This window comes from Camellia sinensis, chromosome 10 (genome assembly GCF_055761805.1).
Source record: "Camellia sinensis isolate YWXY chromosome 10, ASM5576180v1, whole genome shotgun sequence".
NCBI classification, from domain to species: Eukaryota; Viridiplantae; Streptophyta; class Magnoliopsida; order Ericales; family Theaceae; genus Camellia; species Camellia sinensis.
This window is the reverse complement of record NC_138970.1, coordinates 177,581,614-177,725,792: the sequence shown is the minus strand read 5'-3', so window position 1 is coordinate 177,725,792 and position 144,179 is coordinate 177,581,614. Positions and strand designations below refer to the sequence as shown.

General features: G+C 34.1%; 6 protein-coding genes and 3 long non-coding RNA genes across 25 annotated transcripts; 3 read left to right on the top strand and 6 right to left on the bottom strand.

Annotated features, from left to right (window-relative positions):
• Nucleotides 1-16,615: 16,615 nt before the first annotated feature.
• On the bottom strand, nucleotides 16,616-30,712 carry LOC114298158 (uncharacterized). 15 transcript variants are annotated; one of them, XR_014342976.1, is made up of 9 exons: nucleotides 30,526-30,712; nucleotides 23,058-23,089; nucleotides 22,859-22,949; nucleotides 22,398-22,427; nucleotides 22,082-22,167; nucleotides 20,115-20,255; nucleotides 18,045-18,135; nucleotides 17,874-17,952; nucleotides 17,281-17,616 (listed from the first exon to the last, which is right to left on the bottom strand). It is a non-coding gene; the product is annotated as an uncharacterized LOC114298158 (long non-coding RNA). The 15 variants fall into 15 exon arrangements; XR_014342973.1 differs by lacking the exons at nucleotides 17,281-17,616; nucleotides 22,398-22,427; nucleotides 23,058-23,089 and adding exons at nucleotides 16,616-16,909; nucleotides 17,161-17,240; XR_014342969.1 differs by lacking the exon at nucleotides 22,398-22,427.
• Nucleotides 30,713-44,034: 13,322 nt separating this feature from the next.
• Nucleotides 44,035-45,099, bottom strand: LOC145789168 (uncharacterized). The gene is made up of 5 exons (XR_014342964.1): nucleotides 44,945-45,099; nucleotides 44,739-44,839; nucleotides 44,367-44,445; nucleotides 44,186-44,273; nucleotides 44,035-44,104 (listed from the first exon to the last, which is right to left on the bottom strand). It is a non-coding gene; the product is annotated as an uncharacterized LOC145789168 (long non-coding RNA).
• Nucleotides 45,100-45,216: 117 nt separating this feature from the next.
• Nucleotides 45,217-50,233, bottom strand: LOC114298157 (uncharacterized). Its single transcript, XR_014342980.1, has 3 exons — nucleotides 50,093-50,233; nucleotides 45,999-46,072; nucleotides 45,217-45,326 (listed from the first exon to the last, which is right to left on the bottom strand). It is a non-coding gene; the product is annotated as an uncharacterized LOC114298157 (long non-coding RNA).
• Nucleotides 50,234-61,055: 10,822 nt separating this feature from the next.
• On the top strand, nucleotides 61,056-69,504 carry LOC114298156 (3-oxoacyl-[acyl-carrier-protein] reductase 4). 2 transcript variants are annotated; one of them, XM_082892912.1, is made up of 11 exons: nucleotides 61,056-61,453; nucleotides 65,521-65,663; nucleotides 66,355-66,408; nucleotides 67,210-67,290; nucleotides 67,380-67,425; nucleotides 67,504-67,598; nucleotides 67,682-67,714; nucleotides 68,072-68,206; nucleotides 68,339-68,432; nucleotides 68,963-69,045; nucleotides 69,223-69,504. In XM_082892912.1, exons 1-11 carry the CDS (start codon nucleotides 61,273-61,275, stop codon nucleotides 69,253-69,255), a joined length of 978 nt encoding a protein of 325 aa, XP_082749038.1. In that variant the 5' UTR covers nucleotides 61,056-61,272; the 3' UTR covers nucleotides 69,256-69,504. The 2 variants fall into 2 exon arrangements, with proteins under 2 accessions (XP_082749038.1, XP_082749037.1); XM_082892911.1 differs by having other exon boundaries at nucleotides 67,682-67,804.
• A 9,530-nt stretch (nucleotides 69,505-79,034) lies between these two features.
• LOC114298163 (TLC domain-containing protein At5g14285) lies at nucleotides 79,035-80,080 on the top strand. The gene has a single exon (XM_082892909.1). It carries the CDS (start codon nucleotides 79,149-79,151, stop codon nucleotides 79,938-79,940), a length of 792 nt encoding a protein of 263 aa, XP_082749035.1. The 5' UTR covers nucleotides 79,035-79,148; the 3' UTR covers nucleotides 79,941-80,080.
• Nucleotides 80,081-102,673: 22,593 nt separating this feature from the next.
• LOC114265337 (uncharacterized) lies at nucleotides 102,674-108,941 on the bottom strand. The gene is made up of 16 exons (XM_028206118.2): nucleotides 108,692-108,941; nucleotides 108,523-108,598; nucleotides 108,061-108,186; nucleotides 106,750-107,110; nucleotides 106,578-106,673; nucleotides 106,235-106,314; nucleotides 105,737-105,812; nucleotides 105,477-105,653; nucleotides 104,857-104,961; nucleotides 104,669-104,764; nucleotides 104,478-104,570; nucleotides 104,319-104,357; nucleotides 104,156-104,197; nucleotides 103,660-103,787; nucleotides 103,442-103,568; nucleotides 102,674-103,170 (listed from the first exon to the last, which is right to left on the bottom strand). The coding sequence occupies exons 1-16, from the start codon at nucleotides 108,765-108,767 to the stop codon at nucleotides 103,012-103,014; spliced, it is 1,857 nt and encodes a 618-aa protein (XP_028061919.2). The 5' UTR covers nucleotides 108,768-108,941; the 3' UTR covers nucleotides 102,674-103,011.
• Nucleotides 108,942-116,648: 7,707 nt separating this feature from the next.
• Nucleotides 116,649-120,746, top strand: LOC114268321 (zinc finger BED domain-containing protein RICESLEEPER 2). Its single transcript, XM_082892908.1, has 4 exons — nucleotides 116,649-116,832; nucleotides 117,995-120,155; nucleotides 120,257-120,343; nucleotides 120,468-120,746. Exons 2-3 carry the CDS (start codon nucleotides 117,998-118,000, stop codon nucleotides 120,304-120,306), a joined length of 2,208 nt encoding a protein of 735 aa, XP_082749034.1. The 5' UTR covers nucleotides 116,649-116,832; nucleotides 117,995-117,997; the 3' UTR covers nucleotides 120,307-120,343; nucleotides 120,468-120,746.
• Nucleotides 120,747-131,547: 10,801 nt separating this feature from the next.
• Nucleotides 131,548-137,751, bottom strand: LOC114265110 (lysine histidine transporter 2). The gene is made up of 7 exons (XM_082893480.1): nucleotides 137,684-137,751; nucleotides 135,842-136,225; nucleotides 134,736-135,129; nucleotides 134,006-134,111; nucleotides 132,589-132,680; nucleotides 132,050-132,118; nucleotides 131,548-131,942 (listed from the first exon to the last, which is right to left on the bottom strand). The coding sequence occupies exons 1-7, from the start codon at nucleotides 137,734-137,736 to the stop codon at nucleotides 131,844-131,846; spliced, it is 1,197 nt and encodes a 398-aa protein (XP_082749606.1). The 5' UTR covers nucleotides 137,737-137,751; the 3' UTR covers nucleotides 131,548-131,843.
• Nucleotides 137,752-139,209: 1,458 nt separating this feature from the next.
• Nucleotides 139,210-143,850, bottom strand: LOC114265322 (uncharacterized). Of its 2 annotated transcripts, none has more exons than XM_028206095.2 (3): nucleotides 143,588-143,850; nucleotides 141,884-142,623; nucleotides 139,210-140,595 (listed from the first exon to the last, which is right to left on the bottom strand). In XM_028206095.2, the coding sequence occupies exons 2-3, from the start codon at nucleotides 142,601-142,603 to the stop codon at nucleotides 139,297-139,299; spliced, it is 2,019 nt and encodes a 672-aa protein (XP_028061896.2). In that variant the 5' UTR covers nucleotides 142,604-142,623; nucleotides 143,588-143,850; the 3' UTR covers nucleotides 139,210-139,296. The 2 variants fall into 2 exon arrangements, with proteins under 2 accessions (XP_028061896.2, XP_028061901.2); XM_028206100.2 differs by lacking the exon at nucleotides 143,588-143,850 and adding an exon at nucleotides 142,757-143,502.
• Nucleotides 143,851-144,179: the final 329 nt, after the last annotated feature.

The window sequence follows — 144,179 nt, the reverse complement described above, 5'->3', positions numbered from 1 at the left end:
CCAATTACGCTATTTAACCAATGAATTCCCAAATTCCATGAATTTAACCATCTTTTCCCAATTCCATGAATTACTTATACAAATTAATTCAATAATACAACTAGGGTTTTTTCCAAAATTTACCAAAGTATCCCCAACATATCAAATTACCAAAGCTTAGAACAAAACCTATAAAATGGAGTAGGAAATCCCTACCTCGAAGAAAACAACACAAATGGTGAAGACAAAGATGAGTGCCCAAATACTAAAGTGCTCCAAATCGCCAAATGTTCAGATTAAATGAAAGCCCTCGACTCCCTCTATCTTTTTAATGAAGGATCTAGGGTAGAAACACACCCTAAGTGGATCAAATCTAAGAAAGAAGGTGAGTAGGGAGAGAGAGAAGTCGGACCTAGGGTTTGGAATCAAAAGAAAATGAAAAAGACTGATCAAAACCCGCTGCTGTGTATATAAACTGGACAGGCTCGCTCGAGCGAAGACATGGTCGCTCGAGCGACCAGACACAGAAAAGCAACGCTCGAGCCAAGGAAGCCTTGCTCGAGCCAACAACCCAAAAGCTCGCTCGAGCGAAAGAAAACTCGATCGAGCGAAGAATTCAAACCCACAGGTCTGAAACTAGACACACGCTCGAGCGAAGGAACTATTGCTCGAGCGAAAAACAAACTAACTCGCTCGAGCGAAGAAAAGCTCACTCGAGCCAAGAATGCACAGCTACAGGTCCAAATCAAACGCAACCTCTCGCTCGAGCGAACAACTCCTCGCTCGAGCGAAGAACCAAAAACCTGGACAGCAACACTTGGTTTCTAAACCCAACCAACCTGAAACAAACCTGCCCAACACATCCTATAATTCCAAATGAGAAAATAAGGGACAACAACAACAATTATACAATGATAGAATCTACGGAACCTAAGTCCGGATACAATAATCAAATGGGAAAAGACCGGGGTCGCTATACTTTGTCGAAAAAGGGTGTCCGATGGGCAAAAATGCGAAACAGCGTGCGAACCACTCTGTGGATGTCACAAGAAGCTTGATTGTGATAAATACGACCTGTGGGGATAGACAACATGTAATTAGGACACATAGGTTGGGGGTTAGAGTTGAAAATGCTTTAAACTTAGTTGAAAAAGGGCGTTGAATGGGGGACAAAAATATGAAACAGTGCCTAAACCACTCTAGGGATGTCACCGGCAGCTTGCTCGTGACAAGTACGACCTATTGGGACATATAGGATGTAATTAGGACACGTATGTTGAGAGTTAGAGTAAAAAACACCTTAAACTTAGTCGAAAACGTGCATTGGTGGAGCCGAAAATGCAAAACAATGTCGAACCACTCTGGGGATTGCGAGGGCAGCTTCCTCATGCCTAATAGAACATATGGGGACATACGGCCTATGAGCAGGACACATAAGTTGGGAGTTAGAGCTGAAAATGCATAAAACTTAACTGAAAAATTGCATTTCGGGAGGGGAAAACTTGGGTGAAACTTGTCCGGGCATGCAACATATGATTACGACTATAATTATACAATTTTGAAAAGATTATATACATTCGAGTTTTTTATAATTTGAAATGATGACATTATTCAATCAATACTAATGGTTAATTTTATTTTTACAGATGGTTTTTGGCATGAAACTGTGGATATTCCTTATTTTTGTGAGAAGGACATTGTTTTTTTTATAATCCGTTATTATGTTGTCCTTTGTTTGTTTTTTTTTTTGGATTACTATTGTTCGTACAGATAACTATTGGCGTGGTACAAATTGCTTTTGGCATAGAACATATTACTTTTGGCGTGGTATAGATTACCATTTGATATGGTATTGTGGATATTTCTTTTTTTGTGTATGGAAAACATGATTGTTGTATAATCCTCTGTTTTGTATAGAATTATTATTTTAAGTTGGATTATGCTTGATTTGTATGGAATTTCTATTATATTTCAAATTTGACGTTAAAAGTTAAATTTTCTTGGATTGTTATTAGGGAGCTATTGTAGTGTGCAAGGCTTGAAACTTGCATACCATATGCAAATTAATTCTCCGCAATTAGATTTGATTAAATTAATCTAAACCCTTCAATATTTTATACAATTTATACCATTTACCTGCTAAACCGGTTAAAACTTTCCCAGCCATTCTCTCTACTTTCATCAATCACCTATCTCTCTCTCTCTCTGGTTTGGCTAAACATGACTCCCATCTCTGTTCTCTGGTCATCTTCCATGAATAAAGATTGAAGTCGCAGGTTATGCAAGGATTGAAGAGGTAAAATTTTCTCCTCCTTGCTCCGAATCTATGGTTTCTCCCTCTCTCTCTGATTTCTCTGTCCGTTCTCTTGCTCGTTATCATCTCTCACTCTCGCCTCGTGCTTTCAGAGGCTTCTTGAGGATCTTTGTCTTCTCCAGTAGCTTATTGGTTCAAAAGAGTTCTCATTAAAGAGGTATGGCTTGAAATCCCTCAAGCCCTACTTCTCGATAAATAGGCAATTTCATGAATCAAACAGTATCTCGCACAACTTGATTATAAGATATATTGGATGAAATTTGTTAGTAGAATTTGATAGATTATTAGTTAATAATGAATTCTTTGCCTAGTTGGTTACTGTCTTACTTGTTCTTTTTTTAATTTTTGTTTTCTATATTTTTATCTCGTCTTTTGCCTATTCACAGTTTGAATGTAATATTTGTTTCATGGCCTTATGGGTTTCAATTGAAAAATTAGGGATTGAAAAATTAGGTTTGGGGTTGGGATTATTTCTATATCCATATTATATTTTTAATTGATTAAATTGTTTGTGTAACTTGATTTTGATTTTCATTCAGTTGGTAAATAGGAGAAATTATTCGATGCTCGTGGAGCAATGGTAAATAGGCAAATTCAATTTAAATTTTTATGATTTTTTATTAGTCGAGATGAAAGGTAAAATTGAATTCATAAATTAAACTGTATCTAGCACAACTTGATAGTTTCTAGCATTGATTGTGCCCTATGTTGAGGTTGAGGTTGTTCACTTAGTAAGATGACACTGCCTTAATGAAATTCAATTTTATTTAATTTTGTGATAAGTACATCTATCAAGATAGATAAACAAGTGCTATAGTGGTTGTGTGTTTCCTTGGTGGAGACTTGACCTGCATGCTCTTTGCTTTCCAAACTAAACCTTGTGGAAATTGAGCTGGATAGCGGCCTGAGTTTAGTGTTGCATGATATATTGTCCTCTATCTCTATTCTCTTCTTGCTTCATTTTTTTCTTTTTTCTTTTTTCGTTTTTTATAAAATGTTTTGATAGTATTTTCTTTTCCTTTGTCACATTTTTATTAGGTAAGGTAGGGAGACTCAAACTTTAGTCTGTTTATTAAGGTAATGTGACCTATGCAGCTGGGGTATCATTTTTTTGCTTATTATTAGATTTTTTTTTTTAGTGTTTTTTTCTTTTTTACATTGGAAACTTAGTCCAAGTGTTTGTTAACTAGATTATTATTCAACAAATCCATTCATGTGTGCTTGTGGTGCAATTGATGAATGTATTGTACAACCTAGATGTCATAGGATATTTTCAATTCCCACATTAAGTATATATGTCAACTGATGAATGTACTACAACCTTTAAGATTTTTGTTTGTATGCTTTTTCCCTAATCAAAGATATTAGAAGTTTATTTTTCTTGTCTTTCTTCACAAGGAATTCTGATTGAAGCATGGTGGATTAGTTACATGTGGTTTAAGATTGCTGAGAATCGTCTTAATAATTCTATTTTTCAGGAACCATGTTAACCTTGTCGTGGCGATATATTGCCATTCTTTTTAGTTGTGCGGGTCCTTTAATTATTAAAAAGAGAAATCATTCTTGTTCCAATTTTAATTGTGAATTTTTTTTTTTATAAATAATTTCTAGTAGTTGCCAGATATATTGAGGGCTATGACATTCTGATTCTTTTTCTATTTAATATGTGGTTGTTGAATTGCCAGTTTTTACCTGTATCTTCCAAGTGTATACATGGTGGATGTGTTGGTGTTAATGGGTTAGATGTCTTGCCTAGGATTGATGTGAAAATGTTCTGCTCATCTTCAATCTATTCATATGGATTAACATCATATAAAATTTTGAATTTTTTAGAAAGAAACTTGAATTTTGTTTGCATATTTATAGGTTTTCTTGTTTTGACAAATTAGATTTGATTGAATGGTTGAATGACATAGAAGGGAGTTTTTTTCTTGGTCTTAAATGCGTGGGTTTACTCTGTTTTGAAAATTACTATATTTGAGTGAGAACAAGTGATTTTGGGTTTAGCCTTGTAGTAAAATTTGTAAATAATATGAACAAGTATGGAAACAGTGAAACAAATTTGGAGATTGAATTGATTTGCTATAGCGATCCCGGTTGTCCCTTTGTTGTTCTGTTGTATTCCGGACTCGGTTCCGTGATGTTGGTAGTGGTACACCTTGTTGTCATCCTTTAATTCCACTTGATTGAGTTTTAGGATGTATTGGGCAGAGTTGTTACAGATTGGTTAGGCTTTGGTTTCAATTCTTTGTTGCCCAGATTTTAGGAGGTCCGCTCGAGCGGGTCTTCTTGCGCTCGAGCGGAGATTGCACACTCCCAGTTTTTCGTGTCCCTGCAAAACTTCTGCAGGTGTGATTTTTACGCTCGAGCGGGTTTCTTTACGCTCGAACGATGGCGCTCGAGCGAGTAGTACCTTTGGGTGTATGTTCTGGGAGGGGGAAATCTACGCTCGAGCAGACTGATTTTCACGCTCGAGCGGATGTACTTTATTCTTGTGTCTTGGTGCTCGAACGGGTCTTATTGCGCTCGACCAGACCTAGTTTTTTGTTCTTGACGCTCGAGCGTTGTGTTCTCCGCTCGAGCGGGAACATCGTATATCAGTTGTCAGCTGGGCATTTTAAAATCACTTTTTACATTCACACTCTCTCTCTTACTTTTCCAAAACACCATTTGAGAGCTTCTCTCTCTAGAACCTTGCCTTCTCTCTAGGTATTGATCTAGTTAGAGTTGTTTCCTCACCTTTGGCCTTTACAAAAAAGTTGTTGATCGTCAAGGGCTATCTTTTGATCCGAGAAACTTGTGATTTGGAGCAAGTTCGTTTTTATCATCTTCTTCGTTGGGTGCCAACTTTTGAGGTAGGGATTCCTACTCACTCTTATGGTCTTTGACCTAGATTTTTGGTTGTTTTGATAAAGTGTTGAAGTTGGGAAAATTTTGGGACTTAGGGTTTCAAAATGTGTTAAAGAGGGATTTGTGTTTTTGGGCTCATAATGTGTATTTTGGGTTTCAAAATGGTGTTATTGTTGTTGGTTGTTGAAATATAGACCATTGGGTCAATATTGGGAAATGGGGTAGAAAACCCTAATTGGTTATATAAATTAATTGGTATGATTAATTTGAGAAAATGATGGTTATATGGAATTGAGTTGGAAATAATGAAATTGCCTCATTATATGGTTGAATAGTGGAGTTAGATTTGTTAATCGCTCACTTTTGAAAACGTTGATATTTTATTTGTTGGAGCTTTTATTATCTGTTTAGAAATAATTGCTTGGGCTATTGGTGGAGGGTAGTTTTGATTGTTGTAGACAATGCATGATGATTAGGCAAACTAAAACTAATCAATTGGATATGTCATAGAGTATGACGGTTGATAGAATACATTAACGTTATGCATTGATTGATTGTGTATATGACCTTTGTGTATATACATTGTGTGTGCGGGAGGAGATAGGGGATGTACTCCACGGTTTAGGGGAAGATAGGGGATGGACCTCTAAATCGGATGTTGTTTGGGAGGAGATAGGGGATGGACTCCACTGATACAGCTCGTATGCTTGTCAGATAATGTATTGATATAGCTCATATGCTTATCTTTGGAAGTGTTGATACAGCTCGTATGCTTATCATTGGAAGTGTTGATATAGCTAATATGCATATCTGTTGAAATGTGGATACAGCTTGTATGCTTATCTGTTGAGATGTTGATACAACTAATATGTTTATCTATTGAAAATGGGAAATGTCTAATATGAGTCACTGTCTCATAGAAATGGTTGGCCAGGTTCTGAGCCGTTGATGTAAATTGTGAAATGGAAATGGGTTATGAATTGATTTATGGAAATTGAGCATTTATCAATTGCTAATGTCTTAGTCATTGCTCATACTGTGTTTAGCATATCTCTACTGGGCGTTGGCTCACCCTTTATGGGACATTATTTTCAGGTACAGGTAGTATGCCACCTCCAAGGACTTAGCTTGGATGATGATGAGAGTTGAAGACCCTTTTTTTTGTTTATTTTGATGTATTACATGTAAATTCAAGACAAGGGCTTAATATGTATTGAGTTAGTACTCTTTCTTTTTGTAACCAAGTGTTAACTTGGAAAGCTGTAAGCCCATAGGGCATTTGCTTTTGTTGTTAACATGTAATATAGTTGTAAGGATTACTCTGATGAATAGAAATAGTTGGTTTCTTTTATATCGATGCATGTCTAACGTGATGGGTTTTATGTATTATTTTGAGGGCGTTACAACTTGGTATCAGAGCGTACCGGGTTCGAATACTTTGGGTACGTGGGAAGTGATTAGGATCACAATGGGTTTGTCTCGCTTGGTAGAGACTTGGATGTAGTGTCATATGCTATGTGTTTAATTGATAACATGTTTATGTGACTATGTGGGTATGGAATTTAGTTTCTACGATGTTGATTGGATCCTTGGGTTTCTGGGAGTCTTGTTGGAAAGGCACTTGATCAATGCTGTTTCTAACCGGAACTCTAGTAACGCCTCGGGACTGTCATTATCCGGAAATGAAATTCGTAGTTGCTTATGTGATTATGTGCTTATGTGGAGTGAATTACAGTTGTCCATGTATTAGGACGTGAGTGTTTAGTTTCGGCACATTTATGAATGTGCTAACGTTCTTTGTTACCTTTATTAGGATGTCAAGACGAGGACGTGGTAGACGAGGCAGACGTGGTAGGCAGGAGATGCCTTTACCGGATGATATTCCGGCACAGCAGGAGGGGGTTGGCCAGGCCAATGTGGCCGAGCCAGCAAGTCAGGAGGCTATGGGCGCTTTAGCCCGAGGGATAGCCGATGCTTTGAGGGAGTCTGTGGGAATTTTTTGAGCTGAGAATCCAGTTCAGGCTCCAGTTCAGGCCCAGGTTGTTGAGGCAGGGCCTTCCTTCTTGAAGAGGGAATTCTTCTAGTCCAATCCGGATGAGTTTGTTGGGGATCCGAAGGAGCCACTTAAGGCTGACGAGTGGTTGAAACAGATGGAGAAGACGTTCGAGATGCTTGGCATCGAGGACGGGGCTTTAAAGGTGACCTTGGCATCCTTCCAGCTGAAGGGAGATGCGGGTCAATGGTGGAAGTACGAGAAGGGCAGTGTTGGTGGTGCATGGGAGGCGTTTGTGAATGCTTTCTAGGAGAAGTTTTTATCTGCAGCTGCTAGGGAGAAGCTGAGAGAGCAGTTTTGCCAGCTTAGACAGCAGGGTTTGTCAGTGGCCGAGTTTGAGGCTACTTTTACTAGTCTGTCCAGGTTTGCACCTGAACTAGTGGCGTCTGAGGAATGCTATTGTTTTGAGTTTGAGCGGAAGTTAAGGCGTGGACTCAAGTTAAGGGTTGGAGGATCCTTTATCCGAGAGTACAGACGTTTGGTTGATGCTGCTGCTCATATGGAGATTATGATGCAGGAGGAAGACGAGGGGCAGAAAAGCTCCAAGAGGAGCCAAGACGGTCAGGGTGACGGTAGGAGACAGAGGGGTTCTAACCCTCATCAGTCTCAGGGTGGTTTGGCTAGATCAACCTTTCCAGTGCCAAGTACGGGCTCTGGGAGAGGTAGTCAAGGAGGCTTGACTTGTTTTGCGTGTGGCCAGCTAGGTCACAAATCTTCAGTTTGCCCGCAGAAGGGAGTGGGTCAGTGAGCTGCTTCTTCTTCAGCTAGACCTCAGGGCCAGAGTCAAGGCAGGGGCCAGCCTTTGTCTTTCTATCAGTGTGGTCAGCCTGGGCACCTAAAAAGGTTTTGCCCACAGTTGAGTGCTACTTCAGGAGCGTCTGGTTCTAGGCAGACGCAAGGTTATCAGCCAGCTTAGTCTGTGCAGGCCTCGAGGGCCAATCCGGGAGCTTCGTCGTCCCAGTCAGTGCAGCAGTCTTTTGCTCCTAGAGGTGAGCAGGTGGATCAGGAGCCTACAGGGCACATGTATGCTGTTACCGCACAGGATCTAGTACCAGTTCCATCAGTTGTGAGAGGTACCTTCTTGTTTTGCAACTCAGTTGCTGATGTACTGATTGATACGGGTGCATCTCATTCTTTTGTGTCTGTTGCATTTGCATCTGTTTTGGAATTGGAGTTGGCACAGTTAGCATCTCCTATATGTGTGGTATCGCCTATTGGTGGTGAGTTGATCTTGAAACAAGGTGTTAGAGGTTGTGATATAAAGGTCGCCGACCATAGGCTTCCTTTTCCTTTTGTTGTCATGCCCATGAAGGGTTTTGATGTTATTTTGGGTATGGACTGGCTATCGTCATACCGGGCTGTTATTGATTGCTACCGCCAGAGGGTCACTGTTTGTACCTTGAGCGGGGAGTGTTTCCATTTCTTGGGGGATCGGGTTGGTAGTGTATTGCCACCGTTGTATGATCCGCGAGGGCGGAGTGAGCTTAGTGGTCTACTTGCTAGCTTTTTGAGTGGTGAGTGTGATGAGACCCAGATTGTATTGCCGAGGGTGGTTTGTGAGTATTTGGACGTTTTTCCCGAGGATCTCGTCAGTTTGCCACCTCACCGAGAGATAGAGTTCTCTATTGATTTAGCGCCCGGCACAGCGCCGATTTCTATGGCACCTTATCGTTTTGCCCCAGCCAAGTTGAGTGAGTTGAAGGTTCAGCTCCAGGAATTGCTAGATAAGGGTTTTGTTCGCCCTAGTGTTTCGCCGTGGGGAGCACCGGCCCTCTTTGCTAAAAAGAAAGATGGTGCCTTGAGATTGTGTATAGACTACCGGAAGTTGAATCGGGCTACGGTCAAGAATAAGCACCCTATGCCCTGTATTGATGATCTGTTTGACCAGTTGAAGGGTTCCCGTTGTTTCTCTAAGATAGACTTGAGATCGGGTTACCACCAGTTGAGGGTCAGGGAGGAGGATATTCCGAAGACGGCATTCCGTACGCGGTATGGCCACTATGAGTTTCTGGTGATACCGTTTGGTCTCACCAATGCGCCGACAGTCTTTATGGATTTGATGAACCGGATCTTCCAAGAATTCTTAGACCGTTTTGTGGTTGTTTTCGTAGATGACATTCTTATCTATTCGCCTTCTGAGGAAGAGCACGAGGAACACTTGAGAGTGGTGCTTGAGTTGCTTAGAGCCCATAGGCTGTATGCCAAGTTTGGGAAGTGTGAGTTCTGGCTAGGAGAGGTTAAATTCTTAGGCCATGTGGTATCCAGGGAAGAGGTGTCTGTTGATACATCCAAGGTAGAGGCAGTGCAAGATTGGGCACAGCCTAAGAGTGTGTTTGAGATCCGCAGTTTTCTGGGATTAGCTGGGTATTACCGTCGGTTTGTGAAAGATTTCTCCAGGCTAGGTTCGCCGTTGACTAGGTTGACGCGAAAAGGGGTCAAGTTTGTGTGGAGTGAGACTTGCGAAAAGTCGTTCCAAGAGTTGAAGGTTAGATTGACCACCGCTCCGGTTTTGATTATTCCGGAGAGAGGGTTGGGTTATGCGGTTTACTATGATGCCTCACGAGAGGGTTTGGGTTATGTGTTGATGCAAGAGGGGAAAGTGGTAGCTTATGGCTCACGTCAGTTGAAAATACACGAGAAGAATTACCCTACACACGACCTAGAGTTAGCAGCAGTGATCTTTGCCTTGAAGATTTGGAGGCATTACCTTTATGGTGAGAGGTTCGAGGTGTTCTCAGACCACAAGAGTTTGAAGTATCTGTTTACATAGAGAGATTTGAATTTGAGGCAAAGGAGATGGATGGAGTTCATTGAGGACTATGATTTTGAGTTGCACTATCACCCGGGAAAGGCCAATGTGGTGGCCGATGCCCTTAGTAGGAAATCCATTAGTGATGTAGCTTGTATAGCCATCCGGGAATGGGAGATGTAGGGTGCACTTGGCGAGTTTGCTTTGCTTCTGGGCGAATCTGTTGAGGCTGCGACCTTGTTTTCTGTCGTTGCACAGCCTACACTTGTGACCCGAGTATTAGAGGCACAGAGAGGTGACCTTGAGGTAGAGTCCTTCCGAGAGAAGATCTCCAGTGGGAAAGTTGAGAAGGGTTTGACAGTGTATCCCGACCTGAGTGTGAGATACCGGGACCGTTTGTTTGTGCCGGAGTCTTACTGAGAGGAAGTACTCCGAGAGTTCCACCATTCACGTCTTGCGGTGCATCCGGGAGGCACTAAGATGTATCGGGATTTGGGTCGCCAGTTTTGGTGGCAGGGTATGAAGAGAGATGTGGCTGTTTTCGTATCAAAGTGCCTTACTTGCCAGCAAGTGAAGGCCGAGCATCAGAGGCCAGCGGGTTTGTTGCAACCCTTGCCTGTTGCCGAGTGGAAGTGGGAGCATGTCACTATGGACTTCGTTGTAGGTCTTCCGAGGACTCAGCAGGGTAGTGATGCCATTTGGGTGGTTGTAGACCGGTTGACTAAGTCGGCGCACTTCATTCCTATGCGCGTGAGAGATTCGGTGGATCATCTCGCCGACTTGTATATTCGGGACATAGTGAGATTGCACGGGGTCCCAGTGACGATCGCCTCAGATAGAGACCCTCGTTTTACGGCTAGGTTGTGGCAGAGTTTGCAGAGTGCCTTGGGCACTAGGTTGACCTTTAGTACGGCTTATCACCCTCAGACTGACGGGCAGTCCGAGCGTACTATTCAGATCCTTGAGGATATGCTTCGAGGTTGTGTCCTTGACTTTAGTGGGATGTGGGAGAGGCACTTGCCTTTGGTGGAGTTTGCCTACAACAACAGTTTTCAGTCTAACATCGGTATGGCACCGTTTGAGGCCTTGTATGGCCGACCATGTAGGTCTCCAGTGTGTTGTGCCGAGGTGGGTGATGCACCTTTGTTGGGTCCGGAGTTGGTTAGGGAGACGACGGAGAAAGTTGAGCTTATCCGTAGGAGGCTTGTTACAGCCCAGAGTCGCCAAAAGAGTTATGCCGACCGTAGGAGGAGGCCTTTGGCATTTGAGGTAGGTGATCATGTCTTCTTGAAAATATCACCTAGGCGAGGTTTAATGAGGTTTGGGAAGAGTGGGAAGTTGTCCCCTCGGTTTATTGGTCCCTTTGAGATCCTTGAGAGGATTGGCGAGGTTGCTTATCGTTTAGCTTTACCGCCACAGTTGTCCGGAGTGCATGACGTGTTTCATGTGAGTATGCTTCGGAAGTATGAGCCGGATCCGTCCCATGTGTTAGATTGGACCGACTTGGAGGTAGATGAGGATGCCTCGTATGAGGAGAGGCCGGTTTCGGGTCTTGGATAGGCGGGATCAAGTCTTTTGTGGCAAGACCATTCCTTTGGTGAAGGTTTTGTGGAAACATCACGAAGTGGAGGAAGCCACTTGGGAACGTGAGTTGGAAGTCCGCGAGAAATATCCGAACTTGTTTGTTGATGTGTAACCGTGTATTGGTAATTTTGTAATATCGTTGAACTTTAAGAACATTGCATGTGTCTTAAGTTGTAAAACATTGTGAATGTTTTGGTTAATGGAAGTTTGTTTTAACATTGCGTATGTTAAGTATATTGTGGAAATGCAAGCATGATGATAATGTTGCATGTATTATGGAATTGTGGAAAATGAGTTGAAATTGGTAAATTTCAAAAGAATGCATGTTGATAATGCAGGTTGCTATGAATAATGTGTTATGCCTCTTGAAAAGAGATGGGATTGACCGGTAATGGGTCGGGTTGTTTAATATTATGTTGTAATATTGTTGAGAATTGAGAAAATCTTGTTTTTGAAAAACTTGTATTTAATTTCGGGGATGAAATTCTTTAAGGGGGGGAGGTTATAGCGATCCCGGTTGTCCCTTTACTGTTCTGTTGTATTCCGGACTCGGTTCCGTGATGTTGGTAGTGGTACACCTTGTTGTCATCCTTTAATTCCACTTGATTGAGTTTTAGGATGTATTGGGCAGAGTTCTTACAGATTGGTTAGGCTTTGGTTTCAATTCTTTGTTGCCCAGATTTTAGGAGGTCCGCTCGAGCGGGTCTTCTTGCGCTCGAGCGGAGATTGCACGCTCCCAATTTTTCGTGTCCCTGCAAAACTTCTGCAGGTGTGATTTTTACGCTCGAGCGGGTTTCTTTACGCTCGAGCGGTGGCGCTCGAGCGAGTAGTACCTTTGGGTGTATGTTCTGGGAGGGGGAAATCTACGCTCGAGCAGACTGATTTTCGCGCTCGAGTGGATGTACTTTATTCTTGTGTCTTGGTGCTCGAGCAGGTCTTATTGCGCTCGAGCGGACCTAGTTTTTTGTTCTTGACGCTCGAGCGTTGTGTTCTCCGCTCGAGCGGGAACGTCGTATATTAGTTGTCAGCTGGGCATTTTAAAATCACTTTTTACATTCACACTCTCTCTCTTACATTTCCAAAACGCCATTTGAGAGCTTCTCTCTCTAGAACCTTGCCTTCTCTCTAGGTATTGATCTAGTTAGAGTTGTTTCCTCACCTTTGGCCTTTACAAAAAAGTTGTTGATCGTCAAGGGCTATCTTTTGATCCGAGAAACTTGTGATTTGGAGCAACTTCATTTTCATCATCTTCTTCGTTGGGTGTCAACTTTTGAGGTAGGGATTCCTACTCACTCTTATGGTCTTTGACCTAGATTTTTGGTTGTTTTGATTAAGTGTTGAAGTTGGGAAAATTTTGGGACTTAGGGTTTCAAAATGTGTTAAAGAGGGTTTTGTGTTTTTGGGCTCATAATGTGTATTTTGGGTTTCAAAATGGTGTTATTGTTGTTGGTTGTTGAAATATAGACCATTGGGTCAATATTGGGAAATGGGGTAGAAAACCCTAATTGGTTGTATAAATTAATTGGTATGATTAATTTGAGAAAATGATGGTTATATGGAATTGAGTTGGAAATAATGAAATTGCCTCATTATATGGTTGAATAGTGGAGTTAGATTTGTTAATCGCTCACTTTTGAAAACATTGATATTTTATTTGTTGGAACTTTTATTATCTGTTTAGAAATAATTGCTTGGGCTACCGGTGGAGGGTAGTTTTGATTGTTGTAGACAATGCATGATGATTAGGCAAACTAAAACTAATCAATTGGATATGTCATAGAGTATGACGGTTGATAGAATACATTAACGTTATGCATTGATTGATTGTGTATATGACCTTTGTGTATATACATTGTGTGTGCGGGAGGAGATAGGGGATGTACTCCACGGTTTAGGGGAAGATAGGGGATGGACCTCTAAATCGGATGTTGTTTGGGAGGAGATAGGGGATGGACTCCACTGATACAGCTCGTATGCTTGTCAGATAATGTATTGATATAGCTCATATGCTTATCTTTGGAAGTGTTAATACAGCTCGTATGCTTATCATTGGAAGTGTTGATATAGCTAATATGCATATCTGTTGAAATGTGGATACAGCTTGTATGCTTATCTGTTGAGATGTTGATACAACTAATATGTTTATCTATTGAAAATGGGAAATGTCTAATATGAGTCACTATCTCATAGAAATGGTTGGCCAGGTTCTGAGCCGTTGATGTAAATTGTGAAATGGAAATGGGTTATGAATTGATTTATGGAAATTGAACATTTATCAATTGCTAATGTCTTAGTCATTGCTCATACTGTGTTTAGCATATCTCTACTGGGTGTTGGCTCACCCTTTATGGGACATTATTTTCAGGTACAGGTAGTATGCCACCTCTAAGGACTTAGCTTGGATGATGATGAGAGTTGAAGACCCTTTTTTTTGTTTATTTTGATGTATTACATGTAAATTCAAGCCAAGGGCTTAATATGTATTGAGTTAGTACTCTTTCTTTTTGTAACCAAGTGTTAACTTGGAAAGCTGTAAGCCCATAGAGCATTTGCTTTTGTTGTTAACATGTAATACAGTTGTAAGGATTACTCTGATGAATAAAAATAGTTGGTTTCTTTTATATCGATGCATGTCTAACGTGATGGGTTTTATGTATTATTTTGAGGGCGTTACATTTGCAATTGTATCCTATACATTATCGTATTGAAACTAAAAGGTTTGGTCATAGATGTTTAAAAATTTACTTACAAAGCACTTTTTTTTTTTTTTTTTTGAACTGCAAGAATACAATATTATTGAACTAAAGGTGAAAACAAGGGGTGGACAAGATGCCCTTGTACAAAGTCGAGAGATCTACGCAAAAACCTAAGAAGCGTCAACTAAAACATAAAATAAACCACCTAAGTAACAAACAGCAGCCCAATCCATAGCAATCGAAATTCAAGGGTATGTCCTTGAAAGAGGGAGACACACAGGCCCAAACTGACGCGAGATGCCTCACCTTATCCAACAGAGCATCAACTTTAGATTTCTTTTCATTAAAAATTCTATCATTTCTTTCCAACAAAATGGTCCAAAAGATAGCAAAGATAATGCAAGACTACAATGTTTCGGCCTTCTTATTGCTTCCAAATCTACCATAGGAAACCAGCAAGAAAGCACATTTTCTTTATTTATTTATGTTGATTTCAAATTGAGGCTGCATATACTTTGGAAAGGTTGACGGCTTGATATGGACTATAGGAAATCCAATAGGAATTTGCATTTGGGCTTTTAGAAAAGGTAATAGGCAATGATTTAATGAATGGTATGGGCACATTGAGCTAAACTGTCGAAAGAGTTTGTGTACTTGGCCCAAGTAATTACTCTTTTGGTTGGTGCAGTGCTTGTCTAGTTGCATGTGTGTAGAAATTTATAGGACACATGTTATATAAATCTCTGAGTGCATTTTGCTGTATTACAATACTGCTATTTTCATTTGATTATTTGAACTTGTTTTTTTAAACTATTAGCCTTGTTCTACATTGTATAGTGTTTTATCATGCTGCTTGATTTTTATATCAAAGTATAGACATAGTTTAAGACCATACCTACTGTTCTGGAAAGAAGATAAACAATAGTATTTTGGTTGGTCTCTATTATCAGTTGGGTTTTTTTTCATATGAAGAGCTTCTTTCCTTTATGACTGTTACCTACCTTTCAGTTTGTTTGTTAAATTGTGTACGGCAACAATTATGTTTGAAATTTTGATTTGCCTGCAGAGTACTTTCTAGAGACCTGCCGAATACAAGAGATCTAGATTGTCGGGGAACCGCAGGATGGTGAATCATGCCTCCAGTGATGTATTATTATCTGGGGTCACTGTCAATTTTATAGTTTTATTTTTATTTTTTTATGTTAGTGTAGATCCAAAGGATAGTGTTTCTAAGGGTAAGAAATCTGGTTATGAATGTTGTTGCCGGTTTAGCAAAATTGTTAAAATGTTGCAAAACGATATTGCAAAACTTGGATTCAGTCTAAGTTATCATTTTGTAATTATGCAATGCACATGATTGGGTTCATTTATTTGATCTAAAGCAGTATGCACAATGTTCTCCAAATAATCTTTCTTTATTAGCTTTGGTTAGTCCATTAATTTGAAGGATGATCCACACGAGGAAATCATTCCCAAAGAAAAAAAATTGCAACAACAGAAAATAAGAGAACTTTAAAACTCACCAACAAAACTATGATCCTCACCATTAGAGGAGCGATTTTGTGAACTGAAGCCAAATTTTTGGCTTTGGCAAGGCATTTGATAGAACCATTGGAGTTGCTCTTATTGAGGTTATACAAGTTTGGTCAGTTGGCCAATCCAAAAGTAATAACCCTTAGGTATCAAAAGCAAAATGCATTCAGTTTTGAACAAACAAAAAAAAAAAAAAAATTTGAAAAGGAAAAAAGATATAAGGCTAATTTATAAATTTTAAAAAAAAAACTAATAATGGTAATTCCCAATATAAATGTAGAAATCATTCCAAAGATAAAATTTTGCAATAGTAAGAAATAAGATAACTTTAAATACAATGACAGAACCTAAAGGTACCTTACTCACTAACAAAACTGTGATCCTCACCATCAAAGTGATTTTGTGAACTGAAGCCAAATTTTTTTTGCTTTGGCAAGGCATTTGGCAGAACTATTAGAGTTGCTTTGATTGAGGTTATACAGGTTTGGCCAAGTGGCCAATCCAAAAGTAATACCCATTTGGTATCAAAAGCAAAATGCATTAAGTTTTGAACCCAAAAAACAAAAAAAAATGAAAAAGAAAAAAGATATAGGGCTAATTTATTTATAAAAAAAAAAAAAAAAAACAACAACAACCCTAGCTAATAATGGCACTTCCCAATATAAAGACTGGTGCAATTTATTATTCTTTATTTTCAAATCTATGTTTCAACTGTTTAGTGCAATTTTACTTGCAACTTATTAGAGAATAATAAATCCATTAAGTAGTAAATAAATAAATTATCTTCAAAGTGAAGAGAAGTATTTTTAGCTTTTATTTATTTTCATTCATTCAACTTACAAAAAGATGCAAAAATCTAAGCCAAACCAAACTAATCACAATTTATTATTAATGCTATTGAATTCAAATACTCCCTCAAACTGATCCCAAGCCACAAACTCGCTCAATTTAACATATAAAATTCAATATTGTTTGTTCACTACTAAGAATACAAGTTTTGAGCTCAACATTTGTGGACAATCTACTAACTAATGTTTGTTGTCCACATAATGTGGTTCATATCAAGACACCACTTGCTATCCATTCATATACCAACACACCACTTGCCATCCAGTCATATCAAGACACCACTTGCAGCAAAAATTGATGAACTGCAGCAAGAGGAAATGAAATATTATAAATTGATTTATAGAAATCTAGCAATCAAAACAAAGGAAAGAAAATAATCAAAGTGGTTCATTCATATTAGTAGAGATCAGAGAAACAAGGGAGGAACAAAATGGTTTCTGACTTGAATGTGTGTTCTCATGCTTGTAGTCTAATTTTATATTGTGAAATTAGTCGAGTATAGAAATGATAATCCAAGTGAAAAGCTTGTTAAAGTGCTAAAAAAATTCATTACTTGAACTAGCTGACGTCAAAAATCCATATCGAACAAGACTTCCTTTTTGCTGAACTCATTCCATTTCTAATTTGGTATTTCTACCTTCCAGAAGAAAAAAAAAAAAAAAATCTCACCTAGTTAACTACATGAACAATTTAATAAAATTGAATAGATAGGGAAAACAAGAAGAAATTCTCTCACCCACTCCTCATTATTCCAACAAAGTATCAATAACTGTAAGGAAGCAATTCATATGTGATATTCAGACGAGTAATATGACCTACAACATTACAAAGATAAGTAAATAATTTTGCCCAGATCGAAATTCGGCTCTAACTCCCAAACCGGGAACTCGATTCGAGTCTTGTCTTCTCCCACAAGTCTCTCGTGCTTAGGCGGTCGTGTGTGCCAAGTTTCGTGCTAATCTGACATCGTTTGGTGATTTTTGGCATCAACACTCCGCAACTCCCCTTTCTACAATAGCTTGAATAGATAATTTCAATAAAAAAGATGAAAATAGAGATTTTTTTTCAACCATCTGAACCACCATCAGAGACAACATTTAAAGTTAAAAATCTAAAAGAAGACCGCTATATGGAATTCATTCAGGTGCATGCTAGAGAGAGAAATAGTAAAACCAAATTGTACTTCATAAACGATTTTGGTTTGTGGTGGCAAAGCATTATACCTGAATGTGAAGAGAGAAAAAAATGGCAACTTAACGTGCTTACCTTGTCACTGTCTTTTGTCAGTTGCAAGGAACACTCAATTAAGAGTACAATTAAATGGGAGGCCACGCCACCTTCAAATCTAATACATCAAAGAAATATATAGTCAAATAACTGAATCCAATTTTACAAAAGAAATATATGATAAATCACACTAATAAAGCTTAAGCTCACCCACAGAACACCTTTTGGAGGTAACAGCATCAATACAATGATGAAGAGAGTCACATATATTTGTTAAAGCCCAAGACGTTGTGTTACACACCTATTAATAGGAATTATTTACATGCATAAGATACAAACCTTAAAATATACAGGAATGGTAAATTTCACATTTGCACACACATACAGATGAAACCAGAAATATTACCAAGACCATTGGATTGCGAGTGTTAATATGAGCAGCATGGATAAATTTACCAAGGATCTCTACACTGTATGATTTAAATTCGTCGTAAATTTTGTCTATTCAGTAAGTACCAAACGGATTTTAACAGTTTACAATATGTCGGTATTACCTCTGATGAGTTTAGGTCACGTAATGGAAGCTTTCATATGAGAATTGAATAATTTTAGGCATCATTTGACAAACAGATGGTTGTTAATAGAAGAAGCATGATTGCTGCTAGATAACCAATAAATGCATGTGGCAGCAGCTAGCAAAGAAACTTACTGAAATAGCCTATGTTCATTCATCACACAAACCAACTAAACTATGCAGCCTTTGGAAGAAGTAAACCAATTCGATAAATAAAACCAGAGAACTAAGCAGAATGATGTCTGATCAAATTTTGGATAATCCTTGCTGGAAAACTAAGAAACTAGCTAAGGAACCCACTCTGCACTAATGATAAACCAATAAAATAAGCACCAACGCCTGATCAAGTTTTAACATGCACAATGAGATGAGTGACGTGGGCACAAAAACAAAATACCAACCATAGAAACTAAAAATTCTCAAATTACATAACACTGATTTGTAGTTTCCATAATTCAAGCCCACAAATGAACCCCTAGCCAGGGTGAACATGAAATAAATCTATATGAGAATCCCAATATTGAAGGGATAGATAAATGTTCAATTCACAAGACTCTTTACAATGGGAAGGAACTTTCACTAAAAAGCTTAATCTTAAGCTGCCATGAACCGAAAGGTGAGTTGAAATTCACATTCGAAGCAATATAAAATATTACACCTCGGGATTAGAAGCAAGAAGAAAGAAAACTGGTCAAGATAATCTGTACAAACCAGTACACCAACATTGTAGAATAAAAACACTACTGTAAAACCATTCTAATTCACACCAGAGAAAAAGGCAAAAGGGGAAAAAAAAGTGTCATCTAAACATTTCATCATAATTTCCGCCCTTCACAAATATACCAAGCAAAACCAGAAGGTTCACCATGCAGAAAAGAAGCTACATAGAGTGTGTTGCTGATCAACCGACTAATGCAATAGAGAAAAACTCACTTATACATTGAAACTACACCATTTTGCTAAATAGATCAAATGGCAAAACACCATATCAAGCATCTATAGAATTATTGACTAGTTAAACAACGAAGCCAAAGCCAACCAAGGTAGTTTTCAATCATGGAGCTTCTTCCACACCAATATGGATGTCACAGCCATGCCCAAAAAAAGTCAGAAGGTTTCTATTTTCAAGACACTGACTTGAAATGAAATGCTTAGATTCACACTACACAGGGACCATATTATAGTTAGTGTTTAGATTCAACTGAGCATAAGGAGTGAGTAAGGATACTTATCAAAAATAAATAAATAACTTAAAGAAATAGTAGGGAAATGAGGGAGGACAATTGTATGCAGCTAATGCACACTCAGGCAAATGCTATTGCAAATATGAAATATGTGATACTCAACATTATCTTTACCTAACTCTACTCATTCTGATATCATCTTGGCTATCTGAATTAGATGAAACCAACAATTTCGAAACTTCTTTCGCATACTTTCAAAAAAAAATTGACAGCATCCATTTTAACCCAGATGGATGATTTCTATCGATCCTTTTTTTTTTTTTTTTTGCAACAAGAAGATTCTATAACTTTACGATAGAGGGTAGACACTAAAATAAATTGAAGTAAATATATATTTTAGTATAAAAGAGATGACATAATTTTCAATGAATTTTTAAAATTAAACAAAAATTTCAATTAACCCGGTAGAGCAAAGACTTGAAGACTTGAAGAAGAAGAAGAAGAAGAAGAAGAAGAGCTAACCTGGTTCAGAGATTGAGAATGACTGAGAGAGTTGAAGAGAGACACGTCACACCGTCGTCGTCGCTCGCCGCCGTCACACGCTGCTCGACGCCATCTCACACTGTTCGCCGCCATCGATTCGATGCTCGCCGTCATCTACCGCTGCTCACAGTCGAGAGAGAGAGTCGTAAGAAGATATGGGGATTTTTGATAGGGTTTTTGGTTCAAAAGATTAGGGATTTTTAAGATTGGGGATTTTTGGTTAAAGGGGGGAAAAACAAGCGCGAATGAAAGAAAAAGTTAAGCGCTCAGATTTTTTTTTTTTTTTTTTTTGCGACGTCAAGTTACCATCACAAATCAAGATTTAAACAATAAAACGACATCGTTTAACTAATTTTTTAATTGTTTTTATTTTTTTTAATTTTGTATTTGCGACGACACCTATTACCGTCGCAAAAAATAGCTTTATTTGTGACAGCAGGGGGTTGCCGTCGCAAAAAATGCTCATTTATTTGCGATTGCAGTTGTTGCCATCGCAAAAACTTGCTTTTTTGTGACAGGAAGTGGTGCTGTCGCTTAAACCTAATTTATTGGCGACGGCAAGTGGTGCCGTCGCAAAAACTCACTTTTTGCTACGGTAAGTGGTGTTGTCGCAAATGCTTCCATGTTATATGCCCCATTTTCTTGTAATGAATGTCTAACAAAGAATATACAGGCAAGTGAAGTGCTACATACAAGGTACAAAAAGAAAGGTATTTGTCGAAAATTTGTTTGTTCTAAACTAATGAAAAAATAAACAGAAAAACATATAAACGTTATGGATGAAACAGGTCAAACACAACTAAAGCAAGAAGGTTATTACGATTTGTATTGGCCCCTCATATTAGCCTTTCCAGGTGTGAGCCATTTGACACGTACCCAAGTATCATAGTTATCAGAATCCCAATCCGGATTGTAATCTTATGATTTCAATTATGCCAAACGATCCGGATCACACTAGATCATAAATTTCGTAGGATCTTAAAGCTACTATGATCCTATTCATAAATCTGTGTAAAATCGCATAAGATCCTAATTCTACAACAATCCCGATCCTAACAATTTTTTTGTTGTTATTTATTTCTTATATATATATGTATGTATATGTATATAAAAAATTGACTATAAATGTGTACATAAATAAATTGACTAGAATCGCATAGATATATGTGTATATCTATATAAAAAAATTTGACTATAAACACTGTTTTCAAATGTCTCTTCTAATTGATGTTAACATAAAAGAAACATTATATCAAATTTATCATTTTTCTTTAATATTTTTAATATTACATAACATATATTATCATTATCGATAATTTTTCATTTTATTGTACATTGAAAGTAAATCTTACGATCCTCGATCCGATTTTACCATCTGATCCACTAGTCTCTTCCAACGATCCCACATAGGATCCCGATTTTAACAACTTTGCCAAGAAGCTATATTGCACGCAGCTAGTCTCTTTTCTATTGAACGAAGATGGTACTCTCTACTCACCCTCCAATATTCACTAAGAGACTAATATTCAAAAAGAGACAGTACTCGTGTCTCAGTTTTTTTTTTTTTTTGTTCTCTACTGCTGATGAATTTAAGATTTCATAATATTTTTAATTGGAGTAAGTTCATTCCAAGATTCCAATAACAAAAAATTCAAAAAAAAAAAAACACAGCCATTATCATAAATGATTAAGACCCTAACTCAACACAAAATAAGTCTGTTGTAGTGTTGGCTTTGGGCCCATTAATCCAGCTATAGCCTATAGTTAGAAAATTACACATCAAATTTGTCCAGATAATGCAAAGGCATATTCAATGAAGAGGAAGCTTTAACCAATGAATACACATTCATCTATAAAAAAAAATTAAGTGTATATCACAAAGAAAGGCAATTAGAAACAAAAGCATCATCTAATCAAGCATTCATTAATAGGAATACAAAAAGTACCTGAAGCAGACTCGCTCTTAATTTGAATCTCATTCTCTTCAATTGGTGTGTATGCTCTTGGTTTCCATCTTTTGCCCTCAAAACATCTAATAGATAAGTAAGGACATAACAATTCACCAAACTTTCATAGCTGACATACACTAAAAGTAGAAACCAATAACAAAATTTGTCATGTAAAACTCTTGAAAGGGCCACAAACTACTTTCACCAAAACAAAATTGGCAAATAAAAAGTAAAAACAAAGAAGTCATAGTCAACAATGTCTTGAAATCTATGACCAACAATTTAATTCAAAAAAAATAGGCATTTGTCTAACCTATAGTCACTGCAGTCATTCAAGCTTAACCTGATAGAGGCAACAACAATGATCAAACTAAGAAAGAATACACACACACACACACACACACACATATATATATATATATATATATAGAGAGAGAGAGAGAGGGAGAGGCCAAACTTGCTAAAGAGTGATGTCCTTCATAAATAAAAGTTTTCCAAACATACACACACACATATACACAAGTAAATCAATAACAAATTGTAGAAGAGGTAATAATTTCAAAACAAAATAGCAAAAACAATAGCAAACCATTCAAAATTTTAGTCAAAAATCAAAGAATGTAGCCTATTCAAATCCATAACCCAACAAAAAAAATTCAAAAACATTAACATTAACATACACTACTAATGAAAAACATAGAAAATAAAAAATAAAAAACCCTAAACAATTATGATAATTATGACAATGTTTATCTATTACGACCATTCAATTACCTTGAAGTCCTGAGCAATTTCACGGACAAGCCTTTTCAATGGAAGCTTCCTAATCAGGAGCTCAGTACTCTTTTGGTACCAGCAAATTTCACTACATATCAATAAAGATAACAAAGAATCTGAAAAACATAAGAATTGTTATAAATATAGTAACCATAATTCAAGCTTTAATTCACTGGGTAGAGAAGACTTTACTTGCCTAAAAAGGTGACTTCCTAGTTGTAAGAAGGGCTACCAAAAAAATTGTTTTATTCAGAAGAACAGAAAAAAATCAGTGAACTCAACACTATCATGAAGAGCCAAAGACAAAGGCAAGAAATTTGCTTCAAAAACTATGAAATATAGCAGCTAAGGATTTGCAGACCATCATTTAAAAACCAATGTAACCAATGGTGTGAAGCCACAATCTAACAAAACCAATGTAACCAGATGTTTTCCCAGATAATCTACCAGGGGATTTGACTGATAGAGAGATTGAATTCACCGTTGATGTGATTCCCGAAACGCAGCCAGTATCTAAAGCTCCTTACCGAATGGCTCCAACTGAACTGAAGGAATTGAAAATGCAATTGCAAGAACTGTTAGATAAGAAGTTCATTAGACCAAGCACTTCGCCTTGGGGTGCTCCTATTTTATTTGTAAAGAAGAAAGACGGCTCATTGAGATTGTGTATTGACTACCGTGAACTGAACAAGGTAACTGTGAAAAATAAATATCCATTGCCGCGTATTGATGACTTATTCGATCAGTTACAGGGTGCTCAAGTGTTTTCTAAGATTGACCTCAGATCCGGATACCATCAGTTGAAAGTTAAACCAGAGGACATTGACAAAACTGCTTTTCGAACGAGGTATGGACATTACGAATTTTTAGTTATGCCTTTCGGAGTTACCAATGCACCTGCTGCATTTATGGACTTAATGAACAGAATCTTTAAACCATACCTTGATGATTTTATTGTAGTATTCATTGATGACATACTGATTTACTCCAAAAGTGTAGAAGAACACGAACATCATCTGAGACTTGCCCTACAAACCCTAAGAGAACAAAAACTTTATGCTAAACTGTCTAAATGTGAATTCTGGCTCGATCATGTTATGTTTTTGGGGCATGTTGCTAGCAAAGACGGAATTTTCGTTGATCCACAGAAAATTGAATCTGTAGTGAACTGGCCTAGACCAACAAATGTGACAGAAGTCCGAAGCTTTTTGGGACTAGCCGGGTATTACAGAAGATTTGTCAAAGATTTCTCCAAAATCGCCTTGCCGTTAACTCAACTAACACAGAAGGGGATATCATTTGACTGGACTGACCAAAGGGAATCAGCTTTCCAAGAGTTGAAGACTCGACTCGTGACTGCACCAGTTCTTACTTTACCTTCAGGTACGGATGGTTATACTGTATTTAGTGATGCTTCTCATAAGGGTTTGGGGTGTGTTTTAATGCAGAATGGGAGAGTAATTGCCTATGCTTCCCGACAACTGAGACCGCACGAAAAGAACTACCCGACCCATGATCTGGAACTCACTGCAGTAGTATTTGCACTAAAAATCTGACGTCACTACCTTTATGGGGCAACATGTGAAGTATATACCGACCACAAGAGTTTGAAATATTTCTTCACACAGAAAGAACTGAACATGAGACAGCGGAGATGGCTAGAACTGATTAAAGACTATGACCTACAGATTTTGTACCATCCGAGAAAAGCCAACACCGTTGCCGACGCATTGAGTCGGAAATCGACTAGAAATTTAGCCTACCTGCTCACCGGACAGAAAGAGTTGCTTTGCGACCTTGAAAAGTCTGAAATTGAAATTGTTTTGCGAGACCAATGTGGGACAATAGCTGCTATATCTGCTCAACCAGCATTGATTGAAGAGATTAAGGAGAAACAACAACAGGATGACTTATTAAAGAAGATCATCGAAGAAAGGGAATCCAAACCGAGACCGGGGTTCAAGTTTGAAAATAATGTACTGAAATTTCAAGAAAGACTGTGTGTACCAAATGATTCTGCATTGAAAAGAAGAGTTCTGCAAGAGGGCCACAACTCAAAACTGTCTATCCATCTAGGGAATACAAAAATGTACCAAGACCTGAAACTGAATTTCTGGTGGCCGGGAATGAAGAAAGAAATTGCTGATTTTGTATCGAAATGTCTTCATTGCCAACAAGTTAAAGCCGAACATCAACGACCCGCAGGCTTATTGCAACCCTTACCGATACCGGAGTAGAAATGGGAACATATCACCATGGATTTTATTGTGGGATTGCCTCGTTCCAATAAAGGTATGGACTCCATTTGGGTTATTGTTGGCAGACTGACTAAATCTGCTCACTTCTTACCTGTTAAGACAATTTATAACGCGGACAAATTGGCTATACTCTATATTGATGAAATTGTTAGACTGCATGGAGTGCCTGTGTCCATTGTCTCTGACAAAGACTCAAAGTTTACATCGAGATTTTGGCAAAGCCTACAGAATGCATTGGGTACCGAACTGAGACTGAGTAGTGTCTATCATCCTCAAACAGATGGTCAATCAGAAAGGACCATCCAGACTCTGGAAGATTTATTGCGAATGTGTGTCCTTGATTTTCAGGGAAACTGGGAAAGCCACCTACCATTGGCTGAATTCGCCTACAACAACAGCTACCATTCGAGTATTGGTATGGCGCCTTTCGAGGCATTGTATGGAAGAAAATGTAGATCTCCGATTTGCTGGGCAGAAGTTGGAGATGGGCCTTTGCTTGGGCCCGAAATTGTTTATGAAACAACTGAGAAAGTGAAACTGATACAACAGAGACTGAAAACCGCACAGAGCAGACAGAAGAGTTATGTTGATGTTAGAAGACGAGACCGAGAGTATGAAGTGGGTGATCACGTTTTTGTGAAAGTGACACCGATGAAAGGCCAGACTCGTTTTGGAGTCAAAGGCAAGTTAGCGCCGAGATACGTCGGACCGTACGAGATAATTGAGAAAATCAATCCGATGGCGTATCAAATTGCGCTTCCTCCTGAAATGGAGCATATGCATAATGTCTTCCACATTTCTATGTTGAGGGACTACCTCCGGGATCCTTTCATGTGATAGAGCCTACTCATGTAGTGCTGAGTGATGACTACACTTACGAGGAACGGCACATACAGATTGTGAACAGACGGATCAAGAAGTTGAGAAACAAAGAGATCCCGTTAGTGAAGGTCGACTGGCAAAACCATGGCGGCGTGTATGCCACTTGGGAAAGGGAAGATGACATGGCTAAGAGATATCCTGAACTGTTTCCACTAGATCCTATCTTTTTCCAGAATGAAGGTAACTCGAGTTTAGAGGACTAAACTCTTTTTAAGGAGGGGAGACTGTAATAACCCTCACCATTGTTTACCGAATAACCACTGATTACCGTTAAACTGAACTGATTATGACTAATAAGTGAACTAATTGAAATACTGAACTGACTGACTGAAATCTAAAACTGAATTGACTGAGTATATCTGTTTAATTGTGCATTTATCTGTTTGATTGTTTGAGTATCTGTTCATGTTTTTATGTTTTTAACTGTTAATTGAAGGCCCTATCGGCGGCCGAATCCAGAATTGATTGATGTTCTATGATCCTTAGAATTAATGTGATTTTATGGTGTATTTATCTGAAACTGATTAGTTATGATTAAATTAGATTAAATATTGGGTTAATTGCAAAGTTTGACTTAATTACAATTAGACCACTTAGTGGCCATTACCTATGCACTCTTGAGCCCTATACATTGAATCAAAACACTTTTGCTTAGCTCATTTTGAGCATACCACCGACTTAAGAGAGGGAGTGAGAGTGTCTTCATCTCTTTTTGCTTGATCTTGCTTGGATTGAGAGAATTGAAGTATAGGTTGCTAATTTGAGCTCCTAAACCTTGAATACAAGACTAAGGTAGGAACTCATCTTCTTATTGTTGTCATTGAGCTAGTTCTTGCATGATTTATAGCAAATTGTAGCCTTGAGCCAAGTTATGGCTCTTACATGTTGAATCGATCATTCCTTGCATGCATGTTTGTATTGTAGACGTTGAGTTGTTTCCATGGCAAAATGTTACATGCATGTTCACAATTATGTTTAAGTCCATGATTTCATCATGTTTTGGAAACAATTGGCTCCTTAGAGCATCAAATTGAAGCTTTGAATTGGTTTGAATTCATGCATGGTTGCATGTTCTCCTTGTTCATGAAATTGGTTTGAAATTGGGTTTGAATTAAACACCCTTGGGCTTTGATTTCTCAAATTGAGTTTTGAATCATGTTTTACTATGAGTTTATAAGAGTTTTCCAGAAAATGGGCCCAAGAGGATCGGTTTTGACACATTTAACCTTGAGTTTAAGCTTGGAGGTGCAATCTGGAATTTCCAGATTTTGCACTCCCGCTCGAGCGGGTAAAGTGGCGCTCGAGCGTGGAATCCGAGCATCCTGTATCTCTGCACTGTTTTACAGTCCGCTCGAGCGGAGGACTGGGCGCTCGAGCGGAGTCTTGTGTCTCAAGCTCAAGCGGGCGTCGAGCGGAGATTTCACCCATCCAATACTTTTGCAGTACACTCGAGCGGGGGATTTGCCGCTCGAGCGTGTACCCTTGTCTGCATGTCCGCTCGAGCGGAGTGACCTACGCTCGAGCGTGACCCCTGTTTCCTGAAAAAATCTGAAAATGCTTTTAAAAGTACATCTTTACATCCTCATCTCATTCTAGGCATTCTTAGGCCTAGTTTATAGCATCTTAATGAGGATATAGATGTAGAACACACCGAGGCAAATTAGGGATTAAATTATTATCTCTTCTGACTGTGTAGCTTAGTGTGTGTTCAATCTGTTAACTGTGTAGGATTGGCTTTCTGAGGAGATGCTCTAGCTTACTGTAGCCCAGAACTCTGTGAGTAACATCTGTGTAAAGATATGTTCAAAATGATTACCTCCTGAACAATTGAACTGTACTGCTTTCTGAACTGTTACTGTTAATTGAATGAATGTATGTCCTATATTCTGAACTGTATTGTGACATCCTTAGCACCTACTGTTTACTGATACTGTTACAGAGATCTCTGTCGGTTCCCTCGTTGGAACCACTATCGTTACTGACTGATGGCCATCATTTACTGCTCGGTCTTTTAAGACCTACTGTTTACTGTACTGTTATGCTAATGGATGTACCACATATGACTGTACTGACTGAACGACTGAAATACTGATTTAATGAACTGTTTTCATTACTGTAAGGACATTCATTCTTAACCCCTTTACGCATTGTGTTATTCACTGGGCTTTAGCTCACTGCTCATATATATATATGTAGGTGTGCAGGCACCAGACCGCAGCTAGAAGCGTCGGGATTAACTCCAGTTTTGTCGAGCCAACCTATGTGCCTCAATGCGAGGTTCCGAGTCTGCCATGCTATGGCTTAGGAGTCTTTTATTTCCCCCTTCTGTCTCTGTATCTGTTTTGTGAATTGTTTAGGCTGATAGCACTTACCGTACTACTCCTTAAGGGTTTGAGTCCCTATTCTGAATGATGTAACTATTGTACATACTGTTCTGTACTGTTAACGTTTATACGTATAAAAGTCGTTTTGGCATACAAACTGTCACAGCTTATTGGACATTGTTTATTTACTATATTGGCTTCCGCCAGCCCCTGTACTCTGTATTACTATATTATAGGCCTTCGGTAATCTCGGATTACTGGACGGTTACGGTGCTAAACCCATAGGGGCAGGTTTGGGTCGTGACATGGGTATTGGAAGACGCCAAAGAATGAGTGAATGAATGAGAGGGAGTTATGAGCTGAGAAACACACACACACACACACACACACACAGAGGACTGATGAGAGTGTCATCTGATGAGAGAGAGAGAGAGAGAGCAAAGAATAAGTAGTGATGAGAGTGTAAACTTCAGACAGGATTTGAGTTTTGAATTTTGAACTCATCTCAACTTGAGCCCTGCAATTGAAGCAAATAATGAATGAGACGTGAAAGATGGATTCTCTCACATATAGTTTAAATTTGTAATGTAATGGCGGAAAGCTGAAGGAAAGAAAGACGAAGTTATCTCAACCATTGAATCAAATGTCCATATAGGATAACCATCCCATCAGCCCCCTTGTTTTGTTATATATATATATAATATAAATCAAGAATAAATTATAAATGCTTTGGAACAAATTCATTGCAAGAGATAGTCAACAACTTTTATCAATTCTACTACTATTTCGTAAATAAGTTTCAGATACTAATCACTTGGTTTCAACATTTAAATAAAACTTAAATCACTATTTTAAGGAACTTAAATCACTATAAACCTTCCCCAAACTATGAACTATTAAATCAATGCATTGGAAACCCATTTCTTGTAATGATATTTGGAGGATTCAATCCAAAGCATCATACCAAACCAAAACAAAAAATAATAATAATAATAATAAAAATAAATAAAACTGAAAACCTGAAACCAGATTACCCCTTTACCCTTAACCATTAATCAAGAGGTTTTAAGATGATTAATGTTTGTTTTGGTGGACTAATTGCATAGATTTTTTCTGTTGTGAGGTGCCTTGTTAGTCATTTTCCTCTTGTTCAAATAATATACAAAACCAATCATACATAAGAAATTACACACATTATAGCAGTGCAAGTCAATAAATTGATTAAATAGACTACAACACAATACCCAAATTCTTAGTTCACATTACACTAGGTTTTTTCTTCCAATAATTCATGTGTACATCCAACATAAATATATTGGGTGTTTAATTGAATTTGCAATTGATTAAAGAAGCATAACGCTATGTTTGGATTGAGTGATTTGGAGAGAAAAGAAAAGAAATTGAGAGATATGTATTTCTCTTACTTGTTTGGATAACCTAAGTGGAGAGAAATGAGAAGAAATAGAGAGAAATGGAGAGAAATTCATTTCTCTTATGAGCCTCATTTTCAATCTTCCCAAAAGTGGAGAGATTGGGAGAGAAAAGAAACCACTATTTTCATAATACCAATTTTGTCCCTATAAAAATAAAAGAAATAAAATGATTGAAAATATAAAAAGGTTATTTTAGTAATATAACATAAAATAATTTCTTTTCTTTTCTCTTAATCAAATCTAACCAAACAAGAATAAGAGAAATCACAATCATTTCTTTTCTTTTATTTATTCCTTATTCAAACAAAAAGGAGAGAAATCACAATCATTTCTTTTCTTTTCTTTTCTCTCCTAAGTTCCCAAACATAGTGTAAATGTGAGCTACCAACACAAAACACTCCTCGAATTACCAAATCTTGAAATTAACATATACCTAGAACGAAATATGGTGGCTGAGAGAGAGAGAGAGAGAGAGAGATTAGGGCACGATGGCAGGAAGCAAGAGAGGATGTAGAGGGAAAACAAAAGCAATGGAAAGCGGGCTTACCGGTGGGATTGGCTGGCGGTAGTGATGGGTCGTGCAAATGTGGGGACTGTAGGGGTTCCGCTGTATTCAGAGAGACAGTGCCAAAGGTGGCATGGTGCGGTAGTGATTACAGGGCGGTGAAAGTGTGTGAGGTAGAGATTGCTAAGAGAGGGAGTCGATTTGTGAGAAATTAGGACAGAGAATAAGATCCAAAGAGAAAGAGGGAGATAAATCAACTTACCTGGTGAGAATGAAATAGTCCAAGTTCGTGAATCGGCGGCGTCGACTTTGGATTTTAGGCGGTACAATGGTGGAATGGGAGCAACAAAATCGTCCGTGAGGGAGGAGGAATGAGAGAAAGTAGTCGTGTGAGAGAGAGAGAGAGAGAGAGTGAGAGAGAGAGAGAGGGAGAGAGAGGGACATGAGACACTTAGAAGGGATTAGGGGCAAAATTTAAGAGGCTCCTAAATTTTGAGAGGGAATTTCAAATTAACGTAAAATTTTGTGAAAAATTTTATTTCTAATTGTTTTTTAGATGTGAAAAATATGTTATGCTTCTTAAATTATTATTTATTGTTTACAATTTTTTTTATTAGAGTTTTATGACTCAGTTTGAGAAAGAAAAAAAAAAGTATAAAATTTCGATACATTTAAAAGTATAAATTTTATTAAAAAAAATTAAAATTACACCAAATATAAAAATATCATTTATTTTTTATTTTTTTATTTATAGATTTTTTTAAATAAATAATTTAATTGTTAATTATATCTAGATTAACTGCATTTAAAAATTAAATATTTTAATTAAAATATTAATAAAATTCATTTAAAACAAAAAAAAAATGTATTGAAAATTCAAAAATAACTCTTGCAATTCTAAATCAAACATTGTATAAGTTTTTCAATTTTTTTTTTTTAAAAAAAAGATATAATTAGTCTAAGGTCCCTTTCCCATTTTTAGTAATGGAAGAGATCCACAATATTATTTTTTGATATCTAAGGTCCCTAAACCCACACCCATCTATCACAGAAAAATTTGATATATATCTCTCTCTCTCTCTCGTCGATCTCAAAGACGAGATCACTCCGTTCTTGTCCTAATCATATAGCTCGAAAGCATCCTTCAGCCCTGCACTCTTCGAGACTGATGAAGCCGTCGAGGTCGGTGTCAAGCTCCTCCATTAACTACTCTTTTATTAATGATTATTATTTATTTTGGTCCAGGTTCACTGCAGCTTAGCATCTTCCCAACGCAACAACGGGGCTTCAATTGAGTAGTTACTTCGAAATCAATCCTACTTTTTCTAATTTTGTTGTGAAATTGCAGCATCATCATTAAAATCCATTCGTTTTTGTTTTTCTTCGTTTTCTATTTCGCAATCTCTCTCTACCTATTTCAATGGCGATTTCGGATGAATCAGCAGTAGATTCAGAAATTTCCCTGCCATATATATTCGGATCCATCATAATCAAAGGCACCTTCAACCGATTACACGACGATCACCGCATTTTCCTCAAAGTTCTCTTTATCTCTCTCTTTCTATATATATATATATATATATATATATATCTGAAAATGTATTTGATTAAGTTGGTATTTACAGAAAGCAGCGGAATTGGCTAGGGATCGCATTGTGGTTGGAGTTTGTTATGGGACCATGTTGACTAAGAAACACGTATTTTTAACATCTTTGCGCTCTATGTGAATCCATGTTTATTGATTACTTACTGGGTGATTACTATAAATTGCTCATTGTTTCACTTCACAATTTTCTCTGGATAGAGCCACACAATACCATACAAATTTTCTCTTACACGATTTTCTCTAAATAAAGCCACACAAATTTTCTCTACACAAATTTTCTCTCCACAATTTCTCTGCGAAGTCCAAAGAAAATTCGTCCAGAGAAATTAAAAGCTTGTTGTTACAATCCAGAGAAATTATAATTATTACAAATTTCTCTGAACTTTTATGTTGTGTGTTTTTTATGTGTTTTTATATTGAACAAGTTATTTTTCGTCTATTTTTCTTGTGAGTTTCTTAGAACTCTTTGATCATTTATGGTTTATATAGCTTAATACATGTTGTGTTGAAGAGCTTGAGAGAGAAGTGCTCGTGGAGAGATTGTTTGAATATGATCAAGTCTGTTGAATTTCTCTGAGAAGTCCAGTCCAGAGAAATTTGGGTAGCGTTTGGTAGAGCTTTCTAAATATAAATTGAGAATAGGAGTTGTATTTTGGATTCCCAGAATTTCTCTAGAGTTGTGGCTGTGTTTTTTTTTCTCTTTTCTTTGAGTTGTTGTTGACTCAAGTGAGATCATAGGTGGCTAGTTTGCAGTTGTGAACCAAAATTTCTCTGTGAAATCCAGAGAAAATTTCTGTGAACCAAAATTTCTCTATGAAGTCCAAAGAAAATTCGTCCAAAGAATCTCTAGAACGAATTTTCTTTGGATTGAAGTTGAGAGACCTTAGACATTATGGAAATATTAAGTGTCCTTTATGCTATAAAATCTTAATACCAGTTACCTTAAAAAAAATCCCTATTTTTGATTGTCATAAATAAATAATTGAATATCCATAACGATTGTCCATCACCATAACAACTCTGTCTCATGACAATCCAACACCATGCAAACTTTGTCTCATGATTGTCCATCACCATTGTTGTGGCAATAAGATTTTAGATCTACTAACAGTCATTTAGATCCATCACAAGCCTTTATTTTTTTTCTACTTTTCTCTTTATGTCTCTTTGTTTCTATTTTGTCAATAGAAAACTAAAAATTTGTAAAGGCAATTGTCAAAGGGTTCAAAACATACTTTTCTCTTATTGAACTCGTGATTTTTTTGCAATTCTATGTTACTGTAGGCCTCTCTTCCACTATACGGAAATGTCCCACACCCCCTATATTATTTGACCTTCCTAAAGCTATCATGAGGTATCAATTTACTTCTCTCCACTGAAACTAACATAAAGTCTCACTTTATCTCTCTCCCTCTGAAACTATCATGAAGTATTACTCTACTACCTAAATTATAAAATGATAAAATTAAACCCTTCAATAAATATACTAATTTACTCGTTATTCCGTCTTTGGCATTTAATTTTATATGTTCTACTCATTTACTAGAATTTCACTTTGCTAATAGTTAAATTACACCTAAACATTAAGGCTAAATTTCACTATTTGAAGATAATGAAATAATTATTACTATCAAGTTTTAATTAAATAATATTAAAATTTTGGTAATTACACACATTATAGAATTAATTAGACAACAAATTAATTAAGAAAATGAAATTATCGTTAGCTAATTTAAAATATAGTGATAATCACTTGTTGCTCCAACGAATCCATTGACGGCATCTCTCTTTAACTCATAAGTTTTCCATTTACTCACTAGTTCGTCTTTGCCTTTAATTTTATAATTTTTAGTTCTTAAGTAGAAATTTCATTTTTTAATAATTTCACCTAAATATTAAGGTTAAATTTCACTATTTAAAGATAATGAAATTTCACTAGTTGAATGATGGTATGTTTTATATTAACAATGACAATGATAATGAAGGTGGTGGTAATAACAATGGTGGCTTCATAATGGTTGCTGTAGTGGTGACAGTGACAGTGACGGTGATGATGGTTGCAACAATATTAGTGATGATTGTAGCAATTGTGAGGTTATAATCATTGATGTTGATGCTTGTGTATAAATATTTATAAATTCTATTAGCATTAAATAATTATGTAATTTTATGTGAGAAATTCGTCATAATTTAAATGACTTTTATCCTACAAACTCAATTATAATTGGATTCAAATGTATTGGACATAGGGTACCGCCTCTTACACTAACACCGCAAAATTATGATAACAAATTTTAAATAATATATACTTTGCAAAAAAATATAAAAATTATCATTTAGAATTATCTTGACACTATGAAGCATGGTTATGTCAACAAATATGTCATATTCGTATCAGGTAGTTACCAAATTATGAAAAAAAATTCCCACTCAATTTTATAATTACTATTAGTTAATCAAGTCTATTGAAATTAATTAGGATAATAAAATAGTTATACAAGAAATTGCACATTTAGCAACTAAATTTTTAGTTGCTACAAATCATTTTTTAGTCACCGAATGTAATTCCCAACTAAATTATTTAGTCGCCCAATTGGTTGTTGACTAATTGTCGGGAAAAGTATTGGTGACCAAAATTATTTTAGTAGCCAATGAATACCCTTTCGGCAACTAATAATTTAGTCTCCATAAATTTTTCTATAAATTTAATTTAAACTTTTACTGAAAATTTTTAGTCATACATAAATTTTGTCACTACTATGTTTTATTTAGTGACTAAAATATTTAGTCACCAATTCTTTTGTCCATTATGAATTAATTTCGTAGCCAAACATCTAATTGACTCCTTTGGCGACCAAACTTTTTTGTAGGCCAAAGATTGCAACTTTTTTGGTGACTAAATGTCTAGTCGTAAAAAATATCGACGGCTTTTTTGTTGACTAAATTTTTTGTAGGCAAAAACTTTAAATTTTGTGAGTTACTACATATTTAGTCATCAAATAAAATTTATTTTTCGTCTTTTTTTTTTTTGGCTACTAATTATTTAGTCTCCAAAAATCTTTTATTTCTTTTGGCTACCAAATATTTAGTCGCAAAAAAACCTTGATTTCCTTTTGACTCCCAATTTGGTTCATCGTCAACAACTTCACTTCTTTTTGGCTACTAAATGTTTAGTCACCAAAAAATTTCTTCAGTTTTGTTTTATATTAATTTCGCCCTATATTTATTCTATGCAACCTATACCCTGTATAAAAACAAAATAATAACAATCTAAGAAAATTCAACTTTTAATGTCAAGTTCGAAATATAACAAAAATTCCATACAAACAAAACATAATCCAACTTAAAATAATAATTCTATACAAAACAGAGGATTATACAAAACTACGTCTTGCGTACACAAAAAAAGAAATATCCACAATACCATGTCAAATGGTAATCTATACCACGCCAGATGTAATATGTTCTATGCCAAAACTAATTTGTACCACGCCAATAGTTATCTGTACAAACCATAGTAATCCACAAAAAAACAAAGGACAACATAATAACAGATTATAAAAAAAACAATGTCCTCTGCACATAAATAAGGAATATTCACATTTCCACGCCAAAAACCATCTATAAAAATAAAATTAACCATTAGTATTGATTGAATAACATTATCATTTCAAATTATAAAAGAAATTTATATAAAACTCGAATGTATATAATCTTTTCAAATTTGTATAATTATAGTCATAATCATATGTTGCATGTCTGGACAAGTTTCTCCCAAGTTTTCCCCTCCCGAAATGCAATTTTTCAGTTAAGTTTAAGGCATTTTCAACTTTAACTCCCAACCTATGTGTCCTACTCACAGGCCATATGTCCCCATATGTTCTATTAGGCACGAAGAAGCTACCCGCGCAATCCTCAGAGTTGTTCGAGATTGTTTTGCATTTTCGGCCCCCCAATGCACTTTTTCAACTAAGGTTAAGGTGTTTTTTACTCTAACTCTCAACACGTGTGTCCTAATTATGTCCCATATGTCCTAACAGGTCGTACTTGTCACGAGCAAGCTGCCAGTGACATCCCCAGAGTGGTTCAGGCACTGTTTTGTATTTTTGCCACCCCAACGCCCTTTTTGAACTAAGTTTAAGGCGTTTTCAATTCTAACTCCCAACCTACGTGTCCAATTTCATGTCGTCTATCGCCACAAGTTGTATTTATCACAAGTAAGCTTCTTGTGACATCCCCAGAGTGGTTTGCAGGCTATTTCACATTTTTGCCCACCGGACGCCCTTTTTTGACAAAATTTAAGGGTTTTTTACTCTAACTTCCGACCTACGTGTCCTAATTACGTGTCTTTTGTCCCCATAGGTCATATTTGTCACGAGCAATCTTTTTGTGACATCCCCATAGTGGTCTAGGGGCTGTTCCGCATATTCACCCCCGAACGCCCTTTTTTGACAAAGTTTAAGGCATATTTTACTGTAACGTTCAACCTATATGTCCTAATTATATGTTGTCTGTCTCCATAGGCGTATTTTATTGTATAAGCCAACCTTAACGAAGTAAAAATATGAAATTGAATACTCTAGACCCTCCCAAATAAGAAAATTTGTCATGCAAAACGCTTGCAATCATTAAAACACAATGTATTTATTTCACCATACTTGCATGGAAAGTTTAGGCCCACACAAACAGCCAAAGAGCATGTCTTCAATTAGAAAGAGATTTAATTATGTATCTATGTATGTACACATAAAAATATATGATATATCCCCATAATTCAATCCAAGACAGTCAATTATCCTCTTCCTCTTTCTATACCTCCAGTTAAAGGCTTCATTAATAAAAATGCACTTAATTAAATAGGACTCACACACACAAAAAAAAAGGTAAGACACAGAAAGGAAAAAATGCTAATCATGAAAAACAAGAAGAATTTAAATCGTTGACCACTTGTAAAAAAAAATCTTTGATCACATTCTAAATTCTTTCTGATAGGAACAAAGGATGGTAATAAATTTTGCCTTATCAAGGAAGAAAGTGGAATGAGAGAAAAATAACATGCTATCAGTATATTCTAGAAACTCTAAGCTCGTGAGACAACCCAAATAGTAAACAAACAAAAAACAACTACAAAAAGTTGAAGAGTAATTCAATTAGAATGGAAAGTAACATGTCAATAGAAGTTCAAAATTATGGATCAACAACCTGTTATTTGAAATAGAATTAATATGATAGTCATGTGCATGAGCATAAACCCTTCTACATCTTGCCATAAGGCTAGTCTCATGGCTAGTTACCCGCAAATTGTAACAATGAATGAAATAAATGAATGTTACTGACTTCAACAGTGTACCAAATACCAATGTATATATTTTTTTATCATACATAAATAAATTATATGATAATTACTTCGCACGAAAAAAATAGACATATGTACAGACACATTAGTGCAAGACAAAACAATGCAATTTTGATAGTCCAAGTTTGAAAAATAAATGAATGGTTGTAGCAAAAATGTCCATCCTGCAGTCTCACTTCTGTTTCATAAACACACATAAATACATATCTATATGATGATTACTTGTAAAAAAAAAGCATTGTTCTTTAATTAAGTTCATATTGGAATCTCTTGTAGACATGCATAGAGTACATATTTACATATTAGTTAAAAACAAATCAAAGTAATTTTGATACTCTTAAGTTTGTCAAGTAAAAGCTTGTGCCAGGACAAAGTCTGTAATCTGAAGGTTCCTGATTGCGCACCTTGCATCAATCCTTGTGCCTTGATGTTAATTAAAGATAGGCACCATAGGTGCAACTCACCGAACATAGTTGCCTCCTTTTTCTTTTCTTTTCTTTTCTTTTTTCATTTCCTTTCATTTTATTTTTCTGGACCTTTCCTACAATTCCTATGTGCTTGTTTCAGAATATGGCCAGGCTAATTTAGAAATTTCTTTCAATGAGTAAGTTAATTTGCGAGTATTGTCAGAGCTTTTCTCTAGTTTGGCACTGAGCTTAAAAAGCATAGTACTAAAATTGCTTGGGATAAGGTGTGTGTTCCAAAAAATGAGGGTGGCCTAGGCTTTAAGTCTCCAGAGACTTGGAATAGGGCTGCTATTGCTAAGCATAACTGGTTCCTATTTTTAGGTGAGGAGAAATCAATGTGGTGTCAATGGGTTAAATCCTATTTACTCAAAGGCAAAAGTTCTTGGAAAGTTTAAGTCCCTAATGACCCCTCTTGGGTCTTTCAAGATTCTATCCCTTAGGACTGTTGTCTCCCCTCTAATAACCCATAGAATTGGGAATAATGATTCCACTTTCTTATGGTATGATAACTGGCATCCTTTTGGTCCCCTTTGGGCCAAGTTTGGAGATAGAATTTTGTATGACTCTTTTCTCAATAGTGAGACTAAAGTCAATCAAATTGTTGATGGTGAGTCTTAGAAGTGGCCTACTCCTAATTCTTGGCTCTAACTCCAAGCCTACGCGTCCTATTTACATTCCGTTAATTGTCACAAGTCCTATTTGTCAAGGGGAAGCTGTCTGTGATAGCCACACAATGGTTCGGGGGCTGTTTTGAATTTTTGCCCCCTGAACGTCCTTTTTTAACTAAGTTTAAGGTGTTTTTGGTTCTAACTCCCAACCAATGGGTCCGAATTACATGCCGTCAGTTGTCACAAGTCCTATTTGTCAAAGGGAAGCTGTCCGCGAGAGTCACATGGTGGTTCGGGGGGTGTTTTGAATTTTCAACCCTGAAACGCCCTTTTTCGACTAAGTTTAAGGCGTTTTCGGGTCTAACTCCAAGCCTACGCATCCTAATTACATTCCATCAATTGTCACAAGTCCTATTTGTCAAGAGGAAGCTGTCCAAGATAGCCACATGGTGGTTCTAGGACTGTTTTGAATTTTCGACCCCGAAGCGCCCTTTTTCGACTAAGTTTAAGGCATTTTTGGGTCTAACTCCAAGCTTACGCATCCTAATTGCATTCCAACAATTGTCACAAGTCCTATTTGTCAAGGAGAAGCTGTACATGAGATCCACACTGTGGTTCGGGGGCTGTTTTGAATTTTCGCCCTCGGAATGCCATCTTTCGACTAAGTTTAAGGTGTATTCGGCTCTAACTCCCAACCTATGGGTCTAAATTACACGCCGTCAGTTGTCACAAGTCCTATTTGTCAAGGGGAAGTTGTTCATGAGAGCCACACGGTGGTTTGGGGGGTGTTTTGAATTTTCGACCCTGAAACGCCGTTTTTCGACGAAGTTTAAGGCGTTTTCGGGTCTAACTCCATGCCTACGTATCCTAATTACATTTCGTCAGTTGTCACAAGTCCTATTTTTCAAGAGGAAGCTGTCCGAGATAGCCACATGGTGGTTCTGGGGTTGTTTTGAATTTTCGACCCCGAAATGCCCTTTTCGACTAAGTTTAAGACATTTTCAGGTCTAACTCCAAGCCTACGCGTCCTAATTACATTCCGACAGTTGTCACAAGTCCTATTTGTCAAGGGGAAGCTGTCCATGAGATCCACACGGTGGTTTAGGGGCTGTTTTGAATTTTTGCCCCCAGAACACCGTCTTTTGACTAAGTTTGTCACGACCCTAACCCGCCCCTAGTAGGATGGTGCCGTGATGGCCAGTAATCTGAGATTACCGAAGGCCACTTACAAAATTCACACACAATCAGAGTATAAATATATGGGGCTAACATGTGCGGAAGCAATAATTTACAATACAAGTGGTTCATAAGAGCAGTGCATAAGTCAAATGGAATGGCATACATTTTTACATAGCTTTAAAACTTGAATACAAATAAGATGAAGTACAAAAATACATATTACATCTTGATAAAAGGCTTCTCAAGCCGACATAAACAAGATACATGAAATACAACTAAAAGCATAATCTTCAGGATTGCCGACATCCTCACTGCCGACATAACATACATACAAAACACACACACATCTCGGCGTAGCCGACTTCTTGCTTGTTACCTACATACATACATAGGGAGGGTGAGCTTGGATACTAATAAAGGGGTTAAATGAATGATTCCCGAGGTCCTTTCAAAACAATACATATATCATAGCTTGTTCAAAACATGGGATGAATCTAGTTCATCAGCTTGATCTTACAAAACTTACTTACTTACTTACTTACTTTGGATGTTAATAACATTTACATAATACAAGGGATGACATTCCGGACTTAGAAAAAAACATAACCTCGGCATCGAGCACACCCGTTCATAGTCCGTCGGTGGCCGATATCTTAACAAGGGTACTACTTAGGCTTAACGTCCCCTAGTACGAAAGGACGGTGCTACCTAGGCTTAAAGTCCCCTAGCACGGAAGGACTTACAAGACCCACGCGGTAAACCGTCAGTGGCAAAACAAGACAAAGCAAGGGAGATATCTCAAGCAAGGGTGCTGCGAAAATTTAGAGTCCTCCAGCACAAGGGACCTATGTTACAAAGGCTCGTAGCCCTTTAACACGAGAGTACTGCGAAAGTTTAGAGTCCTCCAGCACAAGGGACCTATGTTACAAAGGCCCGTAGCCCTTTAACACGAGAGTACTACAAAAGTTTAGAGTCCTCCAGCACAAGGGACTTTCAAAATAAGATGTGCAGTTGCATTATAGTCCCCTGGCACTAAGGACTTTCCGAGAATGTCATCAAAACAAAGCTTACTTGATACATAAAAATAGGGATAATCATTCATACTTGATCAAATACTTTTATCAAAATGAAACAAGGCTTTATCAAATCTTTATAACATAACTTTATTAAAAATACCACTCACATAATTCTTCAAACGTCGGGGTCAAGGCAAGTCCAAGTCCTACAAACACGTGGCAAAGTCTATTGAATGTACATCTCAAAACAAGTCTTACATACATGCAAATGATCTCGGGAAAACATGCTGGAAGTCGAAACACTGTTTTACATATCAAGAAGACATGCTGGGTACCAACCAGGTCTTTGCCGAGGTCCCACACCTCCTGGCCGAGGTGTGGCTACCTAGGCTTCGGCGTGCGGCTGCATGCCGAGGTGCGCACAAGACAAACTAAAGGTGTAAGTGATCATGCAAGGTAGGCCAAGGTGAGATACGATGCTTGGCCTAAGTGTGAGGTCTAGGTAAGAGTGATCTCGGCGACTATACCTCGGGAAGTGAGGTCTGGAGATCCGGGTTTCCACCCGTGAAGAACATGAAAAACATGAACATGAAGATCATGAAGAACATGAATGCTAAAATCATAACTTCTTTATTTACAAAATCTGGGATTTCATGCTATGAGTTCGAAAACATGGACCTGGGTACCCATACTTGAAAATCATGTGAAAACAAACACAAAAACATGGATCTTGGCATGAGGTTTCGAATCAAAACATTACTTTTTCTTGAAGAACACATGAATGCTATTTTCTCTTTCTAAAACTGAACTTCAAAGCAATGCATGGCTTATAAATCATATTCAATCATACAATTCAATAACATGAACATGAAGAACGACAAGAGCAGATCAAGAATCTGACCTTAGAACACGGATCTAACGGCTCGATCTCTAGGGATCAAGCTTGGAAATCTACCTCCTCTCAAGAACTCCTCTTCCTCTTCTAGAGCTTCTCTCTCTTCTTCAAAACAAGTATAGAAAATGATAGGTTTTCCCTCTGCCGGCTGACTTAACACTCAGCTCGGACACGTGGCAACGGCTGGTTGGCTCTCCTCAAAAAGGTGATAGATTGACAAGACAAGACTATGACAAAGTGTATCTAACAAGCTACTCGGTAAGGCACTCCGGCAAGTGGTGACATCGGTGAAGGACAAAGCTTCGGCAACTAAGGTGACAATGACCTCGGCTAGGAAGGACAACACTTGACTAAGCTGTGCCACACCTTGGCCTAGATGTGCCACACCTCGGTCTAGGTCATACCACTCCAGGACAAGATCACTTAGGTGCAAGGGTAACATCTCGGCCTAGATAATACACATCTCGGCCTTGGTGATGAACACCTCGGCCTAGATAATGACATCTCGGCCAATATGTCAAGGCGAAGGTGGAGGTCAAACAAAGGGGTTCCAAGATAATTCTAGACTAAAGATGACCTCGGCTTGGAATGATCTAGGCTTAACATAACCCAGGCTTAGCATGACCTAGGCTTAACATAACTTAGGCTCGAGACACCAAGGAAGGAACAAAGCATGCACACGACACTTAGGCAAATCACATAAACACAGAACAAGGCATGGACCTTACTTAGGCAAAACAAGTCATAAACATACAAATGCAAGCTCAACGAGTCATAATCATGCAAATGCTCATGAACATGACTAAGACATAAATGCGGGTTGTTACAAAGTTTAAGGCGTATTCGGCTCTAACTCCCAACCTATGGGTCCGAATTACATACCATCAGTTGTCACAAGTCCTATTTGTCAAGGGGAAGCTTTCCGTGAGAGCCACACTCGGTGGTTTGGGGGCTTTTTTAAATTTTTGCCCTCGGAATGCCCTCTTTCGACTAAGTTTAAGGCGTATTCGGCTCTAACTCCCAACCTATGGGTCCGAATTACATGCCATCAGTCGTCACAAGTCCTATTTGTCAAGGTAAAGTTGTTCGTGAGATCCACACGGTGGTTCATGGCCTGTTTTGAATTTTTTACCCCGAAATGCCCTTTTTCGACTAAATTTAAGGTGTTTTCGAGTCTAACTCCAAGCCTACACATCCTAATTACATTCAGTTGTCACAATTCCTATTTGTCAAGGGGAAGCTATCTGTGACAGCCACACGGTGGTTTTGGGGCTGTTTTGAATTTTCAATCCCGAAACGCCCTTTTTCGTCTAAGTTTAAGGCATTTTCGGGTCTAAGTCCAAGCCTACGCGTTCTAATTACATTCTGACAGTTGTCACAAGTCCTATTTTTCAAGGAGAAGTTGTCCGTGAGAGCCACATGGTGGTTCGGGAGCAGTTTTGAATTTTCGCCCCCGAAACGCCCTCTTTCAATTAAGTTTAAGGCGTATTCGGCTCTAACTCCCAACCTATGGGTCCGAATTGCATGCCGTCTGTTGTCACAAGTCCTATTTGTCAAGGGGAAACTATCCGTGAGAGCCATACGGTGGTTCGGGGGCTATTTTGAATTTTTGACATCGAAATGCCCTTTTTCAACTAAGTTTAAGGCGTTTTCGAGTCTAACTCCAAGCCTACGCGTCCTAATTACATTCCATCAATTGTCACAAGTCCTATTTGTCAAGAGGAAGCTAGTTTATTGGTCCGTATCAGATTTGATTGCACAAAAGCAACAACACTAACCTTGAACTTTATTAAGTCACCAATTGGAGGATCAAATGAAAGCATTGAAGCATCTGAAACTGCATCATGTCTTGAGGTATTGGGTAGAGGATTAGATTTCAGGTTTTTATATGTAATACAACTAGAAACCATTGTATTCACTAACTAAGCCATATCATTCTTCTCTTTCTCTGATAGTAAGTGCACTACCACTTGAAGAAAAAGACAGCATACTGTTTCAGACCATACCATTAAGAAAATCCAAAGTTTTTCATCATTCTAAAAAGAAAGAAAGAAAACAAGAAAAAGCCAGTAAGTAAAGGAATGTGTATATAGACTGATTTGAGTGATGGAATGTGTATAGATTGATTTCCTTCTAATATCTCTATTTTCATGTAAGCCCTCTTTTGGGGTGCTTAGTTGAGGCAAAATGCTTGTTTTCTTCTTTGTGTATGGTTGAATCCCCATTTCTGGTGTTCTTCTTAATAAATTTCACTTATCAAAAAAATAAATCTTTTGAATTTACAGGTTTCCCAACCCAATTGTTGGATCAACCTCTTACCTAATTGCAACAATGGGGCTAAACAAGGTCATAGAGTGCCCGGTTTGGATGGGGGTATGGATGGGCACAAAAGAAATGAGCCTCTCATGGGCAAGGACGATATGGAATTCATTATAATTAGTGTTATACATCATATGAAAATAAAAGGAAAGCAACAATGCAGGCACAGCTAAACACAAAAGGAAGACAACGGAATAATATAGGTGAATTACCGGCCTTAGAGTTGGGGGTGATAGAATAGGCAGTAATGAAGATATTGTATCTTCTACAAAAGATTTTGTCGACATATGCCTTGAGATATGTGGTAATATTTTATTGTGCCAAGGATATGTGGTAATATTTTATTGTGCCAAGACCATAGAATATCCATCTTTTCCATCAACATCGTTCGATATCTATTGGTTCACATCAACATGCAATTGTGAGAATACTGATTCTTCTCAATAAACATAAACTTCTAAGAGAAATAGAAATACCTCTGGAAAGACTTTGGCCATTCAATTTTTGGTTTCTCATTTTGTACTACCAGACTACACACAGTGATTGCAATACTGGGTTGATAAACTACAGAATGTAAAATGAGGAATTAAAGATTTTAACTTTAAATTTATCCTTAATAATGGAAGGCCAAAAGTTCATATGTGCCCAATGCTTTACCTTGATGAGACATCCATTGTGTACGCATAATATATTGATGAAATAAATCGGAAACACCAAGACTATGCAAGCATTTGACCTTCATTTACATTTTATGTTAGACAAATATCTCAAAATAACATATTTAGCTAATTCCCTAGATTGAATGAAGTCATAAGGTAGACAAAAGGTTTTTATTGCAATTATGACTTACAGTCTTTCACATAACTGGATCATGATAGTAAAGTTACAAACTATTTTCATGGATCCCATCTAAAATTAAATCGTAGTCACCGCTGGATAGTTGGCAATCATTGAACAGTCAAGATAGATGACCTTTCACTAGAAATGATGAAAGAAAAATGAAAGTTTTAACTGGAGTTCTTAACCTACCGGTTAGAAATCATGGAGTGCAAAAAGTCAAATTCATTGGAGATGCTACTGCAGCCACTAGTTGACTTCCTTTCTCGTTTTACTTTTCTCTTTTGAAAAATCTATCCAAACAAAAAAATAGTAATAGTAATAATAAGAAAGAATTTATATGCAAATTGATAATGCCAAAAATGAAAATTAAATAGTTTAACATATTATTGTTTTACCTCTATCCATGTGTCAAAAACTCTTTTTGAAGTGTCCTTCTGACCAACCATTTGAGAACTGATCTCCAACTAAGAACAATAAACCATGCAAATTATGTTTGCAGGAGATCAATCAAGAAAATAAACATGTATCAAGAAAAATCCCAAGAAACTTTTCATGAGAAAGACTTGATCCTCCTCAAACCCTTAATTGAATATAACATAGCAATATATGTTCTACCACTATTAACTAACAAAAAGTATGCTAGAGCATGATCAGCTGAATATCATACCATATTGAGGTTCTTGTGGAGAAACTGAAGAGTGTTTAAGCATGAGCGTATATCACACTCCGTAAATAGAAGCATACAAGGATATCAAGGCCATAAAACTCAGAAACATTCTGCAGCACAACGCCATAAAGAATATTAGAAGCCTTTGAAGAATTCATCAAGATTACTTGATGTCCAAAGTGGTTTTAGCCAACATAAATGCTTATCATAAGTAATAGCACATGACTAAATCTGATATTTAGACAAGTAATTTTCTTGAATGATTCAAGTACAATTGTCTCTTTCACCACCTCCCATAAAGGATAATTCCACTTCAATAAATTTTTCCGAATGTCTTAGAACCACATTGACTAATAAAACTAAAGGTTTACAGAGATGTTGGGATCAAGATAATTTCGGCACGTGCATGTTTTGTGATTTCTAATCAAGCTATGATAATAATACTTCAGAGTGGAACTCTAATTCCATCACCCTTTGCATGAGTTTCACCTGTTGTAAAATGGTGGCACGGTCCCACTCATAAGGACTCAACTATTTGGGTTCTTCATTTATTTTTGTCACTATGCTTCAGTATCATTACCAAAAACAACAAACACTATTTGTCGACAGTTTTTCTCTTGTTATGGTCTTTCTATAAGTGTCAATTACCATTTGAATGCTTCTTCCTTATTTTTGTTATCTTTCTATATAACTACTAGCCTTTTTATTCAAGAAACCTTCAAAGAGAGAAGAAAAATTTATTCACAAGGTTGATATGCCTTTGTGGAGGAGCTATTACTCACCGGTATACTCTGCAAGTGCAATAAGTACAATGGAACTTGCCTTTAGTCCTTCCTTATTACATATATACTTGAGCCTACAATAACCATTTTTCAACAAATGAGGCTTCATAATTACAATCACAAAAAGGTGATAGTTCAAATACAGTAGGGGACAATCATAAAAAATACACCCAAGCAGTGATCAATAGACATGTTCAAACCACACCATCCAAACACAAGGGCAAAACATATTAACACATGGTTTACTGATTCAAACTCTAACAGAGAGACCAAAAGAGCATAAGCATATAACAATCACAACCATATAGTGGCACTTTTAAGTTCAATGACAAATAGAGAGACCAAAGTTGTTTTCCACATTGAAAGAAAAAGGGGGAAAGGGTTCATCAATCCTAAATTTCAAAGAATAGTTGCTCATTCATCCTGAAGTTCAATTTTAAAACAGTTATACTCATGCATCTTGATCTCAATTCATAATTGGACTAGCATAACTGTACCTTTAAAACAGAATCACTTCCAAGCTGCACCTTCATGTAACATGAAGCTCAGTTCAGGTAGACAGATTGAAGAGTTATCAAGTTCTTAATGCTCAACTGCACCGATGGCTAAGTAATTGAATTCTTAAATAATCGAAAGGCTACAAATCCAAAAACTCACTAGGACCAAATGTCACGACCCCAAACCGCCCCTAGTAGTTTGGTGCCGTGATGGCCAGTAATCCGTAATTACCGAAAGCCAACTTTCTTAATTTAACACAATCAGAGTGTAATAAAAGGGGCTCACAAACGCGGAAGCAATAAGTCAACATACAAGTGGTCCATAAGAGCAGTGCATAGATCCAATGTAATGGCATTCATCTTTACAAACTTGAATACACAAAAGCAAAATATGTGCTACATCTTGATCAAAAGGCTTCTCGAGCCGACATATACAAAATATAGTGAGTACAAGCCAAGAAGCATAATTTTCAAGAATTGCCGACGTGAATACAAAATAATGCCGACATAATCACGTATCCAAAACAAGCTTTCAAAACACATTCTAGGTGTCGCCGACGTCCTGCTCATCACCTACATATATATAGAGAGGGGTGAGCGCAAATACTCAGTGAATGGTACTAGAAATAAAGGTTTTGCATGAATATAGCCGAAGTCTTTCAAAACGAAACACGCCAAAACCATACAGATATTAGCCGAGATTCCTTCAAAGCCAAGACACACCAAACTCTATCAAAACAAGGGATGAACCGTATTCATCAATCAAATCTCACAAGTCTCAAGGGATGCTTACTTACATCGGCAAAGCAAGGATGAACCGTATTCATCAATCAAATCTCACAAGTCTCAAGGGATGCTTACTTACATCGGCAAAACAAGGATGAACCGTATTCATCAATCAAATCTCCCAAGTCTCAAGGGATGTTTACTAACATCGGCAAAACACAAATCAAGCTTATCAAAACGGGTCCACGCGGTAAACCGTTAGTGGCGAAACAAGGACTGTACGATCCGTAATCGTTGAATCAAAGGTACTACGAAAGTTTATAGTCCTCCAGCACAAGGGACTTGTGTTACTTAAGCCCGTAGCTCCTTTTAACACGATGATCTGGTGTTACTTGGGCCCGTAGCCCGATTTAACATTTCGGCACTTGTGTTACTTAGGCCCGTAGCCCGATTTAACATTACGGCACTTGTTACTTAGGCCCGTAGCCCGATTTAACATTTCGGCACTTGTTACTTAGGCCCGTAGCCCGATTTAACATTCTAGTGCTCCCAAGAAAGGACCGTATCCTTTTATACTTAGTGCTGCGAAAGTTTAGAGTCCTCCAGCACGAGGGACTTTTGCACTTGGTACTGCGAAAGTTTAGAGTCCTCCAGTACAAGGGACTTTTGCACTTGGTACTGCGAAAGTTTAGAGTCCTCCAGTACAAGAGACTTTTCAAGGATGACATCAAAACAAAGCTTATACTGATACATCAAAACAGGGCTATTCATTCATGCTTAGCAAATACTTTCATCAAAACAAGCAAAGCAAGACTTATCAAAATAGTGTAACATAGCTTTATTAAAAGCACCACTCACCTAGTCCTTCAGGTGTAGACTCAAAGCAAGGATCAAGGTCCTACAATCACATGACAAATCACATTCTCAAAACAAGCCTCAAATACACATGCGAATGATCTCGGCATTCTTGCCAGATTCCAGGTAAATAACAAAGCAAAACATTCTGGGAGTTCAAACACTGCTCCCGTCTCATGTAAACACACTGGGTACCATCCAGGTCTTTGCCGAGGTCCTACACCTCCTTGCCGAGGTGTGGTCCTGATGGCCTCATTCAAAAGCAAAGTCGGGAAAAACCTGGGTTTCCCTTTGAAGCATATAAAGAACAAGATCATTTGGAAGATGGATGCAAGTTCACAACTTGTTACAAAAATCTGAGTTTTCAAGCCAAGAGTTCAAAACATGGACCTGGTACCCATACAAGAAGATCATGCAAGAACAAACACAAAAACATGATTCCGGTTCCAACTTTTGGATCAAAACGAGACTTTCTTCAAGAACAAATGAACACTATCTTTTTCTTCCGAAACCAACTTCAAATCGATGCATGACATGCAAAACAGATCCGATCATGCAATGCAGCTAGATGATCAATATCAACAATCAAAGTAGATCAGGGTTCTTACCTCAAAACTCGGATCCAACGGATCAAACCACGAAGATCAAGCTTTGAAGACTTACTCTCACTCAAGAACTTCTCTTCCTTCTCTCTAGAGCTTCTCTCTCTAAAGGCAAAGATTTGAGACAAAGAAAATGATGTGTTTCTAGGTCTACCGGCTGTCTTAACAATCAGCTCGGACACGTGGCGCTATCGGGTTGGCTCAACTCAAAAAGGTGATTGATAGATAAGACAAGTCTCTGACAAAGCGTATGCAGCAAGCTGGGTAAGACACATCGGCAAGTAACAACATCGGCTAAAGCCACATCTTCGGCAACAGGGTAACAAAGACATCGGCTAGGGAGGACGACGCTTGACTAAGCTGTGTCACACCTTGGCCGGGGTGTGCCACATCTCGGCCTAGGCCATACCTGCCTGCGGACAAGGTTCACTAAGTGCAAGGCATCTCGGCAATAAGCCCGAGGTGAAGATGGGGATCGACCAAGGTCTCAAAACAGTTCTAAGTACAAAGGCTCAGTGTTGGTCAAATCTCAAGATGACCTCGGCTAAACGCCGAGCAAAGAACAAAACCATGCAAGCGACACTTAGCCAAAACGAGGCAAGGCAAAACTAGCAAAATAACATATCAAGACAAGATCATGCATGAATGTATGCAAGTATGGCAAGAGTAGGGTGAGGGTTGTTACACCAAATGGTTTGATGTACTAAATTATTTTTTTTTAAATTCAATGGCTTGTGGACTTTTGATTTATGGTTACATATCTACATTAGTTAGTGGTTTAACGGATGTAGTAATAGATATTCTAAAAGAGATCACAATCAAATATCTAGTGAGATGTAGCAGGGAAGATCACCACCTCTTGTTTCACTACAAAATTTCCCAATTTGCAGCTACATTTACACAACTAGTAGCAACTAGCAAACTTTGAAAAATGATATGCAAAAATTCAATCTTTCCAATATAAAGAAACCTATTCCGGCCTATCAAAATCCAATGAAATGGCATAAAGAAACGTATTGCATTTAGAAATCTACAAAGGCAAAAACCAACATCTAGGAACTATGTTAAAAGTTGAAACAATCAGAATTTCAGAACTACAAAAGATTGTATTCAAGTAATTAACAAATCTAATTCCCATATTAATATATCAAACAAAAAAATGAGACGATCTATGAATGAAAATGATCACAAAAATGATTAATATAGCTAATCTAACAACATAAAACCCGAATTCGGATAGATTCGGAGCTCAATCTATGTTAAAACAACAAAATTGAGATCCAAAAACAAGAGAACGAATCAAACCCAGATTTGAAACAATTGATCAATCACCACAATTCGGAATTGAAGCAAACCCAGATCAAAAAGAGAGAAGAAGATATCAAACTTGATCGAATTAGAGCCAAGAAGTTACCCAAGTCCAAATCTGTTAATGCTTTCGAGTAGAGAGAGAGGAGCGAAAATTGTGAAAAGCTCCTAAAATCGAATCAAACTGTATTTGTGTTGTTCAAATAATGGCAATGTGAGAGAGAAGAGATGTTTGTGAGGGCTTGGTGTTTCTCTCTCTACAATTTCGGAGGGAGAAGAGGCGTTTGGGAAGGCTTGGAATAACCAGTCCAAGTCCAAATCCAACCAAGTATCTAAATGTAAAAGAGAACCTTTTCTTAATATAGAGGAAGGAGAAGAGAGACAGACAGAGAGAGAGACCGAGACAAACAAAGATCGACAGAGAGAGAGACCAAAATTGACAGAAATCGACAGAGAGAGAGAGACTGAGATCGATAGAGTTCGACAGAGAGAGACCAAAATTGATAGAGATCGACACAGAGAGAGAGACCAAGATGGACAGAGAGAGAAACTGAGATCGACAAAGATCGACAGAGAAAAGACAGAAATTGATAGAGAGAGACCAAGATCAACACAGAGAGAGAGAAAGAGATAGAGAGAAAAAGAAAAAAAAACCTGTGATTTGCGGCAACGGTGGTAGTGATTTACGGCGGTGGTGGTGGCGATGTACGACGGTGGCGAGCGACGACGGTGAGCAATGGTAGCCAGCGATGGTTGGGTGGTAAGCGAGGGTGAGGTTTGGTGGTGACTGTTCTCTGTGTGTATGAGAGAGAACAGAGAAAGAGTTGGTGTGAAACAGAGAAGAGGGGCACTGGTGGTAATAAAATGTTCAACCTTTAGCAACTAAACTGTTATTTGTCGATAAATATTAATCAATAATAACTAATCTTTTGTAGCTAAAAGTATAATTTGGCTATTAATTTTTTTTGTCCTTGGCAAAAATTGAACATACAACGACTAACTTTTTTTAGTCACCAAAATTTTTATTTTTGCCGACAAAATTATTTGGTTAGCAAAGAGTAACCGAAAAATGAGCTACTTATTTGGCGACTTAACTTCCTTTTTTTGGCAAATAATTGTATACGGCGACTAAAATAAGAATTAGTAGCCTAAAATTTAGACTTACGCTAACTAAAAATTTTTTAGTTGCCTATTTGCATCATATGTAGCAACTAAATTCATTTTTTAGTCGCCAATAAATAATATATATCGACTAAAATAATATAGTAGCAAAACATTGAACCAACGCCGGCTAATAAATTTTTTAGTCACCAAAAATATAACTTTTGGCAACTAAATTCCTTTTGGTCGCCAAAAGTGTAATTTGTGAAATTACTTACATCTTTTGTGAAAAAACTTACACCTTTTGTGAAAAGTTATATCTTTTGCGAAATAATTTCTTTCATAAAATTTACAACTTTTGTTTGAACTTACACCTTTTGTGAAAACAAAACTTACACCTTTTGTGAAATTACTTCCACCTTTTGTGAAAAAACTTACACATTCTCTCAAACGTTACACTTTTTGTGAAAAATTTTCTTTCATAAAATTTACACCTTTTGTCAAAACCTACACCTTTTCATGAAAATACTTACACCTTTTGTGAAGAGTTACACCTTTTGTGAAATAATTTCTTTCATAAAATTTACACATTTTGTTAGAACTTACACTATTTGTGAAAACAAAAATTATATCTTTTGTGAAATTACTTACACTTTTTCGGAAACGTTACACCTTTTGTGAAAATTTACACGTTTTTGTGAAAATACTTACACATTTTGTGAAATAATTTATTTAATAAAATTTACACCTTTTGTTTACACCTTTTGTGAAAACAAAACTTACACCTTTTGTAAAATTATTTACACCTTTTGTGAAAAAACATACACCTTTTCTAAAACGTTACACCTTTATGAAAAAATTTCTTTCATTAAATTTACACATTTTGTGAAAACTTACACCTTTCCGTGAAAATACTTACACCTTTTATGAAAAATTACACATTTTGTAAAATAATTTATTTCATAAAATTTACACCTTTTGTTGGAACTTACACCTTTTGTGGGAAAAAAAAATTTCATAAAATTTACGTTTTTTGTTAAAACTTACACCTTTTCGTGAAAATACTTACACTTTTTGTGAAAAGTTACACCTTTTGTGAAATAATTCATTTTCTAAAATTTACACTTTTTGTTGGAACTTACACTTTTTGTGAAATTACTTACACCTTTTTTGAAACTTTACACCTTTTTGTGAAAAAATTTCTTTCATAAAATTTACACATTTTCGTGAAAATACTTGCACATTTTGTGAAAAGTTACACCTTTTGTGAAATAATTTATTTCATAAAATTTACTCATTTTGTTGGAAAAACTTACACATTTTGTGAAAAAAACTTACACATTTTCTGAAACGTTACACCTTTTGTAAAAATTTTCTTTTTTAAAATTCACACATTTTGTTAAAAGCTACACCTATTGTGAAAACTTATACCTTTTCGTGAAAATACTTACACCTTTGTGAAATTACTTACACCTTTTGTGAGAAAACTTACACATTTTCTGAAACGTTACACCTTTTGTGAAAAAATTTCTTTCATAAAATTTACAAATTTTGTTGAAACTTACACCTTTTGTGAAAATTTACACATTTTGTTAAAAAACTTACACCTTTTGTGAAATAATTTATTTCATAAAATTTACACTTTTTGTTAGAACTTACACCTTTTGTAAAATTACTTACACTTTTTGTGAAAAAACTTAAACCTTTTCTGAAACATTACGCATTTTTTGAAAATTTTTCTTTCATAAAATTTACACATTTTGTTAAAACTTACACCTTTTGTGAAAAGTTACACTTTTTATGAAATAATTTCTTTCATAAAATTTACACCTTTTGTTGGAACTTACACTTTTTGTAAAATTACTTACACCTCTTGTGAAAAAACTTACACCTTTTCTGAAACGTTACACCTTTTGTGAAAAGTTACACATTTTCATGAAAGTACTTATACCTTTTGTGAAGAGTTACACCTTTTGTAAAATAATTTATTTCATAAAATTTACACTTTTTGTTGGAACTTAACTTTTTGTGAAAACAAAACTTACACCTTTTGTGAAATTACTTATACCTTTTTTTGAAAAAACTTACACATTTTCTAAAACGTTACACCTTTTGTGAAAAATTTTCTTTTATAAAATTTACACATTTTGTGAAAACTTACACCTTTTGTGAAAAAAGTTACACCTTCTGTTGGAACTTACACCTCTTGTGAAAACAAAACTTAAACCTTTTGTGAAAAAACTTACACCTTTTCTAAAACGTTACACCTTTTGTGAAAAATTTTCTTTCATAAAATTTACATGTTTTGTGAAAACTTATACCTTTCTGTGAAAATACTTATACCTTTCGTCAAAAGTTGCACATTTTGTGAAATAATTTCTTTTATAAAATGTACACCTTTTGTTGGAACTTACACCTTTTGTGAAAACAAAACTTACACCTTTTGTGAAAAAACTTACACCATTTCTGAAACGTTACACCTTTTGGGAAAAAATTTCTTTCATAAAATTAACACATTTTGTGAAAACTTACACCTTTCCGTAAAAATACTTACACATTTTGTCAGAAGTTACACCTTTTGTCAAATGTTACACTTTTTGTGAAATAATTTATTTCATAAAATTTACACCTTTTTTGGAACTTACACCTTTTGTGAAAACAAAACTTACACCTTTTGTGAAGTTACTAACATCTTTTGTGAAAAAACTTATACATTTTTTGAAAAGTTACACCTTTTGTGAAAAAATTTCTTTCATAAAATTTATGTATTTTGTTAAAACCTACACCTTTTCGTAAAAATACTTACACTTTTTGTCAAAAGTTACACCTTTTTATGAAATATATTTTTTTATAAAATTTACATATTTTGTTGGAACTTACACATTTTGTGAAAACAAAACTTACATCTTCTGTGAAATACTAACACCTTTTGTGACAAAACATACACTTTTTTGAAAAGTTATACCTTTTGTGAAGTAATTTCTTTCATAAAATTTATACAATTTCTTAAAACTTACACATTTTCTGAAAACTTATACCTTTTCATGAAAATATTACACCTTTTGTGAAATATTTTCTTCCCTAAAATTTACGCTTTTTGTTAGAATTTACACCTTTTGTGAAAATGAAACTAACACCTTTTATGAAGTTACTTATATCTTTTGTGAAACAACTTACACCATTTCTGAAAAGTTACACCTTTTGTGAAAAATTTTCTTTCATAAAATTTACACATTTTGTAAAAACTTACATTTTTTCGTGAAAATAGTTACACCTTTTGTGAAAAGTTACACATTTTGTGAAATATTTGTTTCATAAAATTTACGCCTTTTGTTGGAACTTACACCTTTTGTGAAGTTACTTACATCTTTTGTGAAAAAACTTACACTTTTTTTTCTGAAAAGTTACATCTTTTGTGAAAAAATTTCTTTCATAAAATCTACACATTTTGTTAAAAACTACACCTTTTGTGAAAACTTACACCTTTTCGTGAAAAGACTTACACCTTTTGTCAAAACTTACACCTTTTGTGAAATACTTTTTTTCATAAAATTTACACATTTTGTTAGAACTTACATCTTTTGTGAAAACAAATTTTAACCCTTTTGTGAAGTTACTTATACTTTTTGTGAACAAACATGCACCTTTTTTAAAAAGTTACACCTTTTGTGAAATGATTCTTTTCATAAAATTTACACGTTTTGTGAAAACTTACACCTTTTCGTAAACATATTTAGACCTTTTGACAGAAGATGTAAGTATTTTCACGAAAAGGTGTATGCTTTAAGAAAAAGTGTTAGTTTTAACAAAATGTGTAAATTTTATGAAATAAAATTTTTCACAAAATGTGTAACTTTTCAGCAATGGTATAAGTTTTCTCACAAAAGATATAAGTAATTTCACAAAAGGTGTAAATTTCGTTTTCAAAAAAAGTGTAAGTTCTAACAAAATGTGTAAATTTTAGAAAAAAAAATATTTCACAAAAAGTGTAAGTATTTTCACAAAAAGGTGTAAGTTTTGACAAAATGTGTAAATTTTATAAAAGAAAATTTTTCGCAAAATGTGTAACTTTTCAGAAATGGTATAAGTTTTTTTCACAAAAGATGTAAGTAACTTCACAAAAGGTATAAGTTTCGTTTTTCAGAAGAAGTGTAAGCTTTAACAAAACTTGTAAATTTTAGAAAAAAAATATTTCACAAAAGGTGTAAGTTTTGACAAAATGTGTAAATATTTTCATGAAAATGTGTAAGTTTTAACAAATGATATAAATTTTATGAAAGAAAATTTTTCACAAAAGATGTAACTTTTCAGAAATTGTGTAAGTTTTTTCATAAAGATGTAAGTAACTTCACAAAAGGTGTAAGTTTCATTTTTAGAAAAAATGTAAGTTCTAACAAAAAGTGTAAATTTTTAAAAAAAATATTTCACAAAGGTGTAAATTTTTTAAAAAAATATTTCACAAAAGGTGTAAGTTTTTTCACGAAAAGATGTAAGTTTTCAAAAAATGTGTAAGTTTTAACAAAATGTGTAAATTTTATTAAAGAAATTATTTCAAAAAATGTGTAACTTTTCAGAAAAGGTATAAGTTTTTTTTCACAAAAGATGTAAGTAATTTCACAGAAGGTGTAAGTTTCAACAAAAGATATAAATTTTATATAAAAAAAATTATTTTACAAAAGGTGTAAGTTTTGACAAATAGTGTAAGTATTTTCATGAAAAGGTGTAAGTTTTTAGAAAATTTATAAGTTTTATGAAAATGTGTAAATTTTATGGAAGAAAATTTTTCACAAAAAGTGTAATTTTTCAAAAAAAAAGGTGTAAATTGTATCACAAAATATGTAAGTTACTTCACAAAATGTGTAAATTTTATTAAAAAAAGTATTTCACAAAAGGTGTAACTTTTGACAAAAGGTGTAAGTATTTTCACAAAAAAATTGTAAGTTTTTCGAGAAGGTGTAAGTTTGAACAAAAGATGTAAATTTTATGAAGGAAATTATTTCACAAAAAGTGTAACTTTTCAGAAAAAAATGTATATTTTTTCACAAAAGGTGTAAGTAATATGTGTAAGTTGTCAAAAGTTACACCTTTTATAATTTTGTAAGTAATTTCACAAAAGGAGTAAGTGTTCATAAAAGGTGTAAGTAATTTTACAAAAAAAGTGTAAGTTGTCACAAAATGTGTAAGTAATTTCACAAAAAAGCATAAATTTTCAGAAAATGTGTAAGTAATTTCACAAAAAAACGTAAGTTTTCACAAAAAGTGTAAAATGTTCACAAAAGGTGTAAGTTTTCTTGAAATTACTTACGTTTTTTGTGAAAATTTATACCTTCTTGTGAAATTATTTACACGTTTTTGTGACAACTTAAACTTTTAGTCATATAATATATTATTTTATTAATTTACCTAGAAAGTGACCTACTTAGCAGGTCATCAATGTATAAGTTTTTTTGAAATTTGGTATAACCCAATACATAAAACATGTAAGTGCAATATATAAAAGGTGTAAGTGCCTTAGATACCATATGTAAGGCACACCTAAGAAAAGTCCCTCAAGTATTTCATTGCATAAGGATAAGCGATTGTCTTTTCAATGAGAAAGCAACCCCACATCATCTTATGTTGTATGACCGATTTTGTTAATAAACAAAAATGGAAGAATTATATGTTTGTTTGTTTTTTTTTTTTTTTTGAACTGCAAAAAAAAAGCTGCTCCGTTAGGCATTATAGTATCCATGGATATTGTTTCTAGGGTAATTGTTAGTCGGTCACATTTAACCTAACTCATAGAAAATGACTCACTATCGAAGTACCCAATAAACCTTGCCACGTGCCACAAAAGATGTCAAGCTTTTATCGAAGTATAATACATAGTCTCGTAAGGAGAGCGTGCTTCCAGGATTCGAACTTGACTCACTCTTGTGAAAACACAATGCGTAGTACATGAGACCACCACCCCTGATGGGGGAAGAATTATATGTTGTATGACCGATTGTCTTAGTGAACAAAAATGAGAGAATTATATTGACATGATGTCAATAAAATATATTTACAAACAAAAAATATTATAAATGTTAATAATTAATATTATAATTTTTTTTATTAATTTATAAAAAAAATTTAACACCATTGTCAAGTAATTGTCCCAACAAAAATTAAACTTCACACAAAATGAGTAATTTAAATATCTGCATTGGACATGATATTGACGTTAATAACATTGAATATTTATTCTTCCAAAGAAGACAACCCCACATAACTACTTAATTATTGAAATAATTAAATATTTATACTAAATTCACTTACAATTTAGCATGCATTTTGCATATAATCCAAATATAGTTAATTTGATTGATGAAAATTTTTATTATTATATAAAATTCATATAAAAAACTTGACAATAATGATATGATAAGCTATTATTGTAAATAAATTTATTTTTAACGATATTTTGTTTTGAATGAAATGTCCATAATAAATTAAATCATTATATATAAAAATTGGAGAATTCTACAATACACACTTCATAGCATATGCACTTTCAGTTACGTCATTTTCTTCTCTAGTTTTGACCACTTTTATTCTTTCGTTATGATGTGTTTTGAGATTTTTGGTTATACCCATGTGTGTTTGATTGGGGGGATAAGAGGGGGGGGGATTATTCACTATTGGGATTGTAATCCGGGGGAGACTCTTTATCCGGCATTTGTTTTTTTTTAATCCACCAGACATGGAGTCCGGCCAGACTCCTTACCCCATATGGGGGACTATTGTATCATAGGGGGGGTATGGGACAATTTTCGGGGGACTATCTACTGTTGAGATTAGGTGATGAAATGACCATTTTGACCCTCTACTATTTAATTATGTATTATATTTAGTAAAATTCAATAAAATTTAAATGTCTCAATTTAAAAATAAAATAATTTTGTTTAACTTTTTATTGATGTTTTATTTATTTAATTTTTTAAAATAATTTTTTATAGATATTTTATTGATGTTTTATTTTAAAATTTTGTTTATAATTTATTTAATTTCATTATTTAAATTTTAATAGATGTTTTATTTAATTTCATTATTTAATTATTATTATTTTTAAAAATAAATTTATTTAAAATTTTAATTAAAAAAATAACATATATTTTTGTTGATATTTTATTTATTTAATTTTAAAAAAAATAAATTTATTTAATTGTGTAAAAAATAAAATAAAATAAAATTTTATTTAATCTAGCTAAAAAATTAAAATATTAAAGATATGTTTAATATTGCTATTACTTAGTAAACAATTAAAAAATGGTAAAATAGTCATTTGTTCATTTATCCTATCCAGTCCATCCAACCAAACATTAGATTCACTAAAAATAGTCTTTTCAAGACATCTAATCCCATGAAAAAACAAACACAGGATACATATCCAATCCAACCAAATAGTCCAGGGGATTCACAGTCCCAGGACTCAAGTGTAATGGATTCTATTCCCCCCTTATCTAGTCCGTCTAATCAAACACACCCATATAGTGTTAGGTTATGACTTTTTTTATTAAAAAAAAATTATAAATCATAAAGTATGAAATCGTTATAAAGTACATATAATACACACTTTTTTAGAGGTGTGTTCATAGTCTTTCCCATAAAAATTACATATGAATTTTTTTTTTTTTAATTTATAATGCAATTACATGGACTTTGATCATCTCTATTCCATTTATGTAATGAAATATTTTCATTACATATCTAATAGTTAGGAAATATGAATGTAAAATTATAATTATTTTAAATTAAAAAACATTATTACATTCACCATTAGATGATATAATAGATTTCTTCATTACAAATATGCAATGGAGAAGATCACAATCCCAATTATATATAAGAATACTGTTTGATCCACAAAATTTTGCTCTACCCAAATTGTCTTAAGGGTTGGTTTGGGATGTCCTAAAAAAGTGCACTTTTTGACTTATTGGTGGGTTTGGGTTGGGTTTGATGTGATGTGTTAGAGAGGTGATGTGATTTAAATAAGATGATGTGACTTAAATAAGATAGTGACTTTTTGACTTTTTGGCTTATTTAGTACATGCCAAACTAGCCATAAAAATCTTACATCCGATTGAGTAAAAATGAATATACTCAGGATATTCATTCGAGAAATTTGGGTGGAGCAAAATTTGGTGGGTGTAGCAATATTGTACATATATAAATAAGCAAATAGTTTTGGGGAGATTTGGTCAAAATTCTTTCATAATAAAACTTTAATGTATTAAAGATAAGTATAAAAAGTTTTTTTAAAAATGTTCAATACATACCACTATTGCTAAAATATATTCAGTGAGCAATTTAATATTTTAAACTTTAAAATAATATAACTTTTGATCTAAATGTCAGTTTTTAATAAAATTAGTATTTTTAGAATTTTCTCATCAAAATCTATCAAATAAGATCTATATTGATTATGAAATTCTTAAAACATAAAAAATAAAAAAATACCATCGAAATTGACGTAATCAGTAACATATTACTTTGATTCAAAATAACATTTTACTGTTACAAAAATAGAGTACATACTAGATGAACCAACCAAAATATACATACACATTTTTAAACTTGTATAAAACAAAATAAAAGTATTTCTTGTCAGAAGAGTTCGTGAGATATATATACATGGGTAATATTGTCCAAGAAAAAAAAATTTACTCTATCCTTACTCAATTATATAGTTCTTCCTTAAAAGATTTATGAAACAAAATAAATTGTGTTAACCTTTTTACTAAATGAGAGATTTTAACTAAATGGGTCAAGTACACTAACACTCCATGAGATTTCTGTTTAATACAGGTTCCTCCATCACATCTAAAAAATTACATTCCCCTCTCTGAGGTTTGTAATCTCATTACAAATTGTCTCATGGATTGCTGATGTCATGTCCTAAAATTTTTTTAATAACCATTTTGCATTTTTTTTCTACCATTTCTTCTTCCTATCATTATGACTATATTCTACAATTTTCCATCATTAAATTATACCTGAACATATTCTTATTGAGTGATAATATGCAAACATAAATTTTATATAAAATTTTCAAACACAATAATATAGCTTAATGTTGACCTTTCATTTTAGAATAAAACACTCATAAACATAATTTATATTTAAAACATCACTATCACAACATTTTTATGATATTTTTTGTATAAATTTTTTTATATGAATATAATTTTTGATTTTTTTTGCACCATTATTTTTTTTTTCTCGTCTATTCACCTACATTTATTATAGTATTACCAAATACTGTCATTTACATTTATTATAGTATTACTAAGTTTTTATATTTTTGTATTTTTGTATATATATATATATATATATATTTTTTTGTATTTGGTGAATTTTAAAAAAAAAATCACAAAATATTATATTTCTTAAGTATATCCTAATCATATCTAAATTTTTTTTAAAAAAAAATTGCTTAAAATATCAAAAAAAATTCAGTAAAAATAAAAAAATACAAAAAATAAAAAAATTAATTTTTTGTTTGAGTTAAACCAAAGAAGATGATTGTTTTTTTATTTTAAAATGACATGAACAAAATATCAATATTATTTTATTATTTTATATGTATAAAAACTAAGGAAAAAATATATCATTTTAATTTGACAGAAAAATAAGTGTAATTTTTTAAACATATTTTTTTTATATTAAACAAAAATCTCGGAAGTCGGCGTAATTTACTCTAATTAAGGCATTGTTTGACATATACTAAAAAAGTTAAAAAAATTATTATTCTATTTAAGTCACATCATTTTTTTGGCTTTTTTGACTTTTTTTGTGAGAGAAGAGTGTAATGATTATGGGTTGGATGTGATATTTTGTTTTTTGTAGCTAAAATAACCTATTTTATCTTTTGTGACTAAAATAGCCAAAAAAATTCCAAACTCTTCTTGCCAAACGAACCATAAACAATCCCTAAATTTACCATTTTTTGTTGAATTTACACATCGATTAACAACACGCAACACAAAGGTGTATACAAGTCTCAACTAAAACCCATCGTAGTCATCGCCACGGCTCTCTCAGGGTCTTCGGATCTTCCAAAGCTTCCTCTCTATAAACATTCCTTTTCTCTCTGTCTCGCTCTCTCTCTCTCTCTCTCTCTCTCTCTCTCTCTCTTCAATCGTCTTCGGAGCTTCCATGGCTGCTTCTTCCGTCGCCGGATCGGCCGTTATCGCCTTCAAATCCGCCGAATTTGGTTCGAATTCCGGCGACCTCAGAGCCTCTCATTTCTCTCCGATCACCGGCCGAGTTCGTTCCATTCAGCTCCGACATAGCCTTAACTCGCATTGCGGATCGAGAACCTCCTTTGCTACCTCTGGTATTGATTTCATTCCCTCTTTGGAGCTTTTTGTGTATATACATATACATATCTCATTACATGCGTTTGATTTGTCGTCGTTCTTTTACTCATATATGAATCGAATCAGTTCAGTGCTTTACAACTAGTAATTCCTACTGCACATCTAGTTGTGTTAACTATAGGGCCTATTTGGAGCTGGAATTATTGTGCATTTTGGATCAATTGGCTATTTAGACTGAGCTTTGAGAACATTGTTCACCAGCGAATGCCACTTTGCATTTGAGAATTTTGTTCATCAAATTTGAAAACTTGAAGTTTTTTATGGTTGTGTTGTGTAGTTCTATGTACAGTTCCAGGATTTGAGAGTAGGCTTCAGAACATGTCAAATTCAAAGTCATGAGAAATAATGTGAATTTCTTGGACAAAATGAAGAATGAATTGTATGAAAGGGGACGCTCACTTAAAAATTCCATAAAATTTGAGATAATTCAAGGAATTAAAAACATTTCGAAATAATTTGGCAATTGTGCAGACTGGTTTCCGCAACAGAGAGAGAAGAAACTTCATTGACGAACCCTAGTGCACTATTGGGTGAAGGCCTGCACAAGGAACAAATGGTTAGGCTCCCTGACCAGGGTTTGGTCGGAAACCCCTTCGATGGTCGATTCAGTACCGGAGTTTGGTAAAGAGCGAGTAGAGAAGACGAGTGTGTATCAGGGCTGGCCCTAAGTTTTCGGGGGCTTTAGGCGAAATAATTTTTCGAGACCTTTTTAGATATTTAAAAAAAATAAAAATAAAAATAAAAATCACTCTGTTTGGTTTAGAGTTTTCAAAAATAATTGTCTGAGTTTACAATTCGTATTTTTTAATATTTTTTGTATTTGGTAACGTTTTTAAAATATATATATATATAAATATTATAATTTTTAAGTGTATCTAAATTAGATGTATCTACAAAATAGATAAATAAAAATTGTGTAAAATATTTTTTTTTTTTAAATACTAAAAAACACATAATTGGGCCATAAAGAAAGAAAAAAAAAAAAAATAGGTCACACAAAATTAATACATATACATATATTTAATATTTTATTTTTTTAATTGGACTAACAACTAAAACTTATAAATATTTTTTAATTGGGCCTTTTATCAATTGGGCCAAATAGATTTTTTGAGGCCCCCTTTAAAATGGCCTAAATTAATTAAATAAAATTGGGCTATTTTAAGTTTTTAATATAGTGTAAGACTAAATTTGGGGCCCTTTTTTTGGGCTTAATTTTTGGGCCCTAGGCACAGGCCTCACCAGCCTTAGCCCAGGGCCGGCCCTGGTGTGTATATAGTGTAAAGTCATCGATCCCTTGCAAAAGAGAGTGAGGTTACCTTTTATAGGGAAGACTTGGCGTGCTCCCCAAGTTCCTCTCTTTGCCACCTGGCACTCGGTTGTTATGACAGGTCCTTCCTCATTGGAGGAGAGCGTAGACTCTGTTAGGCAGTTCCATTATTCACAGGCATTACGTGCTCTTCACCCGCATAGCGTTGGTTGTTCTGTTATAGCGTAACTTAGCCAAACTCACTTTGGATTAAGTGAGGGCCATGGAGAATGGATTTGCCCACTTCGGAGTGAGGAATGGGCCAGGTCGACCCTTAGCTCGGCCTACTTCAGAGTAGGGGAAGAAGCTTTGGTTGGGCCAATGACCTTCCCCACTTCGGAGTAGGGAATAGGCCAAGGCTGAACCCTTAGCTCGGCCCACCTTAGAGTGGGGGAAAAGGCCCACATCGGAGTGGGGACCTTCCTCTTGCCAGGCTAGTTCCTTCTCTCTCTACTGTGGAAACCAGTTCGCACTACAATGATTACGTATAGTGGTGAATTTGAGTTTCATTCATGTCTTACATAGACAGAATACCAAACTCATCAGAGTAAGTTGAGGAATTTCAAATTAAACAAATATTTTGTAAAAATATAAAATTTAGGGTAAACTACTAATAGGTCCTAATAGTTGGATTTAATTCCCATCTAGGAAGCACGGATACGGATACGGGTACGGGATATGGATACGATACGATACGGATACGGCGATACGACAAAATTTGAAAAACTAGGATACGGGTACGGCGGGGATACGTTCGTAAAAAATATTATTTTAACAATTTTTAGTAATGCAGTATGCATAAAAATAAAACCTAAAGCAAAAGACAACTTGATGAAGAAGAAAGATTCCTATAAAACTAAGAGTGTTTAAGGTCAATAGCTTCAACTTGTTCCCCTTCATCATTGAATATCACAAGACCTTAGCTAAAGCCAAAAAACCATTCTTAAATAAAAATTTCAGCAAATATACTTTTTTAAGTCATCAATGATAGCCTAGGAAGCACGAATACGAATATGGTGATATGGGGATGTGGATATGGCGATATGTCAAAATTTGAAAAAGTACGATACGGGTACAGCGGGGATACATTCATAATTTTTTTTTATATATAATTTTAATAATGTAATATGCATGAAAATAAAACTTAAAGTAAATTAATAAATAAGGAGAGGGATTCCTATTAACCTAAAAGTGCTCAAACATTCATAAAACATCCAAAACTAAAAGCAAAAGTAAATGCAAATGCAAATGCAAATTAAACATCATCCTTACATGCCAACACCAAAAAAAGAATGAGAGCAGAGAGAAGAAACGTGAGAGAGTGAAAAAGCGAGAGAGAAGTGAGAGAGACAACAAGGATACATCAATTTGACAAATTCTATTACTTTAACTCTCACTATATTCCTCTTATCAAAGAACTAAACAAAATATTATAAGTAGTATATAACTTCGAGTATCCGATACTTCAAAATTAATAAAAAATTAATTAAGAAGTTTCTGATACTTTTAAGAAGTATCCGATACGTATCCGTGAGTATCCGAGGAGTATCGGTATCCGATAAGTATCCGATACGGATACGTCACCCTTTTTGAAGTATCCGTGCTTCATAGATTCCCATCAAGTCCTATTAAAAATAAGTCTTAATAAAATCATCGCTAAAAATACTTTTTGTGACATTTTTTGCATATGTCGCTAAAAATTGGCAAGTAGTGACTTTTTTTGTTACAATTTTTATAAATTGTCGCTAAAACTTACAATTAGTGATGTTTTTCTGTGACAATTTTTTCAAACTGTCACTGAAAGTTGAAAATTAATCACTTTGCTTGGTTTGAGTTTTCTAAAAACACTTTTCAGAAAATTCTACTTTCTTGTTTTTCGTTTTTTTTTTTTTTACTGAATTTTTTTAATTTGTGGACACACCTAACATAAATACACTTAAAAAATATATTTTTTGTGAAAAAAATCTTTAAAAAATTCACTAAATACCAAAAATACAAAAAATTACAAAAATTCAGTATATTTTTCATATTTTGGGGTATTTATTAATTTTTTGAAATATTTTTTCACAAATATTTTACTTTTTAGATACATCTAAGTAAGGTGTATCTAAAAAAGTAAAAAAAATGTTTAAAATTTTAAAATATTTACTAAAAATAAAAAAACACGAAAAATAAAAAACGCAATTTTCATATAACTGAATTCAAAAAACTCAAACCAAACATACTGAATAATGTTTTTTTTTATATATTTTTTTAAACTGTCGTTAAAACTTATAATTAGTGACTTTTTTGTGACAAATTTTAAGCTGAAAATTAACAATTAGTGACATTTTTTAATAGTATTTGATGGAAAACGCTATTAATTATCATAGGACCTATTGGACAATAAGTCTACCTATTAAGACCTACATGTAAGTCTCCCTAAAATTTATTTCAATTTTGTAAGAAGCCAATGGACTTGGTTTAAAAATTAAATCCCATGTAAGATCAACTATAACATGCGATCTCCATGGGCTGACCAGTGACTTAACGGCAAAATATAGATAGAGGAATTTTACTTGCATGGTTTTGAAATTAAGTGACTTTTCTTGCTAATAAGTGACTTTTCTTGCCTTTCATTTCTGGTGATGACACCTATACATACATGTCTCAGTTACCTATTCATTATCTCATATCCTAAAATGCAGATCTTGTTAATTGCAATGGTACATGCAGGTGTAAAAGCACAGGTTGCCACTGTTGAACAATCAAGTACTGGAGTGACTCAAAATGTGGAAGCTCCTGTTGTTGTGGTTACTGGAGCCTCTCGAGGAATTGGCAAAGCAATTGCCTTGGCTTTGGGGAAAGCAGGTTGTAAGGTCAGATGATTACTCAACGCTTATGGTATTAAGCAGTTAATATGGTCACCTTCTAAGATATACTCATCTGTTATGCTTTGCTATTGTGAGGATATTTTACTAAATTCATAATTCTATGCAATGAGTAGTAGAATCCAACTACTGCTTTTTTATTTTCTTTTGTTCAAATGCCATATCATGCATCCTAGAATCTTGACCTGTCAAACATTTGTTTTGTGGGCAGTCATATTATGGCCATTTAGTAGTTTACAGGTAGATATCTCAATGATTACGATCCATTTGAATCTCAAAGGATCTTAGCATGAAGCAATTTTATACTTATTTTGGCCACGACATTTTAGGAAATGTACAATGCACAAATTATTCCCCTCTACTAGAATTTTGTGCAAGTATATTTCAAATGTGAGTCACTGAATTATGTTAATGTGGAGTTTCTTTTTGAATACTAATTCATTTGTATTTCAAGGAACACAAACTTTATTTCCCATGATGAGATCTCAATAATTTTGTGGTTTCAGTACTTCTAGTTGTCTGAATGATTTGATTGTTTTGCTTAAAATTTTCTTGCTAACTGGCACATGGAGGACACTACAGCCCTGTGGATCTATAATGAATTTGATACATGGAGTTTAGTGATTTATCATTCACCTTCCCTTCCTCCCAAATGTTGACTATGGACTTTCTTTGACAGGTTCTGGTTAATTATGCTAGGTCATCAAAGGAGGCAGAAGAAGTTTGTAAAGAGGTTAGTGGGTTGATATGAGCAGAGTTATTATTATTTTTAGATTTTAAAAAATTTTAATCTCAAAATGTGGGTGCCACTGTTATTTATTATCTCTTGGTGATGTTTATTTATGATCTCTCCTGGAAGAATGTTTGAAATTTCCACAAATTATCTCTGTTATAAACTCTGCTAGATTCATTGTAAAACTATTATTAGCCTGATGCATATACTTTTTTGTGTTATATCTCTTCTTAATTAAAATTCAGAACTTGAAGGTTCTTAGTATTAACTAGTGTTTAGTTGTTGCTATTCTGCAAAGGTGTGAACTTAAAATGAGTTTTACCTGCCTCCACCACTAAAAAACCAGCACCCACTTGCCTTATTAAGCATCCCATTTGCAAATTTGAATGTGTTTACTATGAGACTGACAGGAACTGCTACATGAAAAACCTTCAAGCATACCTTGTGTGACTACAGGGCTGATTATTCTGACTGGTTTCTGTTCATTCATTTATGATTTGACATTTCTTTATCTCTCTTATTCTGGATACACATGGTATGTACTATATTTTAGTTTTTTTTACTTCTATGTTATGAGTTATATTCATTTCAAATCATGCTTGTTCATTACAACAAGAAGCGAAAGTTGATAAAGAGATTACTTTATGGAACCATGCCCTTGAATCATGTTCTTAGGCTACTAATCACTTCTGTATCTGTCATCATTGTCTCTCATATTCACTGGACAGTAAAGGTGTTGTTTGGGCATACCATGAAATGGAAAATCATTGATGATAGTCCCCGCACGACAATTTCTTGCAGATTGACACATGTGGTGGTCAGTCTATTACATTTGGAGGAGATGTTTCAAAAGAAGCAGATGTGGAATCAATGATCAAAACTGTGAGTAAATGTTGCAAATTCTTGGTAATTGTTTTAGTTTTAAATATGCTGATATTTTTTAGTTTGCTTCATAATTGTCACATCTACAGGCGGTTGATGCATGGGGAACTGTTGATATATTGATAAACAATGCAGGTTCTTGAATGTTCCACCTCCTCTCCCATCATTAACAGCTTCAGATATAGTCCACTAACTGATCAACAATGGTTTCAGGTATTACTAGAGATGGTTTATTGATGAGAATGAAAACTGCTCAATGGAAGGAGGTTATTGATCTAAATCTCACTGGTGTATACCTATGCACACAGGTGTGTAGATTTTAAGCTCAGTTTTGGCGGTCATAGCTTTCCTCTCAGTTGGATCTAAGCAGGTTTTTTACGACTCTTTGCAGGCTGCAGCCAAGATTATGATGAAAAAGAAAAAGGTTTTCGTTTCTCAGAGGCTCAATTTTATCTATATTATAACTGTATTTGCCAGACAACTACACTTTATTTCCCACGTGCAGGAGGGGTGGGTAGGGATTTTAGTTTCAACCTATTTTTAATGCATTTCCACTTGAAAGTTTGTTTCTCAAATTTGCATCAGAAATAGTTTTCGGAAAAAAATTTCAATCCTCTCCTCATTTCATGCTCTTTCATGATTCATCACAAGTTGCTTACAATTGAGAAAGAAATTTGTTATTTTGAGAAACAATTGAGAAAAAAAATTTCAATTATTTGGTAGCTATTTAATATCTTTTTGCTTTTCGATCTCACATTTATTTTAATTGCTGATGTGGCAGGGAAGGATAATCAACATAGCATCAGTTGTTGGTCTTGTTGGTAACGTTGGGCAAGCCAATTATAGTGCTGCAAAAGCAGGGGTACTTGGCCTCACAAAAACCGTGGCAAGGGAATATGCGAGTAGGAATATTAATGTGAGTTTTCCAGATTTGTTTCATTTCATTCTTGGAATTAGGCACAAGCCAAGATGCAGCTGGTAGTAGTGAGTAGGTGAGTAGTAAATAGAAACCAATTTTATTGAAGTTTTGTTTTTTTTGGTTCAACAGGTTAATGCTGTTGCCCCAGGGTTCATTGCGTCTGATATGACTGCTAAGCTTGGGGGAGACATTGAGAAGAAAATCTTGGAAACCATCCCCTTGGGTAAAATGGAAGCTTTTTTGCTTTTTGAAATTTAAAAAAGCTAATGCGTTTAGGAATTGCTAAAGAAGTTGCCCTTTGGTGAGAAATTACCATACTACCTTTATATTATTGTGGAGCCCTTGTAGGGACATGGTGAAATTTCGGAAAGTATTGAGGGTAAAATTGTCTTCACAATTTTGCTTAAAAATTTGTTTGTTTGTTTTTTTTTTTTTTAATGGAGAAGCCATCTCAAACAGGTTTATTTGTCTTTAGCAAAAAAGCTTCTTATTAGTTCTTCCCAAATCTCCACTCTATCTCAGCAAAGCTCCCACTTTCATGACTACCTCTCTGCCATTCAGCTCTTTTATGCTCTTTTATGCAGCTTGTATCTTTTCTATTAAGGCGTATCACTGAGATTGATCATCCTTAGTTTCGTTTTTCGGTGCTTGTTTGTCTGATTCGTGAAAGTGCCAATCCGTATCAGATTTTCAAGGACATGAATTAAAATGGTTTGCACTATTCTGATCATTATTTTTTCATTGTCAATTCAGGAAGGTACGGCCAACCAGAAGAAGTTGCTGGACTAGTGGAATTCTTGGCTCTCAGTCCTGCCGCCAGTTACATTACTGGACAGGTTTTTGAAATTCTATTCCATAAAATCTTCTTTTTGCGACACTGACAATGAACTTAGCTTTACTCTTAAGGACCTTCATATTAGCAAGCCAAGTTTGTGTGGTTGCTCGCCTTTTTTCCTGCATTTTTTTTTTGCCATATATTGATGAGCTTCTTGATAATAATGGTGTCTGTGTAGGTGTTGACCGTTGATGGAGGAATGGTGATGTAGGAGGTCAACCAAGTCTCAAGCCGGATCACTACCGAACTTACCAAACTATAGAGGTTTATGCAGGCCGGTTTTCTTTTAGATAGCGATAGCGAAAAAAGAAGTTTTCATAGGATTGTAGTAAGCATGTTAAGTTAATGAGACCAAGCTAGGGTTTTATAATGGTTTTTTATCTACTAATAATTTTAATTTGTTTTATATTTTGTGTAATGCTTTAAACTGTAATGATAGCTCTCTTTTATGTTTAGAAAATGATATATGTTGGCAGATGTATTAGACTGAGCCGGGAGGCCCACCATGGGTCCCATTTCGATAATTCGAACCGATGAATGTGTAGAACTCGTCGAGTACTATATGCCTGTAAAAAATCACGTTGATCGGATATCGATAGCTATGTAATCAAAACAGTTTTGTATGAAAAAAATGGAAAGTGAAAAATAAACGACTGACAAAAATCTGGTTTGATCACATATCCGATCAATGTGATTTTTTACAGGCATATAGTACTCGACGAGTTTTACAGATTGAATGGTTCGGATTACTGAAATGGAACCCGTGGTAGGCCCTCACGGGCCCAACAATACCTTCCAACTTAATGAATATATATCTAATTTGTAATTTGTATCATCACAGTGTATGTATATAATTTTTCCCATCACTTCAGTATCATCATTGTGTAAAGTTGGATTAAACTTTTTTTATGTAAATTAATTTATTTTATATTTTTAATTTGTGAATAGTAATAATTTTTTTTACTTTTTTAATAACTTTTAAATTTTTGCCTTTTTTATAACATGCCAAACGAGCTCCAATAATTTATAACAACTATTAAATTTTATTTTGTTTGTTCGTTTTAGCGGAATAAGGATAATATTTTTGTATTGATGTCAAAAAATAAATATATATATATATATATATATCATAATTTGTCACATCAATATTTTATTTTTTTAGTATATATTTTCATAATAAGTTTAAAAATTATTAAAATAAGTTGTTCTCAAACATGCTAATATTATAAGATTTTAATTTGATTTTTTTGTTTCTCTTTTGTCCAATTAAATTTATTTTTGTTAGGAAAAACATTTGGAAAAATTACCATTCAAACTATTATGAGAAAGTTATTACATTTGGAAAAATTTTATACTTTTAATTATTAGTATTTATAAAATTTATCATTAGTCTATAATTATTTTTTTAATTTTATACTGATTTGAAATTTTCTCAAAACATTTTGTTCGAAATTAATATTATTTTTGGGGTTTGGGTCATCTCAATTTGGGAGAGCGTTTGGGTTTAGTAGGCCTATTTTGAAATTGATTTCGTTGATCCGAACCGTTTACTTTTTTATATTTGTTGAATAGAATATTCATATAAAAATTAAAGATGATTAGACATCAATAGTTATATGTTTAAATTATATTTGTCTTAAAAAAATAGACAATAAATGTAATTTTAAAAATAACTACCAATTTTTTATAATACAGATTTGATTCAAATATATAGCTATCGAAATCTGATCATTCTATTTTTTACATTAATATTCTACTTAACAAATATTAAAAATAAAGGGCAAATTACATATATCCCCCTTGAGGTTTAGCAAAATTACAGATACTCCTTGAGATTTGAGAAATTACAGATATTTCCCTAAAGATACTATTTGCATAACAAATTAAGGGGCAAATTATTATGAAAATATAAACCTCAAGGGGGTATTTGTAATTTTCGAAATCTCAGGAAAATATCTGTAATTTAGCTAAACCTCGAAGGAGGTATATGTAATTTGCCCAAAAATAAATAATTTAAATTATTAAAATGAGATCTATAATAAATTTCGCGGCACATTTAAATTTTCCTTTATTAAAATATGAACATAAAAGAAATTTAGGCCAAGTTTGGCATGTTTGAAAAAAGACAAAAGTTAAAAAGTTACATCATCTCTTTAACACATCATTTCAAACTTAACCTAAACCCAATTCATATTTTATAAAAAATCAAAAAGTACATTTATTTAGATCATCCCAAACAACCCCTTAACCCTTTTTTTTAAATTTATTTTAATTATATTAATCACTTTTGGTTGCGTTCAAAACAAAAAGAAGACTTTTGGTTTTTAACTAGGATGATTATGAAGGAACGAACGTGACTCCCACACGTCAAGTCATTGCTCCATCAATCAATCCAACTTTACGCTTTTGAAGTATATCTAATCTACTTTTCGGAAAGAAAAATATAGGAATATATTTTAGGAAAATGATTTGTCCCCTTAAAAAAGCCTCTCTAATCTCCCTAATCCTCAAAACAATGTCGTTTTGGAGATTTTTTTTTTTATTATTTATTTATTTTTTTTTTTTGCCTTGGTTTGAAATTTAGGAGGGATTAGGGAGGCAAAAATTAGGGGATGTAGCATGGCCCTATATTTTATTAGACATTTTGTATGTTTTGTTTATAATAAAAAGGGCCGTGCTATATCCCCCGAAAATCCCCCCTAATCCCCCGAATTTTCAAACCAAGGCAAAAAAAAAAAAAAAAAAAAGAAGTCGTTTTGGGGATTAGGGGGATTAGGGGAGACTTTTTTAGGGTTCCAAATCATTTTCCTAATAAAAATTAGGAAGATTCGATAATTATAATTTATTTAATTATATTTTTCACTAAAAAAATATATGATTTATTTTTAAAAATATAATTGTTATTAATTTTTTTTATAAAAAATTGAATAAGTTATAATTATCGGATTGACTTAATTTTTTTGTGGATAAAATATACGAAGTACCTGATAAAAATAAACGGTTCAGATTATCGAAGCAGAATCCGTGGTCAAATAGCGCCCTCCGATACAATGTAGACCGGAGGGGATCCTTCCGTAAAAATATATATAAATTCACCTTTTAAACTTACTTTACAGACTCAGTTATGTGTCATTAGTTAATAATTAGATAATGGAAAATTTACCCATAAGTCCTAGTTTCTGAAAAGTTGAACCATTTAGTCCTAAAAGTTTTCTTATGCTCCATTTAGTCCCATTTGCACATCAATCTAATGTTCGAAACATTAATCTGATGTTCGAAATCTAATGTTCGAAACATTAATCTGATATTTGAAACATTGTAATGAGACCTTTCAGTTTATAAGAAAACTTTTAGGACTAAACAGTGTATAAGTTATTAATTTGGGATTTATTGGTGCAGCCCCCTTAGATAATATTTAATTTCAATCATCTTTTTGACATATTATTGAGTCTAGGAAGTGGGTCTAATTTTTAGACCTGAATAACAATATTTTTTGGGTAATGCTATATGTAAATTATGTTATTTGTGAATTTAATTATTACAAGGGTTATTTATACAAAGGCCCTCTAAATTATTAGAAAGTATCATTTTGACTTTCTAAATTATAAAAGTATACAGATAGATCATTTAAACTATTGAGAAGTATTAATTTTTTGGGTAAATTACAAATACACCCCCTGAGGTTTATTTAAATTACGAATTACGAATTACTCCCTGTAGTTCTAGAAATTACAATATGCCTTCTAAGGTTTCTAATTTCATAACAAATAAGTCATTTTATTAATAAATCATCAAGTTAATTAACAGTTTTTAATGATGTAAAATTTTATTTTAATTAATAATTCATATAATTTTATTATTGTATAGGAGAATAGTTAGAAATTTTATTTTTTTCAGTTAATTCTGTTAAATAAAAAATTCTGACATGGAGGTATTTGTAATTTTTCAAACCATAGGGGTAATTCATATTTTAAGTAAATCTCAAGAAGTGTATTTGTAATTTACCCTAATTTTTTCTTTAAACTATAAATGTGCACAAATAAACTATAAAATTGTATCAATTGGTCCTCCTAATGAAAGGGGTCGAAGTGATATTTTTCAATAATTTAAGGGTTCAATTGTACGATTTTATAGTTTAAGGGATCTCCATATAAATAATTTTTATTACAAATGGTATAATTCAAAAAGAAAAATTATAACCAAATATCATATGAGAAGTATAGAATAATTGAATAACTATTGGATTATAACTAAAATAATACCATAATTGATATCACAACAAGCAGTTAACCTATGCAATGCCCAGGCTAAAATCTAGTTTTTTCAAAATAATATATTAGTTAAATTATTTATATATATATATATATATGTTTATATATAAAATATTAAAAATAATGATTAAATTAAAAAAATAAGTAATAATTTAAAATTAAAGAATAATTCTAACTATTTATTTTGATAATCTTAACCCTATCCTTTTATAAAAAGTGTTATTTAAATAAATATATAATAGTTTTAGATAAATTATTTATGTGTATTTTAATAATTTATCCCCATTGTGCTATAAAAATCTAACTTAAATAAATAAATATATAATAATTTTATACGATATTAGACTATAACATAGTAAAAGAAACACTTACTTTGATAATTTTAGTTCTATTGTACTATAAAAATGTAATAAATATATGTAATGATTTTATATGATAAAATTATAACATAATAAAAGTACTAATTTTAATATTAAAAATAACAGTTATAAAACCATGTGAAGAGAGGAGAGATGCACCACAGAGGAGAGAAAAAAAAAATTAAAAGTAAAACAGTATTTTTTGTATACATAAAAAAATTAACAATCTTTATATTTGATAAACCAAATACAAAAAATCAAAAATCAGAATGGATGTAAAAAATCTTGCAACATTTGAAGGAGTAACTTAGCCTCCGTTTGGGAAGTGAGTTGGCTTTTTGGCTTTTTGGTTTTTTGGCTATTTTAGTCTGGACTATTTTAGCCTGGTTTGGGAAGGACTTTTTGGCTTTTTGACTTTTTTGACTTTTTTTGTGAGAGAGGATTGTAATGATTATGGGTTGGATTTGATGTTTTGTTTTTTGTGGCTAAAATAGCCTCTTTTTTTTTGTGTGGCTATTTTAGCCAAAAAAGCCTAGGCTTTTTCTTGCCAAACGGAGGCTTAATAAGAATCTGAAACAGCCTTTCAATATATATTTATTGTCGATTTTTTCTTGTCAGTTGGGATTATATAGAACAATATAAGAAAGATACTGTACAATTAAAATATAATCCATATAAAATTTGTAATTAAATTTAATACAAAACTCAAATTAAAAGATTGTTTAGGATGTTCTAAATAAGTGCACTTTTTGACTTTTTATGAAATATGGGTTAGATTTGAAGTGATGTGGTAGAAAGGTGATGTGATTTAAATAAGATAATATGACTTAAATAACATAGTAACTTTTTAACTTTTGACTTTTTTAAAATATGCAAAACAAAACCTAAATTTGTTAAGGGCATGGCTTCTATCCCGTGGGGGCCCACCACGGGTCCCGTTTTGATAATTTGAACCGTTAATGTGTAGAACTCGTCGAGTGCTATATGCTTGTAAAAAATCAAGTTAATCGGATATCGATAGCTATGTGATCAAATCAGTTTTGTATAAAAAAATGAACGGTGAATAAATTAACGGTTGACAAAAATCTATTTTGATCACATAGCTATCGATATCAGATCAACGTGATTTTTTACAGGCATTTAGTACTCGACGAGTTCTACATATTAAACGGTTCAAATTATCAAAATGGGACCCGTAGTGAGCCTTTATGAATCCAATAACACAGTCCAGTCCGATTAAGAACTGGACCGAAGCCATTCCCATTTGGTAAACAAGTATTTCCCAGTTCTAGTCCGTATAAAACTAATGACTATAATGGATTTGTGAGTTCGGTAGAATAGAAAGAGATGACATAAGAGCATCTCCAATCCAATTCTCTCATTAAGAGAATGAAAATAATTTTTTTTATTTAAAAAGTAAATATAGAGTATGTTATTATTCATTCAAACTTTCAAAACCCTTCATCCTCCTTTCATCAAAAAATATTTTTTGTTCAGTAACAAATATTTAATTTTAAAAATTTTGTAAAATATATTTAATATTATACTCATTTTAAAGGTATGATTTCACATTTTTTAATGATGTCAATTTTGTAAAAATTAAATTTATATATTAAAAGTTATTTGTAATATAATAAAAAATATAGAATAAATAGTGTTATAGAAATGATCCTTTATTTTTCATACTCCCTTCAAATTTAAAGGATGAAACATCCATTCTCTCAAATGAAGGAGGATATGGAGGATGGGTTAAAGTGAATTTTTTCAAAGGATCCTCTATATTTGAAGATATAGAGCCTCCATTGGAGATGCTCTAAAAGCGCATGAACTTTACGTATGCTAAAAACACTATTTTGTATATATATATATATATATATATTAGTTTAAGAAGACCCTGTATGTAGGTACGAATTATTATTATAATATATTTAAGTTTTATATTTTGATAATTTTTTTTAAAATTAAAATATTAGTTTATGAAATTGAATAGAATAAAGGGAAAATCGATCTAGGGTCCCTCTCTCACTTTTCGTAATGGAAGAGGTCCACAAAATTATTTTTTGATGTCTAAGGTCCTAAACATATATCAGACAAATTTCAGTCAAACCCATTGACACCCCTCTCTCTCTCTCTCCCTGTTGGACGATTTTTTCTCGATTATTTTCAACAACTCGAAGATCGATCGACTGTGAAATTCTCTATCGAAGTTTTTGATTATCGCTTTGCCAATGCATAACTGAGAGAGAGGGAGAGAGTAATGGAAAACGGTACATCAAAGAATGGTGTGTGCTCGTCGGAATCGATCAATGGAGCACAAAATGTTTGGAGTTGTAACCAATCTCTTGCTTCTTCCGCTGATCATCTTGTCGTCATGGTTCATGGAATTCTCGGAAGGTCTTTGGTTTTTCATTCTGAATTCTTTTGATTTAATTCTGGATCTGATAATTGTTTATGTACTATTATTATTATTCTTTATGTTTACTTGTTTTGTAATCAGCAATTAATTTCTTAAACTTGGTGATTCAGAGTTCAGATTGTAAATTCTGGATATTGAAGCCTTTTTCTTTGAATTCCTCGGATGTAGGTTAAAAAATATAAAATTTGTTCTTCTCAGTACATTTGCTCCTTTACTAATACTTAATTTAGAGGGCAATTTTCCATTTTCAATGATTAGTAGATGAGATTCATAAGAATTCAGCTTTATTTTTTTTGTTATTTTTTTTTTTTACCCTCATCTCTTGATATTGCAGATAGTGTGCAATTGGGTGTTTTTAAGAGATTGTGTTGATATTTTTCTTTTATCTCCCATGCTGAAGTGAGTAGATTTCTTCATAATTTTGTGTATTTTGTAGAATCAATTGTTAATGTCTCCCCAGTTAAACATATTCTTTTGCTTTCGAATGTCTACTACTTGTTGTTTCAGTTATTTGCAGTGTATGTTACTGAAAATTATTTGATGATAATGAAAATGATTGCATTCTTTTTCAAGTTTGATAGGCGTTCTTTTAGTATTTCCTTGACTATCTCTGCAAAAATTAGGACACTAGCAAATAAGAATAAGAAATTATCAAGACAAACCAGATAATTTCTCTGGATCAACCCAATTGAATTTCTCTGGGTTGAAGTGTCCAGAGAAATTTCAAAGACCAAAAACATAATTTCTCTGGGTTGTTGTTGTTTTTTTTTTTTTTTTTTTTTTTGGTGATGCAGAAAATTTCTCTGGTTTTAAATCCAGAGAAATTCTCTGGTGATGGGATTTTCTCTGTGAATATATATCCAAGTCACCACAAAATCGATTGGTTCTATAGTGGATAGAATTTTGAAATTTTTTCTGAAATTTTTTATGTGATTTGTTCAGAGAAATTTGAAATTTTCTCTATGATGTCCAGAGAAATTTTATGGATAGAATTTTCTCTGGAAATTTGATTTGGAATCTGATAAAAAGCTTCATAGTTTTAATATAGGGAAGCATTCTTACTTAAAGACTTGTGCCACAGTTGGGGCATTTGGGTCTCCGGAGTCGAGTGGTAGTGGAGATGGTAACAACAGTAGCAACAATGATGGAGGATCAAACCCAAATTTTTCCAAAATTTCTCTGGTTCTGGTAAGTTGCCATTGTTATCCCATTCTAATGTTGCTTACATATTACAATGTGGAATTTTTCCAGTTGAATTCAGTTGAACAATGTTGCTTACCTAATGAATCACAATGATTTGGATGTGAATGAGAAGAAAAGTAGAGAAACTCATCCAGAGAAATTTGGTCCAGTGAAATTTCTCTAGGCCAGAATTTCTCTGACCAATTTTCTCTGCACTGAAATTTCTCTGGACCAAATTTCTCTGGACCAATTTTCTCTGGTTCCAATTGAATTTAGTTGAACAATGTTGCTTACCTAATGAATCACAATGATTTGGATGTAAATGAGAAGAAAAGTAGAGAAACTCATCCAGAGAAATTTGGTCCAGAGAAATTTCTCTGGGCCAGAATTTCTCTGACCAATTTTCTCTGCACTGAAATTTCTCTGGACCAAATTTCCCTGGACCAATTTTCTCTGGACTGAAATTTCTCTGGACTGAAATTTCTCTAGATCAAGGTTGAGGGACCTTAGACATTATGAAAATATTGTTGAGGGACCTTAGACATTATAAAAATGTTTGATGTCCTTTATGCTATAAAATCATAATACCAGGGACCTTAAAAAAAAAACCCCTAGAATAAATTATTAGATATGTAATAGAATTATGTAGTATGATATATATCATTTTTTAATTTGTTATACCGCTAATGATGTAGACTCCAATTTTATTACCATATCATTTTGGATGAATTTATAAATTTTTAACATTTCTTCCGAATTTATAAAAAAAAAAATTGGTATGTAGCTTTTCTCAACAGATAAATATAAAACAAATATTAAAATAATTCTCCCATTTATAAAAAAAATATTAAGATAATTCACTGAACTAATAAAAAAATAAAAGAAAATACATATATATATATATATATATATATATACAAATAACTAATTTTATTAATACATAAATTATACTCACAAAAGGAATGACCAATTTGATTAATAAATAAATCATTAAGTCAATTAATAGTTTTTAATGATATGAGAAATAATTTTCAATAAACACTTTTGATAATTTATTATTGTATAGGAGATTTTTTTTATTTTTTTTTTTGAGTATTTTGCAAACTGAAAATTTATAACAACCAGTAGTTAGAATTTTTAGTATTATAGGACTAATTTTTATTTTAAACAAACTTGATGAGCGTGTTTGTAATTTGTTAAAAAATAAAAAAATTACGTTTTATAATTGATCGTGAATGTTTGCGTAATTATAAAAAAAACTTGCTTCATAATTAACTAAGAATATTCACTTAATTACGAAAAAATCTATTGCATAATTAAATAAGAAGGTTTGTATAATCAAAAAAAAAACATTTAGTCAATATATAGGGCATCATTAATAAATTATTCAAAATAAAAAGATAAAATAAAATAAAATAAAAGATGATCTCAAGCATCTACGCGGAATTAAACAAGAATATTCACGTAATTATATATAAAAAAATTATTATATAATTGATTAAGAATATTTCGTGCAATATATAAGTCATCAAATTATCTAAAATAAATAAATAAATTTCACGCAGTTAAGCGATTATATATGTATATGGAAAATGAGTGAGAGTACTAATTAGTGCTATCACTAATGATGTGGCAGTGGGCCTCACTAGTAATGATTTGATGTTTTGACTTTGATGTTGTATTTTTTTTATTGAGTGTCATGTCATTAGTGGTCTTTTTAGAGCTCTAAAATTAGTGGTCTCTATCATTATTATATATATATATATATATATATATATAGATGTACAAAAAGATTCGTCAGAACTATCGATACAATAAATCGTAACCATATACATAGAATTTCTCTCTCTCTCTCTCTCTCTCTCTCTGGGTTTCCATGGAAACTCTCTCTCCCCCAACCCTCCCTCTGTTCTTCTCATTCTTCATCACCATCTACCTCTTTGGCTACTTCAAAATTTTCAAAGCCTGGACTGGTATTTGCAGACCAGAAGCCTCAAGCTGTCTCATCTCTCTAGCCCATGGCACCCCAGCCTTCCTTCTCTCCACCCTCTCTCTCCACAACCACCACCACCCAACCACCACCTTTGCCTCCCCCAACACCCACTTCCAAAACACAATCCTCAACTACAGCATAGCCTACTTCATCGCAGACACCCTCCACTACCTCCTCTTCGTCCCCACAGATGTCCTCTTCATAATCCACCACGTGGCCACCCTCTACGTCCTCGCCACTTGTCGCTTCCTCGTTGGCCACGGCGCCATCGCCATCCTTTCTCTCCTCGCTCTTGCTGAGGTCACCAGCGCCTGTCAGAACGCCTGGAGCCTCTCCAAGTTAGCTAGAACCGCCGTGTCGCCGCCGTGCTCCGCCGCCGCCGGAGGAGGAGCGGTGTATGAGTTGTTGTCCCCTGTTTTTTATGGGTTTTACACTGTTGTTAGGGGCGTGTTTGGGCCCATTTTTGTGTATAGGATTTGGGTATTTTTGGGGAGTGGAGGAGGGGAGGGAGTGATTCCGAAGTGGGTTTGGGTTTCTTGGATGGTGGTGATTGTGAGTGCGATCTGGTTGAGTATGTTGTGGGTTTTGAATCTTTGGATTGAATATTTCAGAGGGAGAAGGAAGAAAGAGCAGATGAAGATGAAGATGAAGATGAAGATGAAGGAAAGGGATTGATTGGTCATGCAAATACTGAGTAATTGAAGGGCTTGGAACCAAAGATTTGTGGGATTCTTTTTATTTTTAATTTTTTTGGGTAAATATTCAACACTATATTTTTATGTGAATATATTTATAGAATTAGGAAATTTCATTGATGTTGTTGTGTATATAATTACTCTCTTTGGAGCAGGGGTCCTGCTGTGCTCGAAGCACAGCTGTGATTGTGGTGTCTCTATTTGACGTGTATTATGGTCTTATTTTTATGATTTAAACCGTTTATATTGTAAAATTTATTGAGTATTTTATGTCTATCAAAAATTATATTAATCAGATATCAATAACTATATGATCGAATTGCATATTGTTTATGCTATTTCTTAAAAGAAAAATTTATTATTTATTTTTTTGGTTACTTAACAAATCTTACAAAATAAACGGTTTGGATAATAAAAATAAGACCATATTACACCTCAAACGGAGGCATCACAGTGACCCCTTTTCCTTATTGTTGGTGTTATTCATTGCTTGTAATTAATCTATTTATACATATGAAATAATATTTAGTGTATCAATTGATCATGTGATAAAATTTAAAAGATTTTTTATATTTATAATATGATTAATAAATGAGATAAATAATAATAACATTATACATTAATTAATAAATTAAGTATCCTTTTGGGAAGAAAGCAAAAAACGGCATTTTGCAGCATTCAAAAACGCCACTAGCAACATAAAAAAGCAAGCAAGTTAATTTGGGAAGAGACAAAAACGCAGGTGGTGAAAGTACGTAATTACCCTCTATGAAATTACATAATTGTTAAATAACTACCTAGGTCAAATAGTAAATTTCACAACTTTGGTGGGGTATTTTAGTTATTTTAGTGTAATGTAACACCATAAATAAATATTGTACAAAAAAACAAAAAATAACTTTTTACCAACTTCTCAAATCACTTTTTAAAAAAATCAAAAAATTTGATAAAAAGTTAAAAGTTAATTATTTTATCATCTTTTCAAAACACCCTTAATTAATACATGTAACACCAACGATACATATGTAAATACACTGTGTTTGTACACTACAATTAAATTTTTAACAGATTGATGATTGAGAAACGGTTGGGTCGATGAATGTTGAAAATTATTTATCAATTTTAGAAGTACGTTATTTTATTTCATTTGTTTCTTGTATTAATTGGTTTGCTGTAATTTTTTTTATGTCCAATTTTTAAAATCATGTAATTAATTAGATTAAATTGACATAATAAAAAATTAAAGAATGAAATTGATATAGTTGTAACTATTAGAGATCAAATTAACAAAAAAAATTAATTATGAAAACCAAGTATTTTTTTGCGTTGGGAGAACTCTTAAGCTTCGTTTGACATTTGATTTTTGACTAAAAAAATACAAAAAGACAAAATTTGTTACATAAGTTAATAAGACAGAATATTACATCCAAACTATAATTATTATATTTTTTCTTTCACAAAAGTCAAAAAACCAAACCAAACGAGTTTAAAAAAATCCCAACACAAAAAAATTAACTAAAAAGGCCAATGTCAAACGAGGACTTAACTTATCATGGTAAGTATAAAACTAATGAATAAGCTTTGAATAAGCATATAATTACTACAAATCAAATGTATCAATTAAACTTGATTGTTTTTGCATTTAACTCTGAGTTAAATTTTTTTTTATATTTATATCCATTTCAATTAGATGATTCTTAAAAAAAAAAAATTGATATAAATTCTTTGAAAAAAAAAATTAAAAACAAAAATAAGTCAAATTATAAATTAAAAAAAAAAAATCAAAAGAAACCTAACTTTCAAAGAGTCCCAACTACTTGTAGTTCTTCTCCAACAAATAGACTAAAGTCAGCAGATTTGCTTACTAGTTCTAGTACGGAAATAACTTTCTAAAATAAACATAAAAAAAATTACTCAAAAAATTAATACATATCGTATGTAATATCATTATGGTATTTAAGTTAAAAATTAATAATAAAAAAAAGTAGAGTGTGATCATGTTTTACTCATAAATTTTTTAGATGTGGGTTACTGGGTGTGTAGTGATATAACATTTTCTTGTAAGTCAATTTTTAAGGATTTTATACAAAAATTTCACATCAATTAGTATCAAAGCTAGGTACAACGTCAAGTATGAGACTGAACCCACCAATGAGGGAATGGGATTGGGTCAAATACGAGTTCAAAGTGTGTGAATAAAACATAAATTTTCATTGATCCGAAGTAGTGCAGTTCTCAATCTTGTTTGAAGTCAGCCCTGGTTTCGCAAGTGAATTTTTTTGACTTTTTGGTTAAATTATAAAAGATAAAATATGTTAAAAAATTAATAAGATAAAAATGTTATATTCAAATTATAATCATTTTATTATTTTTCTCACAAAAGTCAAAAAAAACCAATAAAAACAAATTTTTTAGCTTTAAGTTGAAATAATAAAAAAGTCAAAAAAAATAAATAAAATAACCCACTTACCAAATGAAAGGATACTTTTTAGACATGAGATCCACTATTTTGGGATCAATCAAAGCATGTGAATTGGGTAAATTTCAAATACACTCTCTCTCGGGTTTACTTAAAATATATATTGTCTATTGTAATTTAAAAAAATTATAAATACCTCTTATCAGAATTTTTTATTTAATAAGATTAATTGAAAAAATAAAATTCCTAACTGCTGTCTATACAATAATAAAATTACTTGAATTATTAATTGAAATATATTTCTGACATCATGAAAAACTATTAATTAAGTTGATAATTTATTAACAAATTGACTATTTATTATAAAATTAGAAACCTCAAGAGATGAAATATAATTTCTAAAACTATAAAGAACAATTTCTATTTTAAACCAACCTCTAGCGTTACATTTATAATTACCCAATTCATTATAATATATGAGTGCAATTTGGCTACTCAAATTTAAAATACACATAAATAATGGCAGATAATATTTTCAAAGTACTGAATAATTAATTAGATAATGTTAGGAATACCAAATTTTCTATCAAATAAATAATTATTTATTTATTAAAAAATTTAAGATCTATAACATTTTCTCAATTAATCCTACTGATCATTTCACTTTGCTTGGTTACACTTTTCAAAAAAACACTTTTCAAAAAATTCTATTTTTTTGTTTTTCATATTTTTTTGTTTTTGCTGAATTTTTTAAATATTTTAAGCAATTTATTTTTTATTTTTTAAACACACCTAACATAAGTATACCTAAAAAGTAAAAAAAAAAATTGTGAAAAAAACCTTTTCAAAATTCACTAAATATCAAAAATACAAAAAAAATACAAAATTTCAGTACATTTTTTATATTTTCATGTATTTATTAATTTTTTAAAATATTTTTTCACAAATTTTTTACTTTTTAAATATATCTAAGTAAGATACATCTAAAAAAATAAAAAAAAATACGAAAATAAAAAAACTTAATTTCAAAAAGCTTAATCCAAAAAACACACCGACTGCAATTTAGAATATAAGTTTGCTTCACAAGAACGCTATAACTTTTCCAGAAGAATCATTTACTTTGGTTGGGTTTTATTTTCAGAATTCATGTTTTAAAAAATTTTATTTTTTCATTTTTCATATATATATATATATATATATAATTTTTGTTTTTACTGAATTTTTTTAATATTTTAAGTAAATTTTTTTTTTAATTTTTAGATACACCTAACATAAATACACTTAAAAATTATAATATTTGAGAAAAAAAACTCACTAAATACAAAAATATAAAAAAATTATGAAAATTCAGTATATATATTTTTTATATTTTTGTGTATTTATTAATTTTTTAAAATATTTTTTCACAAATATTTTACAATTTAGATACATCTAAGTAAGGTGCATTTAAAAAAATAAAAAATTGCTTAAAATTATAAAAATATTTATTAAAAATAAAAAAAAAATGAAAAATAAAAAATTCAATTTTCAAAAAATTAAAGCCAAGATTGAAATTTAGAATGGTGGCATTTGGTAAAACTTATTTTCAACTTAAATCAGCTTTTGGCCTAAATTAAGCTATATTAGTGTGTTTGGTACAGCTTATGAGGATAGATTATGGCTTAATTTAAGCCAAATTTTGGCTTAAATTGAAAGTTGCTCCCCAGGTGCTTAAAAATACAACCGGCTAGGGTTGCACGATCTCGGCTAGGGTTGCAGACCATCGGCGAAGGGTCGATCTCGGCTAGGGTTGCAGACCACCAGCGACGGGTCGATCTCGGTTGGGGTTGCGGCGTACGGATTGCTCAGGAAGGAAGAGAAGGAAAAAAAATTTAAATAAATTAAACAAAAATAATAATTAAAACAAAATAATAAAAATAATATTGAACAAAATAAATTGAAATAAAAATAAAAAAATAAATTAATCAAAATAATAATAAAAATAATTTATTAATATTGAAATAAATTGTGCAATTCATATCCATTAAATAAATTACACAATTTAATTGTAATGAAAAAGAATAATAAATTAAAAAAAGAATTATATTAATATTAATTTAATTGTAATGAAAAAGAATAATAAATTAAAAAAATAATTATATTAAAATTATAATAATTATATTAATATTAAAAGAATTATAATAACATTATAACAATTTAATTGTAATTAGTATTAAAAAGAATTATATTAAAAAATAATAATAATTAGTATCAAATAATTAATATTATTTGATATTAATTAAATTTTATCAAGTGTATCAATTTTTATAGTAGTTGATACTAATTAATACTAATTATATTAATTTTTATTAATGAAATAATTTTTTAAAATTAAAATTGAAAAAAAATGACAAAATTATCATTTTTATATAATATAAGGGCAAAAAAGTCAATTAAACAGAAAAAACTATTTTACAGTTTATTTACCAAACACTATTCTGATACTTAAATCTATAATCCCACAGTTACACCAAACAGGTTACCAATTTATGCTTACAACTGTAAACTATAATCTATAATTATTTTCTTACAATTCTACCAAACGGGACTAATCTATAATTACTTTCTCATAACTTTACCAAACGGGACCAATATAAGTTTGCTTCACAAGCACGCTGTAACTTTTCCTCTATTCTGGAAAAGAATAGAGAATCTCTCTCACTTGATGTGGAGAGGTTATAAGCTGCCCTTTGAAATGTTGGTCTATTTTGACATTTGGATTAAAAGTTAATTTTTTAATTTTTTTTAAGTTATATCATCTTTTTATTTTTTTTATATATATTTTTTAAAAAAATCAAAGAATTAATTTTTAACTTACTTTCTAAAACACTCAATATATAAGTTATTTTTGTAATAATATTTTAATAAATAATATAAAAAATGATAATTAGTGATTAATGTACCGTGTCTAAGGACATTCAATTTTTTTTTGTTTTTTTGTTTTTGAACGTCAATATTTTTTTGATTTATTTATTATTTTTATGTGGGTGGAATCTGTTATCCAATGCTTGCGTTTAGTCAATGGAATCGAGACGAGTTGTCTGGTTTGTTAGAAATGTGTTATTGTTTCTTTAAATTATTTAAATTTGATTTGTAAATTTTAAAATTGGGTAAATTATATTTACATTTTTTGAGATTTTTATTTAATACAAATTCTCTCTTCATATTTGAAAAATTATATTCTCTTCCTTAAAATTTATAATCTCATTACAAATTGCTCCTTAAATAGCTGATGTCATATCTTAAAATTTTCTAAATGACCATTTTGTGATTTTTTATAATTTTTTGCTTCTATCATCATGACTACATCTTGCAATTTTTCATCATTAAATTCTACCTAAACATATTCTTATTGAGTGATAATATACAAACATAAATTTTATATAAAATTTTCAAACACAATGATATAGTTTAATGGTAACATTTCACTTTAAAACCAAACACCTATAAGCATGATTTATATTTACAACAGCATCACTATTTCAATATTTTTATGATATTTTTTGTATAAATTTTTAGGAAAAATTATTGATAAATCTCATTTAGAAGTGTTTTAATCCAAGAAGTCCATAAAGGAATTTTTTAACCCATTTAGTCCCATGTATGTATAGTTTTATTCCATAAAGTCTTTTTTATTGATTTACACTATTTTCTTGGACACTTATGCCCTTATATTTAATTTTGATACCCTTATAAATATTTTTTGAACAGTTAGTAATTTTATGATGTGAACATTTATATTTTAAAATTCACATTGGTAGGAATGTAAAATTGGCCTGTGGGCGGCGCGAAACTAGCCCGCGAGCCAGGGCGGCCTCGACCTGTTGACAATGTGAATATTCACATTGACATGTTAACATTCACATTAATAGGAGTGTAAAATTGGCCCACGTCCCGTGGCGGCACGAAACTCGCCCACAACCGATGGGCGGCCTGGGGCGTGCCCGGTTCGGCCTGTTAACAATGTGAATATTCACATTGACATATTAACATTCACATTAATAAAAGTATAAAATTGGCCCGCGGCCCATGGGCGGCCAAAAGCCCTCCCGCCGCGCGGGGCGGGCCCGGCCCGTTGACAATGTAAATATTCACATTGACATGTTAACATTCACATTGATAGGAGTGTAAAATTAGTCCGCGCCTCGTGGCAGCCTGAAACCCGCCCACGGTCCATGGGCAGCCCAGGGCGGGCCCGACCCGGCCTGTTGACAATGTGAATATTCACATTGACATGTTAACATTCACATTGATAAAAGTATAAAATTGGCCAGCGGCCCAGGGCGGGCCTGATCCGGCCCGTTGACAATGTGAATATTCACATTGACATGTTAACATTCACATTGATAGGAGTATAAAATTGGCCAGCGGCCTAGGGAAGGGTCCGACCCGGCCCGTTGACAATGTGAATATTCACATTGACATGTTAACATTCACATTGATAGGAGTGTAAAATTAGCTGCGCCTCGTAGCTACCCGAAACCCGCCCACGGCTCATGGGCGACCCGGGGCGGGTCCGGCCCGGCTTGTTGACAATGTGAATATTCATATTGACATGTTAACATTCACATTGATAAAAGTATAAAATTGGCCCGTGGCCCATGGGCGGCCAAAAGCTCGCCTGCCGCCCGGGACGGGTCCGGCCCTGCTCGTTGACAATGTGAATATTCACATTGACATGTTAACATTCACATTGATAGGAGTGTAAAATTAGCCCGCGACTCGTGGCTGCCCGAAACTCGGGCCCGGCCTGTTGACAATGTGAATATTCACATTGACATGTTAACATTTACATTGATAAGAGTATAAAATTGGCCAGCGACCCAAGGCGGGCCCGACCTGGCCCGTTAACAATGTGAATATTCACATTGATAAGAGTATAAAATTGGCCCGCAGCCCGAGGCGGGCTTGGCCCGACCCGTGACAATGTGAATATTCACATTGACATTTTAACATTAACATTGATAGGAGTGTAAAATTTGTCCGCTGCCCGAAGCTTGCCCGCGGCTCGGGGTAGGCCCGGCCCGGCCCAGCCCGTTGACAATGTGAATATTCACATTAACATGTTAAAATACACATTGATAGGAATGTAAAATTAGCCCACGGCTCATGAGCTGCCCGAAGCCCGCCCACGGCCCGGGGCAGGCTCGTTTCGGTCCGGGCCCGAGCATGTCCGAGACCCTAGGTTAGGGCCTAGGTCATCACTTTGAAGCCCAGCCCGGCCTGGCCCATCGGCTCGCTTAAGGCCCATTCAAGGCTCGGTCCAAGGCACAGCCTGCGCCGAGGCGCAATGTATTCTTTTATGGAAAATAATAAAATTTTGGTAGAAAAAATTAAAAAGAATTAAAAAAAAATGGCCAGGCCCGCCCAAGCCCGACCTAAGCTCGAGGCTAGGCCCAGGCCCACTGGCCCGACCCAAGGCTCGATCCATCGGCCCATCCAAAGCCCGAATACCTTTGTGCTAGGGCTAGGGCCTGGGCCTAATTTTTTGGCCCGTGGACCGGCTCGACCCGGCCCGGGAAAGGCTCGTTTGGACCCAGGCTCGAGCCTAGTCCGAGACCCTAGGCTAGGGCCTAGGCCATTACTTTGAAGCCTGGCTCGGCCCATCGGCCTGGTTAAGGCCCATTCAAGGCTCGGTCTGAGGCCCGGCCCGTGTCGAGGCCTAGTATTTTTTTTTGTGAAAAATAATAAAATTTTGATAGAAAAAATTAAAAAGAATTAAAAAAAAATGGCTAGGCCCGCCCCGGGCCACCCACAGGCCGTGGGCGGGTTTCGGGCAGCCACGAGGCACGGGCTAAATATGAATATTCACATTGTCAACGGGCCGAGCCGGGCCCGCCCTAGGCTGCTGGCTAATTTTATATTCTTATCAATGTGAATGTTAACATATCAATGTGAATATTCACATTGTCAACAGGCCGGGCCGGGCCCGCACTGGGCCGCCTACGGGTCGTGGGCTGGTTTCGGGCAGCCACGAGGCGCGGGCTAATTTTACACTCCTATCAATGTCAATGTTAACATGTCAATGTGAATATTCACATTGTCAACGGGCCGGGCCGGGTCGGACCCATCCCGGGCCATGGGCGAGCTTTTGGCCGCCCATGGGCCGCGGGCCAATTTTATACTCTTATCAATGTGAATGTTAACATGTCAATGTGAATATTCACATTGTCAACGGGGCGGACCGGGCCCGCCCATGGGCTGCGGGTTGGTTTCGTGCCGCCACGTGACGCAGGCCAATTTTACACTCTTATTAATGTGGATGTTAACATGTCAATGTGAATATTCACATTGTCAATGGGCCGGGCCCGCCCCGGCTTGACTCGAATTTTTCCAGGCACCCACGAGGATCGACATGGGCCGTGCCCCTACACATTGACGATATGAACATTCACATTGACGGTGTGAACATTCATATTAGGGGTATTTTGGTAATTATGTCACCCATAGGACTTATTAAAACATAAGAAAATAATGTGAACTAAATAGAACATAAGTTGATGAAAAGGGTATTTTGGTCTTCTAATCTTAAATAGGACCAAATGGAATAGTCAAAAAGAATATGGGTTGGATGGAATAAAACTCTTAAAAAGTGGATTTATCAAAAAAATTCTCAATTTTTTATATATAAATAGAATTTTTCATTTTTATTTCCACCATCATTTTTCTTTCTCCTCTATTCACCCACATTTATTACAGTATTACCAAATATCGGCATTTACATTTATTATAGCATTACTGAATTTTTATATTTTTGTATTTAGTGAATTTAAAAAAAATCACAAAATATTATACTTCTTAAGTATATCCAAATTAGGTGTATCTAAAAAATAAAAATAAAAAAATGCTTAAAATATTAAAAAAAAATCAGTAAAAATAAAAATATACAAAAAAATAAAGAAATTCTATTTTTTGTGTGAGCTAAACCAAAAAAGGTTATTATTATTTCTTTTGAAATGACATGATCAAAATATTAACATTATTTTATTATTTTATATATATAAAGGCCAAAGAATAAATATATTATTGTAATTTGACAATAAATAAATGTAATTTTTCAACCGTAAGAAAAAATTTGTATTAAATAAAAACTTTCGGGGGTATTAGTGTAATTTACCCTTTAAAATTTTATGAAATCTAGAGCGATTGTTTAATTTACATATTCAATTTCTAAGTAATCTAAACTTGATTTACACTCTGTAGACATCCCACCACCTCTATTTAGATAGTCCCTTGTGATTCAAGTTTTATGTCCTGAGTCCACTTCTTTTGTTTTGTCGATTTATGGATTTGTTTCGTGCAATTGCAAGTAAAAAGCATAAGTGAAAAACACTCCCTCCTCAATTTTTAGATAATTAATTTTTTTAACTTATTTAAATTACTTTTATCTAATAAATTGTAACCAGAAACAATATTAAATAGTCAGACATAAACTTCCAGAATAACAAAAAAGAAACTGTTTGTTGTACAAATAATACCTATATATATGAGAGTGTTGGAAACTTGTGTCATATTACTGGCTAAACTAACCAGCACTACTACAAAAACAGATAAAGATCATACTTTTTTTGTGTGATGTATGTTATTTAATCACACCTTTTAAGTTTTATTAAAGTGTGATCTTTGGGAGTGTGATTAAAAGTGGTCATTTTTAATCACACTTTTTAAGTGTGATTAAAAATATTTAGACCACACCTTTTAAGTGTAATTAAAAATATTTTGATCACATCTTTTAAGTGTGATTAAAAGTATTTATATCACACCTTTTAAGTGTGATCTTTGGAAGTGTGATTAAAAAGGGTCATTTTTAATCACACTTTTTAAGTGTGATTAATAACATTTTGATCACACCTTTTAAGTGTGATTAAAAATATTTACATCACATCTTTTAAGTGTGATTAATAACATTCACTACTAAAAAAAATACTTTTTGCGACCGTCACATGCAGTCGCAAGTAATAAAAATACAGTCGCAAAAGACTTTTTGCGACGGCCTATGCCACTGCACATGGGGTCGCAAAAGACTTTTTGCGACAGCTATTTTGCCGTCGCAAAAGAAAATAAAAAAATAAAAAAAACACTTTTAGCGACCATTGTTTTACTGTCGCAAATAATTATTTATTAAAAAAAATCATGTATGGGTTTGCTACAACAAAAAAATCAATTGCAAGCACCAAACAATTTTTTGTAAATGAAAAATAACAAAATTAACAAATTAATTAAATTTATAATAGACATTATCCATTAATCATCTTTAAATACACTGTACTAAAAAATTCAAGTCTTCAAAAAAAAAAAAAGAAGAAGAAGAAGAAGAAGAGCAACATAATCTTTGGCTCCCAACATCAACCGCTTGATCATATCAACTATTCCCTCAACAAAATCTGCAAAAACATATATCAAACTTGACTTGAAAATTTAATGCACTTAAATGTGTTAGTTTAGCTTAAAATAATCAAAATAAAACTATGTCAATGACCTATCTCTATGGCAGATTAGTGATTTGCAACAAGAGTTTCAATTACCTTAAGAGCAACTTCAAGCTTAACTATGGGATCACTTAATTATGGCGTTCGGAATTATATAATAGTATTGTGGCGAGAGATTTCCCTAAGAACTCCACCATCACCACCACCTACAACCAAAACTTGCATCAAGTAATTCAATTAAATTTAGCACAAATACCTGACAAACAGAATAATTATAGATTGCATAAACATGAAGAGCAGAAGATAGCTAGCTCTACCAACAATGTTTTCCTCAATCATTGGCAACTTAAATTACAAGTTCTCTTTCTACTTGTAAATATGATGAATTGAGGCTGAGAGTACATAGAAACATTATTTGTTCACAATTTAACAATGAGACAAAAACAAGGTGAGTCTTATATTCAATTCTAGAATTAAATTTGTCATACAATGCCTTCAATCTAAATTGCCATTCTCGATAAATTCATAGACTAGAAAAAGAGAGCCCTCTACGCAATACCCAATCAAACGCACCTACATTAGATGTCAATGTAAGTTACAATGTCTATATAAATACATATATGTATATATACTTAACATCGTCCTTTATATTTCAAAGATCAATCAGTTAAAAGATAAGAAAAAGTCGCTTAATGATATCACAATCAAAATTAGAAGACAATTGGACCCTCAAGTTTCCATCAACAACAAAATTGTACTGTAACAACCAACCTACTGAAATTCCATATGATAATACACTTTAAATATTCATCTCCTACCGTAGAAGACTAAACCTGTGAATACCTCAACCACAGAGACTTTTAAACAATCAAAAAAAAATCATGATAAATTAAATGGCGCAATGTAAATATATTGGTCATCAAATTACCATGAAATGATAAATTCTGGAGGATTAAAAATAAAAAGGATTCCCCAAAATGGAAGTAAATATCAATCAATTCCAATTACTCCAGGTTCTAAATGTCAGTGAAGTCCATATCAAATCAACAGAAGTGCATGTGCATATATTTACTAACAAGATAACCACATCTCAGATTTAAGCATGATGGTGTGTCTGTAAAAATCTGTGGTACACGCACAAAATATCAAATCATGCAATGACAATAGAGAACAGACTAACCCAACCAAGACAATTAAACAATATCTTTCACACTGGTGAAATGAAACTTAAAACTAGTAAATTGCCAAAAAGTCACAACATCAGCAATGCACAAGAAGCCAATAGAAAGAGGGCACAACATTCACAAAGTCTAGTTTTGAAAATGTAAAAATGAAGAGAGCAATTTCTGCATTTCGCTGTTTCAGTAGGGAACAACTGTATACTTGAGGTTGAAATCCAATGTAATGATTAATGACCCAATTGTCGCAATGCACATTCATAGTCATCCACCAATCTCTGTTAACTTCTCGAGAATAGTATAAAAGTGTGTTTAAGAAGAAGTTGCATCTACATGTGCACACAAAAACATGCGAGTGATGTGGCTGTATTTAATAAGCCACTGATTACATTTTTAAGGGGATATGCATTGACTGTGTTCATAACCAACTAATATAGTCTGAATTTCCAAAACCATCCCTCTATTTTACTCTATTAAATGCATTCATACTCAATAGAAGGCCAGCAATTCTGCTTTGTAGAAGAAAGTGTTGGGCAACTGAGATGAGAATGCTTTGGATAGATTTGTGGTAAAACTAAAAAAGATAGATTAGAAATGAATATATTCATGAAATGGTAGGAATAGAGAGAGAACTACTTAACATGGAAGACTTGAGCTGACATCTGATGCATACTCACCACAATCAAAGAAAATATAAATTTATTTAATTTAACAGAGCATACAAACTTTGATAGAGCTAAATGACCACCAAAAAAAAATTATGTAGCCACCCCCACTTGATTGAGACACAAGGTTTAATTTGTTTTGGTTTGGTAAATGCATTCATACTCATCCAAAAATAATGATATTGTAAAATGCAAAATAAAATACCTTTCTTTTAAAAATGGACAACAACATTGGAATATGCCAAAAGGCATTAGTGGACAAAAAGAATGGAAAGTGGGGAATATAAACAGGCATGAAAGTAGCTATTTTGGAGGTAGATTGTCCTTCTTTATGCTTTAACAAGAAAAATGTTTTGCCCACCCATACAGTCAATTTGGCAGGGCATCTAATTTCTGGCATCTTATATTATAAAGGAAAGCACACTTGGATATTACAGGGTTTTATGAACTAGAGGCCTCATGAATTAGTTAGGTTTAATATTAAAAAAGGAAAAAATAAAAATAGAATGAGCAAGAACCACCAAACAAACAGAACATTTTTCAATGAAAAATATCCTCATCTGTTTGTATGTGAGCATGGAACAAAGAATTTGGACATCCCGGTTCTTTGGAGTTAGGCCAGCACGCACAACAATGTCTGAAATGTATTTGAAGTCAATTATTGCTTAAAAGCCCGTCACCAAACATGAAGAGGTTGCGTCTTTGGTCACACAAACTTATGTATCTATTCACCATGAAGAGGATACCAGATCAATTTTTCATTTTTACCTGTATGTAAGATAGAACGGTCTGTAATTAATCCAACTTATAGACTGGCTTTACGTATAAATAATTTATATGCTTAATATTTTATTGGTCTAAATTTATTTATTTATTTATTTATTTTTAAGAAGCTTACAACAAACCTACCAAAGAGTTACATAATAGGACAGTAGCTAATAAATGCAACAAAAAGCCCAACAACAAAGACAGCAAAGAACCTCATAATAGGGAGAAATTATCAAAATTTCCCTTTTGCATTGATTGATTGCAGGAAAGTGAAATTTTCTTGGAAGAGAGTTTTATATCAGATCCTTCTGTCATATTTATCAAGACATTTCTAAACAAACACAACTCTCATACTCTCTCACCTGTGCATCTAATTTGGCCCTCTTTGCCCTTGCTTTTACAAAATTGTTCGTAAAACTCAAAAAATTTTGAAGTCAATTTACTATTTCTTTTTAATAGTTTTGGAAAATAAGAAACTAACCAAATTTTCAATCTTATTTTCTGTATGTGTAACCCTGAAAAAAAAAATAAACAAAAAAAAAAGGAACTACTTTTTAATTCCAAAGGCAACATTGACAAAAAAGAAATATGAGAGAAACTTGCAAGTACTTAAAAAGTAGCTCAAAAACTTACGCTGAAACTTTGACTGTTTGGCAAGATGGTTTTCAGGCTTTTTTGGCTATTTTAGCCACAAAAAACAAAATAGGTTATTTTAGCCATAACAAACAAAACATCACATCCAACCCATAATCATTACATTCTTCTCTCACAAAAAAAGCCAAAAAAGCCAAAAAGCCAAAAAGCCCTTCCCAAACCAAGCTTTTTAGCCCAGGCTAAAATAGCCAAAAAAGCCAAAAAGCCAAAAAGCCAACCCACTTCCCAAACGGAGGCTGAGAATCTGCTGAATTTCAAACTCCAGAGGTGTTTATTACAGTAATTTATTTATCTTCAAGTAACACATACCATAAGACCAATGACCTTGCTATCTAAATCTACACATAAAAAGAATATTCCCAAACAAATGATGCACCACCTAGCCTACAAAACGACAGACACGAAAATCATCCCCACAAACTAGCTAAACATCAACATTCTCCAGTGACTCCAGTCTGAAATTACAGTTTGAAATTACACTAATTTGAATCAAAGACAACTTGATAATCAGAACACTACCCAATTCGTCCTTGTACAGTCTGAAATTAAACTAATTTGAATCAAAGACAACTTGATAATCAAAGAAATACTGGTATTATCCCAAGAAAGACTCAGATTAAAAAATAAACCAAAAATAAAAAGAAAAAGAAAAAACCCAATCTGACATATACCCAAGCATGCAAGTTTAGATCTATTATACAGAGCATAGAAAAGCCACAGATGAATGCAAGTTTAGATCCAAGCAACGATGAACTAAATCGAACTAAATAAATGAAATAAATTAATTAATTAATTAAACTGAGAATAAGATTGAAACACCAAACACCAACAAGATTAATTAACTAAACTGAGAACAGAAAATCTGAAGATTAATTAAACACCAACAAGATTAATAAATTAATTAGCTTTTCTCACCTGCAACACCAACAAGATTGAAAATCTGAAGAAGAAGAAGAAGTGCTTTTGGAGAGAGCTTGCTGTACGAGATTGGAAATCTGAAGAAGAAGAAGAGCTTCTCTTGCCTCTCCCTTTTGCTGCTGCTACTTTGATGAGTTAGGGCTAGGGCAACATGGGTAAAAAAGTAATCACACTCCTTAATACCAACGGACTAGCTTTGAATACCAATATCAGGGGCCAACAAATTAGCCAATAAATTGAGAAAACAAATCAATATTCAGGAATTCTTTTGATAAAAAAGATGCCTGGATTCTCATGGGATGTTAAAGAACCGACTCATCCATGGCCATTTCCACAGGCTTGGGATTCGTCCGAAAGGTATATTCTATTATATATATATATATATATACATATATCAAACCTTCTTTGTATAAACATAGATTTGTAACCATTAATTTCATTTTCATGAAGGTTCGATTAGGCTCTGTTGCAGCATTTGAAACAGTTGATGAACCAGAGTCTCAATGTTGACACCCAAACAAACCCAACACTCAAATAGATCCAACAACCCATAACATTAATCCATCGATCAAAATTCTACAAACCCATAATCGAAATTGCAATTAAAAACACCAAATAATCGAACAAATATGGAGTGAATGTGTGTGTGTGTGTGTGAGAGAGAGAGAGAGAGAGATAGAGAGAGAGAGAGAGAGAAGGGTAGAATCCGAACATACCTCAAGAATCGAACTGATACTTTTTTTGATCGAAGAGAAGAGAACGAAACCCTTCCATCGTCGCCGCCGCCCAAGCAGTCTCGCCGCTGAAGAGAGAGCACTGTTTCCAGGTTGAAATCTCGCCGCTGCCGAAGGGGTCAGAATCATAGGCAAACTGATCGTCTGGATCTTACTCGGCCTCTCAAACTTCATCTCCACATATAAACCTTTCAACAGCCGATCGATCAATAGAGAGGGAGGGGTAAGAAGAGACTAGGGTTTGTTGGTTTTGGGCGGGCAGCGAGGAACAGAGCGGGAATGGAAAAAAAAAAGGAGGGGAGGAAATCAAAATCTTTTTCAAAAAAAAAAAAATTTAAACAATAAAATAACACTGTTTAATTTATTTATTTTTTGCGATAGGGGTTGTCGTCGCAAAAAAAATTTTATTTTTTGTTAAAATAAAATTTAAAAAAAAAATTATTTTATTTTGGTTACTAATTAAGCTTGAAAATTTATTTGTTTCATTTTTTTTAATAAAAAAAAAATTATTATTATTTTTTATTTGGTAGAAGTAGGGGTAATATTTTAATGAAAAATATTGTACTGGTAGTCGTAGTGGTGAAGTGGCGACCGTGGTAGTAGTGGTGGTAGTGAAATGGCGTTTGCAGTAGTAGTGAAGGTGGTAGAGAAGATGGGTGGTGAGAGAGAGAGATAAGTGGGAGACAGATAGAGGAGAGAGAGAGAGAGACAGAGTGGTGAGCGAGAGAGAGACAAAGTGGTGCTAAAAGTGTATTTTCTTGTAGTGGATCGATAAATTGAGAGGGAGCTCAGTAAATAGAGAAGACGGAAGGAAAATAGTGAGCAACGCGAACACAATAGGGGAGAGAGAGAGAGAGAGACAAATAGACAGACAGGAAGAGAAGAGTGATGAGTGAGAGAGAGAAAGAAAATAAAGAAAGAAAGATGAAAAATAGGTGAAAAGATATATAGAGAGAGAGAGAAAGAGCGAAAAGAGATAAACGAGAGAGAAACAGAAAGAGATGAACGAGAGAGCGAGAGAGAAAAGAGACAGAGAGAGAAGATAGATGAAAGAGATAGAGAGAAGAGAGATAGACGAGAGATACAGAGAAAAACAGAGAGGCAGACAGACAAAGAAAAGTGATGAGTGAGAGAGAGAAAGAGAAGAGAGACAGAGACACAGAGAGAATGAGAGAGACGGACAGACAGAGAAGAGTGATGAGTGAGAGAGAGAGAAAAGAGACAAAGACACATAGAGAAAGGCAGAGACAGACAAAGGAGATGGAGTGGCAGTGGTGGAGGAGAGGTAATGGTAGTAGTAGTGGTAGTAGTGGTAGTGGTGGTAGGGGAGTGGTGGCGATGATGGTAGTAATGGTAATCGTAGAGGTGGAGTGGCAACAGTAGTAGTAGTGGTGGTAGTGGAATGGCATTTGCAATAGTGGTAAATGTGGTAGAGGAGATGGGTGGTGAGAGGGAGAGATGAGTGAGAGACAGATAGAGAAGAAAGATAGAGAGATAGAGACAAAGTGATGAGCGAGAAAGAGACAAAGTGGTCGTTAAAAGTGCATTTTCTTGTAGTGGATCGATAAGAAAAATGCCCTAGACCCCCAGTGGGAGTGACCCCCACCACCCCCACTGTTTTCTGATTGGTTCAAAAATTTTTATTTATTTGTTTATTTTCACTCTTGCTCTCACAGCCCCCCACGTAGAAGTGGGGGTGCTGGGGGTTACCGCCCACTGGGAGTCCCCAATATGGTTGGATCGATAAATCGAGAGGGAGCTCAATAAATAGAGAAGAGATGAGGGAGAGAGTGAGCAAGGCGAACACAGTGAGTGAGAGAGAGACAGATAGACAAACAAACAGACAGGTAGATAGAGAAAGAGAAGAGTGATGAGTGAGAGACAGAGAAAGAAAGAGATAAAGATAGACAAAGAGAGAAAAAGATAGAGAGAGAGTGAGACAGAAAAAGAGAGAGAAACAAGAGATGAACAAGAGATAAACAAAAAGAGAGAGAAAAAAAGCGAAAAGAGATTAACGAGAGAGAGAGACATAGAAAAAAGAGAGAGAGAGAGAGAAGAGAGAAAAACGAGAGAGACAAAAAAAAAAGAGAAACAAAAGATGCTCGAGAGATGGACAAAGAGAGAGAGAGAGAGAGAGAGAGAGAAATAAACGAGAGAGAGACAGAGAAAGAAGAGAGATGAGCGAGAGACACAGAGAGAAAGAGAGACAGACAGACAGAGAAGAGTGATGAGTGAGAGACAGAAAGAGAATAGAGATAGAGATAGAGACATAAAGAAAGAGAGACAGACAGAGAAGAGTGATGCGTGAGAGAGAGAAAGAGAAGAGAGACAGAGACACAGAGAGAAAGAGAGAGAGACAGACAGACAGACAGAGAAGAGTGATGAGTGAGAGAGAGAAAGAGAAGAGAGACAGAGATAGAGATAGAGAGACAGGAAGATGAAAAAATTGATGAAAAGAGAAATGTTATATCAAAAGAGTAAGACAATGTCGTTTTTTTCAATTTTTTTTTTTTTATGATAGAAAAATACCATTGCATTTATTTAAACCATTTTGTAACTATATATATGAAGTCTCAAAAAGTCATATTTTTTTGCAACGACAAGTTGTGCCGTCTCAAAAAGGCATATTTTTCGTGACGGCAAGTTGTACCGTCTCAAAAAGTTACATTTTTTTTTTTTGCGAGACAGCAAGTCGTGCCGTCTCAAAAAGTCGTATTTTTTACGACGACAAATTGTGCCGTCTCAAAAGGTCACATTTTTTGCGACGGCAAATGTGCCGTCGCAAAAAGTTCAGTCTCATAAGCCCACTTTTCTTGTAGTGTTACTTAAAAAGTGTAATTAAAAAGTAGTAGTGTATATATAATCACACTTTAATTAAAAAAACGTGATTAAAAAATATATAAATAACCACACTTTAATTAGAATGTGTGATTAAAAAATATATATATAATCACATTTACTTAAAAAGTGTGATTAAAAAGTAGTAGTGTATATACAATCACACTTTAATTAAAAAGGTGTGATTAAAAAATATATAAATAATCACACTTTAATTAGAATGTGTGATTAAAAAATATATATATAATCACACTTACTTAAAAAGTGTGATTAAAAAGTAGTAGTGTATATACAATCACACTTTAATTAAAAAGGTGTGATTAAAAAATATATAAATAATCACACTTTAATTAGAATGTGTGATTAAAAAATATATATATAATCACACTTGTTTAAAAAGTGTGATTAAAAAGTAATTGTGTATATATAATCACACTTTAATTAAAATGTGTGATTAAAAAATATATAAACAATCACACTTTAATTAGAATGTATGATTAAAAAATATATATATAATCACACTTTGTTTAAAAAGTGTGATTAAAAAGTAGTAGTGTATATATAATCACACTTTTAATTAGAAGGCATGATTGAAAAATATATATAGAATCACACTTAATTGAAAGGTGACATAAAAAATAAATATTATCACACTCAATCAAATTAAGTGTGATTAAAATATCAATATAATTTTTTTTATCACACTTCCAATAAAAGTGAGATCTTTTTTTTTGTCAAAGTGTGATCTTTAACTATTTTTGTAATAGTGCAGACTTTAAAATTAATAATAGAAGAAAATTATAGGGGGACTTACAAGCCGGTTCTATTGGCCAGATTTATTTAAGTGTAAGTCCTGCTCATTTTTTCACCTCTTAATATCTCCAAAATACCCTTCCTACACCTCTTTCAACAACTCAATCATCAAATCACTACCATGACCTACCGTCTCCCACTTCTAGCCATCAACGAGTACTTTCAACCATCGGCGGCAACCTTTGATGATCACTTCCGGCAACCTCCGATGCTCACTATTGTCACTATCTTCTAAGATCTGATGGCGACAGGAGAAGAAGAAGAAAAATAAGAAGAATGAGAGATAGAGAGAAAGAGAGAGAGAGAGAGAGAGAGAGAGAGAGAGAAGATAAAGAGAAAAATGAAGAGGAAAAGGAAAATGAAAAGGAAAGGCCTTAGTAGAAAATTGTTAGCCTTTGTATCGTACATCAACATAACCATACCTTTACCATCTGCTCTTTGTCCTCTTTCCAGTGATAAATTTATCACTAATAGATTGACCCATCCAACATATTCACATCTACAATGACAAATTAGTGATAAATTTAGCAACAATATACAACATATTCAACAAATCAATGATAAATTTATCATTGATAGATTAATCATACTGCATATGCATCTCTCTATAGTGACAAAAATGATAAATTTATCATTGACTGTTTGCTAAAAAAATTGCAAAAAGAAATTATCATCATCATCGTCACAAATTAACATAAGATTCAAAGACATATTCAGTAATAAATTTTGCAGTAATAAACACATTCACTGAAAAATTTCTCACTAGTTGTTTGTTAAAAGATTACAAAAAAAAAAAAAAAAAAACCTCGTCATCATCGTCACAAATCAACACAACATTCAAAGAAATATATCAGTGATACATTTATCACTAATACAACATATTTGGTTTAGGAGAAATAAAAAGATAGAGAGGAAGTGAGGAAGAGAGGTGATAAATATAATATGAACAAAAATCAGTGATAAATTTATCACTGAATTAAGTGATAAATTCATTAGATTAGTTCAAAATGTTTTACAAATGCAAATCTTCACCAACACACTGTCGAAAGAGTCTCGATCTCAACAGTGACTATGTAAAGTACCAGATTGGCGCTGAAGATGGTAGATTGGCATTGAAAACAACTAGATTTGAAGTCATTGGTGAAGTTTGACGTTGAAGATGGTCAATCGATGATTGAAGCAGAACGACGGTGATGGCAGATAAATGATGGAGGATGGAGGAAGAGTGATGGTAACGGCAAAAAGAAAGGAAGACGACAATGTTAGGCGAGCGAGTCAAACGATTGAGAGATGGTGAAGTATAGATCGGCGACGGTGGAGATGGTTGGTGAACAATGGTAGTGGTAATGGGCGGCGAAGGTGGTGGTAGTGACTGGTGGAGGTGGCGGTGGTTAGTGACGGATGACGATGGTGGTTGTGGATGGATGGCCATGGCCATGGTCATAACTACAATGGTGGTATCTTCTAGAGAGAGAGAGAGAGAGAGAGAGAGAGAGAGATGAGAAAGAAAAAGAGTTTTGGAAAAATGATCTAGAGAGAAGTTAATACAAATTGAAAAAATTAACGAGTAATAAATATTATAAACAATTAAAGATTTAGAAAGTGTTTGGGATGATTTAAATAGGGATTTTTACAAGCCGGTAGCAGGGCAAAATCGAGATAAAAAAATATAACAGAACTTCTTGGTGTATGAGATAGAAACTTAAGACCTAATGAGTAATAGATTCAATTATTGGGACCAACTAGTAAAAATTTCAAAATTATATGGTGGACTTGGAGCAAATTTACTTGGTGCCTCTACTTGATTGTTATTGGTTAAAGTTGTGAAACCCAATATACTTTTTGTTTGAATTTTGGAAAATAATTTAACAAGTTTTAAGTGATAAATAGTATGTAATAGTACTCTAAGACTATCAAATAATCACTCAAGGAATTTGTTTGGGAAGTGGGTTGGCTTTTTGACTTTTTGATTTTTTAACTATTTTAGTTTGGAACTAAAAAGCCTCATTTGGGATGAGCTTTTTGGCTTTTTTTAATTTTTGTGAGAGAAAGAATATAATGATTATGAGTTGGATGTGATATTTTGTCTTATTAGACTAAAAATTTATTTTATCTTCTAGTGACTAAAATAATCTCAAATCCAGCCCAACCCAACCCAACCCAACCCAAATTGCCAAACAATTAACGAAGGCATAATAGAGTTTAAGTTCCTATCTCTTCCTCTTTGGAAAGATAATGATAGATGTTTTCTCGCATTATAATTTTATTTTTTTTTTCATAAAATGACTCAAAATAATTAATGTTCATCATAAATAATGATACGATACTAATTAATTGTGAAAAAAAGAAACAAGGAAAAGAAAAGAAAAATAACAGTGTTAAAATCATTCAATTTATTAAAAAAAATAAAATTGAAAAAGGCTAGTGGTTGTGTATGAAGGATGACAGCTTTGGAATATGCAGAGAGGATTCAATTGGTAGACCCACTATGTAGTAGAAATTATCTAATAAATCAGGAATCTTATGTGTCTAACATCTACCCAATGATATTTTATAATTTATTCATTATTAATTTTCGTTTTTAAAGTTATATATTCATTTAATTTTTACTATTCATTAAGCACACAATTAATATAAATTTTTTAAACGATAGGATAATTTTTACAGAGATGTTTTTTTTCAAAGAAGAGCTTTGTAATACAAATCATATTCCTCAGCATATTCCCTGTTTTTTGGATCAGAAGGCGGATGGTGGAGCAACTAAACCAACCACAAATTTAACCACCAATTAAATTAAAATAAAATCCCCCTTCCTCAATAATGACCTAGATTACAACTGCCAAATTTGATTATGATTTCATGTTTTTATTTATAATTAGTTTAGAAAAAAAAAAAAAAAATTTGTTAGGCAAACTATTCCTGAAAATTACTTTTAACAATTATTTATTTATTTATTTTTTCTGTAAACACCTATTTTTGAAAAAAGAATTCTAAACAAGTGTTAATGAGACACAAGAAAAAGACAAAAAATAAGAGGCTTATTGAAATCAAAACGGTTTTTTTATTTAGCTGAATTCAAATTATTATTTTTTAAACATTTTTTTACCTATTTCCAAGACAATTGCCACAAAGACATTCATTAGCATTTGCCTTTTAAAAAATAACAATTATTTTCGTGCAAAATAAAAATGATTGCCAAACTTTTCATTGCTTATATTTCTTAAAACATGAAAAGCAAAAATAAAAGAAAACAAAAACACAACCAAAAACGATTTTTCTTTTATTTTCCTTTTTTTTTTGGCTGTTGGTAAAAAGAGAAATCATTGCCACCTTGAAAAGACAATAATAAGAATTAAGTTTAAATACATTAATAGAACATCATTGTTAGTAACATCACCTTAATTGTGATGTGAAACAAGTACTACATGACAGCACTCCATAAACAGTCTTCATGGTGCTAAGCTCCTCCATTAGAATTTGGTGTCCACTTTTGCTTCCAAACAAACTGATATCATCTGCAACTGCAAGCTCTATAAGTTTAGGGTTTACTTTTTTTTGAGGCACTTATTGAATCACTACATGCGGTAGTTTAAGATTTATATGCTTATAACTGAAGCACTGGTTGAATCAGGGCTTCCCCCGTAGTTAAGCTCCACAAAGAAACCCGCTCCTTCGCCCCTAGCCAGTCTTCCCGGATTAACACAAATGCACTTCGCTTGCTCTTCCCCGTCATTTTTATCCCCAATTGACAACACCTGTCCGCATAGGAGATGAAGAGTTAAATTTCATTCATACAATCCAATTTGCTCTAAACTAGATAAGAAAGAACACTGATTTGCAAACAGAATTTATGTACAAAAAAGTCTACTAGAATGATGTGTCAATGGCAGTTTTAAAATAACAAGTCACTATCATGAGTTTTTTTATTTGAAATGAATGAATATCATTTTGACACATCATTCTGTATAACTATTCTGTTTCATAAATCCATCATTACTCTCTGATATAACTAGAACTATCATATACCTTCACGAAATGAGCCAAGTCAGAGGATAGGATTAGGACATCTGGATTACAAGGGATCTGAAGAGCCTCTGGAGCGAGAGAAAAATCCACGGGAGTATCTTCCATTGGTGGGTATAGAGGATAGAAACTGTTTTCAAAAAGTACCCGTCTTTTGAATTGTTTAATCTTCTTTAATATCAAGTACAAAAATTTCCATTAAGAGAATAATAAAAACATGCCTGCGCTGGCTAAGTAGATGATTTGCAAGTCTATTCATGCGCTGCTTGGATCCCCCAGATGGATTCCGTGAGATCTCCTCTCCGCTAAGTTGCCTGAGAATATCCACAGTACAGCAACCTAGCCTGACCTGAAAACCCAAAATGTGATTGAAAACTAATTAGAGACTTGTACAATGTGTTTAACTCAAAATGCTTCAAACCATTGTTATAGAATTTAAAATAATACGATTAAACATATTCTCTTGGGAGAACCTTAACTAGATTCCTTCTAACTCCATGTTGCTCTTCTCAAGTTTAGGGCATTCTGCTAATTAGTGTGTTTTTACTCCTAAAGTACGGTTTCAAGCCTTTTGTGGTGCATGAGAATAATATAATGCAAAAAAATTTCATCTCATCAATGCATTTTGAAGAATTCGGAGGAGCACACACAAACATGAAATTAATGTCTAGAAGTACGAACAATCATAATTTAAGAATAAAAGCAATTAGTGATTACCTCATTTGCACTGAAAATCCCTGGATTTGTAAGACTGGTTATCTGGTAAGACAATGTAATTTCTTTAAAATTGTGACTTGTGAGACTGCAAACTAAAAAATGATCTGGATCTAGCAACCACTTCAAAGGTGGGCTTCCCCTAGTCTTGTAGAATCATGCATACCTGATGTTTGAGATCGGCTTGCTGAATATCAAAAGCAGGCTGCAGAATCAAAGCCAAACAACATTAATCTAGAAATTAACACTTAATTATGATCTCAATTTTTTGTTAACTACTGGGAAAATAGAGATATTATATAAATTAATTTAGCAATAAAATTACCTGAGGGAAAACAAAGTCATGATTTGCGTCCCGTATAGATGGCACGAGAATCACACGTGCAGCGGAGCCCATATATTCCACATAATCTTGAAGCTGCAAACCATTGGGGAAAAAAATTAAAAAAAGAAAAGAAAAAGAAAGATAAAATCTTCTCAAACAGGCAAAATTATCTAGTGTAGATAGATAGATACCCTTCCAAGGATTTCAAGACGAAATATTTCGTCAAAGGTCCTGTTTACTGCTCCTTTCTTAATCTCTGGATGTTCAGAATCAATAAATGGTCCCAGCTGCCAAACATAAAAAATCCAACTTCTCGAGTCATTTATCAATGCAGATTACAATTTACAAGATTATTGATATGAAAAATGGTGGGTCTTACCAATAAAAGCAACTGAGGCTGCTTTCTACGTGCATATGCTAGCAGCTCAGTTAGAGGTTCAAAGAACAAGTTGTCAGTTGTGGTAAAAGGACCTGCTGCAATAATCTGTTTAAGATTCCAAAGACATGGACAAATGCAATATTAGTATAAAGAACTTAAAAAGATTACCAAACTTAACCTAATATTAGACATGGCATATTCCAACTAATGGCTTTGGATTTCAAGTAATAAATACTGCTATGAGACTATCTGCCCAAATCCCAATATGGGTTGCATGCTCAAAATGGGAAGTTAAGGTTCTTTTTTCATGACATGAAATTTCAGAAGTTAACTTCATGTATAGTACCATGTTTAGCCTCATGTGGGATGAGAATCAAAATTGTAATCACCTTTCCAATCAGTTAAACCTTGTCATTGTGTCAACATTATATCAATTCCCACATCCATATTTCATTGCTTATTGGGACTACTCACAATCACCCAAACACTGGCAATCTTAACTGGTTATGTTGTAGAAAGAAACGACCAAAATAGGAATTCACACTTATTAGTGATGGATAGCCATTAGAACAATCCAAAACCTAATACTTTACAGAGATGTGGAACGCTAGCTTACACACCATTGACAGCTCTGCCAGCACATGAGATGGATCAGTTAATTGAAACTCCTGATCAACAACTTGTTTCTTTGTAGGATGAGGATTCTCATCGGCAGAACCCGACCAGGGAGTATAATCAATAATTTTTGATGCAGTCAGACAATGTCCACTAGGATTGTGCCCTTCAACACCCACAACCTGAAAAAATGCAATGATTTGGCATTATGTTATCATTTTAAAAAGGAATATTGAAATGGCAGTCAGGAGTTCCTATTTCTTACTTGACCAGGAAAAATTGAAAATTGGCTCAATTTTTGTAAGTCAAGACGCACACGTTGCCCTCCAGAATGCTCAACACTGTCAGAGAACTAATAACCATATTTAAACAGCAAAGGTGTAGAGATAACTAATAGCATCAAAGGAGAATAAGTAAATGACACACCTAAAGGTGTTTACCTTGTACAATCCAAATGAAATTCATATCCCATCTTAAGATTTATCTAATTGGTAATTCTGATCATGAAAGTTTAGTAAAGTTAAGCTAGGAAGGAACTAGGTATATTGAGGCAAAGCATTGGCCAAAATGAAGTGCCGTATGCCCAGCTGGGGAAAGCATTAGACAGTAGTTCCCTTGACAACATCTTGAACACATTGTCTAATAAAAGGACTTTTTAGCTTACACAATAACGAATTAGCTTACACAATTAATGCAGGTGGCAACACAACATTCCTGATGAATGCCTAGGGCAAAACTAAAGGACAAGACCAATAGTCTTTACCTGCTTTGCAGCAAGACAGGCTTCTCCTTCAAACGGCCTTCTTCTTCACAGCAGATCATGCCAACTGCAAATACACTTTTCTGAAATAATAGGTTCCATGAGAAGCATAGACTTGTTGTTTGATTAGCATACAAACTCAAAACTAAACCATATTAAAAAAATGCCATAACAATTTGGGAAGTGCTAGAAGTTGTACCTCAATTTCCATTTTTTATTTTCTTTCAAAACTACCATCATTTAAAGGCTCTCTCCCACTCCTCACACCAAACAGTGTAAATTCTCCATTTTCAAGATTGCAAGTTGTGCGGACAAGAGAGAGGTAGAAACAGAGCAACTATATTACCTGTGAAGCAACTGTAGGGTCAATCGGTTCCTCAAACAGACCAGAAGCAACAAGTGCTGTTGCATGCTTTCTAATGCGATTTTCGAGAAAATTGAACTAGATCATCAAAAAGACAAAGTTGGTACTTTACACAATAAGTAAAAACATCTGTGCTATGAGAACCATTTAGTACCTTGTCTTCAATCTTGTCATACATGAACCTGCAACCTGGTTCAGGCTGGGAGCCATGGATAACTAAGGAGCACCTTGAGCTGGGTTGTACCCTCTTTATGATGTCATCCTCTGAAATCTCATGATCATGCTCTTTCTTTACGTTTTCTACATTAGGCAGGTCATTGAGAGTGGATTGCACCACAAACTTACTCTTTCTTTGGCCAAAGGGCGTCACAGATTCTAAAGGCTTTATAGAAGAGAAAGTCTCCCCATTAATTTTGTGTATCGAATCAAATGGTTCTGGACCAAGTGTATCGGATCTATCTGTTGGAGTGCCAAGAAAACCCTCTTTTGTATCTTCATGTTCATCACTCAATAGCCTACATAAAAGTTCAGCCACCATTGGTAAACATATAATGGTTACTTCTAAGAAGCACGGACACTTCTAAAAAGGTAACGTATCCGTGTCGTGTCCGTGTCGGACACCGACACTCTTTGGACACTTTCCCGACACGTGTCCGACACTCTTTATAACGTGTCCTATCTTTTAAAGACCCGGACACTCTATGGACACTTGGAGGACACACGTGTCTATCTCTTAAACACACATGTCTATCAATTAGACACATGTGAAACTAATTATAAGTTTGAACAAAACAACTTAAGATACAATAATAAAACAAAAATCATATAAATTTATAGGGATTAATGTCATATTGCATTTTTTTATTATTTTTTAATGATATATTCATATATATAACATATAATAAATATATAAAATTATATATTTCATGCGTGTCCCCCGCGTGTCGTGTCCTACATTTTTTGAAAATTATCGTGTCGGCGTGTCCGTGTCGTATCTGTGTCGTGTCACGTGTCCGTGTCCATGCTTCTTAGGGTTACTTTAACTCACTACTGTCAACCATTCACACTAGTTTTTCAAGAACTTGTATAGATGAAAAAACATGTGTAGATTGGTTCCATTTCCACCATTTCAATGGTCTTACAAATTCTATCATTTACAATGCAATAGTTAATTAGTTCACAATACCAGAATCTCCTACAAAATTTAACTACGTTTAAGTAAATGCAATAGTTATTTGCTAACACACACACAAAAAATTAACATTAAGGTTGTGTTTGGATCAAAGATTTGGGTAGGGATTTGGAACGGAAAAGGAAAAGGGAAAAGAGAAAAGGGAAAAGGTGGGTGAATTTCCAACATGCCTACCTAAATCCATAATCCAAACACAGCCTAAGACACATCAATGAAACAAGTGAGACACTACAAAAAACAAACATTAAAATTAAGATTGTAAACGATGCTCACATTGCGACATCATTGGAGTACAAATGCAAACCGGACTCTTTTTTGATAATTGCTTCCTTCTGCTCGTTTTGTAGTTGCAGCAAGAATGCATCCATGTGAGCATTTTGCACTGTCAATTCCAGTTGCCTGTCACCGAAATAACACCTCAATTGTACCCCATTTTTAATTATATTTCAATCTCAACTTCAAGATCACTAAAACAATAGTGCCCTGTTTGGTTGCAAAGAAACACTAAAATATTACTATATAATTTAGTCCTGAAAAAAAAAAAAAAAAAAAAAAATCAACCAACACATTCAGGTTGAATTTTTGAACTTTTCTCATAAATCATAGAACAGAGATTGTAAGATTTCCAAATTTCTTTCCTTTTCCTCCGTTTTCTCGGAAACCAAACAGGGGATAAAAGAAACCTTTTTCACTATCCGTTGATTTGAGAAATAGAGTTGGAGAAAGTGATTGAACCTGTTGAGAGAGTAAACGTCCCAGCTCGAAACAAGATCGGCGGGACTGAGCTTGTATTGTATGCAGAAAGTGAGACCTGAGCGCATCGAAACATTGCCAACTCATGAAAAAAAAGTTCCTGTAAATTCGAACTGGATTTAATTGCAAAGAAAAGGGGATGAATACTCACATTTCTTCAAAATCTCTTCTTCTTCGTCGAGATTGAAACCGTTCTTCTTGAACTCTGCTTTGATTTCCTCTTCCATGGCGATCTAGGGTTTGCCGAGAGGACGGAATGAACTACCGAAACAAACAATGGCGGGAAATTTAGCTATATATATATATGTGGGAAATTGTATGGCCTTGTTTGGGTTGTTTTCGAGATTTTCTAAAATTTTGTTAGGTTTTGTGTTTTTGAAATTTTTTTTTTTTTTTTCTATAATCACTTTCTAACCCCTACACATTAATTAATAATTTTTTTTCTCTCCTTTCTCTTTCTCAATCACTTTTTCTCTTACACATATCTACTTAATTGCAACAAAATATCAAATCATTCTAAACTTTCATACTCCAAAACTATTTCCAAAATATACAATTAAACAAATCAAAAAAAAATTTTAACTCTTTTTCTAATTTTTTTTTTTAAAATTTATTTCCCAAAACCAAACCAAACATACCCTATATAATTATAGGTTATTTACATAGATAACCCCTAAATTATTCTGAAGTATCATTTTGAATTCATATATAATGCACGAATGAATTTTTTAAATTATTAAGAGATATTAGTTTGCCCTAAATATTACTTTGCCTTATAAATTATAGAAGTATATAAATAGATCTCATAAATTATTGGTGTATTTTACATTGATCCCTTTCGTTAAGGGATTAAATTGGTACACTTCTATAATTTATGATATTTATTGGGCAAATTACCTACAAGGTGATTCTACTAACACCATTATTTAACATCTTTACACCCTCCATCTCATTGCACCACTAAAAAAAATATAATTCTCATTACACCTCTAATATATTACCAAAGCTAACCCTAAATTAACTATTTCATCTCTTTACACCACTAATTTTGGTAACGCGGTGCTAAACAATTTACATTATTCCGATGTTATGCTGTCGGAAAAAATAGATCTTTCTAACATTTTGTTGCTATATATTTATAGAGACACTTTCTTCCAAACAATGATTTTTTAATTTGTGGTGGGTCTGTTCGATAATACAACGCTAATTAATTTGAATTACTCCAGTGCCATGTTACTGGACAAATTTTTTTCCCCAACATTATGTTGTCGTCCAATTAGATGATAACAAAAAATTAATTTGGATCACTTGTAAAGTGCATGTTCAGTGATACATTGTTATACAAATGAGATTACTCTAGTGTCATGTTACTAAACTACAATAGAGTTGTCTAAGCCTCCGTCACTGTACATTGAAATATTTACTTTTTCCTTGAAGCATCCATAAAAAAATTTATAAATCAAATATGCATTCATAAAATCATACATAAAAAGTATCCATAAAATAATTCATAAAAATATCAAGTGTACGAATATCCATAAAATATGTCATTGTTTGCATTCATGAATCAAATATGTTATCACTATTTATCTTGGTAATTTGTAGATAATTTTTTTCCCTTAATAGAAATAGACATCCACACTTTTTAGAACCTGTCAACCTCAATCGTTCATTCTTGATCTTCCTGTTGTCTCTATAGTAACTTTTTTTTTTAAAGCAAGTGTAAGTCTTGATTTTCTGCCATTGCCTTCCGCATTTGATGTCTTTATGACAATGACAAATTCAGTCTTCTTCCCAACGTCAGAAGCCCATTTAATTAATGTTTCACGATTACCAAAAATCTAAAAATAATAAATATATTTATACGTCAAATTATTAATAAAACTCAATACAAATTAAAAATAAGAAAAAATCGTATTCATAAAAAAAAACTTATCAAACCTTGTTTGTAATGAATTTAGATAGTCGAACACCAGTCCATAAAACAAAATAAAAACCTACCAAATAAATAAATAAATAAATAACTCACTATTTCACTTTTTTGATGGTTCTTCACCACCGTTTCTTCATCCATTGCTTTCTTTAATGATCAAAATACTATGATTCTCACTTTTTCAAAAGAGATGTGTAAGAGAAAAGAAAAATTAAGAAAGGAAAAAGAGGAGTAGGGATTGAAGACCAAGGGGTGTAAGAATATAACAAAATATATTTAATTTTAGTGTTTTATCCTTAAAGGAAATTTCACACATGGATAAAAGTGGAGAGAAAAAAAAAAACTCATATTAAGGGTGTAAAGAAGTAAGTAATGGTGTAAATAGAATCACCCTCACCTACACCTTCTTTGAGATTTAGCGAAATTACAAATTCCTCCTAAGGTTTTAAAAATTATATCCCGTCTCATCGCAATTAACACCGTTAACGGATATCATAAATTAACTAAAATGCCCTTTTGACAAATAAGGGTAAATTGCCTACACTCCCTTGAGGTTTAGCTAAATTACAGATTTTCACTTGAGGTTTAGGTAAATTACAATTCTCCCTGAGGTTTAGCTAAATTATCATTTTTATATAAGTTATGAAATGTAAAATTAAAATGAAAAAAACCTTATCACACTACAAAAAATTAAGGTTTTAGAGACCAAAATTTAAGGATAAAATTATTTTTAGGAGACCAAATATTTTTGTTGCAAAAAGTGTCGTTATTATATTTTTAGTAACGAAAATTGAACATTAGTGATTAATTATTATCTTTTTGGTATCAAATTTTTTGTCTTAAAAAATAAATCATTTTGAGACCAAATCATTTTGTTTCTAAAAGCCTATTTATTATTGATATTTTTGAAATTTTATCGTTAAAAACCTTATTTTTGACTTTTCAGAGCGACCTTTTAACGACTATCTTCATAACTATAGAAATTAACCCCTAAATGTCTTTTGTAACAAAATTTTCACTTTTAGAGATAAAAAAATTAATCTCTATAACTCTTATATGTTGTAGTGTCAGATGGTGAAAATATCATACAATTAACAAATAATTAAATAAGTAAAAACACACAAGAAATGACTTGTCAAAAAATTTATAGAATACATTTGGTTTGATTTTTAGAAATTTATTTTTAATTTATTTTAAAAAAATAAAAATTAATTTGATTAAGAAATAAGAAATAAGAAATAATTATTATTTTTATATAATTTTATCTTTTGAGTGGTTAGAAACAATTTTTATAAATTAAATATATTTTTCCATATTTATTTTTATTAAATTAGTTTTTATTTTTTTTTAAATTATGATTTTTTTTTTCTAAATAACAAATCAAACATGGTTGCAAAAACTTTTTTTTTCTTTTTTTCCATCTAACGTAATTCTTTTGTAAATTTTGTTGATTTATCAAAAGAATTTCAGCAGGGGCAATATCGTCCATCAATTTATATTTTGGTGATGTCAGCTAACCATTCTTAATGTTTAGTTAACGGTAGGGGTTAGATTGTTATGTAAATATAAACCTCGGAAGGCGGGATGTAATTTCTGAAACCTTAGGGGAGAATCTGTAATTTAGCTAAACCTCAAGGGAGATGTAGGTAATTTGCCCATATTTATTTGTACGTTTTTATCGTTTAGTGATATTTCTCAAGGTTATTTTGGGAAGTACCAAAAAAAATTAATTTTTTTGTTTATTATGAAGGAGTACTGCTATTAGCACTTTGTACGGGAAAGAAATAAATTTTCTCGTATGATCCTGTTGATCAAGTTTGCAGTCCTCCAAACGTCGTCGCTTTGTCACCTGAAAACACAAATGTGAGCTAGCCGGCGGGTGTGTGCCAGAAACCCCTCCGATGCCTAAGTCAGCAACTAGACAATAGACAATAAGCTCTGTGTATTCTAGAGTAAGAATTGGGATACCTGTCCATAGGTCTGGTCATGAGCTTTTATAGACTTTACTTTGGCACAATCCTAGTAGGATTTTAACTCTCCCTATGAGAGTCCTCCTAGGAATCACACACCTTACTCACTACCAACCAAGTGAGATGGTTTTGCACAATCCTAATAGGACTATACTCTCCTTAGCAGAGTCCTCCTAGGAGTCATACTCCTACTCGCTACCAACCAAGTGAGATGGTTTACACAATCCCAGTAGGACTCTAACTCTCCTTAGCAGAGTCCTACTAGAAGTCTCATCACTGTAAGCCAAGTGAAATGGCTGAACCTTTTACCTCGGTTATACATTCTTGCCCGAACTGATTTATCTCGGTCCCCTGTCCTTCGGACCGTGTGATCGAAAGCCGATCTAACGGATGCCACTCTGCCGAGCTATACACAGCTCGGCCCTCGCCATTGATGCTACCTCCTTTTAATAAGCTGCTGCAACCACACCGAGCTAAGTTACCTCGGTCACATGCTTAAGTAATGATGTAGATGGCACCCGACCGAGTTATACCAAGATTGGCCGAGCAATACTAAGCCCGACATCCTTTCTCACCAATACCTCGGCTAACCACCAGGCCCACTTATTTCGGCTAACATTGCGGTCAACCAAGTTACTTCGGCTCTGTGATACTTTTAGTACTACTATCAGTCTTGACTTCGAGATGACGCCCTGTAGAGCTATCGTTTAGCTCGGTCCTCTTTCTACCAATACCTCGGTCCATAGTTCGGCCCAAACCCAAAATATGAGATGTCTTCTTGGCCTAAGACCGAGCTACACCAGCCCTTATCTTGGCCCATTACGCGGTCCAACTCCCAAAGAAGACTCTTCCTAACTCGGCCCAATTTGTTTACAAATTACCCTCTCAATTGCCCCTTAATTCCATCTGCGTAGAATGATTGGGATTATTTTTCCTCCAGCCGAGCTAAGAAGTTGTTCGGTTTTCACGGCTTGTTTGGTCCCAATAAGCCTTGTCAGTTGCTTAGCATGTCCTTCCACTAATCTGGTACGACGTTATTCCCAGGATATATGGCGTGCCCCCAATATCCTTGTTCTCCTTGTTACCATCGTCATGCCAAAAATTTGAATAGCCCTGATTTTTTGTCTTTAACGTATATATCCTTCGAGTTTGTATACGTCGAGTCGTTCTTTCTGTGTCTTGTCGAACAGACTAACTCGGTTACGAACCTTGCCAACCTGTTTTGGCCGAGGTAACCATCATCCCGACCAAAGAGTTTCAGAAATTTTGTTGGACATACCTGCCAACTTCCTACAGTCTAGATCCTTAGCTCAGCTTAGGAGAAGTATGTGTTGGTTTTTCCAGTCAATCACTCTTTAGCCGATATCCTTATTTTGGCTAAAGAGTACCAAGTGTTGGTTTAATCTAGCCAACCACTCTTTAGTCGTTATCCTTACTTCGGCTAAAGAGTACCAAGAGTTGGTTTAATCCAGCCAACCACTCTTTTGCCGATGTCCTTACTTCGACTGAAGAGTACCAAGAGTTGGTTTAATCCAGCCAACCACTCTTTAGCCCGATGTCCTTACTTCAGCTAAAGAGTACAAAGAGTTGGTTTAATCCAGCCAACCACTCTTTAGCTCGATGTCCTTACTTCGGCTAAAGAGTGCCAAGAGTTGGTTTAATCCAGCCAACCACTCTTTAGCCGATGTCTTTACTTCGGCTAAAGAGTACCAAGAGTTGGTTTAATCCAGCCAACCACTCTTTAGCCGATATCCTTACTTCGGCTAAAGAGTACCAAGTGTTGGTTTTTCCAGCCAACCTCTAAGTTGGTTATTCCGGCCAACCTAGAATAAAGTGTTTGGTTATTCCGACCAAACGTCTTGCAGCCTGGATCCTTATCCTGGGCTTAGGAGAGGTGTTGGTTTTTCCAGCCAACCTCTAAGTTGGTTATTTCGGCCAACCTAGAGTAAAGTGTTTGGTTTTTCCGACCAAACGTCCTGCAGCCAGGAGGTTTTTCCAGCCAACCTCTAAGTTGGTTATTCCGGCCAACCCAGAGTAAAGTGTTTGATTTTTCTGACCAAACGTCCTGCAGCCTGAATCCTTATCCTGGGCTTAAGAGAGCTAAATGTTGGTTATTCCGGCCAACATAGAGCTAAGCGTTTGGTTATTCCTGCCAAACTTCTTGATTGCCCCCCAAGTCGGGCAAAGACTTGTTGGTCAAACCTGCCAACTTCCTGCAGCCTAGATATCCTTATCTTGGCTTAGGAGAGCTAAATGTTGGTTATTCCGGCCAACATAGAGCTAAGCGTTTGGTTATTCCTGCCAAACTTCTTGATTGCCTCCCAAGTCGGGCAAAGACTTGTTGCGCTTGGTTAGTCCTTCTTTCCAACCGTGCTAACTTTTGCCGAAGGTGTTCTGTCCGATATCACTGTTTGTATCGAACTCTACCTTGGTGTGCATCCCATCTTCCTCTACTAAGATGTATTGGTGCACTCGCTCCATCAGGGCTTCCATAGAAAGAGGTGGCGTCATTGTTATTGAATCTCTCAATTTATGACCCACTAATAGACCTTGCTTGTACTGTGCAATAGCTAGGTTTGTAGGACAATCTGTTACATGGTTGAAGGTCTCCCAATACCGATTGTCGTAAGACTTCAATGTTTCCTTCTTACCCATGCTGATGGAGAGAAGCTGGTCAATCTCCACTGGCGTCTTGGTGTTTGTTCTGAATCTGGTTCTGGAATTCCAACCTCGACACTCCTATGTGTTCTAGGAGCCAATCGTTGTAGTGCGGAGACTCTGCGGGGGTCATGAGCCTGAGTGTCTTCTCTCCTTCGAGCCCTTTCAGTCTTCTTTTTCTCAGGTCTGGAGTAGCGTGTCCTGGAAGTCTTTGATTGTGTATCACCCGACCTGAGGCTTCTACTTTCAGTTTGTGATAGTGTGACTTGTCTGTCATAATCTTCTGAGTGGCAAGAGTGTGTGTTGCCTCTGCTCCCCTCTTTTGTTACCACCCCTTTGCTTTTTATCTCGCTCTTCATAAACTCTATGTTAGCCGTTATTCTTCTTATTACTTCGTCTTGCTCCCTTACGCGATCTTCGAGAACCTGATGATCCATCTTCCGCCTCTGTCTATCAGGGCTCCGAGAACGGTGTGGACTTGAGCCCTGTCTTCTTCTTGCTTTTTTCCGTGGATTCCTTCGCTGGGGATCTAATTCCGCCATGGGTGGGATAGAAGGTAAACCTTTGCGCCTCCCACCCCCTTCCAGAGTTTGCCCATCTATAGCAGATTGCGGCAAGTCTTCATTGTGCGCCATTGCTTTCAACTAGAGAGGAAAACTTGATCAAGAGGTTTTGCTCTTTGTGAATTTCCCACAGACGACGCCAATTGTATAGGAAAGAAATAAATCTTCTCGTATGATCCTGTTGATCAAGTTTACAGTCCTCCAAACGTCGTCGCTTTGCTACCTGAAAACACAAATGTGAACTAGCCGGCGGGTGTGTGCCGGAAACCCCTCTAATGCCAAAGTCAGCAACTAGACAATAGACAATAAGCTCTGTGTATTCTAGAGTAAGAATTGGGATACCTGTCCATAGGTCTGGTCATGAGCTTTTATAGACTTTACTTTGGCACAATCCTAGTAGGATTCCAACTCTCCGTATGAGAGTCCTCCTGGGAATCACACACCTTACTCACTACCAACCAAGTGAGATGGTTTTGCACAATCCTAGTAGGACTATACTCTCCTTAGCAGAGTCCTCCTAGGAGTCATACTCCTACTCACTACCAACCAAGTGAGATGGTTTACACAATCCCAGTAGGACTCTAACTCTCCTTAGCAGAGTCCTATTAGAAGCCTCATCACTGCAAGCCAAGTGAGATGGCTGAACCTTTTACCTCGGTTATACATTCTTGCCCGAACTGATTTATCTCGGTCCCCTGTCCTTTGGATCGTGTGATCGAAAGCCGATCTAACGGATGCCACTCTGCCGAGCTATACACAGCTAGGGCTGTGCATAATACCGCCAAAATTGCCAAAACCGCACCGAATCGCTCCGAACCGCACCGAACCGCACAAAATTTCAGTTCTGGCAGGTGGGTTGGGCGGGTTGGAGGACCTGCAGTGGCGGGTCGGCGCGGGTAGCGGGTTAAAATTTTCAAACCGCCTGTCAACCCGACCCGACCGCCTAAGTTTTTTTAAAAAATACCCAGCTGTTATACACCCTCTCACACACAATCATTCCTCCATTAAACCTAATACCCACACACAACCACACATTTTGATTTCATCTCGTTCATAACGTACACCCAGCGCCGCTGCTCGTCTCCTTCCCTTGCCTTGCCGATCGTCTCGCCGCTGTTTCTCCTTCCCTTGCCGATCGTCTCCCGCTGGTTTCTCCTCCTCCTCGTCGGTACTCTCGCTACTCTCTCTCTCTCTCGATGCTCTCTCTGTCTCTTTTCTTTCACTCTCTCTTTGTTCTTTGTGCATACATTATACATATATACTGCTCTACTCTATATATATATAGTGTTGTTGATTCATGAAATAATATTGCTTTACTCTATAATCTAATGTTATGTTGCTTCTGTTATTTTATTTTTATTTTATATAGTGTGTTATTTTGTTTATTTTGTTATATTTCAAGTTTGGCTGTTGATTTCAAAATCTAACATTCTAGAGCTTTTCCTTAGGTGTGACTATATAGGTGAATCCATGGAGAAATATGCAAACTTCAATATCTCCATTTAATTTTCAATTTGTGAAATTCAACCTTGTGAGATCAAAGCTATACAAGTCATCATTTGTGTTTAGATCTCTGATATCTTTATTAGTTTACCTAATTTACAAATAGGAAAACTGCAAAGCCCCTTGAGCAATTTGAGTTCTTTTTTGTGTTTTTGTAATTCATGTGCACCCAAACTCTTTCCTGCAATCATAGCAGTGGAATTGTATAGTTGGTAAAGTAGCTACAAATATGTAATTAAAGGCCTCAGGTCAATATTTTCCACAGACAACATTTGTTTTGTGGAGGAAGACCTGTTGACATGATAACCTACATGGAGTACCTTCACAAATGAATGTCAAATTGGATATTTGAATGTTTGCTCAAATTTGTAGGGCTGCTATGTACATTATAAAATAGTGCCTTCAAGGGAGAGAAATGATAAATGTTCTTGATGTTGCCATTAGAATTGTTTGCTATTTCAACTTGAATAACTTTGTTGGTGTTATAGCTTTATACGAATTGATGTGGTGGACTGCGCAAAAGAAAGGAGAATATCACTGTTTTCAACCCAGTTAAACTCTATGAATTTACTTTAGGCCCATGAACTCACAAATTCAGTAGGAGAGTTGAGAATCTTTAATGAGCAAATTTATTGGAAACATACTAATGCTAACTGTGATTAGTCTTTAAGTCCATGAATTTACTGGAAACATACCCAGTTAAACTCTATGAATTTACTTTAGGCCCATGAACATCACTTCTCAGTCCTACTTCTCATTGCATATATATTTTTATTTTGTTTATTTTTATTTATTTACTTATCATTCATATAATTTTTTTGTAATAGTGAATGGATGACGAAAATACAAATGCCGGTGGAAACCCTCCTACACCAACTGCAGAATCAACCACTGTTGCTAGTTCTACCACTTCCACAATGGGTGCCAAAAATTCTGGTAAAACTCGTCCATGCCCTAGTATTAATTTAGATAAAAAGAAATCTGAGGTTTGGGAACACTTCACTTTACTTGAAGATTGTGAGCCTGATAAACCTAGGGCTGCTTGTAATTATTGTGGTAAGGATTATGGTGCTCGTGGAAAACAAGATGGGACTAGTAATATGTGGAACCACCTTAAGCATCAATGTATGAAGTCTCCTATTAGGGAAGTGGACAAAAAACAAAAAACGCTCTCTTTTGTTAAAAAAGAAGGAGAAGGAAGGGTTGGATCTCTCAAAGCAATAGAATATGATGAAAAACTGCTTAGGGAAGCACTAACAAAGATGATTATAATTGATGAATTACCTTTTAGGCATGTGGAGAAGGAAGGGTTTAGAAATTTCTGTTTACTTATGGAACCTAGGTTCAATGTCCCTTCTCGCACTACTATTGCTCGTGATTGTTTGAACTTATTTCTTGATGAAAAGCAAAAATTGAAGAAAGTTCTAAGGAAACAACGAGTATGCCTAACCACTGACACTTGGACATCAATTCAAAATCTAAATTACATGTGTGTCACCGGCCATTGGATTGATAATGATTGGAATTTGCACAAAAGAATTCTTAGTTTTTGTATAGTTCCTAATCATAAGGGTGAGACAATTGGCAAACAATTAGACAAATGCTTGCAAGATTGGGGGATTGATAAGATTTTCACTATTACAGTTGATAATGCAAGCTCTAATGATGGTGCTATTGCATTTTTGAAGAGAAGAACAAAAGATTGGCCTTCCACTATCTTGGCAAATGAGTTTTTACATATGAGATGTTGTGCACACATAGTGAATTTAATTGTTTGTGATGGTTTAAAAGAACAAAATCACTCAATTGCCAAGATTCGAAAAGCTGTGAAATATGTAAAGTCATCTCCAGCTAGGCTACAAACTTTTAAAAATTGTGTGGAGCATAAAAAGATTACTTGTAAAAGTTTGTTATGCCTTGATGTTCCAACAAGGTGGAATTCCACCTATTTGATGTTGGAGGTAGCCGAGAAATTTCAAAAAGCTTTTGAGTGTTTAGAAGAGGATGACCCACGATTCAAGTTATTTTTCATGGAGAATGATGATGAAAATGAGAATGCAAATGAGAATGATGGTGGAAGAGGCAAAGGGAAAGGAAAAAGATTCATTTCATATCCTAAAGAAGACGATTGGGAGGTAGCTAAAGTCTTTGTGAAATTTTTAAGATTTTTTTATCATGTGACTTTGCAACTTTCAGGATTTTTGCATGTGACATCTAATGTTTTTTTTCATCAACTCGTGTCGGTGCAATCTAAATTAGTTCAATTAAGTAAAAGTGGAGATGTAGTGTTGAGTAACATGGCTGATAAGATGAAATTGAAATATGACAAATATTGGGAGAATCTCGATAATATCAATTTCTTGTTATATGTTGCCGTTGTGTTAGACCCTTGCTACAAGTTGACATATCTTAAGTTTTCATTCAATAAAGTGTATGAAAATGACAAGGTAGAAATTTTAGTGGCGAGGGTGAAGGCAACATTGGAGCGCTTGTTTGATCATTATGTTGAGAAGAACAATGTTGGTAATGTTGCACCTTCATATGCAAGTCAAGCTCCGCAAGTGATGGAAGTTGATGAAGAGGAAGAGGAAGATCCCATGACACTCTTTGCCTCTCAATATATTAACCATTTGGAGTCGGAAAAAAGTGTGGAGAACAAATCAGAGTTGGAAAAATATTTGGTTGATGATTGTGTAGACCCAAGAGTTCCAAACTTTGATATTTTGAATTGGTGGAAGGTTAATGGCAATAAGTATAAGGTTCTCTCTTTAATAGCAAAAGATGTGTTGGCTGTCCCAGTTTCTACAGTGGCTTCTGAGTCAGCTTTTAGTACCAGTGGATGTGTGCTTGATCCATTTAGGAGTTCTTTGATGCCAAAGATGGTGGAGGCTCTAATTTGTGCACAAAATTGGTTACGGTCTTCATCAATTCCAATCAATCTTAGAGAATGTATGGATGATGTTGAACAATATGAAGAAATTGAGTCAGGTAATTTTTTTGATATGTGTTTATTTTAAAAAGATTATTCAATATTGATTTTAGCTTTTATGTAATTTTGAATAACATTAAAAATATCTTTTATTTTCCAGAATTTTTTTCATCATCTACTGCACAAGAAGCAACTATTGTTGAGGACTAATTTGTCTCCAAGTTAGTTTGGTTTTAAAGTTCTTGAGGTTAGACTTAATTCTTACTCTTGAATATTATTTTGTTATAATGTTTTTTTTATATATTTTTTATAATGATTTTGATGATAGTTTTTTTGTTATTTATTTATGTTTTCTTTGCTCATGTCCACAGATTAATGAAGTTTTTGAAGTTTGGTTGAAGCAATTGTGAAGGATTGAAGTTATTGTGGAGTTTGATGAGTAGATTAATTTATTTGAATTCTTGGATTGTTTGTGGGTTGAATTATGTTGAACTATGTTGGTTGAACTATGTTGGATGTTGTAGAACTTTTTTTGTTGAACTATGTTGGATGTTGTATGAATTATGTTGATGAATTATGTTGGATGTTGTATGAATTATGTTGTAGAACTATGTTGGATGAATTATGTTGAACTATGTTGGTTGAACTAATTTATTGATGGAATAGATAGATTTTTAACTTGAGTTGCTATTGTGTTGAATTTAGATGTTCTAATTGGCCAAGCTCTAGAAGTTGAATTTAGATGTTCTACAGGTTACTGAGTTCAGATTGCATGGTAATACTGCATTAGTATAATAGAATGACATCTATTGGGTCATATCACGTCATATAATTGTAGATGTTATTTCTGTGGATTACATATGCTTCGTGCTAATTGTGCAGGACATTAAGAGGGAGAGATGGGCACTTACTGAGGAAGGGAGAACATATGCTGCTGCTGGATCACCTAAATTGTAAGTTTTCTCTGCCATACCACTAGAGGGTATTTCACCGGAACAATTGCAGGTTATGCATCTTTATTTTTAACTTTTGATTATTTTAATTTTGACTATTTCAGTTAATTTATAAATTAGATCTTTTTATTCTTTGATTCAAGTTTTATAATTTGAATTATATTGTTTATAAACCGCCAAACCGCCCGAACCGCCAAGACAAATACACTATTATTTGCCAATCGAACCGCCGGTTTTTGATAAAAAAAAATGGCAAATTCTAATGACATTTTTATCAATCCGCCACCCGCCATACGATTTCTATTTTCCCCCTAAACCGCACCAACCCGCACCGTGCACACCCCTGTACACAGCTCGGCCCTCGCCATTGATGCTACCTCCTTTTAATAAGCTGCTGCAACCACACCGAGCTAAGTTACCTCGGTCACACGCTTAAGTAATGATGTAGATGGCGCCCGACCGAGTTATACCAAGACTGGCCGAGCAATACCAAGCCCGACATCCTTTCTCACCAATACCTCGGCTAACCACCAGGCCCACTTATTTCGACTAACATCTTTACCTCGGCTAACATTGCGGTCAACCAAGTTACTTTGGCTTTGTGATACTTTTAGTACTACTATCAGTCTTGACTTCGAGATGACGCCCTGTAGAGCTATCGTTTAGCTCGGTCCTCTTTCTACCAATACCTCGGTCCATAGTTCGGCCCAAACCCAAAATATGAGATGTCTTCTTGGCCTAAGACCGAGCTACACCAGCCCTTATCTTGGCCCATTACGCGGTCCAACTCCCAAAGAAGACTCTTCCTAGCTCGGCCCAATTTGTTTACAAATTACCCTCTCACACTTCATCAATTATTTTGGACCCTCAATTTTTAAATTTTTTTTATTACAATAATAACCTCAAATAAAATTACTAAAAAGGACATCATTAATTTCGGAACACCCCATCTCACAATTAAACCTACACATCCACTACATCATGATTTAGGGTTTATGAGAGTACCCACCTCCATCCCTACCACTCATCTTTCTCAAATTTGACATTCAAAACCTACCTACCCTCAAAACCTTAAAAATCGTTTGGCGGCAATATTCCGGTGATAACAGTGGCAACCATTTAATTACCTACACTTCTCCAGCAATGACAATGAGTGGAAGTTTTTCTTGTAACCACACTCCATAAAACAAGAAGAGTACAACAATAAAAGCGTATAGAAGGTTCATAGCTTCGAGATTGTTCTTAGCTCAGAGGAGATTGGCCTTGTAAGGTTAAATTTCTTGAAAAATGACAAAAATAATAAAATATGTTCGTCATTTTTTCGGGATTGAACTCCTGTACATATAATCAAAATTCGGGAACACAGGTTCGAACATTGTTTATTTGTTCAGGAAGGCATTCCTGAACAAATAAGTAATGTACGGGAATGCATGTCCGAATATGGAAATTTCTTAACACATTGAACAGTTAAAATTGTTAACGCTTGCAGAAGTTTTTATTTTTTCAAGTTCAGGATTACAGACCCGAACATTACTTATTTGTTCGAGAAGGCATTCCCGAACAAATAAGTAATGTTTGGGAATGCAGGTCCGAACATGAAAATTTCTCAACACATTAAACGGTCAAAATTGTTAACGCTTGCAAAAGTTTTCATTTTTTCAAGTTCGGGAATACAACCCTGAACATGGAAATTTTTTAACGCATTGAATGGTCAAAATTTTTAACACTTGTAGAAGTTATCAAAAGTAACCCAAATATATTTTCAGGTTCAAAAGTTATTTCTTCATCGCGTAGCTTTGATAATATTACTGCGTAGTTCTCTGCTAAACTCACAATTTCATAATATCTATTAACAAAATCAACTAAACCAATTATTATAATCTTTTTACTACAAGAGGAGAAATTATTACTAGAAAATTAAGAAATTATGTATATATATAGAGAGAGAGAAAGAGCATACCAATTGTGACAATGGTAGATGAGACAGCAGGTAATCACATTGGTTCTTCTTCTTCTTGGTGGGTTTTGTTAGGATTTTTTAGAAGAGGGATTTTTTTAGGGTATGGGGGTGTGGAGGTGTACATTCAATCGGTAGAATATTTTCACAAAGATAATTTTGGTATTATTTGGAGGAAGAAAAGAAATTTTGAAGGTCTCAAAATTTATAAGTGGGGGCCCAAAGAAATTAGGGGTCCCAAATAATTCATGGGGTGCCAATAACATCACTCTTATGAAAAGATGTGTAAAAAGTAGAGACATGACTAAGGCCTCGTTTGTCAATTATACATTTTAGCTAAAAAGTCAAAAAGTTACTATAAGTTGTCACATCACTCTCTCTCTATTCTTTTGTACATCTTTTCGTAAAAAATTAAAAAATTACTAAAATAGCCTATTTCCAAACGAGACCTTAATAAGCTAATAAATTGACTTTATTTTTTATTTTTTTATTTTTATAACACTTTTCAAAAGAGGCTTTAATAGTTTAGGACTTAAGGATTAAAGTGATAATTTTCAATACTTTAAAGATATTAATGTAAATAACCCTACAATAATTATATTAGAAACCCCTCGGGCTTTTTGAGCTGGGCATTATGTGGGATTGGGCTTAATCTGCGCAAATCTGCTGGACATGCGTCGAAGGATAAGGCTGAGAGTGGACTGAAAAAGACTTGTCAAAGTTCAATATGTTCTACTCAATAAAATATTTAGTATGTAGTGTAATAATTTTTTAACTTCTTAACATATAATCAAAATACTTTATTAGGTATTAATTATTAATTAGTATAATTAATAACTATATATGCACCATTAAACAATGTTGGTTCTTAAAAAATTATTAATTAATAGTGATTATCTATATAATAAGACAGAAGAGTTTTTGAAAATGTCCAAAATGTATCAGAAGTACATTTGGTTTTAATTCAGATTGTTCCATCCAAAATTTAATGGTTGAGATGCATTCATTTCCCACCCAGATGTTCTCTCTCTTCTCTCACCACTTCTATTCTCTTTCATCATTTCACTACTCTCTTATCTCTCTCTCTCTCTTTCCCTTTCCATCTACTCCCTATTTCTCTCTCTCTCTCTCTCTACCTCTCTTTTCCCCCCTTCTCCCCAGAAAGTATAGCGACTCTCTTTATTTCTCTCTCTTCTCCCATCCAGTGAAGACTTGCCTCCACAACACAGAAGCCCACCTTCGCGACTACAACAAATGCAGCCTTCCTCTTTCTCTCTACACATCTCAGTCTCTGTGTTTTTGTTTCAATCCTATTCTCTTTTATTCTATTGGAGCCCAACCCACTCGATGATGGCTTCTCGGTCTCGCCCTCGTTAGGTCGCTGCTCTGACGCCCTTCCTCGAAGCTATTCTTCAAGAAGGTTCAACATATTCGAAATACATGAGGTAAAAGCCCCAAGAATAGATTTTTTTTTTTTATATTATTATTGAAGGTGTCCCACGAGCTATAGCTGTATCTGATGGCTTCCATCTTTCTTTTTTTTAATTGAAGGTATCCCATGAGCTATAGTTGGAGCTATTTGATTTTTTTTTTAATCAGTTGTTGTTCAATCTGTTTTTAGTTTACGTTTTTTTTTAAAGCAAGGCCAATGAGCTTTTATGAGTTGAGAGATAGAGAAATGGGTTCCAAAGCTCTCTTCTTTTCAATCTTATCCTTCTCGGTGTTGTTTTCTCTTAATCTCAACCTAGCTTTTGCAAAAAATGAGGAAACTGAAGAACAAATTGGTCTAGTTATGAACTTCTACAAAGATGCATGTCCTCAAGCTAAAGAAATGATTAGAGAGAAAGTCAAGCTTCTTTGCAAACGCGACAAGATGTCACGACTCGCTCTCCGTACCCAACAGTTAAGCATCGTGATGGCTAGTAACTTAAGTTACCTCCGACCAATTCTTAAATAAATTACTAAACGCGAGCGATAAAATATTTAAGTGAGGGTACCAAAATAATCATTGGAGCTTCTATTTTTATAACAAAATTTATTGACCAAAATGGCCGATATTTACATATAAAAATACCATAAAAGTGTGGTGTGTGTTTATTCCGCAGGCCCGCGTCTAAGACTCTTTAAAAGCTATTTCTGAATTGCATTATTTTCTAAAAATTGGTAAATAGTTATAAGCACATGGCAGAGTGAGAAATGTTATACTAAGAGCATAAGGGCATAAAATTCACCATGGATAATTATTGGCTAAATCAAGTTTGATATTAAAATACAGAATATATACGGAAATCATTTGACAAAAATCATATAAAAAAAATAATCATAATCACGGTACAGAACGGAACAAAACAGATGTATGGACTCAAGAGGTGGCTCGTACGAACTCTAGAGGTGGCTTCCACCATAGTGTAGCACTTAACTCCGTACAACACTTTGCTCTACACCAGAAATCATAACTACGGTACAAAATAGAACGGATGTATGGACTCCAAAGGTGGCTCGTACGAACTCCAGAGGTGGCTCCCACAATAATGTAGTATTTAACTCCGTACAACACAATTTTTCCTACCAGAAATCAAAGTGTCAGTGGATCCATGACAGATAGAGGGTCACAAAGTGATTAATCAGAGGGCCAATGGTTATTTAAGTCCCCCAAGGCATGAGACTCCCGTGATGATAGTTACCAAAAATAAATATTTATATAATCATAGTCAAATAAATATTCAAAGTTAAAAAAATATATCCATGGATTTCATTTTAAGCAAATAGAGTTCAGAAAATAATCCGCGTAATTGCAATATTAACATAACTGTGAAGCATAAATTATATAAAATAATTTGTGGTAACTCAAAATATTCGTAAAATATATAATGGTGACTCAATGTATAATATAACTTACCTTAACTTTAATTCTAAATTTTACCTTTCGCTCATTATGACTCACTAAATACTCCAAACTAAACTCAAAGTTTTATATATAAAACTTGGACGAGAGAGAGAGAGAGAGAGAGAGAGAGAGAGAGAGAGAGAGAGAGAGAGAGAGAGAGAGAGAGAGAGAGAGAGAGAGAGAGAGAGAGAGAGAGAGAGAGAGTTTGACACTGGTGAGATGAATTAATTGATGATCATCCATATATAGGCAAAGTGTAAGGCGCAAGACACTTACGAGGCACGCATGCAAAATGTACAGAAAATGGTATATTTTAATGTACTTTGATTCAAAAAAAATATTAAGAAAAATATAATAAAAATATCATAATATTTAGAAAATAATATTGAATAATAATATAAAGTTAAAATTATTTTTTTGAAATTATTTATAATTAAATAATACTAATATAAAATATAAGGGACAATTTAAATTTTCGGGTTGTTATAGAAGAACACTGCATTCTGTTTTTAAATGAGTATATATGTTCTTATCATTTTGGATTAAAATGTACTTTACTTAATTTAATCTTAACATAGAAACTTAAATGTATTTAATTTTTTAAAAGGTTTTGGGTTTTATTTTTTGAGTTTTATCCAATAAATGAGTATATATGTTTCTGAATCTTCATAAAATGGGTTTTACTTTTTAAATGGATTTTGATTTCAGAAATGAATTTTTATTTTTAATTTGATTTTTGATATGGTTTTGATTTATAAAATGAGTTTGATTCTTTAATGGAAAATGGGTGTTGATTTTTAAAATGAGCATTGATTTCCTATGATTTAACAAAATCAAATCACAAATTTGACAGAAAATAGAGTGAAGAAAAAAAAATTATGTTTAACGAAAAAAGAAACAAAGGAAATAAAGGGTTTGGAGAGAGAGAATAGTTAGAGATGTTAGAGGGAAAGATAATAGATAGAGGGAAGAGATGAGAGAATAGAGATAATAGGTAGAGAAAGAATGAATGGGAAAGATGGAGAGAGAGAATGAGTGGGAGACAATTAGGGATGAGTAGCGAATATACTGATGTGTCCAAATCGGACAGACGCGTGATGACGAGCGGACGGTTACGGGTTGATTTTTTTCAATCTGCCTAGTTTTGGACGGATGGCGGATTTGAGGTTCCTTTGGTCGCAACCGAACCGCCGAACCGCGAGCATCCTTAGTAATTTGTAAGATTTTGTGTTTTCAATTTATTTAGATGTTCTGTTTGTATTTTCAATTGAAAAAGAGTTTAAATATTCTGTTGAAAAAAAGTTTTCAACTTGAATATATTTTTTGAATTGAAAAAAAATAAATGTATTATTTATCTATATTTTTTGGTTCTTAAATCTAACTCTAAAAATAATAAATAAAAAAGATGATATATGTTAGTTAGTTTTTATTTTCAAAAACAGATATATATGTACCAATATAGAGATATACAATCTCTACTACTGCTCTATTCATGGTTTTAATGGTTTGAATTGTTTTTATATTTTAAGAATCACAGATTGTAATACTTTATGTATATGATGCATGCTGTGATTGTAATATGTGGATGAGGTATGCAGTGATTGTAATATTTTAAAATTTCAAACTTTTTTTTCTTTGGATGAGGCATGCAGTGATTGTAATACTTTTTTTAAGTCATTAACTGTAATACTTTTTTTTTTTTAGAAAGTGCACAAGTTAAATTATATTGAAAATTTATAAAATTTTAAATCGCTAAACCGATTCGCATTCATTCGCTAATCCACTCAATCCACATCCATCGGATTGGCGAATAGATACGAATTGATTTTATCCAATCCGCCAATCAGGCAGACGGATGACGGATTGGATGTTCCGTAGCCACAACCGACCCGCGCCCACCCTTAGAGACAGTAGATGGAGAGAGTACAAAAGAAAGAGTGAGTGGACAGATGTAAAGAGTCCTATAGAATTGTGATTCATTTATCTCTCTTCTTGATATATGTGATTCATTTATCTCTCTTCTTCTTGATATATGAGACAGATTAAATAATTGAGGACATATGTAATCTGGAACATTTTTCTAATTATTTTCTCTCAAAAATAAAAATAAAAAAGTCAAACACAATTATTTTAATATATTAAAATAATTATATTTGAGAAGATAATTAATTTGAATGAAAATGATTATGAATTTGATCTTAATAAGTTTGACTCAATAATTTTAATTTCAGTGCTATTTGTCAAAAGTCTTAACGTTAGCACATTTCTTAAATAGATTAAAAATGAAAGAATATATTTTGGAGACAAAGGGCATTGCATTTGCTTTGGGTTGTTTAAAAATTAACTTTTTGATTTTTTTTTTGTCTTTTTTTTGAAAAAAAATGTGTAAAAAATATGAGAGATGATGTGACCTAAAATAAATTAAAAGCTGGAAGATGACTTTTAATCATCTTTTCAAAATAGCCCTTTGTATGCTGGTTGGTACTGGGTTTAAAATATGTTTGTGAAAATTTTTTTGATACTCGTGCCGAATGTTGGTGGAAATTTTTTGATATCCAAGATTATGGCGGTTGGAATTTTTTTTTAGTTTACAAATTTTTTAACTTGTTTTTTGGGTGAATGCAAATTTTTTAACTTATTTTCGAAAATGAGTTAAAAGTCACATTTTAACTTTTAACTTATTTTGGGTCATATTATCTCACATATTTTTTTTAAAAAAAGTCAAAAAACTAACTTTTATTTGATATATACATCTACCAATACACATATCTATTCACCATGCATATACAAAACTGGTTTTGTCCCACGCCAACCACTCAGGATGTAGCACACACCAAGTTTGGCTAACAAAAAAAAGTACACTTATTTCATCTTTTTATCTTTTTTAGGTCACATCAATCAACATCTTCTCTCTACTTTTTCTACACATAATACAAAAAAAGTCAAAAAATACACTTATTTAGTCTTCCCAAACTTGGCCTAAAACTAAATATGTTTTGAATTTTAAATTTGTAAAAATTATTTTCCAAATATACAATCAAATTCGCTTCGTTTGACATCATAGGTTGGGATTAGAATAATTACAAAATGATAAAATAAACTAAAAATTAATAAGACAAAATGTCACATTCAAAGTATAATTATTTTCAATTTTTCTCTCACAAAAGTCAAAAAAATCGAAAAGTCCGTCTTGCCACCTGTTGATAAAATAATAATTACAAAATGATAAAATAAACTAAAAACTCAATTCATTTCCCAAACGAAATCAAAATTTCACGTTTGACAAACTCTTTTTAAAAATATAATTATAAAATTCATTTGAAAATTCAAACCTAACGGACCATCTATTAATATTTTTTGACTTCAAATTTTTTATTTTATTTTATTTTTTTTGTTTTGTTTTGCAACAGATTAGTTAAATTACATTTAATTGTATTTTAATCTCAAATTTACCTTCAGGCTTGGGCATACATTAGTTAAATTATAAGAAAATGAGCTGTATAAAAAGTTATTTTATACTTAAGAGACAATGTCTTAATAGTTTTAATCATGTAAGAGCCATCTCTAGATTCAGAAGATCAAAGTGCCTCTGTAGTTTCTAGTGCGATTGGCATAACACAATATTTTTCTAACTATACTTATTTATTTATTGTTTTTACAATGCGTATGAGAGAAATAAACGAAATAAAAAGATGTGTAGCGCAAATATAAAACTCAAATCCATACATTTCATATGATAACAGAGCGCATCATCTATCAAGCCAATCTTTTGATCTTCAACTATACTCCCACTTTGTTCTCTTCGCACAAGAAAGAATGAAACAAGTCATGCCTATTGACACATCATATGCTTTGGAGTAGATGTGGTTTACCTATCAATGTTGATTCAATCCACTTCAGTACCCTAAAAGTGGCAGCTGAATGAATCTTTACTTTAATTTTTGTTTTTTGTTTCCTTGTAGAAGATATAAATAATGAAGTTATTTTTTTTAATAATTTAAATTTTTATATGACGTGATCATTAATAAATCAGTATAATATTTGTACGAGCACGAAATAATTTCATCGTATAATCCTGTTGATCAAGTTTGCACTCCTCCAAACAACGTTGTTTTGCCACCTGAAAACACAAACGTGAGCTAACCGGCGGGCGTGTGCCGAAAACCCCTCCGATGCCTAAGTCAGCAACTAGACAATAGACAATAAACTCTGTGTATTCTAGAGTAAGAATTGAGATACCTGTACAAAGGTCTGGTCATGAGCTTTTATAGATTTTGCTTGACACTATCCTAGTAGGATTCCAACTCTCCCTATGAGTCCTCCTAGGAATCACACACCCTACTCACTACCAACCAAGTGAGATGGTTTGTGCAATCCTAGTAGGACTCTAACTCTCCTTAGCAGAGTCCTACTAGGAGTCTCATGCCTAAGGATAATGCTTATCCTTAGAACACCCTCATCACTGCAAGCCAAGTGATGGCTACTCCCTTTACCTCGACTGACACCTTTACCTCGGCCGACCCCTTTATCTCGGCTGACATTGCGGTCAACCAAGTTATTTCGGCTCTGTGCTCAACTAAGTAATGGAATAGAAGTATTGACCGAGCTACACCTAGCTCGGCTCTCCATCTTACCAAACACCTCAGCTAACCCTTGGGCTTAGTATTAGGTAGCTCAGTCAACGCCTTTGCCCAGTTTGGTACTCAGATAAAAAGGGACTGAGCTACTTGACGTCCACACTTCGGCCTTTTAGTTCGGCCCACAACAGAAATCAAAGGATCATGGCTCCGCCCAATTTTTCGTTATAAATTACCCTCTCAATATCAAAACAGACAAAATATATTATTTTGAACCTCAATTACAATACTTGTTTAATGCTAAATTGTGTTGGACCGAAGACGGTGATTAATGGGATAAACCAAGATGACGATAATTTGAAAGAAACTGTAACAATAATCACTCAATAAAATAATAACAAGGGTGTGTTTGGTTTGAGTTTTCTGGATTAAGTTTTTTGAAAACTGAGTTTTTTGATTTTCGTATTCTTTTGTTTTTAGTGAATATTTTTTAAATTTTAAACATTTTTTTTTTTACTTTTTTAGATGCACCTTAGTTAAATGTATCTAAAAAGTAAAAAATTTGTGAAAAAATATTTTTAAAAATTAATAAATACATAGAAATACAAAAAATGTACTGAATTTTTGTGTTTTTTTTTATATTTTTGTATTTAGTGAATTTTTAAAAGATTTTTTTTACAATTTTTTTTTTAGGTGTATTTATGTTAAGTGTGTCTAAAAAGTAAAAAAATTGCTTAAAATATTAAAAAAAATTCAGTAAAAACAAAAAAATAAGAAAAATAAGAAAGTAGAATTTTCTGAAAAGTATTTTCTGAAAAATGAAAACAAGCAAGCTGCAACTTTTCTTATCTATTTCAAGATGCATTATAAATTCAAGTAAGATATTATTTGTCCCTAAAGTGGACTGATGAATGGCATTCCACAAATATGCTTCCAGAATATAATGAACATTGGTAATCTACTTGCATAAATGAAAAAAAATAAAATAAAAATGAAACAACATTTTCAAATTTCCCTCAAGATAACAAAAAAAGATATTCCTTAAACATCCAGTCCCAAAAGAGTTGCATGACTTGGTCAAGTAAATACTGCTAGGTCCTTATTTAAACCCAAATCTATGACATTGACTAGGCCCTTATTTAAATTAGAACTCAACAATAATAATACTGGAAAAAATAAAAAAAAAATGAATTGAAATAAGTTGTCACATCCCTTATTTTTTTCTTATTTTTTCTCTTTTTTTGACGGAAACAAATTATATATACAGACTCCATGAAGTAACAATAGATCATCCTGAATCGATTCAATCAAGACCATATCATGATTTGAGTTTTGAACTTGAAAGTACGATGACCTCTATCGTGAGAAATGAATTAAGAAAAGAATTTGTAGGTCTCTGCTTGGAGGATGATGTTTCTTAATGCACCGATGGGTGCTGTTATTGTCAGAAGAATACCGGCGATGATACAGAACTGAAATACATGAATCGAAAAACATAATCAGTTAGCGCTTTGTAGAAATGGAAGAAACAAAATGAAACAGGTTAGTTTGGTGCATTATATTAAGTTCAAGTGTGTACCCAATTTGCACACCAAGAGAAGCTGAATGTTTTGGGTTTGTATATTGTAAGCCAAATGATGCAAGGGAGCTGTAAAAAGAAAAACAGAAAAACATCAATAATATTCGGATGGAAAATATTACAAAATTTCTATATAAAATTCTCCATTAGAATATTGTGACAATAGTATCTTGGTAATTAAATATCACTTAATGGTCATGCTTTTCGGTTAGAATAAGTCTCAATGCAACCATGTTATTTCGTATATAAATTATTTATATTGAGAAAGGATTAATCATATCTATGTCGGATTGTTTATCTAAAAAAATAATTTTCCAATGAATGTAAAATTGTTGTAGTGTGTTAGGAAAGTGTTATTTATACAAAAGTTGTCACCAAAACGGTATGGCAGTAGTATTTTTATAAATAAATATTTTAAATCAATACTTTGTTTCAAAATAATAAGTAACAACACAATTATATCATTATATATATATATATATATAATATCACCAGTAATTTCCAAAAGGTATGAGTGAGGATATGAAGTTTTCACTTACATAATATGAGGTTGGGGCTAAGGCAAATCCACCAAAAAATCCAAGTAGGCCCCCGAAGAAAGGGACGCTTATTCCAACGAACATTGTCAATCCTGCAACCAATCAGGTAGAAATAGGTAATGATTTACGAAGAATAATAATAATAATAATAATAATAATTATAATAAACAGGAAGAGAAGAAATAACAAATAAAGAAGGAAGGATTCGTTATGCCAATTTATTAATAGTTTTGAAATGCAAAATAGGACTCAATTTATTAATATGATACATGCCACACTAATTTGAAATGAAAGTTTTTATAAAGATTTATTTCTTAAGCTTAACATCGGGCCAAGTCGATTTGTAGAAATGGTGAACACGACAAGCCAGGTCTCAGGCCAAAAAGTTAGCGCAATCCCTTCCCAAAAAGCTTGCGGGCCAAGCCACCTCTTCGGAGACAATAGGCTAGCTCGCGAACCTGTGTAATTCTTTTATATCTTCTTAGTGGATTGTTTTGTGGCTGTTGCCCGTGATTTTTTTATCACAATTGGAGGTGCTCTAATTGTGGTTTTTCCACGTTAAAATCGTTGTGTCGAATTGTTTTGATTGTTTGATTGGGATTATTTTATTGCTTAAAACTGATACATAATCACAAATCAATATCTAGCGAATTTCTAAATTTTTCAACTGGGTTGACAGATTACCTCTCATAGGCTAATAAATTCAACTTCAAACCCTAGGCTAGGCTCAATCCAAGCCTCATTCGGGCAGGACTAGCACACTTGGGATACAAGCTTAGGCTTCGTTTGGCAACCGAACTTTTTAGTCAAAAAGTCAAAAAGTTATTAAATTAGCCAAAAAACCAACAACCCATACCAAAAAGTCAAAGATTCTCTTTTCTCTCTACTTTTTGCACATCTTTTCGTAAAAAGCCAAAAAGTCATCCCAAACATACTAGTTTTTTTTTTAGCTCAAATTTTAGCCAAATAGCCAAAAAGTTACTAAATTAGCTTGTTCCCAAACGAGGCCTTAGTCTAGGTAAAAGCTCATTGAGCCTTCCACCTGCAAGCCTTCTGGCTAAATGATTATTCATGCCTATAAACTAGGTTGACACCAAATCAATTGAAATCGAGAAAGTCAAGTGAAAAAGTATAAAGAACAAACTGCATGTTTCATACGTCTATAGTTATTGCAAGTGCCTGGAATTCAATTCGAATCGTGCTTATTACTCTTGGACAACTAGTTTGATCCAACAAAATATTTGGTTTTGGTTCTATTCTTTACCGTGTTTGGTAATATTAAGATGTTTGTATATATTGTGTTTTTTTACGATTTCAAGGTTTTATCATCTTCAGAGTTTATGTATACAAACTTTGCACAGAGTTTCATTGTATTCTCATAATTTAAGTCCACATTTGCAAGCCAAGAACCACTTACCGATGTATATTGCACGAATAGTGAAGCGAAGTACATTAGAAGGCGAACATTTCTTTTCCTTCACCATATAAGTTTCTATCATGTCGAACACTGGCATTGCAAATATCTGCATTGTGTGGTTTATATAAATATGAGAAACAAAGCATGATAATTGACAGGTCGAGAAATCATACACTCATAATGGAACAAGAAGATCACAAACACATTATTTAGAAAGGGTTGAGTTTCTATTTGGCTAGCAATCTAACTAGGTTACTGAAGTGTTACGATTGGAGCTTAGTGGATTCACCCTGAACCCGCTTCGTTAATTCATATCGTTAATTTTGTAAAATCTATCTACAACTCATTTATATAAAAAATCAAATTAATTGAAAATCGATAATTATATGATCTGATCACATTTATCTTAAAAAAGTGAATAATTTGTTATCAAAATCATATTTTTCATCTAATTTTGTAAAACAAACGTGATCCCATAATCTAATTATCAATATCCAACCAACCTAATTTTTTGTAAAAATAATATGTTCAATGTTTAAAATCAGCCAATGGTACTCTCTAGTTAAATCATCAAGGTCAAGGATCTCTGTATTCAAATTGTTGTATTCCTCTATCCTAATTAAAAATTTCAAAGTATGACAATCTCAAAATATGAAATAGAAAGATTTAGAGATAGAAGATTCTGGGCAGAAACCCAAAAAAAAAAGATAATTAGGTATTTGAAACGCACCTGAAAGCCTCCAATAACATGGATGACAACAAACAAGTTAGCAGCAGCAACAAGCCAACTGGGTTTTTCTAGAGTGATGAGGATGTTGTCATCAACACTGCTTCCAAAAATGTAGAAACCAACAAAAGCGACTGGGAAATAGCAAATGGCAACGATTATATATGCTACTACCACTCCTTTCCACATGGGTCCCTTTGAAGGTTTCTCTGGAGTGGAAGGTATTGTTGCCTGGATCTCCAAAACCACGTTGTGTCCAGCGTACGAGAATGCCACGTCACCCATCGCACTGAAGAAGTTGAAAACGTGGTCGTTTGTGGTTTTCCCTCTTGGAGAGTAGTCCACGTGTTCGTGTACTCCCTTTTTCAGGGAAGCCGTCCAGGCTATGGTGGAGTAACTGTAGACAATAGAATATAGATCACAAATGTAAAATAAAAATTAAAAATATTATTTTTTAATTTTTAAATAATTAATTTTTTTTAAAAATTATTTCTACCTAATAAACTGTAAAAAAAAAGTTATAAATCCTTGAAATAAGATAGTCTCATTGTTCTTTCGAATTTGGAATTTTTTTTCCATCTAAGTTGTTTTTTTTTTATTTACTATAAAAAATATTTATGTTGATTTTTTTTTTTTCATTATGTTCACAATTTCATTTAAAAATTAATGTATGATTTATATTTAACTTTAAAAATGTTTTTTAAAAAATTATTTTTCTCTTTGAAATTACTTAATTCTTTTGACCATATAGAAACCTTTTTGTTGGCCTTTTGTTTCAAAAAATGTAATAATAATTATTATCATTGTAAATAATCAGAGCATTTGATGGTAGGAAGTTTATTACAAATAAATAAACGAATTTATTACAAAATTCTCTAATCATAAGAAGATTGGACCATTCACAAGGTCCACTTTGATGAAGATTAATATGTTGAAATCATTCAAATTAATTTAAATTTTTTTTTTTTATTGTGTTGAATAATTTGCATAGAGCCTACAAAATGAACAAATAACATGATCGAAATAGGCCTTATTCCCGAATTGGAATTTAAAAAAAAAAGAAAGAAAAAGAAATCTGTTTATGCATAACATTTTTCCTGAATACTTACGTTAAGGACATGACGGCAGCGACGAGGGAGACGCCGGAGATGGAGTTGAAGTTGGGGAGAAGACAGAGAAAGAAGTGGATCGAAGCGAAAATCATGATCCAGAAGGTGGTCCGAATGGGTTTGCAATCGGGACAAAGGGTTTCATGGACCTTCCTCAGTGATTTGCCTCCTGTCACCATGTATACAATGCACGTACCAATTTCCACAATGAGTTGCTGAGGTACAACTATGTAAAGCCCCAATTTTTCTCCGAAAGCATGCTGACCCAGCTCATGGTACCGGTCGAACCGTTTGCCCGGTACAATTTCATGCATTTCAACCATTTGCCAGAGGGTGTAAAGGGTGATGATCCATGACATCACGAGGACTGCGATTCCAGGACCCCTGCATATATCAAACCCAAATATTCTGTTAATTTCGAGTTGACAACCGGGCGGGTTACGGTCGGTTTTGATGGGTCAAAGCGGGTTGTACGATAAAATAACTCAATCATTTCATAAACAGGTTTAATTAACACATGTTAGGTTGAATTATATACAAACTGGACAAATTAATCCATTTGCTTTTTCTAATACAGAAAGTCTATGGCACAGAAAACTATCTAAAAAATTGTCATAAATTTCAGATTAATGATGTATATTGAATGTTGGTTTTTTAACATTACTGACATTTTTCATGTTTTTAATGAAATTTCATGTTTTTAATGAAATTTTTTCTTTGCCGATAAAAATCTTGATGAAATTTTGAGACATTTCTATGTTTATTTGTTACGAGATTGCAGCAGTGATGTTTGTAATAATTGTTTTTTTTGGGGGGGTTGAATGAGATGGCGGCCATAATGACATAGTAGTGGCGGTGGTGGAGTGATGAAAGTGGAGGCATGACATTGTTAAGAGCATCTGCATACGGTCCAGTAGGCTATTGTAACCTTCTTTTTAAAATAATTAAACGACAATGCTACGTAGTTCAAATTTTGTGGCTCAAAAGTGGCTCAAATGGCCAAAACGACGTCGTTTTGAATACAGAACAACATAAAAATGGCCAAAACGACGTCGTTTTGGCCATTTGAGCCACTTTTGAGCCACAAAATTTGAACTACGAGACATTTTCCATAATTAAAAAGCTTCGAGTTGGTGAGGCTAGTACAGCTGGGTTGCATTGTAAGGTGAAATTGCCAAAAGAACTCTTGCATTAGGCTAGTTACAATAAAATAAATTTTAATATTGTTACAAATGGAAAAATTAGACAATTTTCACTAAGTGGTTGACCACCTGGCCATCCACCCACCCAATAAAAATGAATATTTTATAAAATTAAATCTTAAAATAGAGAGCCTGATCAAATACGTACATAAAAAAAATATTAGATAAAATATAAAAGTAAATTTTTAATTATAATTTGACTCAATTTTATTGAGTTTGATCTTGATGCTCTTACTATATAAAAGTATAATTCCAGTCTAAATTTTATAAAAAAAGTAAGGATATTTTTGTTTAAATTTAGATGGAAATGACATTGTTACCATATAAATACATACAAATTAGATAAATTTGGACCAAATTAACCTGAAACACATTATAAGCTTGAAAAAAAAAAAGAAATTTGAAATTCAAACATAAAATAAAAACTGTAACCCTCATTCTTCGTTAGAGTTTAAGAATTATATTGAATTTTATAAATTATATATTTGACACATATCTTGTTCTATATTTTATGAAAATTATCGTATTAACTTATTCATATCATAATGAGTGTGTCTATCCTAACTTTCAAGAAACAAAGATAATCTCAAAAACATCATCTAAAAATATTTGATTTGGGTAAGAGAGGAATCAAACATACCATCCAAGCTGCGACATGGCATAAGGCAAGCTGAGGACACCAGCCCCGACCATGGCAGTGACATTGTGAAAAGCCGAATACCACCATTTCGCATTCCTAGAGGAAGTGATTGGAAGCCAATCGTCGATCTTCTTCTCCTTGGCAGATTTTTCACTGGGTTGAATATTAGTCGTTTCCATTTTTCTTTTGTGTCTCTGAGAAATGGAAATGTTTTTGAAGGAAGGGTAAAGCTTGTTGTTAAAATCAACAAACTTTGCCCCCCTTCCTTATGTAAGTGCAGAAGATGTGGCTTCTGCAACTTCCACAGCAATTTTCGTTTTTCTTTTGGTTTTGAATGCATGCTGTTTTTTTTCTTGTAAACCACAACACATAAATAGGGATTCAGTAGAAATAGCAAAGCCATATTTGACATTTTTGTTTCTAAAAATGAAATATGAAAGTTGACGGAAGAGCTATGATTTCTCTATCCTCATAACTGAAAATTTAATTTCCACCTCTTGCTATCAATAGACCATTTAGTTATGTCAAATGTTGGAATTACCAAAATGTCTTGCTTGACAGCCTCATTGTTCGTCAAAGCCTCAAATTAAAGGGTTTCTTTGGTAATTTGGCAAGTTCTAAGATTAGAACTTGAGGTGTGTATTATAATTTTGGGGATTTTTATTTTTTTATTTTTAAGAACAGGGTTTGACATTTATAATAAAAAAAATTCTAAGTTTTTTAAAGGGTGTCACTGTTGGTCAAATGTCTTGCTTGACATTTATACAAAATGTCTTTGCTTGACAGCCTCATTGTTGGTCAAAGCCTCAACTTAAAGGGTGTCTTTGGTAATTTGGCAAGTTCTAAAATTAGAACTTGAGATGTGTATTATAATTTTGGGGAATTTTTTTTCTTTTTTTATATAAAAAAACTGGGTTTGACATTTATAATAAAAAAATTCTAAGTTTTTAATTTTATAAATTTAAATTTTAAATTGTTTTCCATCTAAACTATTTGTCTATTTTCATTAAGTAAAACTGATGGAAGTCATTGAACTCAACGAAAAGAAAAATTTTAGATATTTTATTTAAGTTAATGACTAAAATATCATTTTTAGCCAATTTTGCTTGAGGAATTAATGAATGCAAATGATATCTTACTAGACGTAAAAGGTGAATAAAAAAATTTGTAATATATACCGGCTCTCATTTTGAACTTTCCATTATTTTTGTTTCAACTTTTCAGCTTTTGAAAATATGTTTTTGCAAAAATAAAAAGAGATGATAGTATTTTGATCTTTTCGTTATTTTTGTTCTTAAAGTACGAAAAACGAAAACGAAAACAAAAATAAAAACACAATCAATCAAACAGGGTACCAACATAATATTAAACTTATCCACTAAACAAAAGTCACATAAAAAGGGTTATATCCCTAGAACATTATTAGGACTACACAAAACATACATTAAAACACAAATTAAACAAGCCACAAGAAGTAAGGCAAAAAAAAAAAAAAAAAAAAAAAAAAAAAAAAAAAAAAAAACCAATTAAAATAAAAAAACATTTACATAGCTCAACAAAACTATACTACATTTTAACTCTAACCCAAAACTCAACTCACTAGAACAGCCAACTCAAACCATTAAAGAACTAGAACGCGGGTAACTCTGACGCGGCCGCGCACAGCTAATCGAATCTTCCACCGCGAGGCCTTGTGCACCGAAACAGAAATACTGATTAATCAACTTTTTATTTAACGGAGAAGAGTGTTTGCGATTGATTCGCAATTTTTCACTATTAATTGAATGACTTGATCCGGGGGATTCTTCAATTTCATTTCCAGTGTCCACACCCTTGTATTTGTCGATTGAGATAGGCGAAGACACGGATGATTCAGAAAAAGTACTCGAAGGCGATCTAACAGATAGATGTGGCATGGCTTGAATGACACCGTGCATTAGCCTCGCTGCAAATTTCTTTTTCGTGGAAGGACTTGGAAGACTATTTCTTACCGGGATCACCCTTTGGTTGCTTGATATAGCCATTTGTTGGGAGAATCTTTGCCGAAGCGTTGTTGGACTTTCTTCCAAGTTTCTACCCATCTTGTACGGTTCTTTAGAATCATCGCCTTTTTTTTCTTTTTTGGGCCAATGAAGGAGAATCTTTAGCCGCATTGCAGCGTTATTCACAGAGCTGGATTTCCTACAATCCAATGAGTTATACGTGGTGGGAGAATTAAAATTACTAATTTCACTCAAGCAAGACCCGTATTCCGTAGGATCATCAAAAGTGGCAGCCTCACTTGCATTCTCAATACCCGTATACAAAAAAATCTCAGCATCGGGGATTCTGAATGAAGTCCCGGGGCTTCCCCCAATACCCTGCATTTTCAGATGGGAAACGAGAGCGTTTCTCGCCATGTAATCCTGACAGTTGGATATCCCTCCTGCTGATATCAACTGTTTGATCAGAATGTCAGAAGAAGCTGTTCGCGGCCTTTGCTTGAGGAGATCGAGTGGGGTCAACCCATCAGCATCGCGGATGTTCAAATCAATTGAAGGGACGGTCATGAGAAGTTCTACAAGATTTGACTGAAAGTTGTCGTTGACTGCCATGTGGAGGGCGGTTCTTCCATCGTTGTTTTGTACATTGATGATGTCATGCATACTCACAAGCTTTTCACTGACTAACTGTTTAATGAGCTCGATTTGGCGGTCAAGTCGTCGGAAACCGGGGGCTCGGAAACCAGCCACAGCCATATGAAGGAAAGTGTCTCCATAATTGTTGGTTATGGAGGTGATTGACTGAGATGCTGAAATTAGAATCTCTACCACAGGCAAGTATCCCCTGTATGCAGCCACATTTAATGCCGTGCTCCCTTGATTATCCGTCGAGGCAATGATGTCGTAGGATGATAGTAGATCTTTGACTACCTGCATTGTTGAAAAGGTTGATTAAACAAAAAATACAGAGACATGGTTTTAAATCATCGATCCAGTCATCTATTAGTCAATATTTGAAGTATCATAAGTTTAAAAACCCGATATGTAACAGGTGATACAATACGTAACGACTGATTCTGTGTTTACTGTTATATTATAGTTCTACCACCAAATTATTTGCACTCCAAAACATCAAAATAGGGGCATTCAAAAATGGGAATTTCAAAGTTCAAAACCTGTCTAGGAACAACGGAAGCTATGCTAATGGAACAGGAAAAATTATCCGATACTATGGATCCCAAGAGGTCAATTGCTTAGGAGTCGCACTCTGTCCTGTTTGGTGGACAAAATCTTTTCTCCTTTTAAGAATTCTTTATCCCACACACAGTTCATCTAGTTGGCCAACACATTTACCTTACAAACATATTCAACTAAACCCAAGTAAAATCAAATTGGAGCAATGACATCTCCATCATTTTTCACAAATCTAAGACTATTGAAATCTTCTGTTTATATCAGTCACATAGCTGCACTTCAAATTTTAATAAAATTATACGAAAGGGACATTTTGTGGACATGGCAAGATCATACAAAACTGCCAGCCTTAGGGGAAGGGGGTTGGAGCTGAGAAAATATGGACAAATTACAAAATATCATTGCACGGACACAAAGTCACGTGATGTTCTGACCGTTTCTGCTGATCGTGGGGCTTGGCCATCAGCTCATACAAAGGGGCTTTAAGTAACCACAAAATAGTTGAGGGTGTCTCCTATTCTATCCGATTTGTGCATACGGCACGTTTACGATCCGATTATTGTTGTATTTCTTAATATATAGTATGGGTTATTTTGGGTATTAGAGTTATGTGAGTTAAGACAACTGCTTCTTGTATTTTCTCCTTTTTGATAATAGTAATATTACAAATTCAGAATTATCTACCTAAAACTTACTCAGAAACAACGATCAATGGTTCAAATTTATTTTAGTCGTAAACCCTACACTTAATCAATTTAATCTCCACCTCATATACTCAATCTGGATAAAATCCGGGTCCCTAATTCTGGGATCCCAGACTTTCCTTTCGGTAATGAAACCCTCTACCCATTGCTGCCGGTGGACGTAGCCTAAGCCAAACCACACAAATCTGTTTTCTTAATTGCTCTGTTTTTACCTTTTCGTTTTCGTTTGTTCCACCATAATAAACCAATTTTAAGAAATAAACAAGACTAAAGTAGAGCAGAGAACTGATACGAAAATGTATAGAGCAATACATACTCACCTCAACCTGGCCTCTCCCAGAGGCAGAGTGCAAAACAGTAGATCCCTGAGCATCTCTATAAACCAAAACATCCTCACAATCCCCCAAAACCTCTCTCAAAACCTCCACATTCCCTCCCCTCGCCGCCGCATGAACCGCCCTATTCATCATCTCCCACCTAAAAACCGCGGACACCTCCTCCGGCAGCCGCCCCTCCCCCTCCTCCTCCACCCCATCACCACCATACAAACACCTCTGAGCAACAGCCAAATCAAGAAGCATCCTAAAAACCCCAGAATTCTTGCTCCTTGCCGCGGCGTAAAGTATATCAGTAACACCATACTCTCCTTCCCCAAACACAAGCAATGGGTCTCTCTCAAGCAATTCTCTCACAAAGCCCACATCTCCGGCGGCTGCGGCGGTGTAGAGGAGCCAGCCGCCGTAGCCTGCTCTGATCAGAGAGTTTCCTCTCTCGGATTCACAATCGGAGAGTAGGTTTTGGGCCACCGTGGAGCGGCATTTGGCGGCGGAATTGAGGTGGGTTTCGTCGTCCCAGACGGTTTCGAGGCGGCGGATGCGGCGGAGGGAGGTGAGTTTGATGAGGAGGTTGGAGTCTAGGTGGAGGAGTTCTCTCACTAGATCGTAGTGGCCGTTGGCGGCGGCGAAATCGATAGGAGATGCGTACCACCACTGGTCTCCGGTGCTCTCCCACCTTAGAGGGAAGTATGTGGATGGCTGCATTGATTGAGCCTTAAAAAACCCTAAAGAAAAAACAAGAATTGGATTCAATTTGAGTGAGTTTGAGCTATCAGATTCAACTTTTTCAACAAGAATGGAATTAAAGATTCATAATAGAACAAAACCCAGTTTGGGATTGTTTAAAGAAACACTCACTTTACTTTTCAAGATTCAATAAAGAAACAAAATTGGACACAGTTTGAGTGATTTGAGCAATGAGATTCAACTTTTTTGAGAGTGATGTAATCAAAGATTGAATATAGAACAAAACCCAGTTTGGGATTTTTTTTTTTTTTAAAGAAACGTTCACTTTACTTTTTCAATATTCATAAAAGAAACTAGAATTGGGCGGAGTTGAGTGATTTGAGCAATGATTGAAAATAGAACAAAACCCAGTTTGTGATTTCTTTAAAAGAAACACTCACTTTACTTTTTCAAGATTCATAAAAGAAACAAGAATCGGATAGAGTTGACTGGTTTGAGGAATGAGATTGAACTTTTTGACAGGAATGTAACCAAAGATTGAAAATAGAACAGAAACCAAGTTTGGGATTATTTAAAGAAGCACACTTTACTTTAGAGTTGTTTTAGATGGGAAAGTTTGGGTAATCCAAAAAGAGATCTAAAAAATGGAATTAGGAAACTGAAAGGATCATGGTGTGAGATTCAGAGTATTTCACAAAAGGGTATTTCAAGAATGAAACAAAACAATGAAACAGAGAGAGAGAGAGAGAGAGAGAGAGAGAGAGAGAGATGGAAATGGGAAGATGAAGAAAACCCAGAAGAGACTAAGCCATGAACAAGTGGAAAAGGAGGGAAAAGACAGAGGGAAGGAGGCTAGAGATGATGATAACTGTATTTTGGAGATGATAACAAAAACGAAAAGGACCACTTGTTTTTCTGGATTTTTTGTGGGTTTATTTATTTATTTATTTATTTATGGTGGAGAGAAAAATTAGGAAAGAAAATAAAATCTAAGAAAGTTACCTAAGATTCCTTCATCCGTGACAGACCAACGAAGAGAGGGAGAGATGGACTGATGATGAGTAAGCACTTTTTTCGGTTGTCTGAAGAAGCTTTAATGAACTCAATTGTTTCAGTTTCCCACACACGAATCCCTGGGAAAGAGAGAAGCTATCAGCTGAAAGATTGATAAACTTTAGTGGGTAAATTACATATATTATCCCCTTGTTTACATAAAATTACATATATTATCCCTTTGTTTACATAAAATCTCATTATGAACCTAAATATTGCCTTTTCGATCAAGTTGGGGGATCTTTAACGTTTTACTCAAATTTTTATTAAATTTGATAAAAAAAACTTGATCTGATATCGTCCATGTCAACGGAGCGATTTGAAATTTTATCAAACCACCAAACGTCTGGAGAGGACGACTTGCAGGTTGATCGGTTAGTATAAATTTTTAAAAAAATTTTGTAAAGAGATGGTCAACCGGGAGACAACTGGGGGATATTCGACCGGTCGTTCAGTACTCAAGAGCTAACGGCTCTTTACAGTAATTTAGTAAAAAGTTCCAGCATCCTCAATTTGATAAAAAATTTGAGATATCTTCAAT

Excerpts from the sequence above, each read along its gene's own strand:
- LOC114298156 (XM_082892911.1), top strand. The coding sequence starts at position 61,273 with ATGGCTGCTTCTTCCGTCGCCGGATCGGCCGTTATCGCCTTCAAATCC. Across the intron at positions 65,664-66,354 it reads TGGGGAAAGCAGGTTGTAAG|GTTCTGGTTAATTATGCTAG; the intron begins GTCAGATGATTA and ends TTTCTTTGACAG. Across the intron at positions 68,207-68,338 it reads ATGCGAGTAGGAATATTAAT|GTTAATGCTGTTGCCCCAGG; the intron begins GTGAGTTTTCCA and ends TTGGTTCAACAG.
- LOC114298163 (XM_082892909.1), top strand. The coding sequence starts at position 79,149 with ATGGAAACTCTCTCTCCCCCAACCCTCCCTCTGTTCTTCTCATTCTTC.
- LOC114265337 (XM_028206118.2), bottom strand. The coding sequence starts at position 108,767 with ATGGAAGAGGAAATCAAAGCAGAGTTCAAGAAGAACGGTTTCAATCTC. Across the intron at positions 103,788-104,155 it reads GGATTTTCAGTGCAAATGAG|GTCAGGCTAGGTTGCTGTAC; the intron begins GTAATCACTAAT and ends TTGGGTTTTCAG. Across the intron at positions 103,171-103,441 it reads ACTTGGCTCATTTCGTGAAG|GTGTTGTCAATTGGGGATAA; the intron begins GTATATGATAGT and ends CTATGCGGACAG.
- LOC114268321 (XM_082892908.1), top strand. The coding sequence starts at position 117,998 with ATGGATGACGAAAATACAAATGCCGGTGGAAACCCTCCTACACCAACT. Across the intron at positions 120,156-120,256 it reads ATATGAAGAAATTGAGTCAG|AATTTTTTTCATCATCTACT; the intron begins GTAATTTTTTTG and ends TTTATTTTCCAG.
- LOC114265110 (XM_082893480.1), bottom strand. The coding sequence starts at position 137,736 with ATGGTCGGGGCTGGTGTCCTCAGCTTGCCTTATGCCATGTCGCAGCTT. Across the intron at positions 134,112-134,735 it reads ATGTTATTGGAGGCTTTCAG|ATATTTGCAATGCCAGTGTT; the intron begins GTGCGTTTCAAA and ends CACACAATGCAG. Across the intron at positions 131,943-132,049 it reads TCTCTTGGTGTGCAAATTGG|TTCTGTATCATCGCCGGTAT; the intron begins GTACACACTTGA and ends CATGTATTTCAG.
- LOC114265322 (XM_028206095.2), bottom strand. The coding sequence starts at position 142,603 with ATGCAGCCATCCACATACTTCCCTCTAAGGTGGGAGAGCACCGGAGAC. Across the intron at positions 140,596-141,883 it reads CTGGGAGAGGCCAGGTTGAG|GTAGTCAAAGATCTACTATC; the intron begins GTGAGTATGTAT and ends TCAACAATGCAG.